This window comes from Elgaria multicarinata, chromosome 11 (genome assembly GCF_023053635.1).
Source record: "Elgaria multicarinata webbii isolate HBS135686 ecotype San Diego chromosome 11, rElgMul1.1.pri, whole genome shotgun sequence".
In the NCBI taxonomy this organism is placed as follows: Eukaryota; Metazoa; Chordata; class Lepidosauria; order Squamata; family Anguidae; genus Elgaria; species Elgaria multicarinata.
The window spans coordinates 42,309,339-42,435,567 of record NC_086181.1 but is presented as its reverse complement, the minus strand read 5'-3'; the positions used below and the strand labels follow the sequence as shown (position 1 = coordinate 42,435,567).

Genomic DNA, 126,229 nt, shown 5'->3' with positions numbered 1-126,229 from the left:
GAGCCACACTACTGTTTTATAGAGGTATTGAAGCGCACTCCAGGATTTACACTACTGCTTTATAGTGGTACTGTAGTGCACTGACAACTCTTGGGGCCTATTACACATCACACCAAGCAGGATATTCTACTATGAAAGTGGTATATAAGAGGCAGGAGACACACTACTGCTTTATAGTGGTATTGAATTGCACTGACAACTGTTTGGGCCGATTTACACATACCACTTTCACAGTGAAATATCCAGCTTGGTGTAAATGTGTTATGGGTCCCAACAGTTCTCGGTGCACTTCAGTGCCACTACAAAGCTGTAGTATAGATCCTGTAGTGCACTTCAATTTATTTATTAACAACAACAACAACAACAACAACAACAATAATAATAATAATAATAATAATACCACTATGAAGCAGTGGCTCCTGCCGTCTATATAACACTTTCATACTGCTTTCATAGTGGAATATCTTGCTTGGTGTAGATGAGCCCAATGAAGAGAAAGAGATTGGTCTGTTGTGTGAGGATGAAATACTTCTATCTTTTAGAACAATTAAAACACACATGCAAGAGATAGCTTACAGCACTGGCAAATCCTATTTGCAAATTGCATGCTTCCTCTTTTTGTACAGAGACGAGACTTAATCTGTGTCCCCGTGTCCCTTGGCACAGTAATATGAAGCTATGTCTTCAGTTGTCAGGGATCTCAGCTGGAGATGATATTCATTCTTGGAAGCATCAGTAGGGATGGAGATCCTGCTCTGGAAGGCTGAACCATAATTGGTCTTCCAGGTGGAACCACTGTAGTATCCCCACCCTAGCCATTCCAGCTCTTTCTCTGGCTGCTGGCAGAACCAATTCCAATTATATCCAGAACTGATGGAGTAACCAGAGACAGCACAGGTCAACTGGAGTGATTGTCCAGGCTTCAGGGTTCCCCCACCAGATTCAGTCATACGAATTTCAGAAGTTAATCCTGTTAGAAATTAATTGATGTTAATGAATTACCCAATTTATGTGAAGAAAAGATAATCATGGTGCTGGAAAGATTTTTCGTGTTTCACCACCAACTTCCCAAAATTTGACCAAAGTTGTTCATCCTCTGAAAAATCAAGTTGATGGTGTTTTTCTTACACAACTCCTTGCCCACTACAATCTCTTCCTATAGAAATTAAGATTTATTTCTTTATTCAATGGAAATTTCCCCTTTCTGAATACTGACCAGCCATGAGCATTGAAAAGACGAAGGGAATTATGATGAAAGACTCCATTTTCTGGGATGGACTAAGAAACGCAAGAAGCTTCTATTTAAAGAGTGATGTGGTACAGAGGACCATTTGCATATTTGGGGTAGGCTTGGTATTCAGACACAAAAAGGAGTGTGAGAATGGAGCTACTTCTCTTTTCTCCTTATTCCTGTACTTTCCTTTCACATAGGTTACTACTGTGATTGAATGACAAAATGCACACTCAAGTGCATTCACGATCTACAAGGGGCAGCCATCTAAGAATGTTCAGAAACAGCTCCTGGTGCAAAATGTGTCCTCTGGATTGGTTTCTAGTTCACACTTTGTTGAAGATATGACAACAGTGTTAAACCAAACACAGTAGTTGTCCCTTTGTTTTCAGCTTCAATTCAATCCACTGGTTCTTATCTATAAAGTCCTAACATTTGTGGGTTTTCTTTGGGGGGAGGGGGATAATACATCTGAAATCTCCACCCATATGAACCTGATTGTAATTTGCAGTCTTTTCCAGAGGCCCTGTTATATGTTTTGTGCTGAGTAACTACTTCTCACTCCATCTGACAATCTTGATTTCCAAACTTTAATGAGATTGACCAATTCAAGAGATAATACAGTGGCTTCAAAGAACAGACTGAATGCAGGTATAAGTTTATGAATCCTGCTGAGTGTTCTGGATATCCACTATTAATGGTTGTGGTCCTTGAAGCTCTTTCAAGGCAAGTAGCACCAAGTGGTGCCACAAAAGATACGTTTATTGCACAAACAGGTTTTTTTTGCAAACCCCCCCCACCACAAACTGGAAGTTTAATCTTACCTGCTGAACACACAGTAGTGATATTTATTATCTTCCTGTATAAACAATGTGGGAAAGTCATTAAGAACAAGGGTGGACACATGGAAGATCTACAGATGTTTTGAACTTCAACTCTCATGGCCATAGTCAGGATTTCTGGGAGCTAAAGTCTAAAAAATCTGGATATTCATGTTACAGCAACTCCTAATCTAGAATAGGCTTCCTGTCCAAGATTAATATTGGATTCTCCAAGAAAGACAGATCGCATGTGGTCTTCATGGTGTCACAGTGGCTGAACCAGTATTCCCACAGAATGATACTGATCACATAGGAAGTTATAATATCTTGTGATATAGATAGATAGATAGATAGATAGATAGATAGATAGATAGAAGTGTGTAGCATATGCAGAGTCACATAAACATTTGTGTTTGATTTGTAAGGTTTTATCCAGGTCAGATACAGTGAATTGAATATTGGTGTGTGAGTTATTGGTGGGAGGGGTGTGTGACTGAGGAGAATCCTGAGGACTTGAAAAGAAGAACACTGACAGAGTAATAGACAGGTAGGGTTTAGGGATTCACCTAAAGTTCATCTATTGAGAATGGATTTGGCTGATGGGTTTAGAAGGGGTAGGTATGTAGGTTAGGATGCAATATGATTGAATGTGACTCCTATACATATTCTTGTATATCCTAGTGATATAGGGTGGGGTACAAATGTTTTAAATAAATAATAATTATAATAATAAAATTTTATTTGCTGCATTATTTATATAATTCAATGTGTCAGCTTGATTTCTTAACACTACCAAGTAGAAAAACAAAACAAAACTTTTTTCCACTTCTTATACCAATGAAATCAATCACACCATCAAGTGTCTCCTTGACACAAGGAAAAAAGGGCTGAAGCTTTGAAAATTCGGTGTAAAGCACTGGCCAAGTGGAGGTGGAAGTGCTCCCCCACCCCAGTTTCCAGTGGGCAGTAACTTGAGGGGAAGCAACCTTGAGACAGGAACATCACAAAGTGCTGGATGGATATTAGGCAGACAGTCATATTGAATGGAATGTGGGTGGATCAGTATTTATTTATGGTTGGATGCGTTCAGATGTGCATTAACAAGAAAGAGTAAGAGTTGTAAACATTATGTGCAGATGGGACTCTTTGCCTTGAAGAGAGAATTTGCAGTACCACCAAATGGTATTTCCCCAAAAGCACGCTTCTCCTTTTTGTACAGATGCCAGACTGACTCTGTGTCACTGTGTTCTCTGGCACAGTAGTATGTGGCTGTGTCTGCAACTGTCAGGGATCTCATCTGGAGATAATACTCATTCTTGGAAGCATCAGTAGAGATGGAGATCCTGCTCTGGAACGCAGAGCCATAATTGGTATACCAGGTGGAACCACTGTAGTATCCCCTCCCAATCCATTCCAGTCCTTTGGATGGCTGCTGGCGAATCCAATTCCAATAATAGCCAGAAGTGATGGAGTAACCAGAGACAACACAGCTCAGCTGGAGGGATTCTCCAGGCTTCAGTGTTCCTCCACCAGATTCAGCCAGACGAATTTCAGAAGTCAGTCCTGGAAGAAATAATTGATGTTAATGAATTACCCAATTTATATAAAGGAAAGTTCTTCATAGCTGCTGGATTCCCCCCCCCCCCAAATTTCACTAGAAGACTTCAAAGTTGTTACTCCTTTCCTTGCACATATTTAATAAAGTTGGTTCTGTGGGGGTATTTTACAGCAAAATGCTTCATTGGCTTACGAACAGGAATTGTGAAAAATAGCACAAAACAACAGACAAGTCAAGTAGCTTGTATTTACCCCCACAAAACTCTCTGCCCACTACAATCTCTTCCTTGTAGAAATTAAATTTATTTCTTTGTTTAATGAAACTTCCCCCCATTCTAAATACTGACCAGGCTTAAGCACTGAAAATACAAAGAGAATTATGACTGAGAATTCCATTGTGTTTTCTAGGTTGGATTCTAAAATGCAAGATATTTCTATTTAAAGAGTAGTGTATTACTGGGGACTATTTGCATATTCAGGGCAGTATTGGTATTCTGACATAAAAATGAGTGTGGAAACAGAGCTCCAACATGCTCCTTCTCTAAAGTCTTTATTTCTGCACTTTTATTTCATGTATGTTATTACTGTGGTTCAATAACAAAATGAAAAACCAAAAAGTAATGTGAGAGGAATGTTCAACAAGGATAGATAACCCAAACTAACAAGGTGGGTTGCAGAGCTTTTATCATTGCTTACATATGTAATAAAGATAAAGATATTGCTGTATGTTCACTCCGTTAATCATAAATTTGTAGGTTCCTGCATGAATAAAATGCCCTATTAGCACCACAACTCGACACATCAAATATAGAATGTAGAAATAATCACGATGAATTCTTTCGAAGTGGGCTAGGGCACTCTAATAATATTACATGAAAGATAACAACATCAGTGTGTGTAAATTGTCCACACAATTAAGTCCTGAAAAATGACACAATGGTCAATAAGCAACAATGGTCAATAGCCACAGAAGTATGTACAGTTATTCACCCATTTTTTTTCAGAAGGAAACAGGCAAAGTCATTAAAGATAACAAACAAGGTGACAACTCTGGATTGTATTGTCATTTCTGTACTTCGACAGGAGAAAGCCATTAAAAATGTGTCTAATGTCTTTCTGCCACACTTTGTTCCTTCCCTTGCTCTACGGTGATTAATAATACTGCAGAGAATCTGAAAATCTGAACTCTTGCAAAAGCTCCTTTGGTTAGCTTACAGTAGTTCATCTGTTTCTCTACTAACATTTCTCCTCTTCTCCAAGTGCTTTCCAGGTTAAGAACAAAAGAACATAAGAGGTGCCATCCTGGATCAGACCAAGGGTCTATCTAGTCCAGCACTCTGTTCACACAGTGACCAACTAGCCATTGGCCAGGGATGAACAAGCAGGACATGTTGCAACAGCACCCTCCAACCCATGTTCCCCAGCAACTGGTGCACACAGGCTTACTGCCTCGAATACTGGAGATAGCACACAGCCATCCGGGCTAGAAGCTATTGATAGCCTTCGCCTCCAGGAATTTATCCCCCCCCCTTTGAATGCCTTCCAAATTGGTGGCCATCAGTTCATCCTGTGGTAGTGAGTTCCATAATTTAACTATGTGTTGTGTGAAGAACTACTTCCTTTTTTTTGTCCTGGATCTCCCACCAATTCAATGTTGGTTAATTCAATGTCAAGGGACACTCCCTTCCAAAGGGTAGAAACTTGAGGAATAATAGCCTGGAGACAGGAACATCACAAAGTGCTAGATGCATATTAGGTAGGCAGTCATATTGAATGTTATGTGGATGGATAGTTATTTATCTATTTATCGTTGGATTCATTCTGATGTGCATTAGCAAGGGAGAGTGAGGGTTCTAAACATTATGTTCAGATGGGACTCATGGGAAGCTATTTATGACAATACAAACAGAACCATGTAATCTTGGTGAGTGAAAATCTTTGCATTGAAGGGAAACTTGCAACACCAGAATACCGTCTTTTCAAAAGGCATTCTTCCCCTTTTTGTGCAGATTCCAGACTGACTCTGTGTCGCTGTGATCCCTGGCACAGTAGTATGTGGCTGTGTCTGCAGCTGTTAGGGATCTCAGCTGGAGATAATATTCATTCTTGGAAGTATCTGGAGTGATGGTGATTCTGCTCTGGAAAGCTGAGGCATACTCAGTGTACCAGGTGAAACTGCTGTAGAATCTCCTCCCTAGCCATTCAAACCCTTTCTCTGGCGGCTGGCGGAACCAATTCAAACCATGGCCAGCAGTGACAGAGAAACCAGATAAAGTACAAGTCAACTGGAGGGATTGTCCAGGCTTTAGGGTTCCTTCACCAGACTGAGTCATCCGGATGTCAGTGGACAATCCTAGTAAAAAGAATAAAACAGCCACATTAATGAATTACACAAAGTATAAAACAGAAAAAAATATGCCTAGCTATTAGAAAGGATGTTCATGTTTCACTACAAGAATTCTCATAGTCTGATAGTAGCTGTTGATTCTTCCCTTGAATATAATGGATATAGATGGGATGGGGCGATCTCACGAACTTAAGGTGAAATTCTGAAGTGGGTTTGCACCTGTGATTGCAAAAAAATAGCAACAGATATCAGAGGAGAACGATGCAGGTACCCATACTTGCATCTGAGTATTCCTTCAAGTGGCAGCTGGACAACCATCTGTCAGGTATGCTTTAGGATAGATTCCTGCATTGAGCAGGTGGTTGGACTCGGTGGCCTTATAGACCCCTTCCAACTCTACTATTCTATGGTTCTATACATAAATTTCTACACACTGCAGTAATTTCCTACATGAGCAGTGAAACTCCCTTTCTGAATACTGACCATGATTGAGTACAGAAAAGACAAAGAGAAATATGCCCAACGACTTCATTGTGTTTTTTAGGATGGGTTCTAAAGAGCAAGAAACTTCTATTTAAAGAGGGATGGAGCACAGAGGCCAATTTGCATATTCAGGGAATTTTTCACATTCAGACATAAAAATGACGATGAAAAAATAACTCTTAACACCCTCCTCTTCTCATGTCCTTATTCCTGAACTTTCTTTTCACGTAGGTTACTATTGTAGTTGAATGACAAATTTTACACTTGTCCATTTGTGATCTACAAAGGCAATCCTTAGAGTGGTTAGAAACTATAACTGGTACCATATGTAGCAGGTGGATTTCTTTGAGGCACACACACTGTGAACTGGTTAACAATAGTCTTATACAAGCTATGAACCTGCCAGTAATTTCTGTTCTTCTTCAGAGAACCTGTTTTATGTCCTGCAAGCAAGAGAGCTTACATTGGTGGGGTCAGACACAGAACAGGGACTTTTCTGTGGGAGTACCCTGATTATTGAATTCCCTGCATAAGAAGGTCAGGTTGACCCAATGGTAGCTGGTGCCCACTGTGGCTGGTGGGGCAGAGGGTAGACCATCACAGGTAGACCTAAGGGGATGTCATAGGTGAGCATTTATAGATGCCCAGCATAGGATTTTAAGCTATAACTTTGTGTAACCAACAAACAAAGGCAGAGGGAGTTTTATGGACATTAAAATTGGCAAGCCATGCAGTATAGGATTTCTTTCAGACATAACATTGTGCTACCAACAAATGAATATTGAACAGAAAGGGGAAAATGAGGAAAGTGGCTTTATCAGCTTGACGGCCAACCAGGAGAGAGATCCAAACACATTTTTCCTGTTATAAAGGAACTGCTAAGGAACTAGTCAACCTCACAAAACCAGCACACATAGATGTCAGTTTTATTTTTCTCAAGGCCAATCTCTTTTCTGTACTTTTCAATATCTCTCTACCATCCCCTTGTGAGAAGCTAGTGATGGAAAGTTACGAACCTTGGTTTAATCAAAAGATACGCCCTCTGTAATGTGTGTTCTGATATATTGGGTATGTATGAGATCTGGATGATGAATTCAATTCCTGTGTGACTTCAAATATTATTATGAGATGAAAAGGAACATGACTCACATCTAACCATAAAAAATTGGACTTTGCAAGCTATAGATACATGCTGAGAATCCTCTTCCTTTTTATGGTTGCTAATGATATCTACACATAGATGTAACAGGAACCCAATCACAGTCCCAACATGCATGGTGTGGTTTTGATAATGCCCTGTAATATTCCCACCCCATTCAAAAACAATCCTTTGCAGCAACCCAGGATATAAAGTGCCATTACCAACCAGACAATGAAAACATTTTTTTTTGGGGGGGGGGGGGAGACGTAAGTTAATTTTCATATTTATTTTATTTAAAACATTTCTTGGCCACTTTTCAGGGCAGAGGCTCTCACAGGGCAGCTTGCAACAATAAAATACATACAATATTAAAAGCAATAAAAACACATTCATAATAAAATAGCAATTAAAGCAATAAAACCAGCAGGAACAACAATAAAGGTCAAAATCAGCACTTTGAATTGGGCTCAAACGCACCATTAAGAAGTGTCACTGGCATGAAATAGGCATTAAATGATTAAATCACCTTGGCTCCTACCAGGTCTCTGGTGGCTGCATTATAGAAGTCCAGCCTGGATGTGACTACTGCATGGATAACTGAGGCAAGGTCCATCCTCCCAAAATAGGGTTGCAGCTGGAGTATCAGCCTGAGGGCTCCCAAACTGTGTACTTGGTCTTTTAGAGGGAGTGCAACCCCATCAAAGACCAGTTGTAAACTAGGGTGACCATATGAAAAGGAGGACAGGGCTCCTGTATCTTTAACAGTTGCATAGAAAAGGGAATTTCAGCAGGTTTCATTTGTATATATGGAGAACCTGGTGAAATTCCCTCTTCATCACAACAGTTGAAGCTGCAGGAGCTATACTAGAATGACCAGATTTAAAAGAGGGCAGGGCACCTGCAGCTTTAACTGTTGTGATGAAGAGGAAATTTCACCAGGTTCTCCATATATACAAATGACACCTGCAGAAATTCCCTTTTCAATAGAACTCTTAAAGATACAGGAGCCCTGTCCTCCTTTTCATATAGTCACCTTACTGTAAACCTCCATCCAACATAGTTGGTTTCCCAAACCACAGTATCTCCATCTTGTCCCAATAAGACAAGGTTTATCCTGGGATCATCCAGGGTTCGCCCCTGCCTGAGCACTGGATCCCCTGTGTGTCATCTAGATGAACAGGTTTGACCCCTGGACGATCCAGGGATAAACCTTAGGTCTAGCTATGGCCTAAGTTTCAGCTTCTTCACCCTCATCCATCCCAAAACAAACTCCAGGCACTGGTTCAAGAATTCCGCAGCCTCCCTGGGATGTGCAGATGGAAATGAGAAGTATAGCTGAGTATCATCTGCATACTGATGACACTTTAGACCAAACCTCCTGATGACTTCCCCCTGCAATTTCATGTAGATGTTAAAAAACATGTGGGACAAGACAGAACCTTCAAGGGTTGAATAGAAGTCCCCCAGCACCACCTTCTAAGACTGCTCCTCCAGAAAGGACTGCGACCACTTTAAAACCGTGCCACCCAGTCCCAGATCACATAAACAACAGGTATCAAAAGAACCGACAGGGTTGCACTCCCCCTCATCCATTCCCCGGCATAAGTCATCAACCAGGGCCGGATCTACACTACTGCTTTAAAGCGCTTTATAACAGTTATAAAGCGCTTCAACTGCTTTAAAGCGCTATAAAACTGTTATAAAGCGCTTTAAAGCAATAGTGTAGATCCGGACCAGGGCGACCAGGGCTGTTTCTGTCCCATAACCAGGCCTGAAACCTGAATGGAATGGTTCTAAATAAACAGTTTCATTCAAAAAGGCCTGGAGTTTATTTTTAAAGTTTACTTTGGCCTTAGCTAGACCTAAGGTTTATCCCAGAATTTTCCCAGGGTCATCCCTGTTCATGTAAATGACACACAGGATATCCTGGGAGCAGGCAAGGACGACCCCAGAATGATCCCAGGATAAACCATAGGTCTAGCTAAGGCCTTACTTAACTAATTGCCTAATTCACTAGAATACATTTATATTCTCATTGGAGAGTAATAGATTGATTCATTGTGCGGAGGTAACAGACTTTATCTTTTAGAACAATTTCAAAAAACACAAATGTAAACCTAGAGCTCTGACATGAAGAGACAACTCGCAGTGCCAGCAAATGGTCTTTTCCAAAAGCACACTTCCCCTTTTGGTACAGATGCCAGACTGACTCTGTGTCACTGTGTCTCTGGAACAGTAATATGTAGCCGTGTCTGCAGCTGTCAGGGATCTCAGCTGGAGAGAATATTCATTCTTGGAAGTATCAGGAGTGATGGTGATCCTGCTCTGGAAAGCTGAGGCATACTGAGTGTGCCAGGTGGAACCACTGTAGTATCCCCTGCCTAGGTATTCCAGCCCTTTGGATGGCTGCTGGCGTACCCAGTTCAAACCATTCCCAGCAGTGATGGAGAAACCAGATACAGAACAAGTCAGCTGGAGGGATTCTCCAGGCTTCTGTATTCCCCCACCAGTCTCAGTCAACTGAATTGCAGAAGTCAGTCCTGGTAGAAATAAAACAAAATGTACATGTTAATTATCAGTGTATAATATATTAAAAAGAAGGGGAACCCTGCAAAGCTGATGAAAAGATTTTTCATGTTTCATTACAAGATTTCACAAGATTTGACCATAGTTGTTAGTCTGTCCTTTGGACATAGTTGATATAGATGGCGCATAGGGTCAGACATGTTTTTAAAGGTGAAATTCTTAATTAGTTCAGCACTTGTGATTGTCAAAAAAAAAAAAAAAATAGCACTGAACATCAGAGGAATGAGGTACATGTTATTTTTCTGCCCACTACAATCTTTTCTACAGAAGTAAGGAAACTCCCATTCTGGATACTGACCAGTTTTAATCATTGAAACGGCAATGAGAAGTAAAACTAAGGACTCCATTGTGTTTTCTAGAATGGGCTCTAAAATACAAGGCTTACATAAACTCCTCTTTTTAAAGAGAAGTGGAGTAGATGGGACAATTTGCATATTTAGATCAGCCCTGGGATTCAGACATAAAAATGACAGCGGAAACAGAATTCTGAAGCTCTCCTTCTCTCGTCCTCTTATTCCTTCAGTTCCTCTTTGTATAGGTTCATATTGTGGTAATATGAGGAAATGTAAAGTGCATTTGTGATCTGTGAAAGGGAATCCTCAAATAAGTTTCATAAACTGCAGTAAGTTTCCTAAATGCAGCAGCTGTATTTATTTATTGGTGCTTGGTATTTTGACCATGTAACTATTTTGACTTGGTATTTTGACCATGCAACAGACTTATCATTTCTTTCCAGCTTCTCCAGTTCAAGGTGTTGGTATTTATAAAGCTTTGAAAGTTCTGGGGCCAGACAATCTGAAATACTGCCTCCTCCCGTATGAACCTGCTGGTAATTTCCAACCTTCTTCAGGTGCCCTGTTATAGGTCCCACCACCGCAATTGCTTAGGTTTAGACAGGGCAGAGCCTGCTTTGTATTTCTTTCCCTCTTCTTCATCATAGCCAGTCACCTTCATTTACACAAAGATCACAGGGCTTCTCCTGAAATATCTGCATGTAAAGATTTTCTATTATGATTTAAAAAATAAAAAAAGCACACAAGGTAAAAATAAATAAATAAATCATGTTTCTGTGGCCAGTCCTGAGATGGTGCGTGTGGCACAGTGCTCCCAAGGATGATGCGCCCATCGGGGGCAGGGTGGGGGGATTGTGGAAAATTATTTTTTTTAAAAAAATCTTACCTGGGCGCACAAGCATTCATGCATATCCGGCCCTTTAATGACAAATAATAATAATAATAATAATAATAATAATAATAATAATAATAATAATAATAATAATAATATTATGGCAGGCACCATGGCTCTCTTCATGCGCTCGTCACACCTCGCATGTAAACAAGGGTGAGAACCTGCGATAGTTGCATCACGGGCTCTCTCCTCCTCTTGCCCAAATTTTAAGGTAGGTCTAGCAAAGGCCTCAGTCCTCCATCTCTCCCTATGTTTCTGACATATGAAGAAGCAGTTCAATTGAAGATGCATGGCTGGAAAGACAAACACACACACACACACACAGAGAGAGAGAGAGAGAGAGCAAGAGAGAGAGAGAGAGAGAGAGAGACCTTTCCCTCAATGTCATCACTGTTTGAGCCACTGTGGGTTTTAGCTGATAAGTTCATGTATCACTTAGGAAAGGAAAGGAACCTCTCATGCAAGCACACAGTCATTACTGACTCTTGGAGGGACGCCAGCTTTCGCTGATGTTTTCTTGGCAGGTCTTATAGCGGGTGGTTTGTCATTGCCTTCCCCGGCCGTTATTACCTTTCCCCCAGCTAACTGGGTACTCATTTTACCGACCTCGGGAGGATGGAAGGCTGAGTCGACCTGAGCGGGCTGCCTGAAACCAGCTTCCGCTGGGATCGAACTCAGGCCATGGGGAGAGTTTCAGCTGCAGAAACGGCTGCTTTACCACTCTGCACCACATGAGGCTCATGTGTCACTTAAGGAGGGTCTAAATGAGTTGGGCCTGACAATGCAACATGCAGCTGATTGACATGCGTGCAGGCCCACCGGAGGCTGCCCAGTAGCTTCCTGTTTTCAGCATTCAGTTCACACAGTGGCCAACCAGGAACCTAAAAGCAGGACATGGGTGCAACAGCACCCTCCTACCCATATTGAATTGCCTAAGGAGTCTTAGGTCTGTCTCTCTCCCCTTTTAAAATAAAATAAGTCTGGATTTTCCCATGTTCAGAATGTACAGATGGAGGTAGGGTACGCCTGTGTAAAATTATAAAGAGGCCTCTCCCAGTGATTCTGCTGCATGAGGGAGGTGGAAGCTGGAGAACCAGTTTGTTACAAAAAAATAAAATAAAAATAAAGATGATCATAACAGCATAAAATCAATGGTGATTTATGCACAGAATAATATATAAGGCAACTCTTCCCCCTACTGGCAAGAATGATTCAACTGCTTGAAGAAAAAAAGTAAGAAAACACTAGAAACTTTTCCTTTCAGACAATGAAGGGTTACTTCCTTGATTTATTTCTCATGCATTATATCTTCACATCTATCAAGAGATTGATAATATGGATTAACCTAAAATGGTGCTGAGAGTCAGTGTGCAAAGTTGTGCCAATTGGTAACACTTTGGCATGGTCCTCCTCCTTTCGTTCTTTCCTTCCTTTTATCTAACCCCCTGTCTCTCTGTGTGTGCACATGTGCACATGTGTGTGTGTAGGGAGGGAGAGAGAGAGAGAGAGAGAGAGAGAGAGAGAGAGAGAGAGAGAGAGAGAGAGAGAGAGAGAGAGAGAGAGAGAGAGAGAGAGAGATTAAGAACATAAGAAGAGCCATGATGTATCAGACCAAGGGACCATCAAATCCAGCACTCTGTTCACCAAACAGCTGTTGACCAGGAACCCTCAAGCAGGACACATGACCAGTGCCTTCCCATCCATGTTCCTCAGCAACTGGAGAACATGGATGCTTACTACTTCTGATAGTGGAGGTAGCACATAGCCATCAGCACTAGCAGCCATTGATCGCCTTCTCTCCAGGAATTTATCCAAGCCCCTTTTAAAGCCATCCAAACCGGTGACCATAACTACATCTTGTGGTAGTGAATTTCATAGTTTAGTTATGTGCTGTGTGAAGAAGGACTTCCTTCTATCTGTCCTGAATGTCCCACTAATCAGCTTCATGGGATGATCCCGGGTTCTGGGGGTCTCCCTATCTACATTCTCCATGTCATGCATAATTTTGTACGCCGCTATGTTTCGCCTTACCCTCCTTTTTCCCAAGCTAAACAGCCCCAGCTGTTGTAGCCTTCCCTCATGGGGGAGATGCTCCAGTCACTTGATCATTCTACCCTTTTTCCAGCTCTACTATAACTTTTTTAGGTGCAGTGACCAGAACTGTATGTAGTATTCTAAGTGTGGTCGCACCATAGATTTGTACAAAGGCAGTATGATACTGACAGTTTTATTCTTAATTCTTTTTCTAATAATGCCTACACATGGAGTTTGCCTTCTTTACAGCCCACTGGGTGCTGATGAGTGCAGAACTTTGAAAATCTGTGTGATTTTTTTTTTTTTTTGCATAATGCTTATTTTCATAACTCAGAACTTTGTGTCAACCTCAACCTGAAGTTATTTTTCTTGGTCCATCATTGCCAGCTCAGATCCCATCCTGAATCTGTTTTTGATAGATGTCTCAATAAGGAACAGTGGTGGTGGTGTAACTTGTTTACTACCAATGATATCCTCAGACACCAGACTTTGCAGAGGTCATTATTATTTGCCTTGCAATTATGAAAAGCTGTTGATTATTCTCGACAACCTCAAGAGACTTTCCAGAAGAAAGAAAGAAAAACCAATCCCAAAGTAAATCTGAAAGGGTTTATCAAGCCCTCACCTTGTGTCATCCGCAGCTGGGATGAGAGGAAAGTGTCAGGCAGGTTACAGTTCAGTTTGAACTGTACCCATTCCATTGCATATTCACAGCCTTAAATCAGTGTACTTTGCTTTTGGAAATGTATGGATATTCAACATAGCAGACATTCCTCTTTATGAATTGCATTAGCTTCTTTAGGCTGATGCTAGTGACCGGAGTGCAGAGGCACACAGGAGGATCTAATCTAGACAGAAGCTCTGCCCTCAGATGGTGGTGTTGGTAGTGTTGCTGTTGCTGCTCCCTCACATCATATGCAAAGGAGATATAACAAAATGTCAAGGAAATCTCCTCCCTGTTCCACATGACTTGTATCATCCCGGAGAATTCACCATTGGCGGGATTGCTTCTCAGATCATTTACATTTTCTCTGAAGTTTTCTTCCAAAAACATCCTTCTCAGGAGCTTGGCTTTGACCTTCCCATGTAAGTATTCATTTATTTATTTTCCACAGTTCTCTGCAGGTGGTTGCAATAGGTGGAAATAGGTGAGAAATAGTCCAGCAAAATACTTTGGTCAATAGTATCAAAAACCACTGAGAGATCAGGAAAGATCAACATGGTTGTTGAGTGGCCAAAACTATTTCAGTTTTGAAATATTGACCTGGGTCTAAATAATCTGTTTCATCCAAAGAAGCTTGGAGCTGAACTGCCAACTCCTTCTCAATTATCTTAACCCAAAGGAGATATGTATTATGGTATGATAGTAGTTCCACATTTTCAGGTCTACCAATGTTTTCTTGAGATGTGGTCTCACAGTCACCTCCTCCAGGGAGGCTGAGAACTATCTTTCCCACCAAATAACTCTACAGAGTCCTTAGCCACACCCTCATGCTTCAGCAAATGAAACTATTTGCACAAAGACAGGCCTGCTCTGGATCAATGATGTTATTCAGGTCCAAGTGAATACAAGCTACTTTACCCTAGATGTGCCTAGCAAACTTGCCATAGCAACCCTCTGAAGGTTCCAAGAGATCCTCCATACCCTCCAGATGTAATAATATCTCTACCTTTCCTTTTCATCAAACCCAGGTGAGGCAGTGACTGTTCTGAACCAGTGCCTGGGCACGGTAATGGACTGGATGAGGGCTAACAAACTGAGACTCAATCCAGACAAGACAGAGGTACTGTTAGCGGGTGGTTCATCTGTCCGACGAGGTGATGTTTGCCCTGTCCTGGACGGGGTTGCACTCTCCCTAAAGGATCGGGTCCATAGTTTGGGGGTGCTCTTCGATCCAGAACTGTCACTTGAGGCACAGGTGAACTCAGTGGCAAAGAGCACCTTTTATCAGCTTAGGCTGATATACCAACTGTGCCCTTATCTGGACAGAGATAGCCTAGCTACAGTTATCCATGCTCTGATAACCTCTCGTTTGGATTACTGCAATGCGTTATACGTGGGGCTGCCTTTCAAAACAGTCCAGAAGATTCAGCTGGTACAATACAGGGCAGCCCATTTACTAAAAGGGACTGGCTGGCGAGATCACATTACGCCAATCCTTTTACAACTTCATCCAGGTCTGGGTCCGATTCAAAGTGCTGGTATTGACATTTAAAGCCCTAAATGGTTTGGGGCCAGGTTATTTGAAGGAACGCCTCCTCCCATATGTACCTGCCTGGACCTTAAGATCATCTACAGGGGCCCTTTTCCGTGAGCCCCTGCCAAAGGAAGTGAGGCAGGTGGCTACTAGGAGGAGGGCTTTCTCCGCTGTGGAGAAAGGTGGACCCCAGAGAGGTCCACCTGGCGCCTACACTGTACTCCTTTCGTCGCCAGCTGAAGACCTTTTTATTCACTCAGTATTTTAACACTTAATTTTAACTTAAATTATGCTGTTTTAACTCTGTATTTTAACTTTATATCAATTTTGCTGCGTGGTTTATCCTGGTTGTGCTTTTTATACTGTATTTTGTATTTGTGCTTTTAACCTGTTGGTTGTCTTATGATGGTTTTAATTTTTGTGAACCGCCCAGAGAGCTTCGGCTATTGGGCGGTATAAAAATCAAATAAATAAATAAATAAATAAATAAATAAATAAATAAATAAATAAATATCTTTACCACTAGTCAGCTATGCAAAGATGCAATGGAAGCAAATAAGTAAGATTGCTTTTCAGCAACAGACACAGCATTATCTCTTATTTATGTCTGCTCAGTTACTACAAGACTTGTGCCAACTGTGCTCTAGCTGTTCTAAAGCATCCTAACAGCAGCAGCAGCAGCAGCAACAACAACAGAACCATAAATTCATACCATTTTGTACTACCTTCCAAAAAAAAAAGGGCTTTATTGATCACTCCCAGTCCCAATCACCTCTAAGAGTGATGAAAGTTGATGATGCATGTGTGATTTGGGTTGAACATTAGACTGCCGTATTTGAAGCCATCATGTTCCAGTGCTGTGAAAATAATGATGACATGTATTATACTTCTGAAATAATATTTAAAGCTTCATTTGTAGTTTGGTGACCAAGTTCTACCAGCATGTCCTGGCCTTGGCATTTGCCATCCATGAGATCAATGAGGATCCCAAGATCTTGTCCAATGTTACTCTCGGGTACCACATCTATGACAGCTACTATGATGCAAGGATGACCTATCGGACCACGCTGGACATGCTGTTCAAATCACACACATTTGTCCCCAACTATGAATGTAGTACCCAGAAAAACCTAATAAGTGTCATTGGTGGATTAGGCTCTGATATTTCCTTCCATATGGAAGAAATTTTAAGCATCTACAAGATTCCACAAGTAAGGATGGTTCATAAAGAAGTGGGGTATTCACTGTAGCACTGTTTATTAATGTTCCTTTGGCTTTGATGTGGAGGAGGGGGTTCTCTTTTTGGTGCCCACTATAAGGAATGAACTTCCAGTTGCTTAGGTTGTCCTCTAGTGCAAAGCATTTCCACTAAGAACTAAAGACACATTTGTTTGGCTACACACTTCCACACGTTAGCAGCTACCCCTGGTTATTTTAATGGTGTTATATTGTTTTATGCAAGGAAAGCTATTAAACACACACACACACACACACACACACACACACACACACACACACACACTGGAGAATGGCTTCAGACAAGGAACACAAGAAACAGTTTAGCAGATTTCTTTATCAGGATTTTGTGTCTGAAATCTCATTATATTCTCATACTACAGCTTGTAAAGTTGAGGGAAGGTTACATCAGCTGGGATCAATTAGCTTGGAAAAAAGGAGGCTAAGGGGAGACATGATAGAGGTGTACAAAATTATGCATGGTGTGGAGAATGTGGATAGGGAGACATTTTTCTCCCTCTCTGAAAATACTAGAATCCGGAGTCATTCCATGAAGCTGATTGGTGGGAGATCCAGGACAAATAAGAGGAAGTACTTCTTCACATGGTGCATAGTTAAATTATGGAACTCACTACCACAAGATGTAGTGATGGCCACCAATTTGGATGGCTTTAAAAGGGGGTTGGATGAATTCCTGGTGGCAAGGGCTATCAATGGCTACCAGCCCTGATGGTTGTGTGCTATCTCCAGTATTCGAGGCAGTAAGCCTGTGTGCACCAGTTGCTGGGGAACATGGGTGGAAGGGTGCTGTTGCACCATGTCCTGCCTTGATGGTCCCTGGCCGATGGCTGGTTGGCCACTGTGTGAACAGTGTGCTGGACTAGATGGACCCTTGGTCTGATCCAGCATGGCACTTCTTATGTTCTTAATACTACAAATACTCATGGGGCACTAACATATGCCTGTGTTCAAATACTCAACTTAACCCAGCTAAAGGATGTGAACATTCCCTTTTAGCTCACATACGGCTCATTTGCCTTAAGAGGGAGTGATACAATGGAAGTTGGTTCCTTTTATCGCATGGTTCCAAATGAAGCCTATCAGTATATGGGGATAATCTGCTTGCTTCAGCATTTCAGATGGATGTGGGTTGGCCTCTTTGTTATAGACAATGAGAGTGGAGAACATTTCTTGCAAGCCATGGAGCCGTTGCTTTCCCAGAATGGAATCTGTTTGGCCTTTGCAGCAAGGATACCAAAGCAAGGTCGTTTGCTGGCCATTCATGAACTAAATTTTTTAGCCTCCAATTTATATTTACCTTTAATGGATAGGAAAGCAAAAGCATGCATCATCTATGGTGAAACTCTCACCATTATGTGGCTAAGCACCTTAATGACTCTAGTGGATCCTGAACATAAGGAACCTACAATTATTGGAAAGGTATGGGTTATGACTGCTCAGATTGATTTTACATTAATGGGCTTTATCCTGAGTTGGGATTTTCAAATATTCCAAGGAACTATTTCCTTTGCTGTTCATTCTGGTCAACCTCTAGGGTTCCAGGTGTATCTTCAAAGCATAAGGCCTTATTGGATAAAAGGAGATGGCTTTCTCAAGGATTTCTGGGAACAAGCCTTTGATTGCTCACTTTTAAATCCCAGCATGCCAACAACAGGTGATAAAATTTGTACTGGAGAGGAGAGGTTGGAGAACCTTCCTGAGTCTGTTTTTGAAATTCATATGACTGGCCACAGTTACAGTGTCTACAATGCAGTCTATGTAATAGCACATGCTTTGCATGAAATCATCTCCCCTAGATCCCAACACAGAACAATGGAGAGAGAAAAAAGACAAGAGCCTCAAAATATCCAGGCATGGCAGGTAATATCTCCAAATGAAAAGGTGGTGCTAATGTAATATAGTTGTTAGAGTCAGGAGATCTGGGTCCTAGGCCCCACTTGGCCATGGAAGCTCACTGGGTAGGGTGACCATATTTGGGAAACCAAAAAAGAGGACACCTAGTGTGTGTGGGGGGAAGCAGCTTTGTGAGTCCTGCAGAAAGTACGTTATTCCCCTGCCACCTTAAAGAACCCGATTGGAGTGGAGGAGGGGAAAGGATTTCATTCTGCACCACCACCATCCACTCCAATTGGGGCCTTTTCTATAATGTCCATGAATGACCCACTTTCCCCTTTAAGACCTCAATTGGAGCTCGGGGTGGGGGAATGATGTGCCTCAAGAAAGCATGTCATTCTCTCCTGCTATGCTAATGGAAGCCTTAAAGGGGAAGGTGTGTCATTCCAGGACATTATTGAAAATTATAGAAAATCCCCCGTGACACCATGGAAAGAAAAAAAAACCAGGACAAATCCAGGGAAATCCTGACAGTTGGTCACCCTATCACTGGGTGACTTTGGGCCAGTCACAGACTCTCAGCCCAACCTACCTCACAGGGTTGTTGTGAGGATAAAATGAAGAGGAGGATGATTATGTACGGCAAAAAGTAAGACATAAATGAAATAAATAAATAAATAAATAAAATGGCCTTGTTCTTGGTGGTATGGGGATACAAAGTCATCTTGTCTGCCTCCTGAGGAATCTGTATAACGAACAAGTAGCAACGGTAAGAACAGACCACGGAACAACGGACTGGTTTAAGACTGGGAAAGGAGTATGGCAGGGTTGTATACTCTCACCTTACCTATTCAACCTGTATGCAGAACACATCATGCAACGTGCTGGGCTTGACGAATCGAAGGCTGGAGTTAAAATCGCAGGAAGAAACATTAACCATCTCAGATATGCAGATGACACCACTTTGATGGCTGAAAGTGAGGAGGGGCTGAGGAGCCTTATGACAAAGGTGAAAGAAGAAAGTGCAAAAGTTGGGTTGCAGTTAAACCTCAAAAAAACCAAGATTATGGCAACCAGCTTGATTGATAACTGGCAAATAGAGGGAGAAAACGTGGAGGCAGTGACAGACTTTGTATTTCTGGGCGCAAAGATTACTGCAGACGCTGACTGCAGCCAGGAAATCAGAAGACGTTTACTTCTTGGGAGGAGAGCAATGACAAATCTTGATAAAATAGTTAAGAGCAGAGACACCACACTGACAACAAAGGTCTGCATAGTTAAAGTAATGGTATTCCCTGTAGTAACTTATGGCTGCGAGAGCTGGACCATAAGGAAAGCTGAGCGAAGGAAGATAGATGCTTTTGAACTGTGGTGTTGGAGGAAAATTCTGAGAGTGCCTTGGACTGCAAGAAGATCAAACCAGTCCATATTCCAGGAAATAAAGCCAGACTGCTCACTTGAGGGAATGGTATTAAAGGCAAAACTGAAGTACTTTGGCCACATAATGAGAAGACAGGATACCCTGGAGAAGAGGCTGATGCTAGGGAAAGTGGAAGGCAAAAGGAAGAGGGGCCGACCAAGGGCAAGATGGATGGATGATATTCTGGAGGTGACGAACTCGATCTTGGGGGAGCTAGGGGTGGCAACGGCCGACAGAAAGCTCTGGCATGGGCTGGTCCATGAAGTCACGAAGAGTCGGAAGCGACTGAACGAATAAACAACAACAATGGATTTTAATATGTTTAATGGATTTAATCTACTGTTATATGTTAAGGTTTCTGTTACTAGCAATTGTAGTAGAATTCCTAAGATGGGAATTGTAGTTGAAATTTCTGGGATGTTGCAAAGAGGCCTCCTTGTTCAAGCTAGAGGAATGTGCGTTACTGTGGTAATGGACATAATGGATTTATAGCATGAAACAGGAGACAGGAGTTGCTGTCCTGAGAAGCTGAACCACTAATGTATACACCTTCAAAGAAAGATATAAAGGAGGGCCATGGGGGAATAGTTTGCTGTTTGTATAGTACTATAAAAGCAGAGAGCTTTGAAGCGGAGAAAAATCCATGACAGCCTTGTTTATTGCCATGAATATATAAGTGTTAGGTGAAAGAACATCACACTTTCTCCTCCATGACTAAGCAGTGAAGCAGTGTTTATTTTTATTTTACAGAGGGGACAGTTCTCCAACTGCCCTCCTACTTGGAGACTAGAAGAAAGTAAAGGCGTAACTTACAATCTTCTTCTACTGCAGTTCTAGTCTCCGTGTTTGTTTGATGAGATTTTCTAAAGTTCTATTAGTAGGGAAACTTTTATGTAAATCTTGGCATAGTGGTTACGGATTGGATTTAGATTTAGGTGAATGCTAGGCTGGTGGAATCTGACTTCCCTACAACATACTAGCTAGACCACAAAAATATTACTACATAGAGTAGGGTGACCCTATGAAAAGGAGGACTGGGCTCCTGTATCTTTAACAGTTGTACTGAAAAGGGAATTTCAGCAGATGTCATTTGTATATATGGAGAACCTGGTGAAATTCCCTCTTCATCACAGCAGTTAAAGCTGCAGGACCTATATTAGAGTAACCAGATTTAAAAGAAGGCAGTGCACCTGCAGCTTTAACTGTTGTGATGAAGAGGAAATTTCACTAGGTTCCCCATATATACAAATGACACCTTTTCAATACAACTGTTAAAGATACAGGAGCCCAGTCCTCCTTTTCATAGGGTCACCCTAACATAGAGGGTTGAGAGATTTAGTTGAATGGGATGAGCTGTTTGCAGTGGGGATGCATTCTATTAATGGAAGGCATATACTGCACACCAGTTTATTATCCAGTATTACAATATATGCTGTGTTTCTTTCTCTTTCTTTTTTCAACTAGCTCCATCCATTTCTTCGAGGCATTTCTTTTAACAACTCAGCAGGAGAAAGCATATTGTTTAATGATAAGAGGGAAATGGTCACCGGGTTTGACATCATGAACATGGTCACATTTCCAAACAACTCATTCCGGAGAGTAAAAGTTGGAAGGGTGGAACTCAATGCTCTTGAAGGGAAAGAATTTATTATTCATGAGGATATAATTGAGTGGCACAGAAGTTTTAACCAGGTGTGCATTATGTGATATCCATTTTGAGGAATTATTTATGTATTTCATTTCTTTACTGCCTAATGGCTGGATCTCTCTGACTGGGCCTGTTCAGACTACAGTTCAGGCTCTGTGGTTAGTGAAACTATGGTTCTCTGGGGTTAGCTGTAACCTAGGGTGACCATACGAAAAGGAGGACAGGGCTCCTGTATCTTTAACAGTTGTATTGAAAAGGGAATTTCAGCAGGTGTCATTTGTATGTATGGGGAACCTGATGAAATTTCCTCTTCATCACACCAGTTAAAGCTGCAGGTTCCCTGCCCTCTTTTAAATCTGGTTATTCTAGTATAGCTCCTGCAGCTTTAACTGCTGTGATGAAGAGGGAATTTCACCAGGTTCTCTATATATACAAATGACACCTGCTGAAATTCCCTTTTCATTACAACTGTTAAAGATACAGGAGCCCTGTCCTCCTTTTCATATGGTCACCGTACTGTAACCACAAGCTGTGCTATCACACACAATACTTTAAGCCATGGGGAGAGCCGCTAACCCTGCTGCAGGTGGTCCAACTGGGGTTAAAAAATGACCAAAACCCTTAACCAGCAGGGTTTAAAGTGTCTTCTGAACAGGACCACTATTTCACAACAATAAAAACCACAAAATACAGCATAAAATTATATTAGTAGATGAAATTTAAAAGTTTAAACTATAGTATAAAAGTCAAGTCAAAATAAAATAGTAAAAAAAAAAAAAAAAACTAGCAACACTGCAGATATTTGACCTACCATAACTGATTTCAGATAACAAAACTAAGCTACTAAAATGCCTGAGATACATTTTTTTTTAAAGGTCTTCACCTGGTGCCGAAAACAGTATGATGTACATGCCAGACTGACATCTCTGGGAAGCTCATTCCATACCTGGGGTTCATCAACAGGGTCACACTCCCCCTGTCCCTCTCCTGGCAGAGATCATCCCACAGGGCAATGAAGGCAGTTTCCATTCCAAAAGCAGGCCTGAAGCTCAATTGGAATGGATCTAGATAATCAGTTTCATTGAAGAGTGTCTGGGGCTCCCTGGCAATCACTAGCTCAAGTACCTTGACAGGAAGGGGATATTGGCTACTGGACTATATTGGCCTTTTCTACACTTAAGGATTATCCCAGGAAAATGGAGAGATCATCCCTGCCTGCTCTCAGGATCCCCTGTGTGGCATTTGGATGCACAAGGATGATCCCGAGACAATCGAAGGGAAAAAGCCAGGTGTAGACATGAACATTGATAACATCATCCAGGTTCAGGCTTGGTTATTTCAAGAGTGGACTAATTATTGCCTCTTTTAAAGAGGCCAACAGCACTCCCTCTCTCTCAAGGTGGGATTTACATCCTACTGGACCCAGCCAGATACTCCCTCCTTATTGGTTGTGATAAGCCATGAAAGGAAAGAGTCAAGCATACAGGTGGTCATCCAGACATGACCAAACACCTTGTCCTCATCCTAGGGGCTCCATTAGAAGTGAGGAAGTTCATTTGATGCTCAAGTGTAACCTGTCTTGGGCAATTTAGCTCTGTAATACAGTTAGTAGGGATTTGGAAGGAATTTGTCAAGTCGAAATTTTTGTACAAACTTCACAAATACAGATCTGTTGGAGGTATAAGGGAACTGCCATACAGTTGTGCACCATGAACACACTATTCCGAATTTTGCAATCTGATTTGAAACTAAAAATTAAACAACACACACACACACACACACACACACACACACACACACACACATACTATATTTGCAAAAAATGCTTGCAAAAACTAGGAAAACTGGTAAAATGATTTGTGCACATTAGGAAATTTCTGCACAACATGAAAAATCTGCACAAAAAAGGAAGGCACATATTTGTATGGACTGTTTTGTGACAAATTTTAGCTGTATTTACAAACTGATGCTAATGCAAGGTAAAATGAACATGCAACTCGGGAAATAAGAAATTCAGTGCAACACAAATTCGTAGATTTGCCCATTTCTAGCCTGTCAGTGCCATCCCTCTCATGCAAATTCTAAAGACAGATGTAATAATAAAATGGCAACAATTTCTGTTCCTGAAAAGATTTAAAAAGGTGCTTACATTTTCTATTCAAGTAAAAGATTGTGTGATTTTTTTTATTTTTATTTTGTAAAAAATGCCTTGCACATGCTGACAGATCTTGGGATTTCCCCCCACCCTATATATATATATATATATATATATATATATATATATATATATATATTTGTCTCTTTGTCAATCATCCAATGAATTAAAAATATGTAAACTTCACCTATCCTAAACTTACTCCATGTTTATGGATAGGTGGTTCCCCTTTCTCTGTGTAGTTACTCCTGCCAAGCTGGATATCAGAAGAAAAAGAAGGAAGGGGAGCAATTTTGCTGCTACGATTGTGCTCCATGTCCAGAAGGGAAGATTTCCAATCAAGCTGGTAGGTGATGTGCTGTATCAAAAAAAAATCCAGGTATACAGCTTTAATAGCAGTGACCAATCATGAAGGGGGGACTTGTGATGCTATGACTTTAATGTCTTGGTAGCGCTGTGATGCTTATCATCCCACCTAGAAGTTAGGAGAACTTTAGCAAAATTGCATCCCACAAGGGAATTGGATTACTTCAAATGCAATATTTTTCCCCCAAGGTGTCAGTTAAGGCATTTATCATTGAGAGCAATTGTGATATAAGTGATATAAATGAATTAGGGATGTACAAGAAATATTTTTCAGTTTGGTTTTTGGTTAGAGACTTGAAAATTAGCAAAACCCCACCTTGCTGAAGTTCTCCAAATTCCATCTTGAAGCTTGTTCCAACTTCACTCCGTATCAGATTGTGATCTCTCTCTCTCTCTCTCTCTCTCTCTCTCTCTCTCTGTGTGTGTGTGTGTGTGTGTGTGTGGCCATAGCTAGACCTAAGGTTTATCCCTGGATCGTCCAGGGGTCAAACCTGTTCATCTAGGTGACACACAGGGGATCCAGTGCTCAGGCAGGGGCGAACCCTGGATGATCCCAGAATAAACCTTAGGTCTAGCTGTGGCCCCAGTGTGTATTCATGCCTACTTTCACAAGTATTTTTCCCCAAATCTACTCATCAGTTGTGGGCATTTTTTGCATTATACACATTTTTTGACATCGATTTCAGTGTATTTAGGAACATTTATTATTATTATTATTATTATTATTATTATTATTATTATTATTATTGTGTACACAATGTTCAAATGCACACATGCTGTTGCTCACATTTTTAGGGGGGTGGGTTTGTAAATCACTTTGCTAGTTTGAAAATGCACAGATTGTCACCACAGATTGCATCCAATCATGTGTTGTGTTTGTAAATTGTAAAATTGTGTAAATCTGGAATGAATTTCTCATACATCCATATCATTGATCAAAACAATCAAAGCTGAGGTTATTGGTATTGAAGTCCAAAATACCTGGAGGGCACCATGTCAGAGATGGCTGGCCATTGAAGCCAAAATGTCTCCAAAAATGACATAAAGTGTCAATTATATTATTGTTATTATGTCTTATATGGGTGTCTTGAGATTGTGGTGGCTCCTTTCTTTCTTTTTCAGATATGGATGGCTGTTTCAAATGTCAAGAAGATGCATATCCAAACAGGAACCAAGATGGATGCATCCCTAAACTTATAACCTTTCTGTCTTATGAAGAACCATTAGGGATCAGTCTAACTTCAGTTGCAGTTTGGTTTTCCCTGATAACTGCTTCAGTACTTGGAACTTTTATTAAGCTCAGAGACACCCCCATAGTCAAAGCCAACAATCGGGACCTCACCTACATGCTCCTTGTTTCCCTCCTGCTCTGCTTCCTCTCTTCTTTTCTATTCCTAGGCCAACCTGGAAAAGTGACATGTTATCTCCAACAACCTGCTTTTGGCATCATCTTCTCAGTGTCTCTTTCTTGTGTGTTGGCCAAAACTATAACAGTCCTTCTAGCTTTCATAGCTACCAAACCAGGGTCCCCTATGAGGAAGTGGGTGGGGAAAAGACTATCCAACTCTATTGTGCTTTCTTGCTCCCTCACTCAAGCAGGCATTTGTTTGGTATGGCTCGGAACATCTGCCCCATTCCCAGATTTAGACATGCACTCAGTGTCTAAGGAAATAATTTTGCAATGTAATTCAGGATCTGTCATCATGTTTTATTTAGTTCTGGGCTATATGGGGCTTTTGTCCATCATCAGCTTCACAGTGGCATTCTTTGCCCGGAAGTTGCCTGACAGTTTTAATGAAGCCAAGTTCATCACCTTCAGCATGCTGGTGTTTTGCAGTGTTTGGCTGTCTTTTGTTCCAACATACCTGAGCACCAAAGGGAAATACATGGTAGCTGTGGAGATCTTCTCTATCTTAGCCTCCAGTGCTGGCTTAGTGGGGTGTATCTTTTTCCCTAAATGCTATCTGATTGTGCTGAGGCCTGAGTTGAACAGAAAGGAGCAGTTAATGAGAAGAAAGTCCTGAATAGTCTGCTTTACATATTTCCCTCCTTTGGGATGGAGGCATTGGGACTGCACTTGGGGGTAGTGTGGCCCTAAATGCTCATCCAAGAAAGCTACAGCAAAGGGGAAGAGCAAAGTCAAAGAGTCTAGGGTACAGCCATCCTTTCCCTGGCCCCAGCTAGAAAGTGGGCCTCAATAGCTTCCAACCCTAACACCAACCTTGCCAGGGAAAAACCTATTGTTGTTGTTGTTGTTGTTATTGTTGTTGTTGTTATTCCCCAAGTATTTTCCCCTTTTCATTATGAATAATAACAAAACAGAACAAAAAGAAAAAAGAAAAGAAAAAAGTTTCATACATAGGAATATCATCATTTCCTCCCCCCCATCAAGTGTACCATTCATTAAAAAAAGGAGGGGCAGAGACTTATTATTATTATTATTATTATTTATTTATTTATTTATATAGCGCCATCAATGTACATGGTGCTGTACAGAGTAAAACAGTAAATAGCAAGACCCTGCCGCATAGGCTTACAATCTAATAAAATCATAGTAAAACAATAAGGAGGGGAAGAGAATGCAAACAGGCACAGGGTAGGGTAAGCAGGCACAGGGTAGGGTAAAACTAACAGTATAAAGTCCGCACAACATCAAGTTTTAAAAGCTTTAGGAAAAAGAAAAGTTTTTAGTTGAGCTTTAAAAGCTGCGATTGAACTTGTAGTTCTCAAATGTTCTGGAAGAGCGTTCCAGGCGTAAGGGGCAGCAGAAGAAAAAGGACGAAGCCGAGCAAGGGAAGTAGAGGCCCTTGGGCAGGTGAGAAACATGGCATCAGAGGAGTGAAGAGCACGAGCAGGGCAATAGTGTGAGATGAGAGAGGAGAGATAGGAAGGAGCTAGACCGTGAAAAGCTTTGAAGGTTAACAGGAGAAGTTTATATTGGATTCTGAAGTGAATTGGAAGCCAATGAAGCGATTTCAGAAGCGGAGTAACATGGTCAGAGCAGCGAGCCAAGAAGATGATCTTTGATCTTAAACATTTGTCCAAACTGAGGCCACTTTCCCTAAGAAATTGCTTTTTTTGTGAACCGCCCAGAGAGCTCTGGCTATTGGGCGGTATAGAAATGTAATTAATAAATAAATAATAAATAAATATTGAATTGAGATTCCAAGTGATACCAACTGCAATTCTGGATGGACGGTACCACAAGGTGCCACTTGAATGCAGCCTATGCATCTGGGGCCAACATCAAGTGGAATACATTGTTCACTATGGCTTTAGCTAGACCTAAAGTTTATCCCGGGATCATCCCAGGGTCGTCCCTGCCTGCCCCTGGGATCCCCTGTGTGTCATTTACATGAACAGGGATGACCCCGGGACGATCCCGGGATAAACCTTAGCTCTGGCTAAGGCCTACATGTTAATTTGCCCTCTGTATAGGGACCCAAGAGAGAGATTCCTGAAACCCTTTTTAACACGTGGATATAGGAATGCCCTTGCAGAAACAGTTCTTTTTCTTCTGAGTGATACCAACAGTTATGTGACACATAAAGTGGCTTTGCTTGCTCTGGCAGCAAAAAAAATAAGGAAGAGAGAACTAGACAAAATTGCCAAAAACTGCCATGGAGATTCAGGCCGCAGCTAGACCTAAGGTTTATCCTGGGATCATCCAGGGTTCATCCCTGCCTGAGCACTGGATCCCCTGTGTGTCACCTAGTTGAACAGGTTTGACCCCTGGGCGATCCAGGGATAAACCTTAGGTCTAGCTATGGCCTCAGACTGCTGAGTGAAAGCTGAGTTTTAGTTATGGTAAATTTCAAGTTATCTGTGTAATTTCAAGGTATTTGTATTACTGTATATACGTATGGATGTTTTCTTTTGATGGCCTTTGGCTAGTACAATAAACTTTGGATTGACCTATTATTATCCTAAAACTGTCATCCTGTCCCAGCTAGCACGCTGGGGGTTGTAAGATTTGTTTTATTCTGAACATGCATAAGATTGTGCATAACTAAAAACATAAGGCATCACAGGTACTACTTCATGGCAGCAAAAATAAAAAGGAAAGGCAAAAATGCAATTACTTTGGAAAATCATTTCACTCAGAAAAAGAAAATGAAGGACAATAAAAATTGTTAGTTCATGCATTTTCATACATCCCTGGCACTTCTCATGAAATGGTTGAAGTTGAACTGACTGATTTCTAGCACTTTTTGGCTCTCTATCAAGTTCATTCTTGCCTTGGATACCAGAGGGAAATATCTCTTCACTCTCCTATGGGGCATTCTGAGTAGCAAGACGCTGAAAAGACTGATATCCATCATCTCGCTCCAGTGAGGTCTACTTGTCAGGCCATAGCTAGATGGGGATTTATCCTGGGGAAAACCCTGGGATCATCCCTGTGCATCGACTTGATGCACAGGGGATCCTGGGATCAGGGAGGGATGAATTGGCCCTGTTGCCCCTGTTTTTTCCATGGTCCCAGGCTGAGCCTGTGACTGTGGAATGTGTGGCCAGTTGCCACGGGTTGACTGGGCTCCCAGCATGATTCTTCATGAGAAGCTGGGAGCCGCACATGGGGCACAGCATTCCTCATTGGAATGCCACTCAGACCACTATGAATGGATGTAACACTCTGGTAGTGACAAGGAGTTGGCTAATAGATGGCGGGGATTCCATGAGTACACCTAAAACATTACATCACCAATTTACGAGATTTAAAATCCGACTTGGAAATTGGTGACACTATTTTGATCTTGGGATGACTGTAGGATAACGAGAATTTGCATTTCGTATATCCCCAGCACTTCTCATGAAATTATTGTGAGCTGAACTATTTGATTTCTGTGAATCAATCTAACAGTCGTGAAGCATGTCAGCTCCAGCCACAGCAATTCCCAAGGTTGTTGGGATGAGGAAAAAGTACTTTCATTTTCTATAGTTAGGCCTGGGTGATTCTTGAATGGACAAATAATAATAATAATAATAATAATAATAATAATAATAATAATAATAATAATTTCTTACCCGCCTCTCCATTCTGATCGAGGCAGGGAACAGCAAATATAAAATACAAAAAAAACCTGAATTAAAACATAATATACGCTGTTAAAACATCCTAAAATCATTTTATAAACATCCTAAAATTAAACTGGATAGGCTGTCAGAAGTGATCAGTCTTAAGAGCTTTCTTAAATCAACTTGAGGAGGTGATCTGAGATCAGTCCATGAAGTAAACATAATAAAATCCAAATGTTTTGGATATTGTTTTAACAAGAGTGTGGAGCCAGAATAATGTTCTCTTTTGTCTAGTTCTTCTTTCATTCAAACTGTTGCATTTGAGTGAACTTGTAGATCTGCCAGGTTTTTGTCTGGTTTCCGGTTCACTTTCTCTCACTGTGTCTCTTGCACAGTAATACACTGCCGTGTCTTCAGGTTTCAAGCTATTCATTTGTAAATACAGCAGGCTGTTTGGATCATCCCTGGAGGGGGTAAATCGTCCCTTCACTTTATCAGAGATGTAAATGCTAGTTGAATGTATGCGTGTCAACCATTCCAAGCCTTTTCCAGGAGCTTGTCTCACCCAGCCCATGTAGTAGCTGGTGAAGGTGAACCCGGAGGCTTTGCAGGACAGGCGGAGGGACTCTCCAGGCCTTTTGACATCCCCTCCAGACTCCACCAGCTGGACCTCTGATTGGACACCTGGAACAAGAGACATTTTCAAGAGACATGCTGCATATGAAGCCCTGGTATATTCCCTTTCTCAGTATTTGAAAGGAGAAAACATACCTCTGAAGACTGCTAAAAAGAAAACGCATTGAAAACAAAATATCATTTTTCCCTTCTGTTGCTTTGACAATGATTGACTGAAGAAGTGTTCACGCCCAAATAGGACCTGTGTCTGTGGGTGTAGTCGGGTCAGGGAGAAGGTCGGGTTGATTTAAAAAGGAAGACGTCTTTGAATTTACATACACTTCAGGATAAAAGAGAAGCATCTGCATTGTACACATTTTGAAAGATGGGCAGCAAGTGCAAGGCATAGCTATTGAAAGAACATATCAGAACAGGTGGACTTGATTTGAAATTTGTGAAGATAAATGAAAGTAGTTAAAGATTTGAAGAAACATCTTTGGGGATAGCCTTTTAGGTTTTCATGATAAATTTACATGTACAGCAGTCTAGATTAGTTCACAATTGAAATATCTATCTATGTATGTATAATGATTTTAGGGCATTTTTAAGGGCGGAAGACTAACATGGGGATTTGTTCATAAAGGATGACATGAAAATGACATGAGTTTAATAATAAAAGGTATAACACTGTCAGTTGTGACTTTTCTCTTCTATTTCTCTTTTAATCCCCATGCGTTGGGGTGAGTGGGAAATTGCGCCTTTTAGGAAGCAAAAAGTTTGGCAGGAAGGTTTATTCCTTTCCCGTATGTCTGGTGGACCCAGTCCAAATTTCTACCTCACAGAAAATCTCTTCAGGAAAAAAAAATACAGGGCAGCTACATGCTATGTAAGGAATTTGGAATGTATTTTGGAATTTGGAATGTCCGTCTTACTGCATTCCTTGAGGGTTACTCCTAGGTAAGTGGATATAGGATTTCAGCCTTAGGTTGTCACCATCTACAGATGTACCTTAAAGTAAGTGCCTTTTGGCCCACACTCAGGTAATTTCCCTATTATTCTGCAACAAACGTTTCTGATGTCAAGCCTGGTTTTAAGATGATAAATTTCAGTTATATTCTGTGGTGATATAAGAAGACAAGGACGTAAGAAGAGCCATCCTGGATCAGACTAAAGACTATGTAATCCTGCATGGTGTTCACACACTGGCCAACAACCTGCCTCTCGTATTAACGACAGCATATAGCTATCAGAAGTAGTAGCCATTGATAGCCTTTACAGCCATGTATTTGTCCAATCTAAGTGGTGATTCCCCCCCCCCCCCGTCTAGTCACTAAGAACGGGGCAAGATCTACAGTACTGCTTTATAATGGTTTATAACAGTATTGACAACTGTTGGGGCCCAGGGCACATTCTGTATACTATTTTCAAAGTGTTACATCCTGATTGGTGTAGATCATCTGGATCAAACACTCTAGTAGTGACCAAGGAGTCAGCGAACAGATGGCAGGGATGTCCTGAAAATCATCATATCCATTTACCAGATTTTAAATACAGCGATGTTATTCTGATCTTGGGATGACTTTCCCAAGAGTTAACAAGAATTAGGATTTCATACATCCCTACCATGTCTCATGAAATTGTTGTAAGTTTAACTGTCTCTTTTCTAGTAATTTTTTGGCTCTCCGTCACTCCCATTCTTGCCTTGGTTACCAGAGGGAAATATCTGTTCACTCTCCTATGAGGCTGAAAGGCCTCATGCCCATTAACTCTCTCCAATGAGTTCTATTTGTCAGTATAGCCAAAAAGAAAAGTCCTGAAGTAACCCACTATAGGCTGGAGTTGGGCCAAGAATGGCAGTTGTTGATCATTAATATGTATATTTCTTTGATCACCTGTTCTACCTAATGGATTATGTATTAGCTCTTTGATGTACCCGCTGGGGACCTCTGTGCATTGTTTATGACATTTAGGAAGTGAACATGAAGGGCTGTAGACAATGACAAGCAGAAACTGTGGTCAGTCTGAGTTCAGTGGAGGGAATCGAGAATGGCTTCTAGAAATTTCAAGGACGCTGCCTTGGGAGATGCATAGTCATTGCAATGCTGGTATTTGTCTAGCCTTCTCATTGCTTTTGAATGCTGTGTCTCTTCTGGCACAGTAATATGTGCCAGTGTCCCTCGTCTCCATGCTTCTCATCTCTAAGTAAACTTCACTCTTGGAAACATCTCTGGAGATGGTCATCCGATTTTTCAGGGAGTCAAGGTAGCGCTTGTCATCATCCCAATAGATGAGGGACAACCATTCCAGCCCTTTCGCTGGCGGCTGACGGATCCAGCTGACAGCAATCCCATTTTCAGTGAGGGAGAACCCAGAAATGGAGCAGGTGAGCCTGAGGTTCTCTGTTGGCTTCAGCACCACTGAATTGTCCTGGCCCAAAGTCACCTGGGAACGGACACCTAGAAAGAAGGAAGGAAAAGGTCCATTAAGGAAGGACTTGTACCTTGGAAACACAAAATGAAAACAGGGTAAAATATGTTGATTCCTTCAGAGACACATACATGGCTGGATAGCAAGAAACACAATGGAGAGAAGCAAAGACCACATTCTATTTTCTGGAGATTGGAAGGAAGCAGACATGGAAAGTGAAATCATATTTGTCTCCTGAGCCAAACTTTGCTTTTGGGAAGGGTTTTTGTAATCCTGTAGAAACGAGAAGGGCAGGGGAGATATATTTGCATATTCTGGCTGTATGTAAAGTGGTGTTTAGTAGCTGCTTCTGTAAAAGAGATGTTCTTGTCATAAAATCCCTGTCTGAGCAAAAGACCAGTCACAACGTCTTGGGCTGTAGCTAGACCTAAGGTTTATCCCAGGATTGTCCTGGGGTCAAACCTGTTCATCTAAGTGCCACACAGAGCATCCAGGGCTCAGGCAGAGATGAACCCGGGATGCTCCTGGGATAAACCTTAGGTCTAGCTATGGCCTTGGTCTCCTATTCCAGAGATAGAGTTCTTCTGGCTCCATTTTGAGATCTGCAATCTCTGTTCCATTGTTCATGGAATATTTTCAATTCAATTTAGATTGGTAGGTAGAGAGATAGATTCACATTCAAACTAGTGGTAAAGAAGAATAAACCCAATCAAACCTTTCCAAACATGCTCCAGCAGGTCCCGGCCCTAAAGATCTTACACCAGATCGTCACAATGGGAAAAACAAAACAAAATCAAAACTTTCTTTCACTCCAATGGGAGCTTACCCACCACTACTGCAAATTGTAGGGGTCAAGGAATAGATTCAGGTCAGGGTCATAAAAGAGGAATCAAAGAGTGAAGCCTACCTAACTAGTTAACTCTCCACCACCTTTCCCATGTCCCACTTGCATCTAATTTCTATCTGAGATGTTTTGACTTTCTATTATGAATCACTGTATGGCTCACATACAGTAGTATGTGGCAGAGTCTTCAGCTGTGAGGGGATTCAACATGAGATAGACCTCATTCTTATTCTTCTCAGTAAACATCACAATTTAGCCTTCGAATGATATATCATTGCACTTGTCCCCATTGAAAGGAGGGAGCCATCCCATCCACTCTCAGCTCTTTCCCTACTGAGTTCTGGATCCATTGCCATACAATCTAAAAGCTCAACCAGATAAAAACAGATATGCTGCCCCATAGCCGAAGCTCTTTGGGTGGTTGACAAAGTTAAAAACAGATATATATATATATATATATATATATATATATATATATATATATATTCATAAAAAGCATAAAATACAAACAAAAACAGACAATATCCATTTAAAAACAACTATTCTGGGGTCAGTTAAAAAACTCATTAACTGCATCACAGCAAGGAACATAACTTAGAGCAAGGGAGGAGGGGTAAAGAAAGGAAAATGTTAAGTCCTTGATTATTTTTCTCCTTTTAACCTCCTAGCAAGTAAATGAACCCACTTGGCACCAATTAACAAATTTGGATCTGTGTATATATTCAAACATGTGTGAATGGATCTCTTGTGTATCAGCTATCCATTGATGAAAGAGAGAGAGAGAGAGAGAGAGAGAGAGAGATGGTGACCATCCTTATCTCAAAAAGTCAATTTAACCAGGAAGTGCCCAGATTTATATGACCTTTGCTCCTGTTACACGAGAGGCAGAATATTTCTGCCCTTCATGGCACCAGTGGCTTAACTTGAGGCCTTGAGTCATCTGGAGCAATTGGTTCCACACTGGTCCATTTCATCTACTCTTTGCTTGGTCCACACTTGGGTGTGAGCTGTGAGGAGCTGTTGGGTGGATTGATTTGTTCTTTGGGAACAGGATTAGACTATATGACTACTCTACACATCTATGGAGTTTATGAATAGCCTATGCAACTTCTCCAACCCTTACAGTCAAGTCATTGGCCCAGCACTCTTAAGAGTTCACAGGAATGAACGTTCTTACTTGTGCATACACCCACTGTGTGATTTGTTACATTACATGCAGAGTATGGGGAATATGCATTACCCACACTTTGTCTTATGTCTCTCCCTTCATAAACTGCCCAAAGCTCAAATTTTGAACTTTTTCAAAGTTTCAATAATTTCTGCATGTCTACACTGCTCAAGCTTCATTTTAAAACAAAAATGAGCCAAATCGATCTGGAAGCTCTCAAGTAATAACCCTTACACTATCATATTCGTATTTAAGATTACTCATCCAAACACTGTCCACCCTGTAGATGTCATGGTGACAAGGCAAGAAACACAGGGCAATCAGCCCAAACCGCTTAAGATCAGTACAGAGTTATCATTGACGAGGAGAGTTTTTGCCTGGTTTCAGATTCACTTCCCTTTGCTGTGTGTCTTTTGTACAGTAATAGACAGCCGTGTCTTCAGGTTTTAAGTTGTTCATTTGCAAATACATCAAACTGTGTAATTCATCCCTGGAGGGAGTGAACCGTCCCTTTGCTTTATCAGAGTAGAAAAAGGTAGATGAATATGCGTACGTCAACCATTCCAAGCCTTTTCCAGGAGCTTGTCTTACCCAGTACATGCCAAGGGTTCTGAAGGGGAAACCAGAGGTTCTACAGGAGAGGAGGAGGGACTCTCCGGGCCTTTTGACATCCCCACCAGATTCCACCAACTGGACCTCCGATTGCACACCTGAAACAAAATATATTTTCAAGAGATATACTGCATATAGATCCCTGGAATATTCCCTTTCTCAGTATTTGAAATGAGAAAATGTACCTATGAGAAAAGGTACTGCTAAAAAGAAAACACAATGAAGCCAAGATGTTATTGTTCCTTCTGTTGCTTTGAGAGGGTTCGACAGAAAAGTGGTGGCAGACACACGGGACCTGCACCTGTGGGCGTAGCTGTAGCAGGCAGAGTGTGAGGCATGACTTAAAGAGGAAGTGGACATTGACTTTACATACACTTCAGGATAAAAGAGCAGCATGCAACCCATGCACATTTTGGAAGATGGCGAGCAAGTATTGGTCCTAGTTTCAGAAAGTACATAACAGAAAAAGCGGATGTTGCTTTAAAATGGGTGGGTCGAAGGCTAAAAGCAGTTAAAGGGCTCATCTACACCAAGCAGATTATGCCACTATGAAAGCAGTATATAAAAGGCAGGAGCCACACTACTACTTTATAGCAGTATTGAGGTGTACTGCAGGATCTACACCTATGCTTTATAGTGCTACTGAAGTGCACTGACAACTGTTGAGGCCCATGACACATCTACACCAAGCAGGGTATAACACTATGAAAGTGGTATGAAAGTGGTATATGGTATGTGTCTATAGGCCCCAACAGTTGTCAGAGCACTTCAATATTGCTGTAAAGCAGTAGCGTGGCTCCTGCCTTTTATATACCACTTCCATAGTGGAATATCCTGCTTGGTGTATATTTTTTATTTATTTATTTATTACATTTATATACCGCCCCACAGCCGAAGCTCTCTGGGCGGTTTAAGATGATTGTTTATCCTTAACTTTTATACCAATGGAAAGGTTGGAAACGGATATTAGATCTGGGGAGAGAGATACCACAATTCCAGTCTGCTCTTCATCTTTTAAATGCAGTAAAGAGAAAAACTTTTTACATCTGCACTGGCCCATAGTGAAGTAAAACCCTAGCAAGTCCATGAAGCTGAAGTTCAGAAATCAAATACTTTAGTAATCCAACAATCCTCATGTTGCTCACTCCAACATCAGCTGCTGCCTATTTATTTTCACATGAAAGGTTCTCTGTGTTTTTCAAAGCATCAGCATCTGGATTATCTAATGGCACCTCACATAAATAAACATCAATAGGTCCCTTTGTGCTCCTTATGCGTACTTCTGTACAGAGCTATATATGAGCTCAAAGAACAGAAGGAACTGCTTCTGGAATATCCTTTTAAGTTTTTTTTTTTATATATATATATATATATATATATATATATATATATATATATATGCATCTGCACTAGTTTACATTTGACATTTATTTATTTAGATCTATTGATCTATGTAAAATTAATTGTGGGGGGACATTAAAGGGCAGAACACTGATATGATCCTAAAAGCTGAGGTAAAAGTGATGAATTATGACTTTTTGTTTTTTAAGACCTGTATACTGTGGGGTGGAGAGAGTCTCAGGCAACAAAAAGCTGGGGTGGAAGGTTAAATTCTTGCCCCTGTGTGAGTGTGTGTGTGTAGGGGGGGATCTAGCCCAAACTGGTAGTTCACACATGGGTAAAAAAAACATGTGAGGGCCAGCTGCATGAAATATAGTGAATGTAGAATATACTTTGACGCTTAGTCCCATGGAATGCACTGAGGCTTACTCTAGAGTAAGTGGAGATAGGATTTCAGATCTAAGCTGCCACCCTGTACAAATGCAACTCAAAGTAAGTCCCATTGAATTCAATGGGACTTATTTCTGGGTAGACATGCCTAGGATCCCATTGCCACTTGGAGTTGGTATCAGGAGGACTATAGTGCTTAGGACAGAGGAGAGAGCTGGAAGTTGGTATCCAGAGTCTTGCCTCACATAGCTGAAAAATGAGACTGAGTTGGATAAACACAAAAATGGAGAGGGGGATCCTTAAAATGACTAATATTGTAGGATCTTGGTAAAGCCAATGAAAAACATCAAGGCAGAGAATAATGTTGTACAGAGACAATTTCGCAAATGAATGAATGAATGAATAAGCTTATTACGGTATAACAACCAGCACTCCAATCAAACACCATACAATTTAACATATTACATTGTGTTACAGATACAAAACGTGCATGTTATTAACGTCTCGCCTCTTTACGGCGTGAGATGGCTGCAGCACAAAATTTGGCCACTTTCACAGTAACTTGGGCATTCGAGCCTGACAGAAGGAAATCTAAACAAAATTTTCCGTTCTGCCTGGGAATATTTTTTTATGAATGGTGTTATTAAGGAAACTCTGAGGTCTTCTGTAAACTGCCCAGAGAGCCCTGGCTATGGGAGCGGTATATAAGTGTAATAAATAAATAAATAAATAAATAAATAAATAAATTTATACAGGTGGCAGTAAAGTAAAACATGGACTATTATCTCAACATCCCCCAACCCGCATGGACATAGCTGTTCGCTGTAAGGGATTTTTTTAAATCTGCCCTCCAGCAATGCTGAAGATAAAACATTAAACCTGGCTAACATAAAAACTCTTCCAAGCCTTGCAACGGTCAAGTTTATCAGATACGTGGCAAGTGTAGGAGGACCACTATTTTCCCTGAACCCCGGGTATAGGCTAGCTCGACTCAGTTGATCTTGTAGATTGATGTCTTGAATCCTTTGGGCAATATCCATTTTTTGCTTTCTTGTATCCTAGGTTCAGGACTGCAATCATGGAGTAGCCTAGGGATTGCAGCTTCCTATTCAAAGTATCTTTCCATCTTGAGTTGAAAGTGTCTGTTAGAGTAAGTGGAGCTAAACCCACAGGGACAAACAGTAATTTTAACCAGAGATGAAACTTACATATCCATATATGGGACTCTAATGAGATCTGGCCTGCCTCCAGCTTTATAATTATATTTTGAAGGCAGAAAGGGATCGCAAATATTGCCCCCACAAAATTTCGCGAAGGTACATAAGAACATAAGAAGAGTCCCGATGGATCAGACCAAGGGTCCATTTAGTGCAGCTGTTGACCTGCAACCAGGGAACAAGTGCAAGAGGACCCTCCTACCCATGATTCCCAGCAACTGGTGTACACAAACGTACAGCTTCTGATACAGGGGGTTCCACATAGCTATTAGGACTAGTATGATAATTTTTAATTTTTTAATTATTTTAATATTTTAATTTTTGTGAACCGCCCAGAGAGCTTCAGCTATTGGGCGGTATAAAAATGTAATAAATAAATAAATAAATAAATAAATATGATAGCCGTCTCCTTCAGGAATTTATCTAACTCCCCTTTTTTAAGCCACCCAAAGTGGTGGCCATCACTATATCTTGTGGTAATGGATTCCATAATTGACCTAATTTCTATGTGAAGAAGTACTTTGTTTTATCTGTCCTGAGTCTCCCACCAATCAGCTACATGGGATGACACCAGATTTCTGAGCTGTGGCTTTGTTTGAAAGTGAAATATAAAACAAATAGAAAGCAGCCTGCCAACAAACAGATAATTCACTATGTATGTATGTTGACCAACACCTGTAAATTATCCCATCTTCCTGCCACTGTGAAGGTCTTCAGATTTCCTCCTCCCTTCATTGGGAAGAAAGATCTGTTGAAGTGATGTGTGTTTAGGTGGAGGGGGATTATTCACCCAGCCTGATAGAATATTGTCTCTAATTTTTACCTTCAAGTTTGGATCTACACGGGACAGTGGTTCCCTGACAAAAATGCAAGAATCTGGGCTCAGGATGGCAGGCTAAGAATCAACGGGGAAGCAGGGGGAGATTCAGGGAATTTACGCACATGGGAACCCTAAATGTAAAATGTAACCCTCCTTTTAAAGGAGGGTTATGGGAGGAGGTCTCTTGGGTGGTCAAAATGTCAAGGGAATAATATTGTGTTTTGTTTTCAAGCAAATTGCTCAGGAAATCACCAGCCTCATTGTCAAAACCACAAAAAGTCATGCACTGGTGCCCATTATATTCTTCCACTGTCAATGGATGTTTCTGATCTTCATGGGCTTGCTGCCCCCTTGTGAGAACTAGGTGAAGGGAATCTGTCAGCAGAGACACCCACATAGCTTTTGGAAGCCATCCTCAGACAAAGATTTCGGGGTTTTTCCTCAAAGTGCAGGCTTTACAAACTCCCGAATTCCGCTCTGGCAATGACTGAAAAGGAAGCTAGAGGAAAGTTGCACAATACTGGCATGGAGTGGAATAAACAGTCATTGTTCCATAGAGGTAAAGGAAAAGGTTACTGGGGATTGCACTTGCCAGTCTTGAGAAGGGGATACTCACCCATCAAAGTTTGGGCCAATGCTGGGGTTTCCACCCAGCCCCATACAATTGATTGGTTTAGCTCCATTTGCTTGCATCTGAGTAAGAGTAAGCTGCAGGGAGATTGGAAGGAAAAACTTTTCCAAGGACCGTTACAATGGGTTGAAAAAGTTGTGATCTTCTCCTTCTCCTTCTCCTCCGCCTCCTCCCCTGCCTCCTTCTCTTTCTCCTATAATTTCATGTAATTGTTTAGGATAATCTGCCGCAATTATATTGAGTCCATGCATAAAGGAGTGTCTGTTTTCTCCCAAAGTTTTCTAGTTCTAGATTTGTATGCAAGGCAAATATTCCAATAAATAATACTGAAGATGGCTAAATAGAAAAAGCATTGGAGCCACAATACCCTTTTCCCTTTTGTTACTTTGACAGCGATGGACTGAAAAGTGGTCCCATACACACAGGTCCTGTGTCTGTGGGTGTAGGTGGGCCTCTCAAGCCCTCCATCCCCAAGTGCTGCCAGATGTAGAGAGTCCAGAAGAGGGGAAGAGATAGATCATTTATTTATTTTTTACATTTATATCCCACCTTTTTTCCTCCATAATCCTCCTCCTCTCCATGTTATCCTCACAACAGCAACCCTGTGAGGTGGGTTGGGCTGAGTGTATGTGACTGGCCCAAAGTCACCCAGTGGGTTTCCATGGCCGAGTGGGGACTAGAACCCAGATCTCCCAATTCCCAGTCCAACACCTTAGCCACTACACCACAGTGCTGTATACGCCTTTAGCTCTGCCCCTCACACCCGCATGATGTCTGTCTACTGGCCAACATTGTGTGCCTGCACCCACTCCAGCAAAGAAATACATGCCCGGCACCTTGTGGGCTGATGGTGGACCATTCATGTAGGTAAAAGAAGCCAAACTGGGAGATCCAGGCAGAAGATTTTGAGTGGTCATCTCCTAGCAGGCTGGGTTTAAATCACTGTGACCCTCTTCAAACAGCCACATTAATTAAAGACTTTGAGCTAAACATTCTGGCTTAGTATGCTGTGTGAAACATGACATAGCAGGTCATGTGACCCTATCCTAACCATGGTTGCTGCATAACATGCCCACTAACCATGAGCTGCAAATGGGTTAGCAGTGTATCTATGGCTTAGTGTGTTGTCTGAACAGGCCACATGTATTCAACCGTAATTCTGGTGATTAACAGGGGTTGCAACTTCATTCCCACCCCTTCAACTTGAAATGCTACTTGACAGGCAGGGACACCTCAGTCTTCCCAAATGTGAGGGGGTTGGACTCAATGGCCTTATAGGACCCTTTCAATTCTACTATTTTGTGATTCTATGATTCTATGAGAATAGCTTTACAGACTGCATTTGGCCAGTGCAGATGGGTGAAGATTGCATACAGATTTTTCTGGATAGGGACGCAGCAAAACACACAAATTTCTTCATAAACCTGATGAAAAGGACTAGGGATTTTAATAATAATAAAAAAGAAAATCAATTGCGGGAGAAAATGAAACTTGGAGACCTGTCCTTGACAAGGATTTTTCTTCTTCTAGTTTTAGATTCACTTCCTTTCACTGGGTCTCTCGCACAATAATACACAGCAGTGTCCTCGGGTTTCAGACTGTTCATTTGCAAATACAGCAGGTCCTTTGAATTATCCCTGGAGATGGTGAAACACCCTTTCACCATGTCAGCATCATATTGTGAGAGCCCGCTAGCACTTATCCGTGTAACAAATTCCAAGCCTTTTCTAGGATCCTGTCTCGCCCAGTCCATATCATTGTGGCTGAAGGTGAACCCGGAGGCCCGACAGGTAAGGCGGAGGGACTCTCCAGGCCTTTTGACATCTCCTCCAGACTCCACAAGCTGGACCTCTGATTGGGCACCTGGAAAAAACATTTTTTTTCAAAGTGACCTGCTGCACATTAACTGCTGGAATGTGCCATTTCAATTTGTTTGGAAAAGTCAGTGGGGGAGGGAACTACCTCTGAAAACTGCTAAAAAGTAAAGACATTGAAGCCAAAGTATCATTTTATCTGCTGTGGCTTTGAGAGGGATTGACTGAAAATTCTACACAGACATATAGGACCTGTGCCTGTGGGTGTCTCTTCATCAGGGAATGGGCAGGGCAGCTTTAACAACCAAGCGGTCTCTAAATTTGCATACACTTGCGGATAAAACAGCAGAATGCAAACAGTGCACTTTTTAAAAGATGGTGAACAAGAGCTATGGGAAATGCTAGGACCCAAACTGTGTGAAGTACATAAAGACAGACAAACAGACAGAAGCTTTATATGTAGCATGTTTTGATTCTTTCTCCCACATGAACATTCCTCCATCAGCCCACCAGCCATGGCTGCTTTTGCTGAAGGCTTGCAGCACTGGCCAGTAGATGCACATTACGCTTATGTAAGGGGCAGGGTGAAGCTGTTCCTTCCATTGCTAAGCTGTAGCATTTGCCCATGTGTTAAAGCCCCAACCCAGCTTTATGTACTTTGCGCAGTTTGGGTCCTAGCATTTCCTATAGCTCTTGTTCACCATCTCTTAAAAAGAGATGACGTCTAACAGTTTTGAAAACTATTGAGGCCAATGGCACATTCCACATACTTTATTCAATCCATTTTCAAAGTCTTATATCCTGCTTGGTGTAGATCTGGTCTGGATCTAACACCGGTAGATCCAGACCAATGGCTCTCTGAGCAGCTTACAATCAATTAGCAAAGAAGACAGTCCCTGCCCTCAGGCTTACAACCTAAAAAAAGTCAAGATGCACAAGGAAAAGAAATTTGGGAATGAAGAGGGATACAAGAGAGTTTAACTCATGGATTTTTGTGAAAGACTGGATTCTTATTCCCCATGTCTTGAGGCATGTTAGTTCCATCCAAAGCAATCAGACTGTGCACAGCAATCAAACCATCAAGGATACTGGGGTCTGGAAAAAACCAGAATAAGTGTAGATGATTCTTGAATAGACAAAACAACTGATGCGGAGATCATCTGAGAGGACTCCATGAAGGGAACGTTACATAACTAAAATTCAAATACTTTATTTTAACAGGACGGTGGGAAGAGAATAATATTCTCTTTTGTCTATTTGTTCTTTCATTCAAACTGTTGCATTTGAATCAACTTGGAGAACTGCCAAGTTCTCCTCACTGTGTCTCTTGCAGAGTAATGCACAGCTGAGTCTTCAGGATGCATATTGTTGATTTGCAAAAGTATCGGGCTGTTTGAACCCTCCCTGGAAGGGGATCTATCGTCCCTTCACTTTAGCTGAATATTGAATGGTAGTTGAATAGATGTTTGCCAATCATTCCAAGCCTTTTCCAGTTTCCAGGCTGCCAATGTCTCCCCCAAATCAAACAAGAGCATGCTGCTGGTTTAAAGACAATGCCTACTTAGCCTTACCTTAGCAGATCTTTCAATAAAATCTGGCCCACATCTGTGTCTTGCCTCGTTATTCCCACCCTCCAAATGCCCGCAATATAGTTTCCCCGTTTTCGTTTCATTGTTTGGTTCCTTTCATTCAAGCTCTTGCATTTGAGTCAGCTTGTAGGGATGCCATGAGCAGTGAGCGTTTTTGCCAGGCTTCTGATTCACTTCCTCTCACTGTGTCTTTTGCACAGTAATACATCGCTGTGTCTTCAGGTTTGAGATTGTTCATTTGCAAATACAGCAGGCTGTTTGTATTGTCCCTGGAGATGGTGAAGCGCCCTTTCACCTTGTCAGGATAATATTGTGAGCCTCCACTAGAGCTTATTGCTGCAACCCATTCCAAGCCTTTTCCAAATGCTTGTCTCACCCAGCTCATTGCATAGCTGCTGAAGGTGAACCCAGAGGCCCGACAGGTGAGGCGGAGAGACTCTCCGGGCCTTTTGACATCCCCTCCAGACTCCACCAGCTGGACCTGTGATTGCACACCTGGAACAAAAGACATTTTCATGAGACATGCTGCATATTGACTCCCAGAATATGTGATTTCTCAGGACTGGACAAGAGGCAATGTACCTGTGAGGACTGCTAAAAAGAAAACAAATTGAAGCCAAAACATCGTTTTCCTTTCTGTTGGTTTGAGAGGAAACACTTGAAATGTATTCACAGACATGCAGGGCCTGTGCCTGTGGGTGTAGCTGTGCCAAGGGAGAGCGAAGGGCTGATTTTAAAAGGAAGCTGCCTTTGGATTTGCATACACTTTAGGATAAAAGAGCAGCATGAAGACAGTGCACATTTTAGGCAATTGTGAACGAGGACTCACCATAGCTATGGAACTCCATAGGATGGGAAATGTGCAACAAGGAAGGTGGATTTTCCTTTAACCATGAGAAAAGACACCTGCTCAGCCTCGGGGCGAGTGAAAACTGCTTTTGTAATTTCCTTTAACTTTAATATTAATTTACATTTGAATATGAAGGCAAGGCTCTTAGACCTTGGACAGAAACGGCTTAATAAGGAAAATTTATTCATTTATTACATTTATATTCCACCTTCCTCCCCACCAATGCGGAACTCAAGGTGGTGAAATTAAAGTCCATCGATGGACATAACATGTATCTTGACCCTTAGTGGTCGTGTCAGACCCTTTATGTTCCTTCAGCACACTGCCTGGAGAGTAAGCCTCATTGAACTGAAAACGGTGCTCTTGGTGGGGGATCGGATCTGTCTCCCTTTGTTGCAGGATGGCATTTTACCCTCTTCTCCCTCCAACAGCTGGGAAAGTCCTTCCTTGGAAAGTTCTTAGCACAATGCCAGTTTCGCACACACGGAATTTCACACCATTAAGGCTTAATACCAGCTTATCTCTGCTCTTTCTGAATATGGTATAATGAGGGGAAAGGCAGGTGACCACCTGGCTATTGCCGACATCATTTAACAACCTGCAAACTTCCTTGAGTGAGCGGTCACAAGTGTTCTATAAATCACTCAGTAAGAGAAGTGCCTGAACAGACACACACAAGAAGGGATGAGAATTGTCTCCTTCAAATGACTTTTATTGACGTCCTCTGAATTTGTTATTTAAATATGACTACCACCATCTAGAAGTTACCCCATTTTCCCACCAACTTGAATGTTGCCAAATTTGTTCCCTGTTTTATGGAGAATAAAGACCTAATGAAGGTGTTTGTGGATGTGCACCTGGGATTAATCACCCAGCCTAAAGAATTGTGTGTGTTAATTTTGCTTTATATCTCCGGATCTACAAGGGACAGTGTGTTGATTGACAGAAAGGCAGGAATCTGGGCATGTTGAGAATCTTGACAAAATGAAAACCTAGGCAATTTGCCTACATGGCAAAACTAAATGGAAATATTAAAATCTTGGGTATTGAAATCTGGGTGGTGAGAATCTATTCGGTAGTCAATTTCTTAAGAGACTAACAATTTCTTCAATTTTGCTGTTCTGAATCTCCTACCAATCAGCATCATGGAATGATTCTAAGTTTTAGTATTATGGGAGAGGGGGGAAATGTCTTCCTCTCCACATTCTACGCACTATGTATAATTTTGTACAACTCTAACATGTCTCCCCTTACTCTCCCCTCCTAGAATATATAGTGTAGACTAGGGGCTAAGTCTGGAGAGTGCTAAAACATACGGCCCATGAATATCCGTGAGTGGCCAGCCACAACCATGTTATAAAACACTCATTTAAAGAACCTCACAGTCTCAGCACTTGTCATGGAACTGATGTAGGTCTACCTGTCTGATTACTGTAACATGTTCTAACAGTATGGTGGGGATCAGAAAAATGAAGTTTAATTTGAGATGAATAGGCACTAATAGAAAATTCAACCGTTGAGGTCACGTGAGATGAGTATTCAGCAGATTTGGGGTGAGGAATGCCAGTTCGTAGATGGAAAAAATAGGACACCCATGAAATCCCAAGGTTTGGGATCTATAGGATTGTGGGACCAGAATATAGTTCTCCTCCACCTCTTTCTTCCTTTCATTCAAGCTGTTGCATTTGAATGAACTTGGAGAATGGCCAGGGAGGGTTTTTGTCTGGTTTCCGGTTCACTTTCTCTCACTGTGTCTTTTGCACAGTAATACAGAGCCGTGTCTTCAGGCTTCAAGCTATTCATTTGTAAATACAGCAGGCTGTTTGGATCATCCCTGGAGGGGGTAAATCGTCCTTTCACTTTATCGGAGATGTGAATGGTAGTTGAATGTATGCATGTCAACCATTCCAAGCCTTTTCCAGGAGCTTGTCTCACCCAGTGCATCCAATAGCTGCTGAAGGTGAACCCGGAGGCTTTGCAGGACAGGCGGAGGGACTCTCCGGGCCTTTTGACATCCCCTCCAGACTCCACCAGCTGGATCTCTGATTGGACACCTGGAACAAGAGACATTTTCAGATAGGCATTCTTCAAATTAATCCCTAGAATATGGAACTTTTTGGTCTTTGAAAGGAGAAAACATACCTCTGAAGAATGCTAAAAAGAAAACACATTGAAGCCAAAATATCATTTTCCCTTCTGTTGTTTTGAAAATGATTGACTGAAGAAGTGTTGAAAAACAAATAGGACCTTTGTCTGTGGCTGGAGTTGGGTCAGGGAGAAGGTCGGGTTGATTTATAGAGGAAGCTGTCTTTGAATTTACATACGCTTCAGGATAAAAGTGCAGCATGTGCATTGTACACATTTTGAAAGATGGTGAGCAAGTGTTGTCCATACGAATTGAAAATACAATAACAGAACAGATGGATTTTGCTTTAAAAATTCTGAGCATAAATTAAAAGAGATAAAGAATCAAAAAATCCTGCTTCCATGAGAAATATAGATTTACACTCAACTAGATTAGTTTAAATTGGGGATTTATTTATCAGTTATTCCTCTCTCTCTCTCTCTCTCTCTCTGTAACCTTTAAGGGAGAACGCTAATATAAGAGCTTGGTCCTGAAAGTTGAGCAAAAAATAGAATTCATAATTTTGAAAGCATAATAGTTCTACTAATTGAGATATTATTTCTTCTTTTTCTTTTAATCCCCATGTACTGGGAGGAGGAGGTGGGTTCAGGAACCCAAAGTCTGTTGTTGAAGGTTTAATCCTTGTCATGGTGTATGGTGAACCCAGTCTGAATTGTTACCTCACAAAAAATACTCTAAAGTAAGAATAAAGTGAGGGGCAGCTATATGCTATGTAATGAGTTTGGAATGTACTTTGACACTTATTTCACATGGAAGTCACTGAGGGTTACTCCTATGTAAGTGGAGATTGGATTGCAGCCTTTGGCTGCCACACTGTACAGCTGACCTCAAAGTAACTCCCAGTGAAATTAATGATACTCACTTGTGAGTACTCATGCCCAGGATTCCATAGCCATTTGGTGGTATCAGGTCAACGTTATTAGCTGAGGTTAGGACAGAAAAGGCAGAGTGAGGTTGGTAACCAGAGCCTTGCCCCAGGCAGCTGAAAGCCTGGACTGACCTAGATATGCACAAGAAGGAATGAGAACTGTCTTCTGAAAATGACATAGATTGCAGGATCCATGTAAAGACGGTGAAGGTGAACATCAAATTAGTGAACACAGATGTTTGGAGACCATTCTGCAGAGGCATGGTTAGCCATGGGCATGGCTAGACAAGGGGGCTGGAGGGGGATGTTCTCACCATTTTATGATCATGAGATCATCCCCCTTGTCTACACATGCCGCACAACGTCCTGGGAGGAAGAGGACATTGCAGCCACCATTTTGGGTTTTTTTAGTTGGAGAAGACTACACTAGTGCTCCTGAGGAGCCCCGTGCCCATGTGCAGTTCCAGGCTCCTCATGGTTACTTGCGAGGAGTCAGGACAAAACCACGATGGCGGGCCACACATCCCTCAGTCTTGGGTTCATCCCAAGATAGCTGAAAAATTGGGGGGGATATCCCAGGGAAAGGGAGGTATCATCCCTCCGTGCTCCGGGGATGCCCTGTGCATCATGTGGATGCACAGGGACGATCCCGGGACGATCCCTGGGATATCGCCCCATCTAGACATGCCCTATGTTCAACGAAAGGTACCCAATGATATCAGCCATTTATCATCATGGATGGCCTCATCTGTAAATGGATCTTTTAAAAGGAACATTGCCGCATCACTGCAGACTTTTCTTTTCCATTAAAAGGCCCGTTGTACCAGTGTTGCACCATCATGGAGCATCATTTCCTTGGGGCATCTGAAAATCAGTAAACTAAGTTTTCTGGGATAGTTTTTGAATGTAGCTCCACCAAAATTGTATCCATCTACTTAAGGTTTTAAGCACGATAAAAAGATATGGAGCAATGGAGGTCTTCTAGTTCAACAGTTTCACCGAGGAAAGTATGCTGGACTTGAGGGATCTGATGATACCAGGCAACAATCATGGCCGATAACATAATCTGAAAATGATCTTTTTAAAAATAAAGCTGTGGCATGGTGGAAGCCTTTTATTTATTTATTTATTTAAATTGCCCACTGTATTGATGTTGCATTCTCAGGTAGGGTCATTTCCAAAGGGCATCAGTCAACATACTTTCAACGAGTCCAGCATTTACTCTACTGGGTGAATGGCCTCCACCAATTGTAAATAAACCCTTCGTTCTGCCACTGTGAAAGTTCCCAAATTTACTCTCAACTTCATTGGGAAGAAGGGGGTGTTTGAGTCGTGGGGGATTATCCCTGGACCCCTAAATATAAGTGTCTGGAGAGATGGTGACTACCTCTGGGTCTACAAGGGCCAGTGAGCTTCATGATAAAAGTGAAGGAACCTGTGGACAGAACAGCAAGTGGAAAATCATGGGGGAGGGTAGGGGAAATTGCACACAATTTGACCATATGGGAAAACTAAATATTTATTTATTTATTTATTTATTTATTAAATTTATATACCACCCTATAGCCAAATCTCCCTGGGTGGTTTACTAAAAATACGATGGTCTTGGATTTTAGGGGAGAAGAATGAGTCGGGGAGGGGTTTCTTGGGTAGTCAAACTGTCAAGGGACAAATATAGGGTTTGTTCTCAAAAAGACTGCTACGAAAACCACCAGCCTCATTGTCAAAACCACGAAACCCCATGCTCTGCTGCCCCTTTTATTTTCCCCAATGCCAATGGAAGTTTCTTATCTTTATGGCCTTGCTGCCCCCTTGTGAGAAGTAGGTGAATTGAAACTGTCAGTAAAGGCTCCCACATCACTTTTGGAGCCATCCTCAGAGAAAGGATTTGGGCGGTTTATTTATGTTCACCTCAAAATACAGACTCCTGAATTATTCTTCAACAATAATTCAGGGGACTGGAGGTAGAGGAAAATTGGCAATTAATCTCTTCTAATGTAATTGCTGCAATACATTACATAAAGAAAAAGAAAAAAGCTACTGTGTTTGGATGGGGGGCTTTCCATGGGCTGGGAAGGTGTCTCACCACTTGCCAGTCAGGAGAAGGGGATGACCCCCCTTCATCCCTGGTGACACATTGGGTAACTGCTAGGATTCCAGCCCTATGCTAGCTATTGGTGTAGCTCCATTTGTTTGCATCATAGTTTTAAAAAAGCTGAAGAGAGACTAGAATTTCACAACTCAGACACCCTTGGATTGACTTGAAAAAGTTGTTTACATCATCTTTTTAATTAATAAAAATAATCAAATGATTTCTCATTTGACATGCAACAATTTTTATGAACACATTCATGAAGGGGTGAAATTTTCTTTCCCCTCCCTAGTTTTCTACTTCTAGATAGATTGGTGCAAATGGATGAGCTGATTTGGTTCATTTTTTATAACAACTTCTCAAAATCCCCCCCCCTCAGTTTTTCATAAACAGTATAGAAAGAACTCTACAGCAGTTAATATAAGAACGTAACAAGAGCCATGCTGGATCATAGCAAAGGCCGTCTAATCTAGCATAATATTCAGAAAGTGGCCATCCAGCTGTTGACAAGCAGCCCACAAACATAGCATCCCTCTGCCCATGTTCCCCAGCAACTGGTGTATACAGGATTACTGTCTGTGATACTGGAGGTAGCATAGAGCCACCGGGAGAACCATCGATAGCTTCTCCTCATAAGGTGACCATATGAAAAGGAGGACAGTCTCCTGTATCTTTAACAGTTGCAAAGAAAAGGGAATTACAGCTGGTGCCATTTGTATATATGGAGAACCTGGTGAAATTCCCTCTTCATCACAGCAGTTAAAGTGCAGGAGCTATACTAGAGTCACCAGATTTAAAAGAGGGATGGATACCTACAGCTTTAACTGTGGCGATGAAGAGGAAATTTCACCATGTTCCCCATATATACAAATGACACCTGCTGAAATTCCCTTTTTAATACAACTGTTAAAGATACAGGAGCCTTGTCCTCCTTTCCATATGGTCACCCTACTCCTCCATGAAATTGTCCAATCTTGGTTTGTCTAATCTCTGTGAATGGAACTAACACCTTAGTGGTGCCCATTGACTTGCCTACTTGATTTGGGGTATTGGGAAAAAGAACCATGATGTCCCTTGAAGTATTGTGGATGATTCTTGAATGGACAATCCAACTGTTCAATTTATCTGATGCGAGTCCTCAAGAAATATCCCCAGGAGAAACAGTAGTTTGTGGTTGCAGTAAGACAAGAGAGTGGGGAGAGTTGTGAGTTTTGGAGGTGGTGTCAACTCATTCTGGAGCAGAAGCAGTGGCTCCCTGGACAGCTATTCTCTGACCCTGTTGAAGGCATGTCAGGTTGCTTCCAATGGATTCTGCTTCCAATCAATTCTGTAGACTTCCGAAGTCTCCAGAGCAATCTCATCCAAAGGGAAGGAGATTTTTTAGTGCTTGCCCATACCACTTTGTTTTAAGTGAGTAGTGACTTAAAGTAGTTAAAGGACTTTGATTGAACATAATATTGTTTTAGTCAAGGAAAATATTGAATTTGCATGCAGTTGAGGATAAAAGAGCAGCGTGCAGACAGTGCACTTTTTAGGCAATGGTGAACAAGGGTTGACCATTGCTATTGGAAATAATAAATTGGCAACTATGTAGCAGGGAAGTTGGATTTTACTTTAACAATGTGAAAATACTGCCATGGGGAAGGGAAAAACTGCTTGTGTAATTTCCTTTTAAATTTAATAGCAATTGCCATTTTAATATGAGGACATGGTTCTAAGACCTTGGACAGAAATGGTTTAGTAAGGAAAATTTATTCATTTATTACATTTATATTCCACCTTCCCCCCCCCCCAAAATGTGGAAGTCAAGGTGTTGAAATTAAATTCCATCAATGGACGTAGCCTGTATCTTGACCCCTAATGGTCTTGTTGGACTCTCTATGTCCCTGCAGCACACTGCCAGGAGAGAACTTATTACTTTGACAGCAATGGACTGAAAAGTGGTCCCATACACAGTGGGGGAGGGAACTACCTCTGAAAACTGCTAAAAAGTAAAGACATTGAAGCCAAAGTATCATTTTATCTGCCGTGGCTTTGAGAGGGATTGACTGAAAATTCTACACAGACATACAGGACCTGTATGAAGCAATCTCATCCAAAGGGAACCAGACTTTTTAGTGCTTGTTTTAAGTGAGGAGTGACTTAAAGTAGTTAAAGGACTTTGATTGAACATAATATTGTTTTAGTCAAGGAAAATATTGATGTAAATATTGATGTGAAATCCACTAAAACCAGATCAACAAGAGTGTTGGACCAGATATGCCTTACTCCCACACTTGGCATGCCTGGGCATGGTGAAGTCGTTGTGTGGGGTGGGTGGGGAAGTGAGGCATGGAGGTGCACTATTGGAAGCCTCTGCATTGCAGCACTGAGGAGGGAGGGTATTTGGTAGGGCTGTGCATGGACCCCCCAATTCGCTTCAGATCTTGATTTGGACCTTGATTCGGGTTGATTCGGAACTCCCCCAATTTGCTTCAGATCTGTTTTAGCGATGTCTGAATCACCCCTATTCTCTTTGGGTTTGGAATTCAGATCCAAAGCAGTGCCCAGCCCTAGTATTTGGTGCCTTTTTAGCTGCTGTCTTCCCTCCTTTCCTCCTCTTCGATGAGCAGCTCCCTCCCTCCCTCTCACCCCCTCGACTCCTAAAGGAGGTCTCCACTCCTAAAGGAGGAAGCCTAGGAGCTGGCGAACTTTCAGGAGCTACTTTACAGCCTGTCAATTTCTCGCCTGATTCAAACAATGGCATGATACCGATTTAGAGAGGATGCCCATGTAGGCTTACACCGCTTGCAGGTATTAAATAAAATGTTTAATTTTAAATCTGTGTCTCACCTCGTGGCTTCCCACCCTCCAACAGCCTCTAATATTGTTTCCCCTTTTTGTTTCATTGTTTGTTTCCTTTCATTCTAGCTTTTGCATTTGCACCAGCTTGGAGGGGTGCCATTAGCAACGGGAGTTTTTGCCAGGCTTCTGATTCACTTCCCCTCACTGTGTCTCTTGCACAGTAATACATTGCCGTGTCTTCAGGTTTCAGATTGTTCATTTGCAAATACAGCAGGCTGTTTGTATTGTCCCTGGAGATGGTGAAGCGCCCTTTCACCTTGTCAGGATAAAGCTGTGTGCCTCCACTACTGCTTATATATGCCACCCATTCCAAGCCTTTTCCAGATGCTTGTCTCACCCAGTTCATCTCATAGCTGCTGAAGGTGAACCCGGAGGCCCGACAGGTGAGGCGGAGGGACTCTCCAGGCCTTTTGACATCCCCTCCAGACTCCACCAGCTGGACCTGAGATTGCACACCTGGAATAAAAGACATTTTCAAGAGACATGTTGCATATTGACTCCCAGAACATGTGATTTCTCAGTATTGGAAAAGAGGCAATGTACCTGTGAAGACTGCTAAAAAGAAAACAATCTGAAGCTGAAATAGCATTTTCCTTTCTCTTGGGTTGAGAGGAATCACTTGAAATGTTTTCACAGACATACAGGGCCTGTGCCTGTGGGCGTAGCTGGGTCAGGGAGAGTGTAGGGCTGATTTAAAGAGGAAGCCGCCTCTGAATTTGCATGCAGTTGAGGATAAAAGAGCAGCGTGCAGACAGTGCACTTTTTAGGCAATGGTGAACAAGTGTTGACCATCGCTATCGGACATAAGATGGCAACTATGTAGCAGAGAAGTTGGATTTTACTTTAACAATGTGAAAATACTGCCATTGGGTAGGGAAAAACTGTGTGTGTAATTTCCTTTTAACTTTAATAGCAATTTACATTTGAATAGGATGACATGGTTCTAAGACCTTGGACAGAAATGGTTTAATAAGGAAAATTTATTCATTTATTACATTTATATTCCACCTTTTCCCCCCCTAATGTGGAAGTCAAGGTGTTGAAATTAAAGTCCATCAATGGACATAGCCTGTATCTTGACCCTTAATGGTCTTGTTGGACCCTCTATGTCCCTGCAGCACACTGCCAGGAGAGTAAGCCTCATTGAACTGAAAAAGGTGCTCTTGGTGGGGCGGGAGATCAGATCTGTCTCCCTTTGTGGCAGGATAGCTTTTTACCCTCTTCTCCCTCCAGTAGCTGGGAAAGTCCTTCCTTGACTAGTTCTTAGCACAATGCCAGCTTTACACACATAGAATTTCACACCACTAAGGCTGTATTCCAGCTTATCTCTGATCTTTCTGAAAATGGTATAATATGGGAAAAGGCAGGTGACCTCCTGGCTATCGACGACGTCATTTAATTGACCTGCAAACTTCCATGAGTGGGCAGTCACAAGCGTGCTATAAATCACTCAATAAGAGAAGGGCCTGGACACACACCCACAAGAAGGGATGAGAATTGTCTCATTCAAATGACTTATATCGACTTCCTCTGAATTTGTTATTTAAATATGACTACCACCATCTAGAAGTTATCCCATTTTCCCACCACCTTGAACGAGTTTTAGTATTATGGGAGAGGGGGAAAATGTCTCCCTCTCCACATTCTACGCACTATGCAATGGGGGAAGAGGGTCTCTTGAGTAGTCAAACTGTCAAAGGACAAATATATGGTTTGTTCTCAAGCAAACTGCTCCGGAAACCACCGACTTCATTTTGAAAACCACGAAACCCCATGCTCTGGTGCCCCTTTTATTTTCCCCAATGCCAATGGAAATGTCTGATCTTTATGGCCTTACTGCCCCCTTGTGAGAATCAGGTGAATGGAAACTGTCAGTAGAGATGCCCACATCACTCCTCGGAGAAGGATTTGGGGGGCTTATTTGCATTCACCTCAAAATACAGACGCCTGAATTATTCTTCAGCAAGATCTGAAAGTGGAGGCAGAAGAAAATTGGCAATTAATCTCTTGTACTATAATTGCTGCATTACATTACATAGAGGAAAAAGAAAAAAAGCCACTGTGTCTGAATGGGGGGCATTGCAATGTTTGGGAGGTGTCTCACCACTTACCAGTGAGGAGAAGGATATGACCCCCCCATCCCTGGTGACACGTTGGGTCACTTCTTGGGTCCCAGCCCCATCCTTGCTATTGGTGTAGCTCCATTAGTTTGCATCACAGTTTTAAAAAAGCTGAAGAGAGATTTTTCCCTCCCTCCCTCAGACTTCCTTGGATTGACTTGAAAAAGTTGTTTACATCATCTTTTTAATTAATAAAAATAACCAAATAATTTCTTATTTGACATGCAACATTTTTATGAGCACACGCATGAAGGAGTGTAAGTTTTTTCTTCTTCTAGTTCTCTACTTCTAGATAGATTGGTGAAAATGGCTGATTTGATTTGGTTCATTTTTGATAACTTCTCAAAATCCTCCCAGTTTATCGTAAACTGTGGCCTCATCTATACCAAGCAGGACATTCCACTATAAAAGCAGTATGAAAGCAGTATATAAAGGGCGGGAGACACACTACTGCTTTATAGCAGCATTGAAGTGCACTGACAACTGTTGGGGCCCATTGACACATACTATATACTGCTTTCATACCATTATATTCTGCTTGGTGTGGCTCCTGTCTTTTATATGCCCCTTTCATACCACTTTCATAGTGCAATATCCTGCATGGTGTAGATGAGGCCAGTTTAGAAAGAACTTGGGAGTATAATTATTAATAGAACTATTATTTAATGTTTGTGTGGGGTGGGGAAAAAAACAGACAAAACTGACAGATTTGTCCATATGTACTTACCAGTAAAAAGAGTAATGATTTCCCAGATTTAAATTTCAGTATGGAAATTATTAGCACTGTCCTCATTTTGGAGTAACTCTACAGCAGTTAATATAAGAAGATAACAAGAGCCATGCTGGATCATAGCAAGGACCATCTAATCCAGCATGCTATTCACATATTTATTTATTTATTTAATTACATTTATGTACCGCCCCACAGCCGAAGCTCTCTGGGCGGTTTACAACAATTAAAAATAGTAAACATTAAAAGTATACAAAAATTTTAAAAACATAAAAACCGTTTAAAACAACACTATCCATTTAAAACAACAATTCTGGGGTCCATTAAAAACAAACTTAACGTTGTTAAATGCTGTTAAAATGCCTGGGAGAAGAGAAAAGTCTTGACCTGGCACCGAAAAGATAACAACGTTGGCCAACCAGCTGTTGACCAGCAGCCCGCATACATAGCACCCCTCTGACCATGTTCCCCAGCAACTGGTGTAGACAGGATTACTGCCTGTGATATTGGAGGTAGCATAGAGCCACCAGGATAACCTTCAATAGCTCCTCCTCCATGAAATAGTCCAATCTTAGTTTATCTTATCTCTGTAAATGGATCTTACACCCTGGTGGTGTCCATTGACTTTCCTAATTCATTTTGGAAAGTGGGAAAAAAGAATCATCATGTGGATGAGTCTTGAATGGAAAACCCTACTGTTCAAATTATCTGACATGAGTCCTCAGGAAATGTCCCTGGGAGAAACAAGAGTTTGTGATTGCAGTAAGAAGAGAGACAGAGGAGAGCTGAGAGTATAGGAGGTGGTGTCAACTGACCCTGGAGCAGAAGCAGTGGTTCTCTGGACAGCTAATCTCTGACCCTGCTGAAGGCATGTCAGGTTGCTTCCAGTGGGTTCTGATTCCAATGGATTCTGTAGACATCGGAAGTCTCCAGAGCAATCTCATCCAAAGGGAACCAGACTTTTTAGTGCTTGCCCATACCACTTTGTTTTAAGTGAAGTGGGACTTAACATAGTTACAGGATTTTGATTGAACATAATATTGTTTCAGTCAAGGAAAGCATTGAAGTAAATATTGATGTGATATCCACTAAAACCAGATCAACAAGAGTGTTGGACCAGATATGCTTTACTCCCACAACAGGCATGCCTGCCGTGGGGAGGTTGTTGTGTATGGGGGTGGGGAGATGAGACATGGAGGTGCACTATTGGTAGCCTCCGCATCACAGCACTGAGGAGGGGAGGGTATTTGGTAGGGGTGTGCACGGACCCCCCGCTTCGCTTCACTTCCAGATCTGCCATTTTTGGATCGGGCCGCTTCGCCCCGCCCCCGCTCCGCCCATTTCCGCTCCGCTCCGAGCTCCGGATCCGGATCGGAGCTCCGTTTCCCCCCCATAGGGTTGCATTGAAAGCTAAAAAAGTAAACAACTTTTTTTCTGTTCAAGTTAGAAACCTCAAACTCGGCACCATGAAAGCTTATCCACGTGTCCACACGCATGCCAAGTTTCAAGGCAATCCCATCATCCCCTGATTTTTGGGGAATTTTTGAAAATCAGGCACCCCATTCACACCCCTTGGGATAGCTCTGTCAATTTGCATGTTAGAAACCTCAAACTCGGCACCATGACAGCTTATCCATGTGTCCACATGGATGCCCACACTCAAAGCAGTCCCATCATCCCCTGATTTTTGGGGAATTTATGAAAATCCAACACCCCTTTCCATTAGGGGTGTGCACAGACCCCCCACTCCGCTTCACTTTAAGATCCGCCATTTTTGGATCGGCCCGCTCCGCCCCGCCCCCACTCCGCCTGTGCCCACTCCGCTCCGCTCGGAGCTCCGGATCCGGATCAGAGCTCCGGTCCCCCCCCATAGGGGGGGGTTACCGGGCCCTGCCGCCATCGCTGCCCATGCGGCGACGGCGGCAAAGCCCGGTAAGGAGGAGGGTGGCCTTACCTGCCTCCGTCCGTGGTCCATCGCCGTCTTCAATTGAGCCCGTGGTTCCACCAGGAAGTCTGGGCCGCAACTGCTGGAACTACGGGCTCAATTGGAGACGCTGACGGACCGCGGACGGAGGCAGATAAGGGAGAGGAGGGCGGGGGGGTTACCGGGGTGCCACTTACCTTTCCGGCGGAGCTCCAGATCGAGGCGAAGGATCCGCCTTCACCTCGATCCTCTTCGCCACGCTCCGCCGGCCCCCCAATCCTCTTCGCCTCCGCCTTAAGGGCAGGCGAAGCCCCCCGCTCCGCTACTGCTTCTCCGGTCCGATTAGAAGCGGAGCACATCCCTACTTTCCATAGCTCTGTCAATTTTGCACGTTAAAAAAAAAACTCAAACTCACCACCATGAAAGCTTATCCAGGGATACATACGCACGCCAAGTTTCAAGGCAGTCCCATCATCCCCTGTTTTTTGGCGGGGCTTAAACCTGCAAAATTTGGAACTTCCAAAACTCCAAGTGAGCGCAGGAAGGACTTCTCCCCTGAGTCAAAGCCACACACACACAACATCCCTGCGAGGTGGGCAGGGGAGGAGGGAGGGAAGGCAGGCAGGCAGGCAGCTGGCATTTCTGGGGGCATAAGGAAGTGAGCCAAGGATAAGCCAGTAATGCATATAAAATGGAATAAATAAATAAATAAACAAAGGAGGGGTGGAATTAAAAGCAGCAGTGTTGCTGAATAAACAACAAGAAGAACTTTTAAAAAAAGGCTATATCTGTCTTTTACCAGTAATAGGGGGACGTGCCCGGGGGAGATGGAAGCAGCTGGCAGTTCAGCTCATGAAAGCCATTGCTTCACCAACAGCTCTGAGAAGTAAACACTCACTTCAACTCATAATAGGCATTGCTCCACCACTAAGAGAAGTAGAACGCTCACTTCGACTCATGATAGGCATTGCTCCACCGGGTTACTCTCTTTGGAAGACTCTGATGGCCTTCCAGTACAGGAGCGAGTGGGGGCACGTCCACAATGAGATGCTCTAGGGGAGCTCATCCCCTTGCACCACATCTTTTCAGTTGTTCCCCAAAGTTAAGGTGGGTAGCAGTGCTGTGTTTCTATCTTTTATTATTGGCTTAGTATATGATTTTAGGTTGTGTTTGTGCATTTGGTGGGGCTACTGTGTTAAAAAACACTGGGAAAAGTCCATTCAGATGAAGAAAGAGAAGTTTCCCAGAATCCCAAGTTACCCGTTTTGCCTATGCCCTCCTCCAACTTTGGGATCATCATGACCGGGAGCTGACTCTGCCCCTCAGCCCTTTGAAAAAGGTATTTTTCCAGCCGATTTTTTTAAAAATTCTAGCGTGCGACCTGCACCACGCAGAGAGGTGAGAGTAGTCTCAAAATGACCCCCATCCACGACTCTCTGTGCACAAGAATTTTCAGAACGATAGCTTCAAAAACAACCCAGTTATCCGCGATTATTTCCCGCAATGCAATCCTATGGGCGAAATGTTTTCAAGATGGCGATCGGAGCGCTCCGCCTGAAATAGGAGTTCCGAAAAATGGCCGCTTCTCTTCGCCTTTCTTCTAGGGGTCTGCGGTCCGCTTCTACTCCGCCTCTGGGTAAGGCGGAGCAGGCCAATTCGCTACTGCTTCTACGCTCCTAATCGGAGCGGAGCACATGCCTAGTATTTGGTGACTTTTTAGCTGCTCTCTTCCCTCCTTTCCTCCTCTTCAAAGTGCATCTCCCTCCTTCCCTCCCAATAATAATAATAATAATAATAATAATAATAATAATAATAGTTACCCGCCTCTCCTTCTAGGCAGGGTGGGCTTGCTGGTCATTCTTTTCAGGGCTGAGTAGGGATTTTTTGCACATAATCTATTTGTCTTGGTTTTTTGGAGTGTGTGTGTGTTTGTTGTTCTTGTTATTATTCTTGTTTTACCTTCTTCACACTGCAATATAGGCTGGGAGTAATCATTAGGTCGATCTGATTCACCGTTTAACTATTTTGGTCACATTTGCTTGGTAGGCAGGCATGTGCTGGCTTTTATTTATTTATTTATTTATTTATTTCATTTATATAACACTCCATAGCCAAAGCTCTCTGGGTGGTTTACAAATCTTGAGTGGGATTAGGGTTAGTGAGCATTCAGAGGCACCGTTGCTGTGGTGGGTTATGCTTGAGGCTCCCAACTAGGTGTTTTGCTGCCCCAGGTGACAAGATACTGGCTACCTTTGAGGCCAAACCTCCTCACCCACTCAGAGTTTTGTGGCATAAGGGGGGGGGGATACACAGGAAGGACTCCTGACTCCCAAAAGGGCAAGTCTGGTAGCTGGCGAACATTCAGGTACTACTTTACAGGCTCTCAATGTTTCACCTGATTCCAACGACAGCATGATGCCAGTTTAGAGAGGATGTCTGCTTAGGCTTACACCCTTAGCAGATCTTTCAATACAATGTGGCCCTGTTTAATTTCACATCTGTGTCTCGCTTTGTGGTTTCCCACCCTCTAACTGCCTGAAATATTGTTTTCCCTTTATGTTTCATTGTTTCTTTTCATTCAAACTCTTGCATTTCAGCCAGCTTGAAGACATGCATGAGCAATGGGAGTTTTTGCCAGGCTTCCGATTCACTTCCCCTCACTGTGTATCTTGCACAGTAATACATCGCTGTGTCTTCAGGTTTCAGATTGTTCATTTGCAAATACAGCAGGCTGTTTGTATTGTCCCTGGAGATGGTGAAGCGCCCTTTCACCTTGTCAGGATAATATTGTGTGCCTCCATTGTTTATATATGCCACCCATTCCAAGCCTTTTCCAGATGCTTGTGTCACCCAGTGCATGCCATAGCTGCTGAAGGTGAACCCGGAGGCCCGACAGGTGAGGCGGAGGGACTCTCCTGGCCTTTTGACATCCCCTCCAGACTCCACCAGCTGGACCTGTGATTGCACACCTGGAACAAAAGACATTTTCAAGAGACATGCTGCATGTTGACTCCCAGAATATGTAATTTCTCAGTATTGGATAAGAAGAAATGTACCTGTGAAGACTGCTAAAAAGAAAACAAATTGAAGCCAAAATATCATTTTCCTTTCTGTTGGTTTGAGACAAAACACTTGAAATGTATTCACAGACATGCAGGGCCTGTGCCTGAGGGTGTAGCTGCATCAGGGAGAGTGAAGGGCTGATTTAAAGAGGAAGCCGCCTCTGAATTTGCATGCAGTTGAAGATAAATGAAGAGCGTGCAGACAGTGCAATTTTTAGGCAATGCTGAATGAGGACTGACCACAGCAATGGGACAGAAATGTGCAAAGAGGAAAGTGGATTTCCCTTTAAACATGATAAAATACACCTGCTCAGCCACGGGGCAAGTGAAAATTGCTTTTGTAATTTCCTTTTAACTTTAACATAATAAGATGGCAACTATGTAGCAGGGAAGTTGGATTTTACTTTAACAATGTGAAAATACTGCCATTGGGTAGGGAAAAACTGTGTGTGTAATTTCCTTTTAACTTTAATAGCAATTTACATTTGAATATGAAGACAAGGTTATTAGACCGTGGACAGAAATGGTTTAATAAGGAAAATTTATTCATTTATTACATTTATATTCCACCTTTTTTTCTCGTCAACGTGGAACTCAGTGTAGTGAAATTAAAGTCCATTGATGGACATAACATGTATCTTGACCCTTAGTGGTCGTGTCAGACCCTTTATGTTCCTGCAGCACACTGCCTGGAGAGTAAGCCTCATAGAACTGAAAAGGGTGCTCTTGGTGGGGGATCGGATCTTTCTCCCTTTGTGGCAGGATGGCATTTTACCCTCTTCTCCCTCGAATAGCTGGGGAAGTCCTTCCTTGGCAAGTTCTTAGCACAATGGCGGTATTGCCCACTCCCAATTTCATGCCATTAAGGACTAATTCTGGTTTATCTCTGATCTTTCTGGAAATGGTATGAGGAGGGTAAAGAAAGGAGACATCCTGCTATTGCTGACGTCATTTAATCAACCTCCAAACTTCCATGAGTGGGCAATCACAAGCATGCTATAAATCACTCAATAAGAGAAGTGCCTGGACAGACACATACAAGAAGGGATGAGAATTGCGTCCTTAAAATTACTTATATTGACTTCCTCTGAATTTGTTATTTAAATATGACTACCAGCATCTAGAAGTTACCCCATCTTCCCCCCACCTTGAATCTTGCCAAATTTGCTCCCAGTTTTATTGGAAATAAAGACCTAATCACCCAGCCTACAGAATAGCATGTGTAAATTTTCCTTCATATCTCTGACCAACAAGATCCAGTGCATTGCTTGACAGAAAGGCAAGAATCTGGTCATGCTGAGCATGCTGAGAACCTTGAAAAAAAATGAAAACCCAGGAAATTTGCCTACATGGCAAAACTAAATGTAAATATTAAAATCTTTGAGGTAAAAATCTATTGGGTAGACAAATGATTAAAAAACTAACAAATTCTTTAATTTTGCTGTTCTGAATCTCCTTGCAATCAGCTTCATGGCATGATTGAATTTTAGTATTATGGAAGAGGGGAAAATGTCTCCCTCTCCACATTCTATGCACTATGTATAATTTTGTACACCTCTTACACTCCCCTCCTAGAATGTATAGTGTAGACTATGGGCTAAGTCTGGAGACTGCTAAAAAATACGACCCACAAACATCCATGAGTGGCCGGCCAAAACCATGTTATAAAACACTAATTTAAAGAACCTCACAGTTTCAGCACTTGTCATGGAACTGACGTAGGTCTACCTGTCTGATTACTGTAAAAAGATCTAACAGTATGGCGGTGATCAGAAAAATGAAATTTAATTTGAGATGAATAGGCATGGATGATTCACTAATAGAAAATTCAACAGTTGAGGTCATGTGAGATGAGTATTCAGCAGCTTTGTGGTGAGAAACACCAGTTCATGGATGGAAAAAAGCAGGATGCCCATGAAATCTAAAAAAAATGGGTTTATTGGATTGTGGGGCCATAATATTGTTCTCCTTCATCTCTTCTTACCTTTCATTCAAGCTGTTGCATTTGAGTGAACTTGGAGAACTGCCAAGGAGGGTTTTTGTCTGCTTTCCGATTCACTTTCTCTCACTGTGCTTCTTGCACAGTAATACACAGCCACGTCTTCAGGATTCAAGCTATTCATTTGTAAATACAGCAGGTTGTTTGGATCATCCCTGGGGCATCACTTTATCAGTCCACTGGCTAGCACTTTGCATCTGCACACCCTCCAGCAAAGAAATACATGCCCAACACCTTGTGGGCTGGTGGTGGAATAGTCATGTACGAGAAAGAAGCATCCAGGCATCAGTATTTTTTTTTTTGCAAGTCTTGGAAGTCTGTATTTGCATCACTGTGTATTCAACGATATTTCTGGTGCTCTACATGGGTTTCAACTCAATCCCTACTGTTTTGTCTTTAACTGCTATTTGCAGGCAGGTATAACACATCTCCCAATATTGAGATGTGTGAAGACTACAACATTCACATCTTCTGAAGATTTAAAAAAAATGTGGGAGAAAATGAAGCTGACAGTCTCATTTCTCTTGAGTCGGAAGGACGCCTGAAACATAATATTACCAATCTGACACATTTAAAACTCAGCTTTGGAACTGCTGACACTATTCTGATCCTGGGTTGACTTTCTGAATATGGGAATTTGGGTTTCATACCACAACACTAGTTATAGGCCTCTGCTTTTACAGATTACTAAAATGTAAACCTGTGAAGCAAAATCTAACTGAATCAGAAGCTTTCGGATCAATAGGAGTTTGGGTCCAGACAAAGGTGACCATATGAAAAGGAGGACAGGGCTCCTGTATCTTTAACAGTTGTACTGAAAAGGGAATTTCAGCAGGTGCCATTTGTATATATGGAGAACCTAGTGAAATTCCCCCTTCATCGCAACAGTTAAAGCTGCAGGAGCTATACTAGAGTGACCAGATTTAAAAGAGGGTAGGGCACCTGCAGCTTTAACTGTTATGATGAAGAGGGAATTTCATCAAGTCCTCCATATATACAAAGGACACCTGCTGAAATTCCCTTTTCTATGCAACTGTTAAAGATACAGGAGCCCTGTCCTCATTTCATATGGTCACCCTAGGAGTCTAGACTGTTGTTCTCCTCCCACAGCCCTCCTTCTATATCTATCTATCATCTATCTGTCTATATACAGCAGGCTGTTTGTATTGTCCCTGGAGATGGTGAAACACCTTTTCACCTTGTCAGAATAATATTGTCTATCAACACTAGAGCTTATCGCTGCAACCCATTCCAAGCCTCTTCCAGATGCTTGTCTCACCCAGGCCTTAGCTAGATCTAAGGTTTATCCTGGGATCATCCCAGGGTCATCCCTGCCTGCTCCCAGGATATCTGTGTGTCATTTACATGAACAGGGATGACCCCGGGATGATCACAGGATAAACCTTCGGTCTAGCCAAGGCCCCGGTGTATTTCATAGCTGCTGAAGGTGAACCCGGAGGGTTGACAGGTGAGGCGGAGGGGCTCTCTGGGCCTTTTGACTTCTCCTCCAGACTCAACCAACTGGACGTTCGATTGGACACCTGTAACAAAAGATATTGTGAAGAATCTGCTGCATGTTATAAATGTGCCATTTCTCTAAAGTCAGATAAATTACCTTTCAAGACTGCTAAAAAGAAAAAAGCATTGAAGCTGAAACATTACTTTTCCTCCTTCTGTAGTATTGAGAGGGCTTGACTGTAATTTCTTTTCACATATACAGAACCTGTACCTTTGGGTGTAGATATATCAGTGTCGACCTACTTTAAAGAGGAAGGTGTCTTTGAATTTACATTCAATAACAGATAAAAAGGCAGCATTTGCATAGTGTACATTTTAGAAGATGGTGAACATGTTCTGTGTAGAGCTATTGGAAATACATAACTGAACAGGTGGATTTTGCTTTGAAATTTGTGAAAATGAATTAAAGCAGCTGAAGAACTGAAGATATTCTTTGTGGAAATTCACTTTAGAGTTTCATGATAAATATAGATTTACACCCATCTGACTATTTTATGTTTGAAATCTTCCATTATCTGAAATGGTTTTTGAACACTTTTAAATATTTGGGGAAGCGTGATCTCCTCTCTCTCTCTCTCTCTCTCTCTCTCTCTCTCTCTCTCTCTCTCTCTCTCTCTCATTATTTGAGGTACCTTTACGAGCAGAAATGTAATGTGACGGATTGATCTTAAAGGTTGAGGTAAAAATAACTACACACACATATATCCCCCTTTTTAAATCCCCATGTTGGGGGGCTTGGGGAGCAAACAACTGGGGGTGGAAATTTTAATCCTTACCCCTGTGTATGGTGGACCCAATCCAGATTGGTTCCTTACACACTTATTCTTGAGTAAAAGCAAAGTGAAGGACATTTACATGGTATGTAATGAATGCAACATGTATTTTGATACTTAGTGGCCATCTAAACCAGCCGTTTATTCCTGAATAATATCAAGGTCATCCCTACTGGGCCACATGACATTCACCTACTCCTGCAGTGATCTCAAGTCCACCTCTCAGTTTTTCTGAATATCGCTGACTAGTTTTGTAGCGGCTTTTCTCCATGTCTTGCTACAATCCCGAAGTCCCTGGTTGATGTGGGGGGCCCTTCGTGAGTTCGTGGCTTGGAGAACAGTCAATCCAGTCTCAGAGGAGTGTGCATGGACTTCGCCATGCTTCATCACTGTGTGTCTATTTTTTTATATATACAAACATATTGATGTGCAAGAGTGAATTTTTGACACAATACCTCCCCCCTGTGTTGTTGCATGTTTGCGCTTGTGCGCATTGTGGAGAAGTTATTAAAAAACAATTCCATGCCCAGTACCCATCTGTCTAGTCCTACCCACTTCTGCTGATTGATATCAGAAATGCTGTCATGGGGCACACATCCTCCAATGATTAGCTCTCCTTTACTTGCAGGAAAATTCTGTCGTGTTTGCCCAGTGAGGAACGATCGCGAAAGCAGGAAATCTCACAATCCTCCCTCCTCCATCATGAAAGGGCTGTAGGTGTAGATGAGCCCACAGTCTCATGGTGTTCACTGAGTCATACCTACTACAAACCATGGCCTATAAGGCATTGCAAGCACACCATCCTCAGGTGTAGCCAGAAGAAAAGAGGCCTGAGGAGCGGAGGGGGTGGCTTTACACCCATCGCTCTTCCCCTCACATCAGCATTATGTCTGGTCACTGGCCAGACCACATACTCCTCCATGCTCCAGCACAGGAAAGACTCCCAACACCTGTGGGTTGCTGATGGGAAGTGAGAGAAAGAAGCAAACTTCAGAGATCCTGTCATCCAGGAAATAGGTTTTCCTCAGGTCAGAAACGTGGGTTTGATCCCTGTGAACTCAGCCATGTTTCCGGTGCTCAATAGGAGTTGCAACTCCATTCCTAATTCACCTTTATTTACATTGCTGGAACGTACAGCAAAGTCTTCCAAATTCTGAGAATAGCTCTACTCATTGAATGTGGTCAGTTTGGTTAAAATTATATTCATGCACATATTTCTTCATGAACATGATGGAAAGAACTTAAGATTTTCTTTTTAAAAAACAAATGTGGGAGAAATCCATCTTCTCAAGTTAGGAAAGCACCTAAACATAATGGTACAAATTTACCAGATATATAATTCTGCTTGGAAATTGCTACCAATATTCTGAACTTGGGTTTCACAGAGGGCTCCTTCAGATGGCAGGGATGGGGAATTATTTCCTTACTGTAGCTCTGCTTCCTGCTTCTCCTCTGCATTTGCAATGAGTTGATATTACATGATGAAGAGAGTTGCCACCACATGGCCCTTACAGTTCAATAGGAAGATCACCCTCTAGTGGGCCTCTTATACTGCAACTTCACCTGCACATGAAAGAAATCCCAACAAATCTCACCATATTTCAGAAGAGTCAGGTTTTCTGTGGCTAAATTTATCATGCTAAAACTGGAAAATGGAGGCATGCAGGAGACTGTATTCATTGTCATTATGGCCCATGAACTTCCATGATGGCCAGTCACAACCGTGCTGTAAAACACTCATTTAAAGAAGATCATAACTCAGCAATTGTCATGGAATTGTGGTAGGTCTAAGTGACTTATTACTGTAATAACAGCATGGTGGGAATCAAAAAATAATAATTTGAGATGAATAGGCATGGAAAATTCAACTGATGAGGTCATGTGAGATGAGTATTCCGCAGATTTGGGGTGAGAAATGCCAGTTCATAGATGGAAAAAACAGGACACCCATGAAATCCCAAGGTTTGGGAGCTATAGGATTGTGGGACCAGAATATAGTTCTCCTCCACCTCTTTCTTCCTTTCATTCAAGCTGTTGCATTTGAATGAACTTGGAGAACGGCCAGGGAGGGTTTTTGTCTGGTTTCCGGTTCACTTTCTCTCACTGTGTCTCTTGCACAGTAATACACAGCCGTATCTTCAGGTTTCAAGCTATTCATTTGAAGATACAGCAGGCTGTTTGGATCATCCCTGGAGGTGGTAAATCGTCCTTTCACTTTATCAGAGATGTAAATGCTAGTTGAATGTATGCGGGTCAACCATTCCAAGCCTTTTCCTGGAGCTTGTCTCACCCAGACCATCCAGTAGCTGCTGAAGGTGAACCCGGAGGCTTTGCAGGACAGGCGAAGAGAATCTCCAGGCCTTTTGACATCCCCTCCAGACTCTACCAGCTGTATCTCTGATTGGACACCTGGAAAAAAAGAAATTTTAAAATAAACATTCTTCAAATTAATCCCTAGAATAGGCCACTTTTTGATGTTTGAAAGGCAAAAACAGACCTCTGAAGACTGCTAAAAAGAAAACATATTGAAGCCAAAATATCATTTTCCGTTCTGTTGATTTGACAATGATTGACTGAAGAAGTGTTGATGAACAAATAGGACCTGTGTCTGTGGGTGTAGTTGGTTCAGGGAGAAGGTTGGGTTGATATAAAGAGGAAGCTGTCTTTGAATTTACATACACTTCAGGATAAAAGTGCTGCATGCCCATAGGAAACATTTTGGAAGGTGGTGAGCAAGTGCTGTCCATATCAATTGAAAATACAATAACAGAACAGATGGATTTTGCTTTTAAAATTGTGAACATAAATTAAAAAAGGTAAAGAATCATTGGAACTGTTTGTGGGATTTCCTTTTAGGGTTTCATTATTAATATAGATCTACTTACATCTAAACTAGTTTAAATTGGGATTTTATTTATCAGTTATTTATATCTATCTTTCTATCTATCTATTTCCTGGTTACATTTAAGGGGAGAACACTAATATGAGAGCTTGGTTCCTAAAGGTTGAGCAAAAAATGTTTTTTTTTTTTAATTCCCCCCTCCCATTAAATCCTTTCCCTGGAAGTTCACACACATGAATGATTACTTTTCCTTTCCTTAATAAGCCTGTATCTTTTCAATGGGTTTTACTCAAAGGTAAGCCTGCATCTGATTTTACTATGACTGGAGTGCAAATGCAGTTGAAATCATTGGGATTTACTCTTGGGTAAGGGAACCAGCAGATCTGTAGTTTATGAACTTGAAGATACACAGCTTTGCATGATCAATGGAAAGGAAAAGTAATCCTTTGTACTTGTGAACTTCCAGAAAAGCATTTAAGGGGGGAATTAAAAACATCCTAAAAAATCAAGGGATAGACCAAGCTCATTTAAACTTGGCATACTTAAAACTCTACTTAAGTGTTATCACTGTGCCAATTTTGATCTCTTTAGCTTTCAAACTTACTCAGATGTAAGCATTTTGATTACCTTGGAGCCCAAGAGGGGACCTGACCACCTTCACAAAAGAAATGAGTTTAAATAATTGTTCATCTGCCCACCCTTTCAAAGGAGAAAAACAAACCTTCACTCCTCCATCCTTGTAGAACTTCCCCATGGGGTGGGGAGGGAGATTCCAGGTGAAAAGATACATGAGCTGAAAGAGCGCAACAACGTACAGATGTGAAAGTGTCCAGCACTCAACTCGCTGAAGAAACAGAGGGGAAACCGCAGATAAAAGCTAGAATAAAAAAAGCAATTGTGATGGAGCCCTGGGTCTACAAGGGCCAGTGAGCTTCATGATAAAAAATATAGGAATCTGGGCACAGGACAGCAAATTGAAGATCGGGGTTGGGGCGTGGAATTGCACACAATTTGACCACATAGGAAACCTAAATATAATGATCTCTTGGATTTCACAGGACAGCAATGCAGGAGGGGGGTGGGTGTCTCTTGTGTAGTCAAACTGTCAAGGGACAAGTATAGTATTCGTTATCAAGAAAACTGCTCTGGAAACAACACAACCAGAAAGCACCATGCTCTGGTGGCCCTTTTATTTTCCCCAATGCCAATGGAAGTTTCTGATCTTTATGACCATGCTGCCCCCTTGTGAGAATCAGGAGAATGGAAACTATGAGGAGAGATGCCCACATCACTTTTGTAGACATCCTTGGAGAAAGATTTTGGGGGCTTATTTACATTCACCTCAAAATACAGACTCACGAATTATACTTCAGCAAGCTCTGAAACTGGAGGTAGAGGGAAATTGACAACTACAGTGTTGTAATGTAATTGCTGGATAACATTACATAGGTGCAAAAAAAAGGTACTGTAGTTGGTTGGGGGGACATTCCAAGGGCTGAGATGAGACTCAACACTTGCCAGCCAGGAGAACGGGATGCCCCCACCCCTGGTGACACATTGGGTCACTGCTAGGTATGTGCAGGCATATTGAGCAGGTTTAGGCTTGGTGAGCATTCAGAGGCACCATTGTGGTGATGGGTAATGCCTGAGGCTCCCAGCTAGGTGTTTTGTAGCCCCAGCTGGTGAGAGAAGGGCTATCTTTGAGGCCAACCTTCCACACCCACCTAGACCTTTGCAGCATGAGAGGGGTGTGTGACACCGGAAGGCCTCCCTACCCCCAAAGGGGCAAGCCTGAGAGAGGGCAAACTTTCAGGCACCACTTTACAGGCTGTGAACATCTCGACTGAATCAAACAACTACATAATGCTGGTTTAGAAAAGATGGCAGCTTAGGCTTACACCCGTTGCAGATCTTTCAATAAAATGTGTCCCTGTTTAATTCCACATCTGTGTCTCACCTCGTGATTTCCTGCCCACTATCTGCCCACAATATAGCTTTCTTTCTGTTGTTGTTGTTGTTGTTTGTTTCCTTTCATTCAAACTCTTGCATTTGAGTCAGCTGAGAGAGATGCTTTTAGCAATGAGAGTTTTTGCCAAGCTTCTGATTCACTTCCCTTCATTGTGCGTCTTGCACAGTAATACACTGCTGTGTCTTCCAGATTCAAGTTGTTCATGTGCAAATGCATCAGGCTTTTTGAATCCTCCCTGGAGGGGGTAAATCGTCCCTTCACTTTATCTGAGATGTAAATGTAAGTTGAGCGTATGTATGCCAACCATTCCACACCTTTTCCAGGAGCTTGTCTGATCCAATTCATGCCATAGTTGCTATAGGTGAACCCAGAGGCCTGACAGGTGAGGCGGAGGGACTCTCCGGGCCTTTTGACATCCCCTCCAGACTCCACCAGCTGGACCTCTGATTGCACACCTGGAACAAAAGACATTTTCAAGAGACATGCTGCATGTTATGCCCTGAAATATTCCGTTTCTCAGTACTTGAAAAGACAACAAAAATACCTCTGAAGACTGTTAAAAAGAAAACACATTGAAGCCAAAATATCATTTTTCCCTTCTGTTGCTTTGTAAATGATTGACTGAAAAGTGTTCACAGACAAATAGGACCTGAGTCTGTGGGTGTAGATGGGTCTGGGAAAAGGTTGGGTTGATTTAAAGAGGAAGCTGTATTTGAATTTACATACACATCTGGATAAAAGAGCAGCATGTGCATTGTACACAGTTTGAAGGATGGTGAGCAAGTGGTAGTCATAGCTGTTGAGAGAACGTATCAGAACAGGTGGATTTGCTTTGAAATATGTGAAGATAAATGAAAGCGGTTAAAGACTAAAAGGAACATCTTTGGGGATATCCTTTTACGTTTTCATGATAAATCTAGACACCCAACTAGAAACATCAGGGCCTGCCCCAATTGGACTCTTCTCTCCCCTACTGGGCTAACTGACCTCTTGACCCTGTGGGAAGATGAAAGAGCAAGGGAGACAGGAGCAGGCAGAGGCAACATCAGGGCCTCCTCCAATTGGACTCCCCTCCTTCTGGAGCAGGACAATCCCATCGGCCCTGTTGCCGGTCTTCTTAATTTTTCTCCCCCCATGCCTCTCTCTTTTCTCTCCTCCCTCTCTGACTTTTTAAGGGCAGGACACTAATGTGAGGATTTGTTCGTAAAGGTTGATATAAAAAAATAGCTTTTTTTTTTTAATAGTCTCTCCAGGAGTTGAGACTTTGGGCTCATCTACACCAAGCAGGGTATTCCACTATGATAGGGTGACCATATGAAAAGGAGGACAGGGCTCCTGTATCTTTAACAGTTGCATAGAAAAGGGAATTTCGGCAGGTGTCATTTGTATATATGGGGAACCTGGTGAAATCCCCTCTTCGTCACAGCAGTTAAAGCTGCAGGAGTTATGCTAGAGTGACCAGACTTAAAAGAGGGCAGGGCACCTGCAACTTTAACTGTTGTGATGAAGAGGAAATTTCACTTGGTTCTCCATATATACAAATGACACCCACTGAAATTTCCTTTTCAATACAACTGTTAAAGATACAGGAGACCTGTCCTCCTTTTCATATGGCCACCCTACACTATGAAAGCAGTATGAAAGTAGTATACAAAAGGCAGGAGCCACACTACTGCTTTATAGTGGTACTGGAATGCACTGACAACTGTTGGGGCCCATTGACACATACTATGTACCACTTTTATACCACTTTCATGGTGTTACATCCTGCTTGGTGTAGATGGGCCCTTTGTTCTTCTATTTCTTTTTTTAATCCCAATGCACTGGGGTGGGTGGGAAGGAGGAGGTTTAGGAAGCAAAAGGTTGGGGTGGAAGGTTTAATCCTTTCCTGTGTGTCTGGTGGACCCAGTCCAAATTGGTACCTCACAGAAATGCTCTTCAGTAAAAACAAACTGAGGGCCAGCTATGTGCTTTGTATGAGTTTGAAATTTACTTTGACTCTCAGTCCCATTGCATTCCTTCAGGATTAGCCAGATTCCAGCTGGACATCAGGAAAAACTTCCTGACTGTTAGAGCAGTACGACAATGGAATCAGTTGCCTGGTGAGGTTGTGGGCTCTCCCACACTAGAGGCCTTCAAGAGGCAGCTGGACAACCATCTGTCAGGGATGCTTTAGGGTGGATTCCTGCATTGAGCAGGGGGTTGGACTCGATGGCCTTGTAGGCCCCTTCCAACTCTGCTATTCTATGATTCTATGATTCTATGATTACTCCTAGGTAAGTGGATATAGGATTGCAGCCTTAAGTTGCCACCATGTACAGATGGGCATTAATGTAAGTGACACCCCCAACTCACACGCATCAGGCAATCTCCATATTAATCCTGCAGCAAACATTTCTGATGTCACCCATCTCTACTTGCCAGGCTTGGTTTAAAGAAGATGTGTTTCATTTATGATATGCAGTCATATTTTCCCCAATGCCAAGGGTGTTGCCCTCAGTCCCATGGAGTTCCTTGAGGATTATTTCTAGGTAAGTGGATATAGGATTGCAGCCTTGAGTTGCCACCATGTACAGATGGACTTTAAGGTAAGTGACACCCCCAACTCACACGCATCAGGCAATCTCCATATTAATCCTGCAGCAAAAGATTCTGATGTCAGCCATTTGTACTTGCCAGGCCCGGTTTTAAGAAGACATGTTTCAGTTATAATATGTGGTCATATAAGAACATAAGAATATAAGAAGGACAATGCTGGATCAGACAAAAGGTCCATCTACTCCAGCACTGTGTTCACACTGTGGCCAATGAGCTGTTGACCAGGGACCCACAAACATGACATGGTGCAACAGCACCCTCCCAACCATATCCCATGCAACTGGCGTTTCTAGGCTTACTGCCTCTGATACTGGAGGTAGCACATAGCCATCAGGACTAGTAGCCTTCTCCTCCCAGAATTTTCCACACACACCTTATCACGCAACTTTGCCTGCACATGGCAAGAAATCCTGACAAATCCCAACTTCTTTCAGAAGAGTCGGGTTCTCTGCGGCTTAATTTATAATGCTGAAACTGGAAAAAGGATCAGGAGACACACAGGAGGCCGATGGCGTCATCAATACAACCCACAAACATCCGTGAGTGGCCAGTCATGACCGTTTGGGGGCCCATTAGGAATTTCTTGCTCATAATCTATTTGTCTCATATATGAGATTTTTTCCCCCCTACTTCATGCTGCAAATCAGGCTCAGAGTAATAATTAGGTTGGTCTAGTTCACTGTTTAACTATTTCGGAAACATTTGGCCTGCAGGCAGGTATGTACATGCATATTGGGTGAGTTTAGCATTGGTGAGAATTCAGAGACACCATTGTGATGATGGCTAATGTTGGAGGCTCCCAACTGGGAGTTTTGCTGACCCTGCTGGCAAGAGAAGGGCTACCTTTGAGGCCAACCTTCCCAGCGCCAGGGAAAGCTGGTAATAGGCCCGGGCCAGATGGGAAAAGTAGGCCCCATTTCAAACTGCTCATTAAGTATTTTTAATCAGTTCTAAATACATATTGCTCTCAGCCCCATTCATGTGCTTTTGTTTCATCTCTGCTGGAGATGGCAGGTGAAGAAGAAACCTTGGCTTTTGGGCTATCTCAAAATGGAGTCAGTACTGCTCACTCTCAGGAGAGCTACTTTGTAACAAATCTTTACCAAAGGGTCCCCCTTTGCCTCTACCAGGGGCCTTGCTAGACCTGCCGGCTTACGCCGGCAGAGAGGCGGTGGCCGAGGCGCGCTGAAGTTAGTGCGCCTCCCCCAGGCTACCACACGCACGACGCGCAGGGACGTCGCGTCCCTGCGGCGTCCGCCATTTTTTAAATTTATTTTAAAGGGACTGGGTGCGGCCCGAAGACTCCGGAGAGGTAAGTGGTTTTTTTTTGGTTTTTTTTACGGGGGGGGGGGGGGGGGCGAAGGATGGTGGGGGGGGTGGCAGGGGGAATGGCACGGGGGGGAGAGCGGGTGCGATCGCGCTGCGCGCCGTGCGCTACGCGCGGCGCTGGCAATGCCTGGCATGGGGCGGCATTGCCCGCGCGGCGCGATAGCACCTGCCCTCCCCCCCGTGCCACCCCCCCTGCCACCCCCCCCACCATCCTTCGCCCCCCCGCCGATGGGCACAGCGGTCCGCAGCTTTTCGCGGCTCCTCGCGAGTAAGCGAGGAGCCGCGAAAAGCCGCGGAAGTCCCTAGACATTCCCCAGCTCCGGCCTGAGGCCGGAGCTCGGGAAAAGGCGCGCCATAAGCGACTTCGCTTATGGCGGGTAAGACCAGGCCTCAGCGCGGCCTGTCTGCGGATTCCCCTGTACGTCATCTGGACGCACAGCAGGGAAGCCGGGTCAGAATGCGCGCTAAGGCCTCGTCTAGAAAGGCCCCAGGAGGACTCGGAGTAGGCCCCCTCAAAATCGTAGGCCCATGCCAACTGGCCTCACTGCCCCCCCATCCAGCCCTGAACCTTCCTCACTCACCCATAGTTTTGCGGCAGAAGGCAGGAGGTGACACCAGAAGGCCTAAATATTCCCAAAAGGGCAAGCCTGCGAGAGGACAAACTTTCAGGCACCACTTTACAGGCTGTGAATGTCTCAAATGAATCAAACAACAGCATGATGCCCGTTTAGAGACGAAGCCCACTGAGCGTTACCCCCTTAGCAGACCTTTTAATAAAATGTGGCCCTGTTTAACTCCACATCTTGGTCTTGCCTTGTGATTTCCCACCGTCCATCTTTCCGCAAAATTATTTTCCATTTTTGTTTCATTGTTTGTTTCCTTTCATTCAAGCTCTTGCATTTGAGTCAGCTTGGAGAGATGCCATTAGTTTTTGCCAGACTTCCGATTCACTTCCCCTCACTGTGTCTCTTGCACAGTAATACATTGCTGTGTCTTCAGGTTTCAGATTGTTCATTTGCAAGTAAAACAGGCTGTTTGATTCATCCCTCGAGGTGGTGAATCGTCCCTTGACTTTATCTGAGTAGTAAATGTAAGACGAATATCTGTATGCCACCCATTCCAAGCCTTTTCCAGATGCTTGTCTCACCCAGTGCATGCCATAGCTGCTGAAGGTGAACCCGGAGGCCCGACAGGTGAGGCGGAGGGACTCTCCGGGCCTTTTGACGTCCCCTCCAGACTCCACCAGCTGGACCTCTGATTGCACACCTGGAACAAAAGACATTTTCAAGAGACATGCTGCATATTGACTCCCAGAATATGTGATTTCTTAATACTGGGTAAGTGTCAATGTACCTGTGAAGAATGCTAAAAAGAAAACAAGCCAAAATATCATTTTCTTTTCTGTTGGTTTGAGAAGAATCCCTTGAAATGCATTCACAGACATACAGGGCCTGTGCCTGAGGGTGTAGCTGGGTCAGGGAGAGTGAAGGGCTGATTTAAAGAGGAAGCTGCCTCTGAATTTGCATGCAGTTTAGGATAAAAGAGCAGCGTGCAGACAGTTCACTTTTTAGACATTGGTGAACAAGGGCTGACCATAGCTATGGTATACAATAGGATGGGAACTGCGCAAGAGGAAACGTGGATTTTTCTTTAATCTTGTGAAAATATAGCTGCTCAGTCATGGAGTGGGAGGAAACTGCTTGTGTAATTTCCTTTAAATATTAATTTATATTTAAATATGAGGACATGGTTCTAAAACCTTGGATAAAAATGGCTTAATAAGGAAAAAATGTTATTCCATTTATATCCCACTTTTTTCTTCCAACAAGGAACTCAAGGGGGTGAAATCAGTCCATCAATGGACATAACATGTAGCTTGACCCTTAGTGGTCTTATAGAGCCCTCTGTGTCCCTGCAGCACACTTGAGAGTAAGCATCATTAAACTTAAAGGGGTGTAGGAGACACAAAGGAGGAGTCATCAATATGACCCACGAACATCCGTGAGTGGCCAGTCTAGACCATGCTATAAAACAGAAGTCCCCAAACCATTTGGCACCAGGGATCGGGGGGGGGGGTTGAAGGGATGGTTTTGGGAAGCCCCCCCACTCCAGCGTTCTGGCTTCGCTTTGGCTGGGTGGGCGCCCAGCTGAAGTGAAACCAGGATGCTGGGGCGGGCGGGTGGCTTTGGAACAGTGAGCCCGGAAGTCGCTCTCCCAGAGAGGCTTCCGGCCTGACATGCCTGGCACGCCACCCCACCTCAGCATCCTGGCTTCGCTTCATCTGGGCAGGCGAGATGGCGCCCCGTGCCCAGGTAAGCTGGGGTGCGGGTGTGGGGGTGTGGTGAAAGCAGCTCACCTGTGCGGCCCAGTTCCTAACAGGCCACGGACTGGTGCGGGTCCATGGCCCGGGGTTTGGGGACCCCTGCTATAAAACACATGTTTAAAGAAGCTCACAGTCTCAGCACTTCTCATGGAATTGTGGTAGGTCTAGCTGTTGGATTACTGTGACATGATTTAACATTATGGTGGGAATCAGAAAATAGAAATTTAATTTGAAATGAATAGGCATGGATGATTTGCTAATGGGAAATTCAACTGATGAAGTCATGTGAGATGAGTATTCAGCAGATTGGTGGTGAGAAACACCAGTTCATAGATGGAAGAAGCAGGACGCCCAAGAAATCCAAAGATTTTGGGTCTATAGGATTGTGGGACCAAAATATTGATCTCCTCCACCTCTTTCTTCCTTTCATTCAACTGTTGCATTTGAATGAACTTGGAGAGCTGCCATTGACAAGGAGGGTTTTTGTCTGGTTTCCGGTTCACTTTCTCTCACTGTGCTTCTTGCACAGTAATACACAGCCGTGTCTTCAGGCTTCAAGCTATTCATTTGTAAATACAGCAGGCTGTTTGGATCATCCCTGGAGGGGGTAAATCGTCCCTTCACTTTATCAGAGATGTAGATGGTACTTGAAGCTATGAGGGTCAACCATTCCAAGCCTTTTCCTGGAGCTTGTCTAACCCAGCCCATCCAGTAGCTGGTGAAGGTGAACCTGGAGGCTTTGCAGGACAGGCGGAGGGACTCTCCGGGCCTTTTGACATCACCTCCAGACTCCACCAGCTGGACCTCTGATTGGACACCTGGAAGAAAAGAAATTTCAAAATAGGCTTTCTTCAAATTTATCCCTAGAATGTGGAACTTTTTGGTCTTTGGGAGGAGAAAACATACCTCTGAAGAATGCTAAAAAGAAAACACATTGAAGCCAAAATATCATTTTCCCTTCTGTTGCTTTGACAATGATTGACTGAAGAAGTGTTGAAGAACAAATAGGACCTGTGTCTGTGGGTTTAGTTGGTTCAGGGAGAAGGTTGGGTTGATATAAAGAGGAAGCTGTCTTTGAATTTACATACACTTCAGGATAAAAGTGCTGCATGCCCATAGTATGCATTTTGGAAGATGGTGAACAAATGCTGTCCATATAATAACAGAACAGATGGATTTTGCTTTAAAAATTGTGAACATAAATTAAAAGAGGTAAAGAATCAAAGGAACTGTTTGTGGGATATTTTTTTTAAATTTCTGTTAGAAATATAGATTTACACTCAATTAGACTACTTTAAATTGGGGATTTATTTATCAGTTATTCATTTCTGGGAGAGTTTTTGAATGTACTTCCAACAAAATTGTACCTAGCTGCTTGAAATAATGTTTTCGTCACATAATACAATGATATGGAGCATTGGAGATCTTCTAGTTCAACAGCTATACAGAGGGAAGTATGCTGCACCTGAGGGATGTGATGATACCAGGCAACAATCATGTTTTCAGAACCTGAAAATGATCTTTTTTAAAAAATAGAGTTGTGGCATGGTGGAAGCCATTTATTTATTTATTTATTTATTTTTCTGTGCCCACTGTACTGACGTTGCATTCTCAGGTAGGGTCATTTCCAAGGAACATCAGTCATCACACTTTTAACAAGTCCAGCATTTACTCACCTGGAAGATCATCTGAGCTGTGGCTTTTCTTGAAACTGGAATTTAAAACAAACAGAAGTAAGCTCGCTGTCCACCTGGGAAGTCAGTATGGATAAACAACTTTCCACCATCTTTAAGTAAACCCTTCTGCCCCTGTGAAAGTTCCCAAATTTCCTCTCACGTTCATTGAGAGGTGGGGGCTTATCTCTGCACTCCTAAAGAATAGTGTTTGTAATGCTGGTGACTACCTCTGGGTTCACAAGGGCCAGTGAGGTTCATGATAAAAATCCAGGAATCTGGGCACAGGACAGCAAGTTGAAGATTGCAACCAGGGCGGGGGATATTGCATGCAATTTCACCACATTGGAAACCTAAATATAATGATCTCTTGGATTTCAGGGGACAACAATGTGGGAGGAGGGTCTCTTGGGTCGTCAAACTGTTAAGGGACAAATATAGGGTTTATTCTCAAGCAAACTGCTCCGGAAACCACCAGCCTCATTGTCAAAACCACGAAACACCATGCTCTGCTGCCCCTTTTATTTTCCCCAATGTCAATGGAAGTTTCTGATCTTTTTGGCCTTGCTGCCCCCTTGTGAGAATCAGGCAAATGGAAACTAGAGCTGTACACCATTTCGGATCTGTGCCCCAAATCCGGAATGGGTCCACTCTGCAACAATCCACAAGTGGTCCGCTGCTCTTTGCTGCAGAGCTCCAGATCTGAATCGCAGCTCCGTTTTCCCCCATAGACTTGCATTGAAAACCAAATGCCTATAACTTTTTTCTGTTAATGTTAGAAACCTCAAAATAGGCACCATGAGAGCTTATCCATGTATCCACATTCATGCCCAGTTGGAAGGAAATCCGAATCTCCATTGATTTTTTGGGAATTTTTGAAACTCCTACCCCCCATTTTCAGAAATGGGATTTACTCTGACATCTGTACAGATACTAACTTGGAAGGGGGCACCCTCACAGATGCCATCTAGATCCACATTCATGGCAAGCTTCAAGCAAATCCCATCATCCCCTGAGTTTTGCCGATTTTTTTCACTTTTAATTCACCCAATTCAAGTCCCATACTAGAACTCTTTCAGTTTTCATGTTAGAAACCTCAACATCAGCACCATGAGAGCTTATCCATGTATCCACCTCTTTGCTCAGTTGGAAGTCCATCAGAGCCTCCACTGATTTTCTGGGTATTTTTGAAAATCCCCCACCCCATTTTCAGAAATGGTATTTTCTCTGACATCTGTACAGATACAAACTTGGAAGTGGGCACCCTCACAAATGCCATATAGATCCACATTCATGGCAAGTTTCAAACAAATCTGAGCATTCCCTGATTTTTGGTATTTTTTTTCCCTTTTAAGCACCACACCCTAACCCCCATTCATACCCCTTTCTAGAACTCCGCCACTTTTCATGTCAGAAACCTCAAAATTGGCACCACGAGAGCTTATCCATGTATCCACCTTCATGCTGAGTTGGAAGTTAATCCGAGGCTCCAGTGATTTTGGGGGAAAATTTGAAAAAAACCCACCCCATTTTCAGAAATCCAAATATCTCAGGGATTTTTAAAGCTGCAGACAGCTAAATGGCCTTTCCCCATTCATGGCCATTTCAAAGGAAATCCCAACATGCCATGAATTTGGGAGTATTTAAAGATAAACCTTATGAATCTTCTTCCAAACTTCAAAAATTTACTTGGAACTTCACGAAGGCTAAACAGAGTGAGCGCAGGAAGGACTAATGCCCTGAGTCAAAGCAAAACACACACAACCATCCCTGTGAGGCCGGCACAGAAGAGGAGAGGCAGCAGCTGGCAGTGGCTATGCCTTGGCCTGAAGCACTGGGAGCAAGCATGCAAGCGGCTTGTGGGGTTGACCCACACAGCCCATCTACATCTCCCAGGCACCAGGAGGGCAGATAGGCAGGCAGAGAGGTGCTACACATACACACACACACAGTGCCATAGATATATGGGGAAGTAAGTCCCAGGCAGCAGATCCCAATACCCCACAACAACAGCACCCAGGCAGAGGTGGGAAGGCGGGCATGCAGCAGACATTTCTGGGGGCACAAGTAAGTGAGCCAAGGAATTTTTCCACTTTCCAGGCCATCAAAGCCAGTAATGCAAACCAGCCCTGTGAGGTGGGAACAGCACAGAGAGATGCCTTTTCTTCTGCATCCCATAACTAATAGGGGGCTAGGAGGATAAGAGTAAAGCTTTGTCTTTCTTGCTTCAGAGTCGATTGACTGCACTGTGATCACACAGCCATTAGTAAACAACAACAACAACAATTATGATAATAATAATAATAATAATAATAATAATAATAATAATAATGTTGAACCACAATGAAAGCCTGCCTGACTTCACTGAAGAGGGAAAGCTGGGAGAGCTTTGGTTACGGGGTGGTATATAAATTTAATAAATAAATAAATAAATAAACAAACAATCAGGGTTGGAATTAAAAGCACTGCAGCAGTGTTGCTGAATCACAATAACAAGAAGTATTTTTTTTTAAAAAAAGGGCTATGTCTGTCTTTTACCAGTAAGAGGAAAGTGGACATGCCCAGGGAGAGGGGGAACTGTGCCAATTTGACTGGTCCTTTCTAGGTACCAGTTTTTCAGAAGCTACCGCACACTTCAACTCATGCGAGGCATATTAGCTTCACTGGCTAACCTTTGGAGGATTCTGATGACCCTCCAAGGACAGGAGTGTGCACTGGGCACGTCCACATGCCCTATGGACATCATCCCCTTGCACCACATCTATTCAGTTGTTCACCAAGGTTAGGGTGGGTAGCAGTGCTGTGTTTCCTACCTGTTATTTATTTACTTAGTATATGATTTAAGGCTGTGTTTGTGTGTTTGGTGGGACTACTGCTTCAAAAACACTGGAAAAAGTCCGTTCAGACAAAGAAAGAAAAGTTACAGAGTATCCCAAGTTACTAAGTATCCCGTTTTGCTTATTCCGCCCCCCCTCCAACATTGGGATTGGAGGATGCTTCATCAGGTGATCACGTTTGGGAGTTGAATCTGCCTCTCATCGCTGAAAAAAAACTTACCCACTTCCGCTTTAAGCCATTCTAAACAAATTAATAGGAAGCAAACTACAGGACAAATAGATCTGAACATCTCCACAAAATGACCCCCAACCACCACTCTCTAAGCACAGCAAGTTTCAGGGATGTGGGTTTCAAAACAAAAAAGTTAAGTGCTAATCTTTTCTGCAATGCAATCCTATGCGGAAAAATATCCAAAATGGTGGGCAGAGCGCTTTGTGAAAAGAGGATCAATTCGCTTGTGGCTGCTTCGCTATGCTTTGCTAGCCCCCCAACTTGCTTCTCCTCCACCTATAATGGAGGTGAAGTTCTCCGCTTTGCTATTGCTTCTCTGTACTGAAGAGAAGTGGATCACAACCCTATTATTTACATTCACATCAAAATGTAGACTTCAGCAAGGTCTGAAACTAGAGATAGAAGGAAATTGACAATTACGCTCTTGTAATGTAATTGCTGCATTACATTACACAGTGGCAAAGAAAAAGGCTACTGTAGTTGATTGGGGGTCATTCCAAGGGTTGGAAAGTGTCTCACCACTTGCTATTCAGGAGAAGGGGATGTCCCCCACCTCGATGACAAATTGGGTAACTGCTAGGTCCCAGCCCCATGCTAGCTCATGGTGTGGCTCCATTAGTTTGTAAAAAAAACTGCAGAGAGTTTAGTTTCCCCCCACCCCCAATGCTTGGATTAACTTGAAAACATTGTTTACATTTTCATTAATAAATTTCATTATGTTTTCATTACATTTTCATTTCTTTTTCATTAATAAAAATAACCCGTTTGACCTGCAACAATTTTTAAGAACCCACCCATGAAGGAGTATCAGTTTTCTTCTACGTTTGCCTTTCTAGATAGATTGGTACAAATGGCTGATTTGATGATAACAACTTCTTAAAATGCCCCCAGTTCATCAAAAAAATCCCTGACATATTTGTCAATATGTACTTATAACTAAAAATTGTAATGACTTCCTAGATTTAAATTTCATCATGGAAATTGTTGGCATTGTTCTAATTTTTGAGTGATTCTACATTAGTTAACTTAATAACACAAGAAGAGCTATGCTGGATCATAGAAAGTTCCATCTAATCCAGCATACTATTCACACAGTGGCCAAGGAACTGTTGACCAGCAGCCCACAAGCATAGCACACCTCTACCAATGTGCTCCAGCAATTTATGTATACAGGCTTACTGCCTGTGATACCAGAGGTAGCATAGAACCACCAGGATTAGTAGCCATTGATAGCTTCTCCTCCATGAAATTGTCCAATCTTAATTGTTCTGAACTCTGTGAATGGATCTATCACCCTAGTGGTGTCCTTTGACTTGCCTACTTGATTTTGGGGAAGTGTAAAAAAAGAACCATCATGTTCTGAAGTATTGTGGATGATTCTTCATTTGAAAATCCTATTGTTCAAATTATCTGACATAAGTCCTCAGGTAATGCCCCCGGGAGAAACAACTCTGCGTGGCACCAGCGGGGAGGGGAGGGGATTTGACACCTATTCAGCTGCTCTCACCTCTCCCTTCCTCCCCTTCAATATGTGTCTCCCTCCCTCCCTGAAGGAAGTGTGGGCTTGCTAGAAATCTTTTGGGGGCCAATTAGGATTTTCTTGCTCATAATCTATTTTTCTCAGATATGGGATTTTTTTGCCTACCTCACACTGCAAGACAGGCTCAGAGTAATAATTAGGTTGATCTGGTTCACTGTTTAACTATTTCGGTCACATTTGGCCTGCAGGCAGGTATGTGCTTGCATGTTGAGAGTGATTAGGGTTGCTGAGCATCAGAGTCACCGTTGTGGTGATGGGTAATGCCTGAGGCTCTGAACTAGGAGTTTTGCGGCATGAGGCAGGGGGTGACACTGGAAAGCCTCCCTACCTCCCCTCAAAGGGAAAAGCCTGAGAGAGGGCAAACTTTCAGGCACCACTTTACAGGTGGAAAATGTCTCAACTGAATCAAACAACAGCATGATGCCAGGTTAGAGATGATGCCCACTGAGGCTTACCCCTTAGCAGATCTGTCAATAAAATGTGGCCCAGTTTAATTCCACATCTCTTTCTCGCCTCGTGATTTCCCACCGTCCATCTGCCCACAAAGTTATTCTTCATTTTCGTTTCATTATTTATTTCCTTTAGTTCAAGCTCTTGCATTTGAGTCAGCTTGGAGAGATGCCATTAGCAATGGGAGTTTTTGCCAGGCTTCTGATTCACTTCCCCTCACTGTGTCTCTTGCACAGTAATACATTGCCGTGTCTTCAGGTTTCAGATTGTTCATTTGCAAATAAAACAGGCTGTTTGATTCATCCCTCGAGGATGTGAATCGTCCCTTAACTTTATCTGAGTAGTGAATGTAAGATGAATGTCTGTATGCCACCCATTCCAAGCCTTTTCCAGATGCTTGTCTCACCCAATTCATGCCATAGCTGCTGAAGGTGAACCCGGAGGCCTGACAGGTAAGGCGGAGGGACTCTCCGGGCCTTTTGACATCCCCTCCAGACTCCACCAGCTGGACTTCTGATTGTACACCTGGAAAAAAAACCATTTTCAAGAGACATGTTGCATATAACTCCCAGAGTATGAGATTTCTCAATGTAATGTAAGTGGCAATGTACCTTTGAAGGCTGCTAAAAAGAAAGCAAATTGAAACCAAAATATCATTTTTCTTTCTGTTGGTTTGAGAGGAAACACTTGAAATGTATTCACAGACATACAGGGCCTGTGCCTGAGGGTGTAGCTGTGTCAGGGAGAGAGAAGGGCTGATTTAAAGAGGAAGCTGCCTCTGAATTTGCATGCAGTTTAGGATAAAAGAGCAGCGTGCAGACAGTGCACTTTTTAGGCAATGCTGAATGAGGACTGACTACAGCCATGGGACACAAAAGGATGGAAACTGTGCAACAACAAAGGTGGATTTTCCTTTAAACATGAGAAAATACACCTGCTCAGCCATGGGGTGAGGGAAAACTGCTTTTGTAATTTCCTTTTAATTTTAATATATATATACATTTGAATGTGAAGACATGGTTCTAAGACCTTGAATAGAAATGGCTTAATAAGGAAAAAATATTTATTTATTACATTTATATCCCACCCCAAGAAGTAACTCAAGGTTGCAAAACTAAGGTCCATCAATGGACATAACATGTAGCTTGACCCTTGGTGGTCTTGTACGACCCTCTATGTCCCTGCAGCACACTGACTTGAGAGTAAGCATCATTGAAATCAGAGTGGTGCACCTGGTAGGGAGGGGGATCAGATCTCTCTCCCTTTGTGGCAGGTTGGCATTTTACCCTCTTCTCCCTCCAATAGCTGGGAAAATCCTTCCTTGGCAAGTTCAAAGCCAGCTTTGCAAATTTCTGATTTCACAGCATTAATGCTTTATTCCAGGTAATCTTTGATATTTCTGAAAATGGGTAAGGAGGGAAAAGGCAGGGGATGGCCTGGCTATCTGCAATGCCATTTAATTGATCTGCAAACATCTGTAAGTGGCTACTTTTGAGCATGCTATAAATCACTCATTTAGAGAAGTGCATGGACAGACACTCACAAGAAGTCATGAGAATTGTGTCCTTAAAATGACTTATATTGCCTTCTTCTAAATTTGTTATTTAACTATGACTACCACCATCTAGGAGTAACCCCATCTTTCCCCCACCTTGAATGTCACCCAATTTGATCCCAGGTTCATTGGGAATAAAGACCTAATGAAGGTGTTTGTGGATGTGTGCTAGGAATTAATCACCAAGGGCTTTGCTAGACCAGGGGATAGCCTGGGTTGACACCCAGGCTTGCCTCTATGCATCCAGACCACTTTGGGCCCAGTATTTCTGCAGGTCTAGCCCGTTCTGCGGCTTTTCTCAGCTATGCCGCTTACTCGCGCGTAGATGGGAGAAGCCGCACAAGGGGCCCCGTGCTCCACAGGACAGGGGGAGAGATCAGATCAGGGGGCAGGAAGAGCGGAGCCGGGGGCAGGGGGAGAGATCGGAGTCAGGGGCAGGGGGAAGATCAGAATCAGGGAGATGGGGGGGGACAGATTGGAGCCGGGGGGAGCTCAGGGGGAGTGGGAGTAGGTAGAATCTTTTTTTTTTTAAAAAAAATACTTACCTAAGTGCATGAGCGTTGGTGCGCATCCAGCTCCTTTAAAAATAAAAAATGTTGGACACAATGGGGCTTTCCTGCAGCCTGTCACGTCTGACGTGTGGATAGGCGCGACAGCCCATGCTACTTCTAGTGTGGGTTGGGCCCTCCTCACCACCAGATTATCAGGTAGGTCTAGCAAAGCCCCCAGCCTAGAAAATAGCTCTTCCCCTCACATCAGTGTTATGTCTATTGACCAGCCCACAAAGTCCTCTGTGCTCCAGCACGGGGGAAAAGGACCTCCAAGACATGTTCGTTGCTTATGGGAAGAGGGAGAAAGAAGAAAATGTAGGAGTTCTTGTCATCCAGGAAGCAGGTTTTCCTCAGCGCAAAAGTCTGGGTTTGATCCCTCTGTACTCAACCATGTTTCTGGTGCTCGATGGGAGTTGCAACTCTATTCCTAGCCATTCACCTTTATTTACATGGCAGAAATGTACAGCACAGTTTTCTCCATTCTCAGAATAGCTATACCTATTGAATGTGGTCAGTTTCGACAGGTGAAGATGACATACACACACATATTTCTTCATAAACTTGATGGAAAGAACTTAAAATTTTATTTGTTAAAATCAAATGAGGGGGGAAATGAAATCTTCTCAAGCCAGGCATATACCTAAAACGTAATGTTACCAATTCAGCAGGTAAAAAATTCTTGGAAATTGCTACTAATATTCAACTCATGGGGTGAATTTAGGCTAATGGGAATTTGGAATTCCTCCTTAGGGAGCTCATTTCACGACTGGGGTGCCACAGCGGAGAAAGCCCTCCTCCTAGTAGCCACCTGCCTCACTTCCTTTGGCAGGGGCTCATGGAGAAGGGCCCCTGTAGATGATCTTAAGGTCCTTGCAGGTACATATGGGAGGAGGCGTTCCTTCAAATAACCTGGACTCAAACAGTTTAAAAGAGGTAAAGGATCAAAGTAACTGTTTGTGGGGTTGTTGTTTTTTAGATTTCTGTGAGAAATATAGCTATACACATATCTAGACTAGTTTAAATTAGGGATTTATGTATCAGTTATTCATATCTGGGATAGTTTTTGAATGTACTTCCAACAAAATTGTATCTATCTACTTGAAATAAGGTTTTTGAGTACAGAATACATTGATATGGAACATTGGATATTTTCTAGTTCAACAGCTTTACAGAGAGGCAAGTATGCAGGACCTGAGGGATGTGATGATACCAGGCAACAATTATGGGTGGTGACAGAACCTGAGAATGATCTCTTTTAAAATATAGCTGTGGCATGGTGGAAGCCATTAATTTATTTATTTTTCTTTGCCCACTGTACTGATGTTTTCTCAGGTAGGATCATTTCCAAGGGACATCAGTCATAATACCTTTAACAAGTCCAGCATTTGCTCACCTGGATGATTATCTGAGCTGTAGTTTTTGTTGAAAGTGAAATATAAAACAAACAGACAGAAGCTCGCTGACCATCTGGGAAGTCAGTATGGATGAACAGCTTCCAACACATTTAAGTAAACCCTTCTTTCTGCCATTTTGAAAGTTCCCAAATTTACTCTCACCTTCATAGGGAAGAAGGGGGTTGTCTGAGAGGTGGGGTCTTATCTCTGCACCCCTAAAGAATAGTGTTTGTAATGCTGGTGACTACCTCTGGGTTCACAAGGGCCAGTGAAGTTCATTATAAAAATGCAGAAATCTGGGCACTGGACAGCAAGTTGAAGATTGCGACGGGGTGGGGGGGACTACATGCAATTTCACCACATTGGAAACCTAAACATAATGGTCTCTTGGATTTCATGGGACAGCAATGGGTGAGGGGGAGTCTCTTGGGTAGTCAAACTGTCAAGGGACAAATATAGGGTTTGTCCTCAAGCAAACTGCTCCGGAAACCACCAGCCTCATTGTCAAAACCACGAAAAACCATGGTCTGGCGCCCCTTTTATTTTCCCAATGCCAACGGAAGTTTCTGATCTTTTTGACCTTGCTGCTCCCTTGTGAGACCCAGGTGAATAGAAACTGTCAGTAGAGACACACACATCAATTTTGGAGCTGTCCTTGGCAAAGGATTTTGGGGGGTTATTTACATTCTTGTCAAAATGCAGACTTCAGCAAGGTCTGAAACTAGAGGTAGAAGGAAATGGACAATTCCGCTCTTGTCATGTAATTGCTGCATTACATTACATAGTGGCAAAGAAAAAGGCTACTGTAGTTGATTGGGGGTCATTCCAAGGGTTGGGAGATGTCTCACCACTTGCCAGTCAGGAGAAGGGGATGCCCCCCACCCCGATGACATATTGGGTAACTGCTAGGTCCCAGCCCCATGCTAGGTCTTGGTGTGGCTCTATTAGTTTGCAAAAAAGCTGCAGAATGTCTAGTTTCCCCCCTTCCTTCAGACATGCTTGGATTGACTTGAAAATGTTGTTTACAACATCTTTTTCATTAATAAAAATAATCTGTTTGACCTGCAGCAATTTTTAAGTACCCACCCATGAAGGAGTGTAAGTTTTCTTCTAGGTTTGCTACTTCTAGGTAGATTGGTACAAATGGCTGATTTGATGATAACAACTTCTTAAAATGCCCCCAGTTCATCAAAATAATAGTAATCCCTGTCATTTTTGTCAATATGTACTTATAACTAACAATTGTAATGACTTCCCAGATTTAAATTTCATCATGGAAATTGTTGGCATTGTTCTCATTTTTGAGTGATTCTACATTAGTTAACTTAATAACATAAGAAGAGCTATGCTGGATCATAGAAAGTTCCATCTAATCCAGCATACTATTCACACAGTGGCCAACAAACTGTTGACCAGCAGCAAACAAGCATAGCACCCTTCTGCCCATGTGCCCCAGCAACTTGTATATACAGGCGTACTGCCTGTGATACCAGAGGTAGCATAGAACCACCAGGATTGGTAGCCATCGATAGCTTCGCCTCCATGAAATTGTGCAATCTTAATTGTTCTGAACTCTGTGAATGATCCAACACCCTAGTGTTGTCCATTGACTTACCAACTTCATTCTGGGAAGTGGAAAAAAGAACCATGACATTCTGAGGTACTGCGGATGATTCTTGAATTTAAAATCCTCCTGTTCAAATTATCTGGCATGAGTCCTCAGGAAATGCCTGTGGGAGAAACAACTCTGCTTGGCACCAGCAAGGAGGGGAAGGGATTCAGCACCTTTTTAGCTGCTCTCACCTCTCTCTTCCTCCCCTTCAATATGTCCCTCCGTCCCTCCCTGAAGGAAGTGTGAGCTTGCTGGAAATGCCTTTGGGGGCCAATTAGGAATTGCTTGCTCATAATCTATTTGTCTCAGATATGGGAATTGTTCACCTACTTCATGCGGCAAAACAGGCTTGACTTCCTTTTGAGGCCAACCTTCCTCACCCACCCAGAGTTTTGCAGCATGAGGCAGAGGGTGACACTGGAAGGCCTCCCTACCTCCAAAGTGGAAAGCCTGAGAGAGGGCAAACTTTCAGGCACCGCTTTACAGGCTGTGAATGTTTCGACTGAATCAAACAATAGCATGACGCCAGTTAAGAGACGATGCCCACTGAGGCTTACCCGTTTAGCAGATCTTTCAATAAAATGTGGCCCAGTTTAATTCCACATCTCTAGCCACAGCTAGACCTAAGGTTTATCCTGGGATCATCCAGGGTTCACCCCTGCCTGAGCACTGGATCCCCTGTGTGTCACCTAGATGAACAGGTTTGCTCCCTGGACGACCCAGGGATGAACCTTAGGTCTAGCTATGGCCTCTGTCTCACCTCGTGATTTCCCACTGTCTATCTGCTGAGAAAATAGTTTTCCATTTTTGTTTCGTAGTTTGTTTCCTTTCATTCAAGCTTTTGCATTTGAGCCAGCTTGGAGAGATGCCATTAGTTTTTGCCAGGCTGCCAATTCACTTCCTCTCAGTGTGTCTCTTGCACAGTAATACACAGCCGTGTCTTCAAGTTTCAGATTGTTCATTTGCAAATACAGCAGGCTGTTTGTATTGTCCCTGGAGATGGTGAAGCGCCCTTTCACCTTGTCAGCATAATATTGTGAGCTTCCACTGTCGCTTATCTCTGCCACCCATTCCAAGCCTTTTCCAGATGCTTGTCTCACCCAGCTCATGTAGTAGCTGCTGAAGGTGAACCCGGAGGCCCGACAGGTGAGGCGGAGGGACTCTCCGGGCCTTTTGACATCCCCTCCAGACTCCACCAGCTGGACGTCTGATTGCACACCTGGAACAAGAGACATTTTCATGAGACATGCTGCATATTGACTCCCAGAATATGTGATTTCTCAGGACTGGACAAGAGGCAATGTACCTGTGAAGACTGCTAAAATGAAAACAAATTGAAGGCAAAATATCATTTTCCTTTCTGTTGGTTTGAGAGGAAACACTTGAAATGTATTCACAGACATGCAGGGCCTGTGCCTGAGGGTGTAGCTGTGCCAAGGGAGAGCGAAGGGCTGATTTTAAAAGGAAGCTGCCTTTGGATTTGCATACACTTTAGGATAAAAGAGCAGCATGAAGACAGTGCACTTTTTAGGCAATGGTGAACGAGGACTGACCATAGCTATGGAACTCCATAGGATGGGAACTGTGCAAAAAGGAAGGTGGATTTTCCTTTAACCATGAGAAAATACACCTGCTCAGCCTCGGGGCAGAGAAAAACTGCTTGTGTCATTTCCTTTTAATTTTAATATTAATTTATATTTGAATGTGAAGACATGGTTCTAAGACCTTGGATAGAAATGGCTTAATAAGGAAAAATATTTATTTATAACATTTATATTCCCCCCCCCCCAAGAAATAACTCAAGGTTGCAAAATTAAGGTCCATCAATGGACATAACATGTAGCTTCTCCCTTGGTGGTCTTGTAGGATCCTCTTTATCCCTCCAGCACATTGACTTGAGAGTAAACCTCATTGAAATTAGAGAGGTGCACCTGGTAGGGAGGGGCATCAGATCTCTCTCCCTTTGTGGCAGGTTGGCATTTTACCCTCTTCTCCCTCAAATAGCTAGGAAAGTCCTTCCTTGGCATGTTCATAGCCAGCTTTGTAGACTTCTGATTTTACAGCATTAATGCTTTATTCCAGGTAATCTTCGATCTTTCTGAAAATGGGATGAGGAGGGGAAAGGCAGGGGACGTCCTGGATATCTCCAATGCCATTTAATTGATCCGCAAACTTCCGAAAGTGGCTAGTTTTGAGCATGCTGTAAATCACTCATTTAGAGAAGTGCCTGGACAGACACTCACAAGAAGGCATGAGAATTGTGTCCTTAAAAGGACTTATATTGCCTTCCTCTGAATTTGTTATTTTACTATGACTACCACCATCTAGGACTAACCCCATCTTTCCCCCACCTTGAATGTCACCCAATTTGCTCCCTGGTTCATTGGGAATAAAGACCTAATGAAGGTGTTTGTGGATGTGTGCTAGGAATTTATCACCCAGGGCTTTGCTAGACCAGGGGTTAGCTGGGGCTGACACGCAGGCTCACCTCTGTGCATTTCACAGCCTAGTCCACCTTTATGTAGAATAGGCCTGATGTGCTGAAACTATTCTAGTAAAGTCTGTCTCCTTGTAAGTAAACTTCTGGGCCTGAAATACTTTATTACCGTGGCAACCTTGAAAGAACCTGAAACTCATGGCTTGGGTTTGAAAGCAACTGGAACAACATCACCCTCTAGTGAGTCTCTTATAGCACAACTTTGCCTGCACATGACAGGAAATCCCAACACATCCTAACTTATGAAAGAAGAGTCAGTTTTCCTGTGGCCAAATTTATTCTGCTAAAACTGGAAAATGGAGCAGGAGACACACAGGAGGCTGATGGCATCAGCAATATGTCCAACAAACTTCCGTGAGTGGCCAGCCACAACTGTGCTATAAAACACTCATTGTAAAAAGCTTACACAATCAGCTCTTGTCATGGAATTGTGGTAGGTCTAGCTGTTGGATTACTATGACATGATCTAATGTTATGGTGGGTATCAGAACATAGAAATTTAATTTGAGATGAATTATTATTATTATTATTATTATTTTATTATTATTTATTTATATAGCACCATTAATGTACATGGTGCTGTACAGAGTAAAACAATAAATAGCAAGACCCTGCCGCATAGGCTTACATTCTAATAAAATCATAATAAAGCAATAAGGAGGGTAAGAGAATGCACCAAACTGGTAGTATAAAAGTCAGAACAAAATCAAGTTTTAAAAGCTTTAGGAAAAAGAAAAGTTTTTAGCTGAGCTTTAAAAGCTGCGATTGAATAGGCATGGATGACTCGCTAATGGAAAATTCAACTGATGAGGTCATGTGAGATGAGTATTCAACAGATTTGTGGTAAGAAACACCAGCTTGTAGAAAGAAAAAGCAGGACGCCGAAGAAATCCAAAGGTTTTGGGTCTATAGGATTGTGGGACCAAAATATTGATCTCCTTCACCTCTTTCCTCCTTCCCAATTCACTTTCTCTCACTGTGCATCTTGCACAGTAATACACAGCCGTGTCTTCAGGCTTCAAGCTATTCATTTGTAAATACAGCAGGCTGTTTGGGTTATCCCTGGAGGGGGTAAATCGTCCCTTCACTTTATCGGAGATGTAAATGCTGGTTGAATATGTGCTGGTTAACCATTCCAAGCCTTTTCCAAGAGCTTGTCTCACCCAGCCCATGTAGTAGCTGGTGAAGGTGAACCCAGAGGCTTTGCAGGACAGGTGGAGGGACTCTCCAGGCCTTTTGACATCCCCTCCAGACTCCACCAGCTGGATCTCTGATTGGACACCTGGAACAAAAGAAATTTCAAAATAGGCATTCTTCAAATTTATCCCTAGAATAGGCCATTTTTGGGTATTTGAAAGGCGAAAACATACCTCTGAAGACAGCTAAAAAGAAAACATATTGAAGCCCAAGTATAATTTTTCCCTTCTGTTGCTTTGATAATGGTTGACTGAAGAAGTTTTCACAAACAAATAGGACCTGTATCTGTGGGTGTTGTTGGGTCAGGGAGAAGGTTGGGTTGATATAAAGAGGAAGCTGTCTTTGAATTTACATACACTTCAGGATAAAAGTGCTGCATGCCCGTAGTATGCATTTTGGAAGATGGTGAGCAAATGCTCTCCATACAATAACAGAACAGATTGATTTTGCTTTAACATAAATTAATTATGTTAAATTAAACATAAATTAAAAGAGGTAAAGAATCAAAGGATTTCAGTTAGAAATATAGATATACACTCAGCTAGACTAGTTTAAATTGGGGATTTATGTATCAGTTTTTCATATCTTGGATAGTTTTTGAATGTACTTCCAACAAAATTGTATCTATCTACTTGAAATAAGGTTTTTGAGTACAGAATATATTGATATGGAACATTGGATATTTTCTAGTTCAACAGCTTTACAGAGAGGCAAGTATGCAGGACCTGAGGGATGTGATGATACCAGGCAACAATCAGGGTGGTAACAGAACCTGAAAATGATCTTTTTTTAAAATAAAGCTGTGGCATTGTGGAAGCTATTTATTTATTTTTCTTTGCCCACTGTACTGATGTTTCCTCAGGTAGGATCATTTCCAAGGGACATCAGTCATCATACTTTTAACAAGTCCAGCATTTACTCACCTGGAGGATCATCTGAGCTTTGGCTTTCGTTGAAAGTGAAATATAAAACAAACAGACAGAAGCTCGCTGACCATCTGGGAAGTCAGTATGGATGAACAACTTCCAGCACGTTTAAGTAAACCCTTCTTTCTGCCATTTTGAAAGTTCCCAAATTTACTCTCACCTTCATTGGGAAGAAGGGGGTTGTCTGAGAGGTGAGGGCTTATCTCTGCACCCCTAAAGAATAGTGTTTGTAATGCTGGTGACTACCTCTGGGTTCCCAAGGGCCAGTGAGCTTCATGATAAAAATGCAGGAATCTGGGCACAGGGGAACAAGTTGAAGATTGCGACCAGGGGTGGGTGGGTGGGTATTGCATGCAATTTCACCACATTGGAAACCTAAATATAATAGTCTCTTGGATTTCAGGGGACAGCAATAGGGGAGGGCGGTCTCTTGGGTAATCAAACTGTCAAGGGACAAATATAGGGTTTGTTCTCAAGCAAACTGCTCCGGAAACCACCAGCCTCATTGTCAAAACCACGAAACCCCATGCTCTGGTGCCCCTTTTATTTTCCCCAATGCCAATGGAAGTTTCTGATCTTTTTGACCTTGCTGCCCCCTTGTGAGAATCAGCAAATGGAAACTGTCAGTAGAGACACACACATCACTTTTGGAGCTGTCCTTGGAGTAGGATTTGGGTGACAACCTTTTAAGTATTTGAAGGATACTTAAAATACTTGAAGGATATCAGATACTTGAAGGATATCAGATCCAGGGTTCATCTGGTTCAGCACTTTGTTTACATGGTGGCCAAACAGCTTTTGACCTGGAACCCACAAACATAGCACCCTTCTACCCGTAGGGTGACCATATGAAAAGGAAGACAGGGCACATGTAACTTTAACAGTTTTATAGAAAAACAAATCTCAGCAGGTGGCATTTCACCTGGTGAAATTTTTATTTATTTATTTATTTATTTATTATATTTCTATACCGCCCAATAGCCGGAGCTCTCTGGGCGGTTCACAAAAATTAAAAACATTCGAAGTATAAAACAACAGTATAAAACCATAGTACAAAATACAATATTTGTCACAACAGTTGTCACAACTGTTTGTCACAGCAGTTAGAGCTGCAGGATCCCTGCCTAGCATGACCAGATACAAAAGAGAGCAGGCCTGCAGAAAATGTATGTCTTTATGCAACATTTTCCTGCAATTTAATTAATGCTGTAATGCTGCTCCCATTTTATTTCTCTCTCTCTCCTACTGCTGCTTTTAAAATTGATGTCATTGTTTCTGTTTCTGTTTTATCTTTGGTTGTTGTAGATGTAATTATTTTAATCATAATTTCTAATTTTTGTATATAGTTTTTAATGTTCATTGTTTTTAACTTTTGTAAACCACCCAGAGAGCTCCGGCTCTGGGGTGGTATAGAAATGTAATAAATAAATAAATAAATAAATAAAACTTCATCATGTAAACCACTTAGAGATTTTGTTTTATCAAACAGTATACAAACATTATAACCCAGTTGGTCAGTACATACATAAATGTGGGGATTGGTGTGTTGTTTTCGTACTGGCTTCCTCCTTATGTGTGTCAGTCATATGGATATACTTATAATTAGGGATGTGCTCCGCTTCTCCTCGGAGCGGAGAATCAGGAGCGAATTGGCCTGATCCGCCTTGTCCAGAGGTGGAGTAGAAGTGAACCAGGGTCCTGGAGAAGCATGGCGAAGAGAAGCGGCCATAGGCAGAGCGCTTCTCTTTTCGCGGAGTGATCCGCCCAACATTTTGGATAATTTCGCCCATAGGATTGCATTGCAGAAAAGATTAGAGGATAGCTGTGTTGTTTTTAAAGCTATCCTTCTGAAATTTTGTGTGCTTAGAGAGTCGTGGCTGGGGGTCATTTTGAGCCTACTCTCAGCACTCTGCGTGGTGCAGTTTGCTTGCTATAATTTTCTAAAAAATAGGGTAAAAAAATTGGGAGAGGTACCTTTTTGAAGTACTGAGAGGCAGATTCAACTCCCAGTCATGATCACCTGATGAAGCATCCTCCAATCCCAAAGTTGGAGGAGGGGATAGGCAAAATGAGATACTACTGGGAAACTTCTCTTTCTTAGTCTCTTTAACCTCTAAGGCATCACCCCTAATCCCAATTCACACCCCTTTCGATATCTCTGTCAATTTTCACATTAGAAACGTCAAATTAGGCACCATGACACCTCATGCATGCTAAGCCTCAAGCCAATCCAAGCCTCTCCTGATTTGGGGGGAATTTTTGAAAATCGGACGCCCCATTTTCAGACATGGACTTTTCTCCGACATTTTGACAGATAAAAACTTGGAAGCAGGCACATCCACATTCATGGCCAGTTTCAAGCAAATTCCATCATCCCCTGATTTTGGGGGGGGGGCTTTAACCTCGAATGCATCACCCCTAACCCCAATTCACACCCCTTTCGATATATCTGTCAATTTTCATGTTAGAAACCTCAAGTTAGGCACCATGACACCTCATGCACATATACACATGCATGCCAAGCCTCAAGCCAATCCAAGCCTCCCCTGATGTTTTGGGAATTTTTGAAAATCGGACACCCCAGTATCTAAGGGATTTAAAGCTGCAGACAGCTCAATGGGGCCATTTCAAAGGCCTCACTGCCTGCCTGCCTGCCTGCCTGCCTGCCTGCCTTCCCCCCTGGGTGCTGCAGTGCTGGGGCATCTGCCAGGACTGACTCCCCCATACTAGATCTATGGCATATCTCTGCCTGCCTCTCTGCCCGCCTGTCCTCCTCCTCTGTGACTGCCTCGCAGGGAAGGTTTGTGCCCCCTCAGGGGAATTCTTTCTAAAGTTTATGTGGTGATTCCCTTTATTGTGCCTCCCCCCACCCTCCCCGGCACAGTAATACATGGCTGAGTCTTCTGCCTTTAGGCTGTGCATTTGAAGGTAGAAGTTGGAGCCACTCTTTGAGGCGGAGAATCACCCTTGGATTGCAGGTGAATTGGCCAGAAGAAGTGCCTTAATAGTGCAGAAGCCATTCCAGTCCTTTTCTAGTTTTTTGGCTCATCCGGTTCATCCAGGTGCTGCTGAGATCAAACCCAGCTATGGTACAAGTCAGTGTATGGGATTCTCCAGGTTTTTTCATTGCGGCCTCTGACTGGGTCAGAACCACCTGTGAGAGGACACCTGTTAGGGGGACAAAAAGCAAAACTAGCTCAGAATGAAGAAGCAACAGTACACAGATTAAAAACCTCAAATTGAGAGGTAAAGGCAATTAAAATAGAAATCCCAACACACATGAGGAGGAGTCAGCTAGAGCAATGAATAATGATGGGAACGTCGGCATAGCAGAGAAGGGATGGATGGACATCACAGGGGCTCTGTGAGCTTTGCCAGGAGGTCTGTGCTAGGTGGCAAGATTTTCAGGTTTAAATAGAAATCCAAAGCATAAATCCATTTGCACATGAGGTGTCTGTCAAGAAGACCAGACAGTTATCAGTTTCTCCTTTAGTTGCCCCTGCCACCTGGAATTTGTAACCATGAGACATATTGGGCAGTGCTTGCTGCTCAAGGCCACAACTAGGCCCTGCTCATTGGGAAGAATGATTGGAACTGGAATTTGTGAGAAAGTGCAGCTCCCTGTAGTGTGGTGGGAGTCCATGGGCCCTGGACTGGGATTGGCTACCTGATGTCTTCCCTGAGTTGATACAGCTGGGATTTAAAAGGAGTGTTGCAGGTGTGATCATGCCAGCCAAGGAGAAGGCCAGATCGGTGCTTGGGGGTGGTGGTGGTAGGGGCTGGAGGTCATGTTCCTAGAAGTCTGGGAATGCATCCTCTAGGCCTTTTCCCTGGTAAATTGGGGCTAAGCCCTGGTTGCCCTGGAGAGCCCCATTTTTCCGGAGGTATCTGGGGTTTTCCAGGTCATATGGTCACCCTAGTTTTATCTCATGCTCGCTACTGCCCACTTAGGGGTGTGCATGTGTCCTTTAGACAACATCATCTATCTCCTGTGCTCCTGCCACTTCTTCCACTCATTTTTCTATGGCAAAGTAGACCCCTTTTAATCTGACTTTTTTTTAAAAAAAACTACTACGGAATCTGCCTCAATCTCCTGCTGTGTGCAGGAAAAGCGGCATAATAAAAACAGCCTCTGAATGGGCCATGTGGTCTTTGTTTACTTCCTCTTTCCTCTCTGGAAAGAATGAGGAAATGTGGAGAAGTGATGGTAAGGAAACAAGATTTCCCCCTGTGTTATGATGCTCTGTGTCTCAAGCACAATAATACAAGCAGAGTCGAAAGCTGTCAGGGAGCTATTTTCGGTTTGTGGCTCTCTGGTGCCCCTTCCAGTGAATTCTCTCAAAAGTTTATGCAATAATCCAAATTTGTAGTATTGATTCTCCCTAGATTCAGAGGTGTGAATGCAATGAAATGAAGATGCACTGCAGAAAGAAACAGAGAGAGAGAGAGAGAGAGAGAGAGAGAGAGAGAGAGAGAGAGGTGAATCCATTGTCCCTAGCCAGCTGATGTGACACCTGATTTCACTCATTTGGACCTCATTCTCATATGAGTACTCAGGGGGGTGGGGAAAGTCACAATTTTGGTGACATTTTTGTCTTAACGTTGTTCTCCATGCCTGATGTTAATATCTTAACCACTGGATGGTGGTTAAATATGTATTCAGATTCAGTTTCCTCTTTTTGTACAAGGCTCCAATTGACCTTGACTCACTGTGCTTTCTCGGGCACAATAATACATAGCCGAATCATCAGCTGTCAGTGTATTCAGCTGGAGAGAGAACTCGTTCTTGGAGTTCTCTGAAGAAATGGTTGTGCGGCTCTGTAGAGAAGATGAATACCATTTTCTCCCATCTTTGGGATATATTCTTGCAATCCATTCTAGGCCTTTCCCAGGAGGCTGGCGGACCCAGTTCCAAATACTACCCGAGTCAGAGATGGAGACACCTGTCACTTTGCAGGCCATTCTCAGAGTTTCTCCAGGTCTCAGTGTTCCTGGCCCAGATGAAACGAGTTGAATATCAGCAACAGTCCCTGAGGAAGAGAAAATAAGGGAACTGATATAACCTCATGCTAACTAAGGCCTTAGCTAGACCTAAGGTTCATCCCGGGATCGTCCTGGGGTGACCCCAGGATGATCCTGGGATAAACCTTAGGTCTAGCTAAGGCCTAATACTTCAGAACTTTCTGTAGACCTATGTACTTACATTTTGGCATGGCCACCAGGCAAAACAAGATGGACAACAAGGAATTCATAATTGTAATAACAGGATACATGATGTTGGAACCTGGCAAAGGAAGGAATGGGTAGATCATAGAATGCGGTGCTTCCTTTTGAAGAGGAGGTTGTCTGAAAAGGATTTGCATGAGCCCTTACTTCATTGATTTATAAGACAGCTTTTAGAAGCAGAGATAAATGAAGGCTTTGTCCTTTGCTCTATCAACCTTAGGGATCCACCACCTTTCCCCATTCATGTGGGGAAACAGCTTGAGGATTTTTCTTTGTATTTTCATTGTATTTTCCTTCTAAATTGATTTATTGACATCTTAGATAATAAAATAGCATTGATAACATCAAACGTGATAGCCCTCAACAATTCAAAAAATAAATAAAATATTTTCCCATATGTTTTCTGTGTTTCATGTTCATGAACATGGTTTATCCAGCTTAGTTACTCTGACTCCTACTCTTTTACTGAGGCCATAGCTAGTAGGGGTGTGATCCGCTCCGATTAGGAGCGTAGAAGCAGTAGCGGATTGGCCTGCTCCGCCTTACCCAGAGGTGGAGTAGGAGCGGACCGCGGACCCCTAGAAGCAAGGCGAAGAGAAGCGACCATTTTTCGGAGCTCCTAGTTCAGGCGGAGCACTCCGGTCGCCATCTTGAAAACATTTCGCCATAGGATTGCATTGCGGCAAATAATCGCGCATAACTAGGTTGTTTTTGAAGCTATCGTTCTGGAAATTCTTGTGCTCAGAGAGTCGTGGATGGGGGTCATTTTGAGACCACTCTCACCTCTCTGCGTCGTGTGGGTCGCGTGCTATATTTTTTTGAAAATCGGGTCAACCGCGCGGCTCAAACGGCGTTTTCGGCTTTTCGCCCATAGGATTGCATTGAGGGAAAGAATCGGGGATAACTGGGGGGGGTTTAAGCTATCGTTCTGAAAATTCTTGTGCACAGAGAGTCGTGGATGGGGGTCATTTTGAGACTACTCTCAACTTTCTGCGTCGTACGGGTCACGCGCTAGAAGTTTTTAAAAAATCGGCGGGAAAAATACCTTTTTCAAAGGGCTGAGGGGCAGAGTCAGCTCCCGGTCATGATGATCCCAAAGTTAGAGGAGGGCATAGGCAAAACAGGTAACTTGGGATTCTGGGAAACTTCTCTTTCTTCATCTGAATGGGCTTTTCCCCGTGTTTTTTAACACAGTAGCCCCACCAAATGCACAAACACAACCTGAAATCATATACTAAGCCAAGAATAAGAGATAGAAACACAGCACTGCTCCCCACCCTAACTTTGGGGAACAACTGAAAAGATGTGGTGCAAGGGGATGAGCTCCCCTAGGGCATCTCATTGTGGACGTGCCCCCACTCTCTCCTGCACTGGAAGGCCATTAGAGCCTTCCAAAGAGAGTAAAACGGTGGAGCAATGCCTATCATGAGTTGAAGTGAATGTTCACTTTTTAGTGGTGGAGCGATGCCTGTTATGAGTTGAAGTGAGCGTTTACTTCTTAATCTCAGAGCTGTTGGTTGCTGTCTTGAGTTGAACTGGCAGCTGCTTCCCCCTCCCCCGGGCACGTCCCCCTATTGCTGGTAAAAGACAGATATAGCCTTTTTAAAAAAAATCTTCTTTCTGTTTATTGAGCAACACTGCTGCTTTTAATTCCACCCCTCCTTTGTTTATTTATTGATTTATTCCATTTTATATGCATTACTGGCTTATCCTTGGCTCACTTCCTTATGCCCCCAGAAATGCCAGCTGCATGCCTGCCTGCCTTCCCTCCCTCCTCCCCTGCCCACCTCGCAGGGATGTTGTGTGTGTGTGGCTTTGACTCAGGGGAGAAGTCCTTCCTGCGCTCACTTGGAGTTTTGGAAGTTCCAAATTTTGCAGGTTTAAGCCCCGCCAAAAAACAGGGGATGATGGGACTGCCTTGAGTCTCGGCATGCGTATGTATCCCTGGATAAGCTTTCATGGTGGTGAGTTTGAGGTTTTTTTTTAACGTGCAAAATTGACGGAGCTATGGAAAGGGGTGTGAATGGGGTGCCCGATTTTCAAAAATTCCCCAAAAATCAGGGGATGATGGGATTGCTTTGAAACTTGGCGTGCGTGTGTATACCCCCATGAGGTGTCATGGTGCCAAACGTGAGGTTTCTAACTTGAACAGAAAAAAAGTTGTATAATTTTTTAGCTTTCAATGCAAGCCTATGGGGGGGGGGGGGGAAACGGAGCTCCGGATCCGGATCCAGAGCTCCGAGCGGAGCGGAGCGGAAGTGGGCGGAGCGGGGGCGGGGCGGAGCGGCCCGATCCGGAAAATGGCGGATCTGCAAGTGAAGCGGAGCGGGGGGTCCGTGCACACCCCTAATAGCTAGACCTAAGGTTTATCCCTGGATCGTCCAGGGGTCAAACCTGTTCATGTAGGTGACACACAGGGGATCCAGTGCTCAGGCAGGGGCGAACCCTGGATGATCCCAGGATAAACCTTAGGTCTAGCTGTGGCCCAAGTCTTTCCAGAAGGACTTTGGATTTTATGCAGATAATCTGCTTGTAAGGAAAGACAGAATTATCTTTCTTGTAAGGAAAGACAGTAGGATGATTTATATATTGATGAATTGATTTCCAAGCCAGCTTTCTGAAACCTACCAAATTGGTTTAGAAGCAGTTCAGAACATAATAAAAAGCAACAACCCACAAACAACCCAAAAGATAGTAAAAGATTAAAAGCAGGCTTCAAAACACCCAGTTGAAAAGATGTCTTGATCCCTGTTCTTCTGAATGCAGAGTGCATGAGGAACAATCACAACCTCAAAAGGGTTGTGTTCTGGAGTTTGAGAGCTACACAAGAGAAAGCTTTGTCCCTCATGACTGACAAGAATATCTTCAAAAGGGTCTTTTTGATTGAACTTAGAGCATCATGAGGTGTGTGAGTAGGGGGGATCAAGGTTCCCAACCATCACTTGTCCCACAATACTTCCTATTTCTACCCAGAGAAGTATTATTTCTACCCTTTTTGAAGTGCTGAGAGGCAGATTCAACTCCTAATCATGATCACCTGATGAAGCATCCTCCAATCCCAAAGTTGGAGGGGGGGGGGATAAGCAAAATGGGATACTTGGTAACTTGGGATACTGGGAAACTTTTCTTTCTTAGTCACTGAATGGACTTTTCCCAGTGTTTTTTAAAACAGTAGCCCCACCAAATGCACAAACACAACCTGAAATCATATACTAAGCAAATAAAAAACAGATAGGAAACACAGCACTGCTCCGCACCCTAACCTTGGTGAACAATTGAATAGATGTGGTGCAAGGGGATGAGGTCCCCTAGGGCATGTGGACGTGCCCAGTGCACACACTCCTGTCCTTGGAGGGTCATCAGAACCCTCCAAAGATTAACCAGTGGAGAAGCTATGCCTGTCATGAGTTGAAGTGTCAGGTAACTTCTTAATGACTGGTACTTACTTAGGGCCAGTCAAATTGGCATAGTTCCCCATCCCCCTGGGCATGTCCACTTTCCTCTTACTGGTAAAAGACAGATACAGCCTTTTTAAAAAAATTCTTCTTGTTGTTGTTTATTCAGCAACACTGCTGCTTTTAATTCCACCCCTCCTTTGTTTGTTTGTTTGTTTATTTATTTATTTATTACATTTTATACACCCCATAGCCCAAGCTCTCCTGGATTTTCCTCTTCAGTGAAGTCAGGCAGGCTTTCATTGTGGTTCAACTCCTTGTTGTTGTTGTTGTTGTTGTTGTTGTTGTTGTTGTTGTTGTTGTTATTGTTATTATTATTGCTCTTAATATTAATTAGTACTGCTATTATTAACATTATTATTGTTGTTGTTGTTTAATAATGGCTGTGATCACAGTGAAGTCAATCAACTCTGAAGCAAGGATCACAAAGCTTTACTCTTATCCTCCTAGCCTCCTAGTTATGAGATGCAAAAGAAAAGGCATCTCTCTGTGCTGTTCCCACCTCACAGGGATGGTTTGCATTACTTGCTTTGAAACAATCCTTGGCTCACTTCCTTGTGCCCCCAGAAATGTCTGCTCCATGCCTGCCTTCCCGGATATATCATGTTAGGGTTCAGATAAATATGGCCGTTGGCTAGGAGTAGTCTCATTGAAGATTATCCTAGAAAAGATGGCAGGGGTGTTGTCACGACACAGGCCTCACACACCAGGCCTTGTCGCACAAAAACCCTCCTCAAGCCTAGCACCACCACTTGAACAAGATGAAGGTAGGGTAAAACACAACATTTCCCTCATATGAGAGGGTAAAGGCTAGAATCTGAAAAGTTTTACTGTGTATGTAATAAGCTGAAGGTTATATATAACGTGTTTACTATAGTAACTGTAGAGCAGGTAATAAAGCCAAGCAGACACGTGGTTTGAGGTAACAAAACAAAACAAAATGTTTATTTTTGTTTGACAGATCTTAGTTACTTCAAATTAAAGGTAACCTGCTTAATCTACTAGTTGTAATAATAACAGTAATCTTAAGTCTCTTAAAATCTTATCTCCTTTCACTCTCCACACCACTGACAATCCTAACTGACACTCCCCACTCCCAACCAACTAACTCCCCAAGCTCTAGACTCCCCATTTATACTCCTCCCTCCACAGTGGAATATCCTGCTTGGTGTAGGAGAGAGAGAGAGAGAGAGAAGTGAGGTTGCAAATCTGGCCCTGCTCCTGTGTCCTTTAACTGCAGGCAATCATCAGAATATAAGCAGTTAGAGAATGGAGCAGACTTGGGTAAGTTTCACCAGGGGGCTATCTATACATGGGGAAAGGCCTGCAGTGGCTTTGGATCTTTGCTGCATCAGTTAGATGACACAGGCACAGCTTCGCAGTCTCCGCAGAGCTTCCCTGTGATACTGTGACGTTTTTTAAAAAAAACATACCCAATTTTTTTCAAACAGAGTGATGTCAATATGGTGCTTTTGCCATCTGACTCACTCTGGGGCCAATCCAGGGTGAACCCAGAGGTGGTGCCTGGTGGAAGCTGACCAGCGATTGGTCATCTTCCACCAGGAAGAGGGTGGGGCAGCTCAAGTACCCAGATGGTTGCCCCAAACCCCCACACTCCTTCCTTGGCATTGGGGTAATCCAACACTGCCCCAGGAGAGGGAAAGCAGGGTTTGAGAGGGAAGTGGAGGCAACCTAACACCGGCCGGATCTACACTACTGCTTTAAAGCAGTAGTGTAGATCCGGCCACCATGAAAACAGCCCCCAGCTTAATTTCTGTGGGTACTTCAGTTGCTACTAGAGGGAAAAGAGCAACACCAGTCTACAAAGCAGCAACTGTTCTTAGAAAGGTGCCCTATGATGCCAACCTCTGATCTTGATCCTGAGAGGCAGAGGTCCCCTTCAGTCTGATGTGTGGCTTGGCTAATAGCCATGAGAGTTCAGGTCCCTTTCCATATTACTCCTGCACTGTCCTGTGGTCTACACCTTAAATGGTAACATATAATATATTACGTTGTTGGAAGGAAAATTTCCATTCCTTCCAAACAGTTGCAGCCACAATCACAGCCACAATGCCCCCTGGAGCTGTTGCTGATTTTTGGACCCCCTTGAAGAATGCAGATGGACACATGGGGTGAGTCACAGGAGAAATGAGTGGTCAGGAAACATTTCTTTTGGAATAATAAGCTAGGGTGACCCTATGAAAAGGAGGACAGGGCTCCTGTATCTTTAACAGTTGCATAGAAAAGGGAATTTCAGCCGGTGTCATTTGTATGCATGTCACACCTGGTGAAATTTCCTCTTTATCACAACAGATAAAGCTGTGGGAGCTCTATTGCAGCTCTACTGTGACCAGATACAAAAGAAGGGCAGGGCACCTGCAGCTTTAACTGTTGTGATGAAGAGGAGATTTCAGCAGGTTCCCCATATATACAAATGACAGCTGCTGAAATTTCCTTTTCAATAGAACTGTTAAAGATACAGGAGCCCTGTCCTCCTTTTCATAAGCGGCAGGGAGCTGCCTCTCAAAATTCTGCCTTGCTTCATATTCTTAAAGGAACCAAAAAGAATCCTAAATCAAAGACAACAAACACTATGAGAGCCTCCCCCAAAACATTCTAGTCCATTGGGACAGGATCTGGCCTAACACATTAAGAGAGAAAAGTTTGGAGGAAGCCACAGAAGGATGAAGATGGACCAAAGAATGGCAGGTGCTGAATGCCAAAAACAACCCTGTGATGTCTTTGCTTGGTACATCTGACCTGCCTTTTGTGTTTCTTGTTAGTGGCTCTCCGGTGCCCCCTTTGATGAATTCTCTCTATAGCATAGGAAGTGAAGGGTTCTTGCTGTAAGATCTAATGGGATCTACACACTGTGTCTTGCACAGTAATACATGGCTGAGTCTTCTGCTTTTAGGTGGTTCATTTGGAGATTGAAGTTGGAGCCGCTCTTTGAGGCTGTGAATCGCCCTTGGATTGCAGGGGAATAAAAACTATGCCCAGAAGAAGTGCCATAATAGTGCACAAGCCATTCCAACCCTTCACCAGGTTTCTGTCTGATCCAGTTCATCCAGGCACTACTCAGAGTAAGCCCAGTGACGGCACAGGTTAATTCATGGGATTCTCCAGGTTTTTTCAGTACTGCCTCCGACTGGGTCAGAACCACTTCTGAGAGGACACCTGCTAGGGGAACAAAAAGAAAAAATGAAACTTGGAAGAAGGACCAGCCCACAGGTGTCACATAAAACCCAAATTGAGTGGCAGGGATTACACTGCAAAATGGAACACACATGAGGAGGAGGCAGCCAGAGCAATGAGTATTGGCATGACAGGTGGCATAGCGGAGGAGGGACAGGATGGATCTCAGAGGGACTCAATAGATCTTGGAGGGACTCTGTCAGCTTTGCCACAAAGTCTGCGTACTGTGGGAGGCTTTGATGCTTTAAGTAGGAAGCAAAAGTGCTCTTCCCTTTGCATAAAACCCATCTGCATGAGAGGAGTCAGTATTAATATGGCATCAAAACCATTGGGATTCAGTGCATGTCACATCAACAAATATTTCTTGAAAATAGGAAGTCGTTCCAGTTCCAGGTTTCAAGGGTCCTTTCGTCAAGGTTCTCTTAATGGATCTTCCCCTCTTTTTTTCACCAACACCCATTCACAAAGGGCAGGTGAATGAGCTAGAAACATTGGTTGTGGCTCCTTCTTATCCCCATGATTACTTCGGCCATTTCTACATCAGCACGAAAATGTAGCTGGTCCAGCTGAGTCCCTGTATGTCCTTGTTTTTATCTCAATTTTAGAATTTCTGTAAACTGCCCAGAGAGTCCTGGCTATGGGAGTGATATACAAGTGTAAAAATAAATAAATAAATAAATAAATAAATAAATAAATAAATAAATAAATAAATAAATAAATTATGCACAGGGACTCCCGGGGGCAGGGGGGGGGGCAGGCACGAGTTTTCCCAGGGATAAATACTGCTTGGGAAAATCCAATTCTCCCCATGGTCTTGGAATAAGACCCTGACAGATGGTTGTCCAGCTGCTGCTTGAAGGCCTCTAGTGTGGGAGAGCCCACAACCTCCCTAGGTAACTGATTCCATTGTCGCACTGCTTTAACAGTCAGGAAGTTTTTCCTGATGTCCAGCTGGAATCTGGCTTCCTTTAACTTGAGCCTGTTATTCCGTGTCCTGCACTCTGGGAGGATCGAGAAGAGATCCTGGCCCTCCTCTGTGTGACAACCTTTCAAGTCCTTGAAGAGTGCTATCATGTCTCCCCTCAATCTTCTCTTCTCCAGGCTAAACATGCCCAGTTCTTTCAGTCTCTCTTCATAGGGCTTTGTTTCCAGACCCCTGATCATCCTGGTTGCCCTCCTCTGAACACGCTCCAGCTTGTCTGCATCCTTCTTGAATTGTGGAGCCCAGAACTGGACGCAATACTCTAGATGAGGCCTAACCAGGGCCGAATAGAGAGGAACCAGTACCTCACATGATTTGGAAGCTATACTTCTATTAATGCAGCCCAAAGTAGCTTTTGCCTTTCTTGCAGCCATATCGCAGTGTTGGCTCATATTCAGCTTGCGATCTACAACAATTCCAAGATACTTCTCATTTGTAGTATTGCTGAGCCAAGTATCCCCCATCTTGTAACTGTGCCTTTGGTTTCTATTTCCTAGATGTAGAACTTGGCATTTATCCCTATTAAATTTCATTCTGTTGTTTTCAGCCCAGCACTCCAGCCTATCAAGATCACTTTGAAGTTTGTTCCTGTCTTCCAGGGTATTAGCTATCCCACCCAATTTTTCGTCATCTGCAAATTTGATCAGCGTTCCCTGCACCTCCTCGTCCAAATCATTAATAAAAATGTTGAAGAGCACTGGGCCCAGGACTGAGCCCTGCGGTACCCCACTCGTTGCCTCTCCCCAGTTTGAGATACTCTTTAAGTCCGATTCTGTAGACAACTGTGAATCCACCTAATAGTTATTCCATCTAGCCCACTTTTAGCTAATTTGTTAATCAGAATATCAAGATCATCCCCCCTCCCTCTATCTACACTGGTATGGTGTAGAAATGGCTTTTGGCTCCCTCTCAGCAGAGGAATGGAAGAGGTGGTAATTTACTTATTTACAGTATACTAGATCTATGGCCACAAATTACCTCAGCTGTATAGGTCCATTTCCGATAGTTTTCAACAATAGATCTGTTAAAAGGAGAATCCCCATGATCTTAACCTTTAAATCATGGCTTGACATGACTCTCAGTGGGGAGGACTCTCAGGAAGCTAAGTCCCAGAAGCAGTGGCCCAGGGACCCAGAACATGTTGCAACAGCGGCCTCCTACCCATGTTCTTTAATTGAGTTAATATTGTATTATAATTATAGGGGCAGTTGGTTTTGTGGTTGTTAATGAACAGCTTTTTACCAGGCCAAGTAGTGATTCCAACAAAAGAAAGAAAGTGAGGAAGAAATTGCTGAAATAGGAAAAGAAAGAAAGAATTGCAGTACCGGGGACTAAATGACTACTGAATATTTTGGCCAACATGTCTAATCAGAAATGTGTGTTCGGAATCAGTTTCCTGTTTTTGTACACAGGTCAAATTGAACTTGTCTCACTGTGGTTTCTCGGGCACAATAATACACGGCGGAGTCGGCAGCAGTCAGGGTGTTCAGTTGGAGGGAGAACTCGTTCTTGGAGGTGTCTGAAGAAATAGTTGCACGACTTTTCAGAGAAGGTGCATACCACTTCTCTCCAGTATAGGGGTATATTGCTGCAATCCAATCTAGGCCTCTCCCATGAGGTTGACGGAACCATTGCCAAGCATAATGCTGAGTAGAGATGGAGAAACCCGACACTTTACAGACCAATTGCAGATTCTCGCTTGGTCTCACAGTTCCTGGCCCAGATGATACAAGCTGGATATCCGAGACGGCCCCTTGGAAAGAGAGAACATTTCATGCAATACAATGAATATATCATACTATTAGTGAATTAACTAAATCAACATTTCTGCTTGCATGTGTGCTTACATCTTGGAACAGTCACCAAGAAAAAGAAGATCAAGAGATCCATAATGCTGCTAACGAAGAGATGCTCTAGTTAAGTGGGGATGCTGAGTCTCTGGACAAGGGGGAAAGTGAGGATTCTGCATTTGAGAGGTTTACTTATGAATCCACCCACTGGGTCAGAGAGATTTGCATGAGTCCTTCCTCCAGGGAGATATGAAATATAAAGAAGCTGTTAGAAACACAGGGCCCATCTACACCAAACAGGATATTGCAGTATGAAAGTGATATATAAAAGGCAGGAGCCATACTACTGCTCTATAGTGGTATTGAAGTGCACTGACAACTGTTGGGGCCCATTGACACATACCATATACCACTTTCATACCACTTTTATAGTGTTATATCCTGCTTGGTGTCAATAGGCCCCAATAGTTGTCAGTGCACAACAATACCACTATAAAGCAGTAGTGTGGCTCCTGCCTTTTATATACTGCTTTCATAGTGAAATATCCTGCTTGGTGTAGATGAGCCCACTGTTGGCTTCATGATTTTCTACTGGCTTCCTCCTTATGTGTGTCAGTCACATGGATATCCCTCATAGTTTAGATATCTGGATAAAAAGTTAAAGAGATGACAGTTTCCCTCTGATTGAAGCAGTTTTAAGTAGGGGTGTGCACGGACCCCCCGCTCTGCCCCACGGGCCGATCCGAAATTTTCGGATCGGCCCGCTCCACCCATAGTCCGCTCCTCTTCGCCGTGGAGCTCCGGCTCCGAATCGGAGCTCCGCAGTGGAGGGGAGTGGCACCAGGTAAGCCCCCCTCCCTCCTCTCCCTAACCTGCAGAGCCTGGTAAGGGACCAAAGGGGAGGGGGGCCTTACCTGCATCCCTCCGCGGTCCCTCGGCTTCTTCAATTGAGCCCATGGCTCAACCAGGAAGTCTGGGTCGCAAGTGTGGCCTTGACTTCCTGGTTGAGCCGCGGGCTCAATTGAAGAAGCCAAGGGACCGCGGACGGATGTAGGTAAGGGAGAGGCGGGAGGGGGGTTTACCGGACCCTGCCGCTGTCGCCAAATGGGCGACAGCGACAGCGGCAGGGCTTGGTAAACCCCACTTACCTTTCTTACGGAGCTCCGGATCGAGGCAAAGGATCCGCCTTCACCTCGATCCTCTTCGCAACGCTCTGCCAGCCCTCCAATCCTCTTCGCCTCCGCCTTAAGGGTAGGCGAAGCCCCCCGCTCCGCTCCTGCTTCTCTGGTTCGAGGAGAAGCGGAGCACATCCCTAGTTTTAAGAGCTACTTTGGTTCATTGCTGTTATGTCTGTCTGTTTTAAGAGGCCTGTACATGTTGCAAGAAATATTAATATGTGGCAGGTCACCAGAGTCTTCTAAAACCTGATGCTGCCTGCTTTGACAATGAAAAGGAGTCCTGAAAGACTCCAATTCTTGTCCTGTGCTCTTATTATTCTGAAAGGAACAAAAAGTATATAATGATGGGAAAGCATTTGAGAGCCTTCTTCACCAGGGGCTTTCTATATGTTTTGTACTCAATTCCCATAGGCCCCAGACAACATGAACAATGGTAAAAAAAAGAAGAAGAAAGGTAGAAGTTGTAGTCCGAAATATCTGAAGGGTGCTAGATTGAGGACTGCTCCCCTATGAAAAACTTGTATTATAGAAGCATGGAATAGTAGAATAATAAAGTTGGAAGGAGCCTATAAGTCCAACGCCCGGCTCACTGCAGGAATCCACATGATAAGCAATGGCTGTCCAGCAGCCTCTTGAAGGCCTCTAGTGTGGGAGAGCCCACGACCTCCCTAGGTCATTGGTTCCACTGTCATACTGCTCTAACAGTCAGGGGGTTGTCTTTAGGGAAAAGAGGGAGTTAACTCTGATCTGCTCTAGTGCATTGGAAGAGGCAGAGCCTGGAGGAAGCATAGCAGGCTGGAGATGGGCCAAAGAATGGCAGGTGTTGACTGTCAAGTCAACAGCAACTATTTAATTTCCTTTTTTTGGGAACAACTGTCCTGCATTCTGTGTTTCTCATTTGTGGCTCTCTGGTGACCCCTCTTCATAATTCCCTCTACAGTATATGAAGTGAAGGGTTCTTTTCTTGAGAGCTAGTGGGATTCACTCACTGTGTGTCTCTTGCACAGTAATACATGGCTGAGTCTTCTGCCTTTAGGCTGTTCATTTGAAGGTAGAAGTTGGAGCCTCTCTTTGAGGCTGTGAAACGCCCTTAGATTGCAGGGGAATAATAACTGTTTCCAGAAGCAGTATCATGATAATACCACACAAGCCATTCCAATCCTTTGCCAGGTTTCTGTCTGATCCAACCCATCCAGGTGCTTCTCAGAGTAAACCCAGTAACAGCACATGTCAGTTGATGGGATTCTCCAGGTTTTTTCAATGCTGCCTCTGACTGGGTCAGAACCACCTGTGAAAGAACACCTGATAAGGAAACAAAAAGCAAAAAATAATGATAGCTCATATAGGAGAAGGATCAGCACACAGAAATCATACCAAACTCATACAGAGTAGCATAAACAATTAAAATGTAAATCCCAACTCACATGAGGAGGAAGAGAACACCTGAGAAGTAAGCAAAAAAAAACCACTCCCAAACAATTCAAATATGAGAAGGGACAGAACACAGAAATCATACAAAACTCAAATTGAGTAGTATAACCAATTAAAATATAAATCGCAACACACATGAGGAGGAGGCGATCAGTGCAATGAGTATTGACACAAAGGACGTCATAGCAGAGGATGATGGAATGAATCTCAGAGGGACTCTATGAACTTTGCCAGGAAATCTGCATATGGTGGGAGGTTTTCATGGTTTAAGTAGGAAGCAAAAGCTCTCTTCCCTTTGCATAAACCTATCTGCATAAGAGCCATCAGTATTAATAGAGGATCCAAACCATTGAGAGTTAATGAATGCAAGATAGCAACCATTTCTAGAATAGGAAGTAGCATCAGTACTAGGTACTGGGGGCCCTTCAGACAAGATGCCCTCAATGGACACTCTCCCCATTTCCCCAGCATTACCCCCTCCACCTCCCTCTACTTGTCAGGCTTAAGAGTTAGCATGATTGATGTGCATACTTCTCATATCATTTGGTTGCTCCATGATGGTCTCCTCTGACCATAGCAAGGGAGTTGGTGGCAATGGTATTAGGATCACCACTAGGTCCTGGGTAGGTATCCAGTGATGCCAACCTCTAATGATGTCCCTGAGGTCCACCCCTGAACATTTCAGGTAATCCTCTACCATGATGCCATGTGATCTTCCAGTGGGCGAATCGGAGGTGTGCCTCTCCTAAATTGGACCATGAAGACCATAGTTGGGGGTGGGGGGGGAATATAAAAGGTCCACCAAGAGTGAGTGGATAGTCTTTTGTTCCCAGACTGCTCACATCACTTGTCAATCTTACTTGGAGCTCATTCTCATAGACATTCACAAAAAAGGCCACTGTGGTTCAGTTTTAAATTTCCTGGCTATCTGGGTGATTTTATTACTCTAATGCTGATTGTTCCTTCTGACAACGATGTTTTTAAACAACTGAATGGGCCTGGAATCAGTTTCCTCTTTTTGTATAAAGCTTCAAATTGTCACACCATGCCATGAGGTTCATCAGATGAGTGTTTTATCGCACGCTTGTGACTGCCCACTTAGGGATGTGTGCGCATCCTTGAGACGATGACAGCTGTCAGGGAGCTGTTTTTGGTTTGTGGCTCTCTGGTGCCCCCTCCAGTGAATTATCTCAAAAGTTTATGCAATAATCTAAATTTGTAGTATTGGTTTTCCCTAGAAGCAGAGGTCTGAATGCAATGAAATGAAGATGCACTGCTTAAAGAATGAGAGAGAGAGAGAGAGAGAGAGAGAGAGAGAGAGAGAGAGAGAGAGAGAGAGATCAATGCATTATTCCTACCAGATGAAGTGACAACTGATTTTACTCATCCTGACCTTATTCTCATATTACTCAGAAAAAATGTCACAGTTTTGGTGACATTATTGTCTTAGGCAGGAACTACACTACTGCTTTAAAATGGTTTATAACAATAGTGACAACTCTTGAGGCCCAGGACACACTCCCTATACAGTCTTCAAAACATTTTCAAAGTGTTATATCCTGCTTATTGTAGATCGCTTCATAATGTTGCTCTCCATGTCTGATGTTAATACTTTGTCCACTGAATGGTGGCTAAATGTGTATTCAGATTCTGTTTCCTCTTTTTGTACAAGGCTCCAATTGACCTTGTGTCACTGTGGCATCTCGGGCACAATAATACACAGCCGAATCGCCAGCTGTCACTGCATTCAGCTGGAGGGAGAACTCGTTCTTGGAATTCTCTGAAGAAATGGTTGTGCGGCTCTGCAGAGAAGAGGAATACCATTTCCCCCCATCGTAGGGGTATATATTTGCAACCCATTCTAGGCCTTTCCCAGGAGGGTGGCGGATCCAGTTCCATGCGTAATACCGTGTAGTGATGGAAAATCCTGACACTTTACAGACCAGGTGCAGATTGTCTCTGGGTCTCAATGTTCCTGGTCCAGATGATACAAGCTGGATCTCTGAGAAGGCCCCTTGGAAAGAGACAACATTTTCAGTAACGTAATACATTATCATATTAGTGTATTCACAAAATCAATATTTCTAAAACATCCACAGTTTGCCTCTCTGCTTACATTTTGGAACGGCCACCAAGGAAAAGAAGAAAAAGAAGAAAAGACTCATATTGATAATGAAGACGTATCCTAGTTAGAAAAATAATGTTGAGTCTTTGGACTGGGCAGAAAGTGAGGATTCCAAATTTGAGAGGTTCATTTATGAAGAGGAACTCTTCCTGCTCCCAGAATCTCCCTCAGAGATTTGCATGAGTCCTTCTTCCTGTGAGATATGAAATATAAAAAGGCTGTCAAAAGCAAGGTTGACTTCACTGTCATAAGCCAAATGTATACACATTATAACAGAGGGCTTGGGGATTGGAAGATAGAAAGACAACCATTCCACTCTGATGTCTGCTGTTTTATGAGACTCTTTGGTACATTGCCAGTGTGTGTGTGTCTCAAGGCAGGCCCACACAAGTTGAGACCATGATGAATGCTATGTGCAGACATGGGGTAGTTTCCCAGGGTCTCCTTAAAGTTTCTGCTTCTGCTGCCTGGTATGAAAGCATAAAGGAAATGGATTAACAGATTCCTAACAGTTTACAATCCATGGCCTGTGTACTGAATTGAATGCATTTGGTCACAAATTGGACATTTTTTTTAACTTTAGTGTGTGTTGTTCTGTACCAGAACTGGATCAGAAGTTTGGGGTTCTGACTAATACAGTGCCAAAAGATTATCCATCATTTTTCACCCCAACCATTGTCATTCGATTTGATAGAAGAGAAATTGCTTTCAAAAAGTAATTCAAAGGAGACAAAATTTTTAAGTAATTATTGTCGGTTCAGTTCAGGGTACTTGTGCTTATCTTACTTCTGAGGTGGCTGAGGAGTGTCTATGAGTGTCTTGTCTTTCGTTGTACAATCATCTGTCTGGCAGCCTGTAGCCTTTATGACTTCTTGCACTTCCTGCTGAGGAGAAGACATCACGAGGCAGTTCTTCCTATAGGGCTTTTTCAGATCAGGAAGTTGAGGAAGCCTTGCTTGGGGCACTGTAGAGCAATGGGAAGATGTGTAATACATAGAACAATATACACACAGTACCCTCTGCCAATTCAGAGAGATTAGGTAAGGTCAAAAACACCACCAAATGAAATTGAAATTAAATTACACAATGCCTTGAGAATGAGGCAGAAGCCTCTTTTATGGGGGAAACTTTCAGAATATTGGAGTGGAGATTTAGGGCATGTCTATACCAGGGGAGGGGAGGATCTCATGATATGTAATTGTGAGATCCTCCCCCTCAGTCCACATGGGCTGTGTGACATCCCAGGCATTGCGCCTGTCACTGCGGCCATTTTTTTTTACACACATGAAGAGCTGGAGTGCACTCACGCTCCAGCGAAAAGTAAAAAGGTAGAAAACAAAAAAACACTATCCCTTCCCCTCACACACACACACACGATGGGCACGGAGCACCTGAAGAGCTCCGTGCCTGGTTTCTGGCTCCTCGTGTTTACTCGTGAAGAGCCAGGACAAAACCAGGATGCCTGCTCACACCTCCTGTGGTCTGGGATGATCCTGAGACTGTGGGGGAAATTGGGCTAAAAGCCGTTCTGGTTATCCTGGGGAGATGGAGGGATCTTCTCTCCCTGCCCCCGGGATCCCCTGTGCATCATGTGGATGTAGAGGGATGATTCCGGGCAATCCCTGGGATAAGGCATGGTGTAGACATGTCCTTAGTTGCAGCATTAGCTCCATGTATTCCTTGGAGCTTGATGCCAACACTGCCCTCTCATATCCTTGCTGCAGTGCTTGCAGTGATGGAGCAATGATATAAATGGTTGCATTAGAGACAAGGTGTATTGACCCATCACCCCTCAAAAATCTAATGTTTGAGGGAGACTGGGGAAGGAGCTGAACACTGAAGAATGACAACCAGAGCAGGTCCAAATTTTCTCAAAAGGCTTTATCCCCCCCCCCCCCTGAAAGGTCCTGAGAGTTTTCTTTCCTTGCCTCCCTAGAAATAAAAGGCGACTTTGCAGAAAGTTCTCGAAATTTTCTTCACCATTACTTTTTATGGTGGCTGCATTCCCTCCCTCCACCCAAATGGCTTGTTTGTGACATGTGGCTTGGCTAACAAGCTTGAGTCACGTGACATGATTGGCTCAGCAGGTCCATTTCCTGACTACACTTAATCTATCTTCTGGTGCATAGCTAGATCTGTATGTCTTGGATCTTGAGAAGTTAATTTAAGGAAGTTCACAGGAGGAATGCTTCCCATCCCCTGCTCTCCTAATGGACCTCTCTCTCTGTCTCTGTCTCTGTCTCTCTGTCTCTCTCTCTGTCTCCCTCTCTGTCTCCCCCTCTCTCTGTGTATGAATCCAACCAGTGGGTCCAAAAAGTCATTACATGAGAGAAATCCTAGCTCTATTAGTGCTACGCGTTATTATGTTGTATTATTCCACTAATGCCTCCTGGTGGAAGAAAGAGAATAAGGCACCAGACTTATTTCTGGGTGTGTGTGTTTTTGTGGTGCATTATACTTCTTCATAGTTCCTTTTTGTCCTTGAACACAATACAAGGCAGTTTCTTTGGACTTCAGGTGTCTCGTTTGCATGTAGAACTCAGAGCCATTGGGCATGTCTATTGTCTAGACCTCCCGGCATCCCAGAAGGGAGGGGGGAGGATCTCACGATATGCTGATTGTGAGATCGTCCCCCTCAGTCCACACACGGCACACAACATCCAGGGAGGATATTGTGCCCACAATTATTATTTTTTACTGAAGATGAGCGCACGAGCGCTCCAACGAAAAGGTAATTTAAAAAAGCAAAACCACTCCCACTCCCCCACCCGATGGGCACTACTCAAACACTACCCAAGTCAAAGATGGAGACACCTGTCCCTTTACAGGCCACTCTCAGAGTTTCTCTGGGTCTCAGTGTTCCTGGCCCAGATGGAATGAGTTGAATATCAATGACAGTCCCTAAGGAAGAGAAAATAAGGGGACTGATATAACCTCAAGCTTATTGATGCTTTGGATGGCCACCCAGAAACCCCACACTACCTCCTTGGCATTGGGATTACCTGACACTGCCCCGGGAGAGGAAGGTGTTGGGTTTGAGAGGGAGGCAGCACCAATCCAGCATCCTGAAGTCAGCCCCCAGTTTAATTTCTGTGGATAATTCAGTCGCTACTACAGGAAAAGGAGCAACACCAATCTATGAAACTGTTAGAGCAGTGCGACAATGGAATCAGTTCCCTAGGGAGGTTGTGGGCTCTCCCACACTAGAGGCATTCAAGAGGCAGCTGGACAACTATCTGTCAGGGATGCTTTAGGGTGGATTCCTGCATTGAGCAGGGGGTTGGACTCGATGGCCTTGTAGGCCCCTTCCAACTCTGCTATTCTATGATTCTATGAAACAGCAACAGTTCTTACAGAGGTGCCCTACGATGCCAACTTTTTTCTCTTTCTTCCCTACTTTTTCCTTGTATAAGTTTCATAGCCACCATCACCACCATTTCCCCTCCCTCGAGTGCTTTTGGAAAGAAAGAATGGTGGTGCCATCTAGAACTCGGTTACTGTCTCTATATACCATCAAAGGTCACAGGAAAGCCAGAAGATTTAAGAAATGGGAAGGACGGGAAGGAGAATGAAAGGAAGAAGGAAGGGGCAAAGGAAAGGAAAAAAGACAGGAGGAAGAAAAGAAGGAAACACAGTGACCTTGAAGAAAGAAAGAAGCTTCCTCAACGTGACAATTACATCTTCTAGTCTCCATAGAACACTGTTTTAGTTGTTGAATTCTGACCATTGAAAAGGACAAGGAAGGGAAGATGGAGAAGGGTTGCTATATTTCATGTGAACATCTGTTCCCGAGTCCACCACAGAAAACAAATATGAAGCAGGGAGCTTCTTTTGAGGGACCTCTGCCTTCCTTATTGTTCTGAAAGGAACAGAAATTGTATTTGGAATAAATACGGCAAAGCCTATGAGAGCCTTCCTGTTACATCCGGGGCATGGGCGGCAGGGAGTTAGGCTGGGCTGCCAGGACCCGGGGGAGTGAGGTAGAAGAGAACACCACGCTGAAGCGGGATCAAGAAGGGTTCAGCTTTATTGGCTGTTACTAGTGTGTGCCAGGGCCAGAGGCAGTCCCAGGAACCAATAAGGCATAGCAGCAGCAGGGGGCAAGGCAAAGTCCAAAGGCAGTCCAGAAGTCAGGAACCAACAAGGCAGGGCATAGGCAATAGCAAGAGCGTAGTCCAAGGTCAAGAGCAAACAAGGGAACAGGAGCCAAGCACCACAGGAATGATGTTGCTGTTGCAAGGGTTGAGAGAGAAGTGCAGTGCTTAAATAGCAATTACCCTGGCCCCACTCAGCTGAACTCCAATCACACCCCCTGCGTGTAGTTAGTCAGGGGCCTGAGGCTCGCAAACACTCCAGCAGGACAGGTCCTGACCGAAGACCTGGGTCCTGCAAGCACTCGGTACAGCATAGACCTAGGTCCTGCAAGCACTCAGAACAGCATAGATCCTGACACTTCCTGGCCTCCTATATGTTTTGTATTTGAATTCCCATCAGCCCCAGCCAGAAGGGACAATGGTAAAAAAGTAGTAGTCCAAAATATCTGAAGGGTGCTAGATTGAGGAAGGCACCCCTATGAAAAAGTGGTAATAGAATCATAAAATAGAGAGCTTCAGCTATTGGGCGGTATAAAAATGCAGTAAATAAATAGAATAGAATAGAATAGAACAGAACAGCAGAGCGGGAAGGGGCCTATAAGGCCATTGAGTCCAACCCCCTGCTCAATATAGGAATCCACCTTATCAATCATCCCTGACAGATGGTTGTCTAGCTGCATCTTGAAGGTGTCTAGGGTGGGAAAGCCCATGACCTCCATAGGTCATTGGTTCCAGTGCCATACTGCTCTAACAGTCAGGAAGTTGTCTTTGTGGGAAAGAGGGAAGTAACTGTGATCTGCTCTAGTGCATTGGAAGAGGCAGGGTCTGGAGGAAGCCATAGCAGTCTGGAGAAGGGCCAAGTCAACAGCATCTGTGTAATTTCCTTTTTTGGAACAATTGTCTAACAGTCTCTGTTTCTCATTTGTGGCTCTCTGGTGCCCCCTCTTCGTAATTCCCTCTATAGTATATTAAGTGAAAGGTTCTTGTCTTGAGAGCTAGTGGGATTCACTCACTGTGTGTCTCTTGCACAGTAATACATGGCTGAGTCTTCTGCCTTTAGGCTGTTCATTTGAAGGTAGAAGTTGGAGCCACTCTTTGAGGCTGTGAATCGCCCTTGGATTGCAGGGGAATAATAACTGTTTCCAGAAGTAGTATCATAATACCACACAAGCCATTCCAATCCTTTGCCAGGTTTCTGTCTGATCCAAGCCATCCAGGTGCTACTCAGAGTAAACCCAGTAATGGCACATGTCAGTTGATGGGATTCTCCAGGTTTTTTCAATGCTGCCTCTGACTGGGTCAGAACCACCTGTGAGAGAACACCTGATAAGGAAACAAAAAGCAAAAAATAATGATAGCTCATACAGGAGAAGGATCAGCACACAGAAATCATACCAAACTCATACAGAGTAGCATAAACAATTAAAATGTAAATCCCAACTCACATGAGGAGGAAGCGGTCAGTGCAATGAGTATTGTCACAAAGGATGGCATAACGGAGGATGGATGGGATGAATCTCAAAGAGACCCTGTGAGCTTTGCCAGGAAATCTGCATTTAGTGGGAGGTTTTCATGGTTTAAGTAGGAAGCAAATGCTCTCTTCCCTTTGCATAAACCTATCTGCATAAGAGGCATCAGTATTAATAGAGGTTTAACGCCAATGAGAATTAATGAATGCAAGGTAGCAACCATTTTTAGAATAAGAAGTAGTGTCATTACCAGAAGTTGAGACCCTTCAAACAAGATGCCCTAAATGGACACTCTTTTTTATGTTGCAATTTGGCCCCATGGATCTCAAAATGGGGGCATTCTGGTTAGTGGGGAGAAGATAGGACAGTTTATGAAGAATTCAGTGGCCTCATTAGACCCTGCCAGCTCAGAGGCCTGTCTGGAACCATAGAATCATAGAATGGTAGAGTTGGAAGGGGTCTGTAAGGCCATCATGTCCATCCCCGTGCTCAATACAGGAATCCACCCTAAAGCATCCCTGACAGATGCTTGTCCAGCTGCCTCTTGAAGGCCTCTATGTGGGAGAGCCCACAACCTCCCTAGGTAACTAGTTCCATTGTCGTACTGCTCTAACAGTCAGGAACTTTTTCCTGATGTCCAGCCGGAATCTGGCTTCCTGTAACTTCAGCCTATTGTTCCATGTCCTGCACTCTGGGATGATCAAGAAGAGATCCTGGCCCTAGAGGAGAAAAGAGAGACAAAAATAATCTCTGTCGCCGTTCCTGCCCTCCTGCAGTAACCCAGCAGGACATGGGATACTCAGAATCCTCTGAGTTCATTGGCTCCTGTCTAATGGGCATTTAACTCATAGGATTGCATCTTTATTATCTTTTCTTTTGAATAAAGTACACATGAATTTTGTCGGCAATACTTTCACTATTGCTAATCTGGGTTGTTTGAAGGACAGCCATTCCTCATCTGAGTCTGCCTATGGTTTAAGATCATAATCAGATAGTTCATTGTTAAATGTTTTAACACAAACTGGTTAGTGAATTATTTACTGCAAGTGTAATGTTGATATTATCTGTAATACATATTGTTAACAGTTTTAAATTCACTGTAATTGAGTTAATATTGTGTTATAATTTCAGCTTCCTCTCTTTTTAATTAACCTCTCGGAGCGTAATGTATGCAAAATGCAGTATACAAATAAATTGGCATTGACTAATATTAAGGCGAGCACATACTGTGCAGGTGTAATATAAGGCTTGTATAGGGGTGTTTTTCCTTTTGTATCTCATGCTGCAATTTGAAAGAGATTTTTTTTTATCTAAACATTTACAGATTGTTTAATGTATTTTGTACTATGATTTCCCCCATGCATTTGTTATAAGCTGAAGTTTTATTTGTTTTGTAATGTGATGGAAATCCTTGAAAGCATTGGGCCTAAAAAGTACACTGAAACATCCCTGTAAAGGAAGACAGTTTGGGTGAAAGGGTAGCTTTCAACTAGAGCTGTGCACTGTCTCGGGCTGATTCCCCAAAAATGAGTCAAGGCAAGCCAACCCATTACTGCCTCGACCCAAATAGGAGGCAGTAACAGATCAGCCTGAAGCACACCAAAGCTGATGCCAGTTGGTACCAAAATCCTCAGGGTGTCTCATGCTGATTCTGGGTGTTGGTGGGCTGCTGCCATTGCCTGCCCATGCAGGAAAACCATTGTGAGGCCAAGGCCTTAGCTAGACTTAAGGTTTATCCCAGGATTGTCCTGGGGTCAAACTTGTTCATCTAAGGGCCACACAGGGCATCCAGAGCTCAGGCAGGGACGAACCCGGAATGATCCTGGGATAAACCTTAGGTCTAGCTACAGCCTAAGAGTTCATGTGAGTCCACTGGACTAACCAAACACACCTCCCTCTCTGATCTCCTCTCCCTCCCTGGTCACCTCCCACCACTGCCATGAGGATTTACCTTGCCATGCATCCTCCTGCTTGACAGCAGAGCCATGATTTAAAGGAAAGATCATGGGGGTACTCTTTTTTAATAGATCTATGGCTACAAACTACCTCAGCTGTAAAGGGCCATTTCCCCTAGTTTGCAAACAAGATGTATTAAACAGCGAGCCCCCGTGATCTTAACCTTTAAATCATCACTTAGCTCTCAGGGAGGAGGACTCTCAGGAAGGTTTGTCCCAGAAGTGGTGGCTCTGGGTTTGGGGAGGGAGGAACAAGCAGGGAAGAAGTAGAGAGTGGGAAAGCAGAGAGACCAATGCACTCCTGGTCAGGCTTGTGTCAGGCTTTCCTGGATGCTGCCTACGGATGGCAGGCACTCAGGGGCTTGCAATGTGGAGCTGCTTCTTACTTTGGCTTAAGTCCCGAAGTGAGGCAACCAAGCTCCAGGGCATCCCAAGTCAAACTTAGGCCACTTCAACACCTCCAAGGTGAGTCCGGGGGGGCTTTTTACATACTGACTCCTGTATTGATTCTGACAAATATTATAATAGAATGGATAGAGTATAATGTGAACTGCCCAGACAGCTTCAGCTATTGGGTAGTGTAGCTATGCAAATAATAATAATAATAATAATAATAATAATAATAATAATAATAATAATATGATTGGCAACGAATATTGTCAACTGACCCATTGTATGTCTTGTGATTATTTAAATCTTTGGTATGCATTAAAAACATAAGAGCCCTGATGGATCTGACCAAGGCCTTAGCTAGACCTAAGGTTTCTCCTGGGATCATCCCGGGGTCATCCCTGTTCATGTAAATGATACACAGGATATCCCGGGAGCAGGCAGGGATGATCCCGGGATAAACCTTAGGTGTAGCTAAGGCCCAAGGGTCCATCTAGTCCACCACTCTGTTCACAGTGGCCAACCAGTGGTCAACCAGGAACCAACAAGCACAAAACGATGCAACAGCACGCTCCAACACATGTTCCCCGGCAACTGGTGTATATAGGCTTACCAGTACATATAGGTCAACTTTAATTGAGTTAATATTGCATTTTAATTATTGGGGTGTTTGGTTTTGTTGTTTATTAACTGCTCTTTACCAGGCCAAGTAGTGATTCTGACCAAAAAAGGAGAAAAAAAGAAAAGAGAGGGGTGGGGGAGATAGAAATTAGTGAAATAGGAAAAAGAAAGAAAGAATTGCAGTACTGGAGACTAAATGACTTCTGAATAACTTGGCCAATATGTCTGGTCAGAAATGTGTGTTCAAAATCAGTTCTCTGTTTTTGTCCACAGCTGCAATTGAACTTGTCTCACTGTGTTTTGTCGAGCACAATAATACACGGCAGAGTCAGCAGCAGTCAGGGTGTTCAGTTGGAGGGAGAACTCATTCTTGGAGGTGTCTGAAGAAATGGTTGCACGGCTCTTCAGAGAAGATGCATACCAGGTTTGCCCATCGTAGGGGTATATTGCTGCAATCCATTCTAGGCCTCTCACATGAGGTTGACGGAACCAGTGCCAAACATAATGCTGAGCAGAGATGGAGAAACCCAACACTTTACAGACCAGGTGCAGATTCTCGCTGGGTCTTACTGTTCCTGGCCCAGATGATACAAGCTGGGTATCCGAGAAGGCCCCTTGGAAAGAAAGAACATTTCATGCAATACAATGAATATATCATACTATTAGTGTATTATCTAAATCACCATTTTAGCTGGCATGTATGCTTACATCTTGGAACAGTCACCAAGAAAAAGAAGAAGATCAAGAGATCCATAGTGCTGCTAATGAAGAGATACTCTAGTTAAGTAGGAAATCTGAGTCTCTGGACTTGGGAGAGACTGAGGATTCTGCATTTCAGAGGTTTATTTATTAATCCACCCACGGGGTTGGAGAGATTTGCATGGGTCCTTCCTCCAGGGAGCTATGAAATATAAAGAGGAATATGTGGTAGTTCACGAGGCTCTTTTAAAACCTGATTATTATTATTATTATTTGCCTGCTATGACAATGAAAAGGAGTCCTGAAAGACGCAACTCTTGTCCTGTGCTCTGAATTCAGCTTACTCAGACATAAGAAAGACTAAGGCCATAGCTAGACCTAAGGTTTATCCCTGGATCGTCCATGGGTCAAAACTGTTAATCTAGGTGACACACAGGGGATCCAGTGCTCAGGCAGGAGCGAACCCTGGAGGATCCCAGGATAAATCTTAGGTCTAGCAGTTTTTATTGTATTGTGTCATGACCAAAGGTGGCTGCAGAAATGAATAGGGAATTGGTTTGTTTTATGACAGACATGGACACAATGGTTATTGTTAACTGAGCCATTTGGATGTCTTGTGCTTATTTAAATCTGAGTTATTTGTGCTTATTGAAATCTTTATTATGTATTAAGAACATAAGAAGATTCATGCTGGATCAATCCATCTAGTGCAGGGGCTCTTCCACACGTCGTACTGAGGCCGCTTCTATGCGACCCCAGTGAGATGTGAAAGCGATCGTGTAACTTGCCTTTGGAAGAGCCGAGGAAGAGGCGTCCTTGCCACTGCCGCCGCCACCCACAGACCTCCTCGCTCGCCGGCGAGGAGAGCTCGGCTGAAGAAGGCGGGGTGGAGAGCGGAAGAAGCTCTCCACCCTGCCTTCTTCCCCCGAGCTCTCTGTCCCAGCCGGCGAGGTCTGTGGGTGGTGGCGGCGGGTGGCGGCAAGGACGCCTCTTCCTCGGCTCTTCCAAAGGCAAGTTACACGATCGCTTTCACGTCACACTGGGGTCGCATAGAAACGGCCTCAGTACGACGTGTGGAAGAGCCCCAGTACTCTGTTCGTACAGCGGCTACACAGCTGTTGACCAGGAACCCACAAGCAGAATGTGGTGCAACAGCACCCTCCCATCCATGCTTCCCAGCAACTGGTATATATGGACTTATGGGGGTATAGGTCAACTTTAACTTGAGTTAATATTATATTATAATTATGATTGTAGTTGGCTTTGTTCTTGTTTATGAACTGCTCTACCAAGACAAGTAGTGATTCTGACCCCCCCAAAAAAAGTAAAGAAAAGAAGATAGAAATTGGGGTGGGAAGAGAAAGGAAGGAAGAATTGCAGTACTGGGGTCTAAATGGGTTCTGAATATTTTGGCCAACATGTCTGATCAGAAATGAGTGTTCAGAATCAGTTTCCTGTTTTTGTACACAGCTCCAATTGAACTTGTCTCACTGTGCTTAGTCGAGCACAATAATACATGGCAGAGTCAGCAGCAGTCAGGCTGTTCAGCTGGAGGGAGAACTCATTCTTGGAAGTGTCTGAAGAAATGGTTGCACGGCTCTTCAGAGAAGATGCATACCAGGTTCGCCCATCGTAGGGGTATATTGCTGCAATCCATTCTAGGCCTTTCCCATATGGCTGGCGGACCCAATGCCATTCATAATACTGAGTAGAGATGGAGAATCCTGACACTTTACAGACCAATTGCAGATTCTCACTTGGTCTCACAGTTCCTGGCCCAGATGATACAAGCTGGATATCCGAGAAGGCCCCTTGAAAAGAGAGAACATTTCATGCAAAGCAATAAATATATCATACTATTTGTGTATTAACTAAATCAGAAATTTCCACAGCTTGCATGTATGCTAGCTTACATCTTGGAAGAGACACCAAGGAACATAATAACATAAATGTATTCATAATGCTGCTATTGAAAAGGCAAGGCAGGAATGCTGAGTCTCTGGACTGGACTGGACTGAAGAATCTGCATATGAAAAGGGTACTTAAGAAGAGGGATTCCAAGGGAGATTTGCATGTGTGCTTCCTCCAGGGAGATATGAAATATAAAGAAGCTGATAGAAGCAAGGTTGGGTGCATGTTTTTCTCCTGGGCCAGAGCTACACCAGCAGGATATACCACTTTGAAAACTGTATATGGAATGTGTCCTGGGCCTCAACCTTTGTCAAAACCATTATAAACCATTTTAAAGCAGACAGACATATGGCAGCACATCTTAATCACCCACATGTTTAGTTTTTTAATGGTTTTTAATGTTTTATGGGTATATGTTCTGTGTTTTAGAAATTTAAATTTTATATACTCTTTTTGATCTTAATTTTAGAATTTCTGTAAACCGCCCAGAGAGCCCTGGCTATGGGGGTGGTATATACGTGTAATAAATAAATAAATGAATAAAAGCACCCTACCGCAACAGAACAATTATACCCACTAGTCTCAACAGAGCACTGTCTTAGATGTTGAATTCTGACCCTTGAAAAAGAAGAGAAAGAGAAAGAGAAGATGGAGAAGGGTTGCGGCTGGACATCAGGAAAAACTTCCTGAATGTTAGAGCAATATGACAATGGAACCAATGACCTAGGGAAGTCATAGTATCTCCCACACTAGAAGCATTCAAATGTCAGCTGGACAACCATCTGTCAGGGATGCTTTAAGGAGGATTCCTGCATTGAGCAGGTGGTTGTATTCAGTGGCCTTATAGGCCCCTTCCAACTCTATTATTCTACGAATCTATGTTCTGGTGTGAACATTCCATCTGAATCCACCTTAGAAACCAAATATGAAGCAGGGAGCTTCATTTGAGGGACCTCTGCCTTCCTTACTATTCTGAAAGGAACAAAAAGTATATGTTGAATCAACTTGAGAAAGCCTATAAGAGCCTTCCTCACCCCGTCCTTTCTATACGTTTTGTATTTCAATTCCCATCGCCCCCAGACATCATGGACAATGGTAAAAGAAAGTTGTAACTCAAAATATCTGTAGAATGCTAGATTGAGAAAGACTTCCCTATGAAGAAGTGGTTAACATAGAATAGTAGAGTTGGAAGGGGCCTGTATGACCACCAAGTCCAACCCCCTGCTGATTGTAGGAATACACCTTAAAGCACACCTGAAAGATGACCACCCAGCTGCCTCTTGAAGGCCTCTAGTGGGGGAGAGCCCAACACCTCCCTAGGTAACTGGTTCCATTGTCATACTACTCTAACAGTTAGGGAATTGTCTATGGGGGAACGAGGGAACTAACTCTGATCTGATCTAGTACATTGGAGGAGACAGAGGGCGTTGCTAGACCTGCTGGGATAAGCCGGCAGGGAGGCGGGGCGACGGCGCGCTAATGTGCGCCACCCAGCCTCCTAGACGCACGACGCGCAGGGACGACGGAAGCCCTGCAGCATCAGCCATTTTTTTTGTTTTAAAGGGGCCACGTGCGGCCCGAAGACTCCAGACAAGGTAAGGTTTTTTTAAAAAAATTAGCCCCCCACCCGCTGCTGATCCCTCCCCATAGGCCCCTGCCTGCTCGCTCGTCCTCCCTGCATCCGCCATCCCCGATCTTCTCCCCCGCTCCCTTAGCAGCCCCCTCCCCGATCTTCTCCCCCGCTCCCTTAGCAGCCCCCTCCCCGCTCCCTTAGCAGCCCCCTCCCCGATCTTTGCCCCCTCCCTTGCCGTCGTCAATGTCCGGCTTCCACCCCCTCTCCTGGCAGGTCCGGCCTTCCCCCTGCCCCTCTCTCCCCCTTGGGATCCACCCCGGCTGATGGGCACAGCACTGAGCGCTGTGCGCAGTCCATGGCTTTTTGCTGCTACTCGCAAGTAAGCGAGCAGCCGCAAAAAGCCACGGAAGTCTCTAGACGTTCTGCAGCCCCGGACTCAGGCCAGAGCTGCAGAAAGGGTGCACCATAAGCAACTTCGCTTATGGCGTGTTAGAGGAGGCTTCAGTGAGGCCTGGAGCCGGATTCCCCTGTGCGTCATGTGGAAACACAGCAGGGAAACCGGCTCTCAAGGCGCGCTAAGGCCTCGTCTAGCAAGGCCCAGAGTCTGGAGAAACACAAAGCAAGCTGGAGCTTCTCCAAAGAATGGCAGGTGTTGACTCGCTAGTCAACAGCATCTGTGTAATTTCCTTTTTTGGAACAACTGTCTTGCATTCTCATTTGTGGCTCTCTGGTGCCCCCTCTTCATAATTCTCTCTACAGTATATAAAGTGAAAGGTCTTGAGAGCTAGTGGGGTTCACTCACTGTGTGTCTCTTGCACAGTAATACATGGCTGAGTCTTCTGCCTTTAGGCTGTTCATTTGAAGGTAGAAGTTGGAGCCTCTCTTTGAGGCTGTGAATCGCCCTTGGATTGTAGAAGAATAAGCACTATGCCCAGAAGAAGTGCCATAATAGTTCACAAGCCATTCAAGTCCTTTGCCAGGTTTCTGTCTGATCCAACCCATCCAGGCGCTACTCAGAGTAAGCCCAGTAACAGCACAAGTCAGTTGATGGGATTCTCCAGGTTTTTTCAGTACTGCCTCTGACTGGGTAAGAACCACCTGTGAGAGAACACCTGATAAGGAAACCAAAAAAAACCGTATAGGAGAAGGATCAGTACACAGAAATCATACCAAACTCAAGCTGAGTAGCATAAGCAATTAAAATGCAAATCCCAACTCACATGAGGAGGAAGCGGTCAGTGCAATGAGTATTGTCACAAAGGACGGCATAGTGGAGGATGGAGGGGATGAATCTCAGAGAGACTCTATGAGCTTTGCCAGGAAATAAGTACTTGGTGGGAGGTTTTCATGGCTTAAGTAGGAAGCAAAAGCTCTCTTTCCTTTGCATAAACCTATCTGCATAAGAGGCATCAGTATTAATAGGGGATCAAAACCATTGAGAATTGATTAATGCAAGATAGCAACCATTTCTAGAATAGGAAGTAGCGTCAGTACCATTTCCCAAGCATCACCTCCCCCAACATCTCCCTCTATTTATTTATTTATTTATTTATTTAATTACATTTATATACCGCCCCACAGCCGAAGCTCTCTGGGCGGTTTACAACATTTTAAAATAGTAAACATTAAAAGTATACAATTTAAACACACACACACACACACACACACACACACACACACACACACAAACAGTATAAAAACAACAGTATCCATTTAAAAACAACAATTGTCAGGCTAAAGAGTTGGCATGATTCATGTGGATACTTCTCATATCATTTGGTCACTCCATGATGGTCTTCCTCTGACCATATCAAGGGAATTGGTGTCAATGGAACTTCAACTAGTTCAAAATCTGGCAGCCAGGTTGGTAACCTAGAGGTGAGCTTATTACACCAACTTTAAATTCACTCCAATGGCTGCCAATTAATTTCCGGGCAAAGTACAAAGTGCTGGTTATTACCTTTAAAGCCCTACCTAGTTTGGGTCCAGGTTGCCAGTAGGATCACCTTCTCCTGTACAATCCGCCCCACACACTCAGGGCCTCTGGGAAGAATTTACTACATTCAGCCAAAACTAGGCTGACAACCATTACTCAGAGGACCTTGTCTTCTGTCGTCCTCAGACTGTGGAATGGCCTGCCGGAAGAGATTTGTCAACTTAATAGTCTTGGCAAGTTTAAGAAAGCCATAAAGAATGATCTCTTTGGCAGGCCTATCCAGATGTTTTTTAACATGTCCAATTGTTATTTTAATATTGTGTCAGTTTTATATGTTTTAACCAGTTTTATGCATTTTATGGTGATTTTGTATTTAATTTTGTATTTAATCCAGAGGGAGAGGCAGGTAAGAAATAAATATTCTATTCTATTCTATTCTATTCTATTTCCATACTCCCCTGTTCTGTGGTCTGTAGCTTAATCAGTAAGATAAATTACCTTAAGTAAGTTTATGGAAAGAAAGTTTCCCCTCCCCTCCTCAAACCTGTAACCACGATTACCCCTGCTATGGCCTTAGCGAAGCATTTTCAGACTCTTCGATCAGTGGGGATGGACACATGGAGAGTGAGCTTCAGGAGAAATGAGTGGAAAGGAAACATTCCTCTCAATATCTTCTTATATTTTTCTAGAAAGGTATGTTTCCTGCCCACTCATTTCTTTTGATTCCTGCCAAGGTTATGGTGGAACAGGACATGACTCCAGTGACTTGGTAAAGAAAGTAGTACCAGCAATCCAATTGGGACCAGCTGTGTGAATATGCAAAGAGGACATTATCTGAGAAGTCTTTCTCATTATGTTTGACCTAAAAGTACCAACTAGTGGAATCTGTCTGTAGTCAAATTCTTCTTCTTCTTCTTCTTCTTCTTCTTCTTCTTCTTCTTCTTCTTCTTCTTCTTCTTCTTCTTCTTCTTCTTCTTCTTCTTGTGTTCCATCAGGAGG

The 126,229-nt window shown here is 43.2% G+C and overlaps 2 protein-coding genes and 10 gene segments (V, D, J or C); 1 reads left to right on the top strand and 11 right to left on the bottom strand.

Annotated features, from left to right (window-relative positions):
• The first annotated feature begins 17,902 nt into the window (after positions 1–17,902).
• On the top strand, positions 17,903–26,289 carry LOC134405958 (vomeronasal type-2 receptor 26-like). Its single transcript, XM_063137194.1, has 4 exons — positions 17,903–18,703; positions 21,561–21,788; positions 24,119–24,245; positions 25,388–26,289. The coding sequence occupies exons 1-4, from the start codon at positions 17,903–17,905 to the stop codon at positions 26,287–26,289; spliced, it is 2,058 nt and encodes a 685-aa protein (XP_062993264.1).
• A 3,194-nt stretch (positions 26,290–29,483) lies between these two features.
• On the bottom strand, positions 29,484–30,098 carry LOC134405957 (immunoglobulin heavy variable 3-21-like). The segment is given in 2 exon segments: positions 29,484–29,965; positions 30,053–30,098. Coding segments are annotated over 2 exon segments (528 nt in total).
• A 1,889-nt stretch (positions 30,099–31,987) lies between these two features.
• LOC134405956 (immunoglobulin heavy variable 2-5-like) lies at positions 31,988–40,209 on the bottom strand. The segment is given in 4 exon segments: positions 31,988–32,352; positions 32,455–32,596; positions 38,719–38,790; positions 40,156–40,209. Coding segments are annotated over 4 exon segments (633 nt in total).
• A 2,640-nt stretch (positions 40,210–42,849) lies between these two features.
• Positions 42,850–52,197, bottom strand: LOC134405955 (Ig heavy chain V region 914-like). The segment is given in 2 exon segments: positions 42,850–43,244; positions 52,093–52,197. Coding segments are annotated over 2 exon segments (492 nt in total).
• Positions 52,198–58,897: 6,700 nt separating this feature from the next.
• LOC134405954 (Ig heavy chain V region 914-like) lies at positions 58,898–59,484 on the bottom strand. The segment is given in 2 exon segments: positions 58,898–59,292; positions 59,380–59,484. Coding segments are annotated over 2 exon segments (492 nt in total).
• Positions 59,485–61,376: 1,892 nt separating this feature from the next.
• Positions 61,377–64,597, bottom strand: LOC134405953 (immunoglobulin heavy variable 3-21-like). The segment is given in 4 exon segments: positions 61,377–61,539; positions 62,536–62,670; positions 62,814–62,980; positions 64,553–64,597. Coding segments are annotated over 4 exon segments (510 nt in total).
• Positions 64,598–65,266: 669 nt separating this feature from the next.
• Positions 65,267–66,271, bottom strand: LOC134406505 (Ig heavy chain V region 3-like). The segment is given in 3 exon segments: positions 65,267–65,314; positions 65,780–66,084; positions 66,173–66,271. Coding segments are annotated over 3 exon segments (399 nt in total).
• A 7,028-nt stretch (positions 66,272–73,299) lies between these two features.
• LOC134405952 (Ig heavy chain V region 3-like) lies at positions 73,300–75,741 on the bottom strand. The segment is given in 2 exon segments: positions 73,300–73,679; positions 75,643–75,741. Coding segments are annotated over 2 exon segments (426 nt in total).
• An 11,672-nt stretch (positions 75,742–87,413) lies between these two features.
• Positions 87,414–87,993, bottom strand: LOC134405951 (immunoglobulin heavy variable 3-23-like). The segment is given in 2 exon segments: positions 87,414–87,799; positions 87,887–87,993. Coding segments are annotated over 2 exon segments (483 nt in total).
• A 1,896-nt stretch (positions 87,994–89,889) lies between these two features.
• Positions 89,890–91,209, bottom strand: LOC134405950 (immunoglobulin heavy variable 3-21-like). The segment is given in 3 exon segments: positions 89,890–90,359; positions 90,448–90,559; positions 91,198–91,209. Coding segments are annotated over 3 exon segments (594 nt in total).
• Positions 91,210–94,201: 2,992 nt separating this feature from the next.
• LOC134405949 (immunoglobulin alpha-2 heavy chain-like) lies at positions 94,202–105,948 on the bottom strand. The gene is made up of 5 exons (XM_063137191.1): positions 105,906–105,948; positions 102,924–103,061; positions 96,404–96,484; positions 95,901–96,230; positions 94,202–94,368 (listed from the first exon to the last, which is right to left on the bottom strand). Exons 1-5 carry the CDS (start codon positions 105,946–105,948, stop codon positions 94,202–94,204), a joined length of 759 nt encoding a protein of 252 aa, XP_062993261.1.
• Positions 105,949–124,092: 18,144 nt separating this feature from the next.
• Positions 124,093–124,599, bottom strand: LOC134405948 (immunoglobulin heavy variable 3-11-like). The segment is given in 2 exon segments: positions 124,093–124,406; positions 124,515–124,599. Coding segments are annotated over 2 exon segments (363 nt in total).
• Positions 124,600–126,229: the final 1,630 nt, after the last annotated feature.

Bases quoted from the DNA above. Each gene is read 5' to 3' on its own strand.
- LOC134405949 (XM_063137191.1), bottom strand. From the start codon at position 105,948: ATGGATCTCTTGATCTTCTTTTTCTTGGTGACTGTTCCAAGAT. The intron at 103,062-105,905 runs GTAAGCACACAT...TTGTTCCCCTAG, and splicing joins CTTGGTGACTGTTCCAAGAT to CAGGTGTCCTCTCAGAAGTG. The intron at 96,231-96,403 runs GTAAGTACATAG...TCTCTTCCTCAG, and splicing joins CCTGGTGGCCATGCCAAAAT to GGACTGTTGCTGATATTCAA.
- LOC134405958 (XM_063137194.1), top strand. From the start codon at position 17,903: ATGGTTCCAAATGAAGCCTATCAGTATATGGGGATAATCTGCTTGCTT. The intron at 21,789-24,118 runs GTGTGCATTATG...GTTTATGGATAG, and splicing joins GGCACAGAAGTTTTAACCAG to GTGGTTCCCCTTTCTCTGTG. The intron at 24,246-25,387 runs GTAGGTGATGTG...TTTCTTTTTCAG, and splicing joins GAAGATTTCCAATCAAGCTG to ATATGGATGGCTGTTTCAAA.